The 125,873-nt window shown below is 42.5% G+C and overlaps 1 protein-coding gene across 1 annotated transcript; it reads right to left on the minus strand.

Annotated features, from left to right (window-relative positions):
- Window positions 1-430: 430 nt before the first annotated feature.
- On the minus strand, window positions 431-108,175 carry tmeff1a (transmembrane protein with EGF-like and two follistatin-like domains 1a). The gene is made up of 10 exons (XM_063461953.1): window positions 107,285-108,175; window positions 54,602-54,711; window positions 47,724-47,853; window positions 34,013-34,042; window positions 21,947-22,043; window positions 20,922-21,070; window positions 9,398-9,457; window positions 5,137-5,263; window positions 4,761-4,922; window positions 431-3,528 (listed from the first exon to the last, which is right to left on the minus strand). Exons 1-10 carry the CDS (start codon window positions 107,430-107,432, stop codon window positions 3,444-3,446), a joined length of 1,098 nt encoding a protein of 365 aa, XP_063318023.1. The 5' UTR covers window positions 107,433-108,175; the 3' UTR covers window positions 431-3,443.
- Window positions 108,176-125,873: the final 17,698 nt, after the last annotated feature.

Raw genomic sequence — 125,873 nt, forward strand, 5'->3', positions numbered from 1 at the left:
ACGAGTTCTATTAATTTTTTTAGTACATTTTATGTCAATTTCCTGCTTATAAATATTGAAATTAAAAATTCACTGAGTGATTAGGAACTACTAAACAGAGTTATTGAATCAAAAGCTGTTCTGACTTTTATATGAGGTTTAACAGAGACGAGCTGGATGCTGATAAAGAGGCAGAGATGGTGTATAATGTGTAATTTTAGTGTTTAGTATGAAACGAGGACATCGTGTGTGTACAGGAAAAACAAAACTGTCTCTGGTCTCCAGCGACTGATGATGAAGGTCATCTCAACACTCAGTTTAAAAAACATCATTAATTCATCACAGGGCGTCGAGTGTGCCGTAACACGAGAGCATCAGTCACGAGAAGACGCAGAAATCGAAGAGAAAGCTCACAGGACACTCAATCAAATGACGCCACAGCACTCCGGTGTACATTAAAAAAACATTTTTTCTTTTTTTTATTTCGTCAGAGACCAAAAATAGCCTCGCCGAGTCTACATGCAGAATATAACATGTCAAACACATTCTAGTCACATTTAGAGAAGTCACGGCTGCGATGGTCGACAACAAGTAGAAACACGTTGCTCAGCAGAGGGGTGGGGGGAGGGGCTGACCTACAACCTGTAAATGTAGACTAAGACAGTACAGAAAACGTCAAATCAGAAACATACAGAGAAGAAAACAAACCTCCCTGGACCTGGGCACAGCCTCGGGGGCGTGGTCGTGAAATCTGGTGGCATCACCTGCTCATGTCTCACCTTTACGAGCAAATACAGTAAATTATTTACAGTCATTCAGTCGTTTTTTGTGTATTAGCTGAACCAAAGGACTGGTTTGGTCTTAGTGGATGATATGAGTTAACTATTGAGATAGTTCGCTGCTGGTGGACGGTTTCTGAATTAAATCAACTGACACTTGTGTTTGCATTAAATACATGAGGATATTCTTCTTGTGTTCGTATTCCCACGGACAAACTCTCTGACCAACTTCAACTTTAAATACAGTGTAAATGAATCAGACTTTAAGAAAGTTGGCAACTCGGTGAAAAACAGATTTAAGGATTTTCTGACCTCGTGAATTACTACAAGACTTAAAATTAGTGCTGTCAGCGTTAATCTCGTTAAAATGACGTTAACGCCATAACCCTGTTAAGGTGGCAAATCTCCGTTAGCGAGTTAACGCGGATCGCCCCGTGCGAGCGGCTGCACAGCGTCAATGCACAAGTTAGCTTAGAGTTAGCGCCGTGCAGCCCCTCGAATGGAGCGAGCCGCGTTAACTTGCTAACGGAGATTTGACACCTTAATAGGGTTACGGCGTTAACGTCATTTTAACGAGATTAACGCTGACAGCACTACTTAAAATGAAATGTTGCACCTTCAGAAATGTGTTAAAGTACAATTTCACTGAAGAATGACATCCTTCAAATTTAAGACAATTTGAAATGAAATTTGGATGTTGTGACAAACAAAAACACAAAGCTGGACTCTGAGAGTCGCACAGGCTGCGTGACGGTTAGGTCAGGGACACGAGGAGCGACACAGAACTCGTTCACCAGATGACACAAAGATCCCACTGAGACGTTGGCGTGATTGCTGTCGGAGCAAACCTCAAATGTATTTTCTTGTCATACGTTGCATTCACAAAAGAAATAACACCAAATTAGCTCCAACGTCTCTTTTCATGGTATCACCTCTTAAGCCTTGATTACAGTCTGTTGTGGACTCGGACAGCCGGAGACGTCACGGCCGACTCGTCAGTCCAGTCGATTTTCTGCATTTCCACCACCTGGGGTGCAAACGCAGTTGGTGCATCGGAAACTCTCACAGAAACTTGCAGGCACGTCCACGAGATGACGTTTACGTCACTCAGACTCTAGCAGACGGGCAAAGCTTTAACATTAACCGGCGTACTGGCGACTCACTCGGGGTTGTGGTGTGTTTTAGCCACACGGTACACGAGCACATTCTCAGAATCTAGACGATGCTGCCGAATGTAAGTCAAACAGGTGAAACGTCAAAAATAAAGAGGTGACAATCAAAACTTTACATCGAAACAGAACAAAAAGAGGAGGCTTGGATTATTTATTAGCATTACTAAATTATTCAGGATACTGATCAGATTTTTCCTCCTTATACGCCAAAAGTACTTGACTGTGTTTGTGTGAATAACGTAAGGCCAAATGACGCTATGCATTTCATCTAAACACCATGAGACACACATGTTCATACCAGACAACAGAACGCTGTTATATTCTGTATTATTACTGTGTTATTTTTTCTCGTGGGATCGTCTGTGCTTGGAATGTTTTGCTGAGGGGAAAACAGAAAACAAAATTATTCCCTCACATTCAGAGAAAATCCTTGATCGAAGCAACCAAGACTTCTTCCATTTACGTGAAAATTACCGTCAGGACGTTGACGTCGATTTGAAGTCCAGCCCTTCCTTTACAATCTTGCATACAGCATTCCCGCCTTTGTGTTCATGGCTTTACTGGTTTTACTTTCCTTTCATTAACGACAGGCAGAAATGCTCGTTGTGTGTTTCCTTGTCTTGATAAAGCCAACATTTGATTTCCAGACAATGCACATTCCTTTTCAGGGAAAAAACCCCAAAACCAAACCCCCCCCCCGACTAACGCCTTCGTCCTCCATTGTACCATCGTGCCATCGTAGGAGGGGCGGAGGAGGCGGAGGAGGCATCGAGGCCGACAACTTTTCCTTTTAAAAAGTTAAAACTACACCACAGTACACAGTTATCACAAGTCATGCTAATATACATAAACTACAATTTCGAAGAAAAGTTAACATAAAAACTTCCAGTAAAAGCTACTTTCAAGAAAAGAATTCTTCATGGTAAGAATAAATTATTAGCTTGTTTGAACACAGTGAAGTCTTTACATGGACCAAAGGATGAGCGTAAACATATCTATGGTACCAGCTGGCCCCTCTCACCTCCTACACGAAAGGACGGAAACAAAAAACACTGCATTTGGTAATCAGCTGCACGTTATTAGTAAAAAGCAAAAAAGAAAGGGGCAAAGAAGTCAAACTTTTCAATAAATAGCACATTCCAGAGGGGCAGATGTTACTCTGTTAGCCAGCTCAACAAAGATACCGCAAAGCATTCAACTAAACCTCGTAGCAGGAAAACAGACGGCGGACATGGCGGCGATGCAAAGTGACAGCGGGTTGTGTTGAATCGGCTCCTTGAACTACTCGCGGCATTGGAGGAAAAAAACAAACTAAAAAATTTGATGCGCAAAATAAATGCGCAAAGATGCCATCCAAAATTAAAAGGAGGGAAAATAAGGCCCCTGAAATAAATATTCTTCTTTTAACAGTTTCCTAGGAGAAAAAGAAAACTCACTACACCTACTGTTAAAAAATGGTATATTCCCGCGCCGTAAGAAAAAAATTATCAAAAAAGACCTCCGGCAGACACGGCTATACCATCCTGTTGTTAGTGTCCGAGGAAAAGTGTCCGAGATTTTGTTTTTGCCGGCGACCCCTGTTGTTCTTCGGGCATTTCCTGAAGACAAAGAGAGCGAGAAAGTCGGTATTAAAATTTCTGTCCGTTACTTTACTAAAATCAGATTTACATGCTGTGATTGAGTCAATCTCCCAGTTTGGTGCTTTTTCTCTTTTAGATTTTACATCTGCCATTGTACAGTATTGTGCAAAAGTCTTGAACCGCCACCTTTTTTTCTTTATATTTTCTTTCCAAGGAGTCAGGCTCGTTATTTAAAGTGGTGGCCAAAAGTTCTCCAGGTTTTCTCTACCTGACCATTTTCAGACAGAGGATGTTTTTCTTTCTTTTTGTTTGTCCAATGACTGACCAATGAAGCGTTCGAGCATAAAAAGGGCACAGATCTCAAGCAATGAACCAGCGTTGTGTCTACAAATAACGGGCAATTTTGCAAAGAACCATTCTTAAATTGTATCTTCAAGGCAGCGTGTCACAAAACCTCATAATGTGTTCCAATTTATTTAGTTCAATCCACAAAAATGTCAATGGCAACACATTTTGACAGATATAAAAGAGTATTTTTACACCAACAATGTGATTCCCAGAGAGCTATTTACACATATATCTTGGCATGGTGTGTTCTTAAGTGGAGGAATAAAAAGTGACCAGTGAAAAGGCCGAGGTAAAAATAATACCAATTATTCAAGAAATGGACTGAAAATCAGTGACCACAGGTCTCATGACGGGACGAATGTTCAGTGTGTGCAGCGGTGGTTAGGTGAGGGGAGCCATGTGGCTCTGTTATGGTTTGGAGCTGTACTTCATGCTGCCGTGTTGGAGATCGTCAGAACTGATGGTGTATTAATGCAGAAAGTTACCATCAGGTTTTTCATTAGCATGTAAGGATCCCGATGATCCGCACTGCCACTGCAGGAAAACCAACCACACTAAACATCAGCTCAACATTCTACAAACTCTGTTTTTGCCTTTTTTACTGCAACTTCATGTTTCATTTAACTCGCTGCATCTATTTTTCTAGCAAAGTATAAAATAATTAACATACTACTGCTGCTATTACAGTGCTGTGGCTCCTGTGAAAGAAATGTCACTCTTTTGATAAATAATGTAAGGATACAAAATCTTTGTATCGAGCAGAAATGCTAAAGACTAAAATCAATTAACACTTTGTAAGTATTTTAATGAGACGTAAAGACATAAATATTTGACATTTTAATAACAGTAGTACAACTAAAACTTTAAACACTATTTTTTTCTTTTCACTTGAGTCACCTTACCTTGTGATGCACATCACTACGGCAACAATGATGGCGATCTGCACGGCACCGATGATGGCGGCGATCAGGACGTAGTGCAGCTTCTGTCCACTGGGGACCACGTAGAGGATGTTGAAGTCCTGAGGCTCGTCACACTGAGGACCTTTGTATCCTGCGTCACATCTGAGTCGGACACACAACAAGACCGTGTGATGTCACATGTTACATACTTTAGGATTCTGTAACAGTTTTGTGTTTGTTTCATGATTTAAACTTTGACATTTCATACTTAATGTTACTATGATGAAATCCATTAACTTTGACTGTAGTAAAAACAAACAAACGCTTCATATTTATGTATTTATTTGAAACATTTACAGTAGAGGCAGTTACAAACCTGCAGGTGGCCATGTTGTACTTGTTGATCTCACATTTCCCGTGAACGCAGAAGCCGGAGAAGCTCTCGGCACACGGGATGGACATTCCCGGGTAGAAACCTTCTCCGTGATCCACAATCCTGGTGTCTGAAAGGAAGAAACACAAGGAATCAGAGACACAAGGTTTTATACAGGTGAGAACAATAAAGGGATTTTTATTATTGAGATTTTATTACATATTGATTTATAGTTTCTGTATCAAACACAAATCTTTACCACAATACTGATAATGATTTGTTAGATTTTCCTTTGTAAGCTCTTCATTTTCTTTAGTTTCTTCACTTTTTTCTATATTTAACGGAAAAAATCTTCTTCCATAGTTTGTTTTGTGATGTATTTATTTTATTGAACTAGGCTGTTTTTCATATTTGGTGTAATCTGATCTCAAAGCAGTTTGTGAAACAGTCACAACCTTTAATCTGTTGATGTGTGTTTCTGGACAGCGACCCTGAACACGGCGTTTAATCTTACATGTCTACAAGTACACAAAGTGAATGATTTTCCATTTAAAAGGCAAAAGCAGTTTGTATTAGGAGCTCGGAGGGATGGTGGCAGAGACCCAGGATCACACACGCCACAGATTTTCACACATCATTTAAATACATTATAAAGAGGCTCATAATCAGCAGCCTGTCACCTGGTTTGGTTCGAGTGTTAAACGGTAATTGTTTGGGGTTTGAAAAAGCCACGTTTATTTTAAAGCTACGTTTGAGCCTCCTCACTGTCTCAACCCCAGATTTGAGCTTCTGACATAAAACATTTCCTAATGAAACACTTTATTACAAATTTGTCCTCGCTGGCATGAAAAAAGTCCATTTGTGTGAAACAAACAGGAGACAATAGATTCACTAGATGATGATTTAAAGACCTGAGCCTGGGCTGCTGGAACACAGTGATTTCCCATCTTTGGGATAAATAAAACACATCTTACTTTATTTGATCTTATATCATAATTTTGGAAATTTATGAAAAAATATTCAAAGATATATTTGGTAAATTTGAACACACAGACACGTTTCATTGAGTTTGACTGTGACGTCGCTCATCTTACATTCAATTAACAAACATTATTAATATAATAACAATATACTGTTGTTTTTTAATGTTAAAGCTAAATTTGGTAAAACCCCTAAAAGCAGATCTACATTTTATGCTCCTAATAATAATAATAAATGAACTGCTGTGCCACAAACTGAGTCATCTCCTGTGAGCTGCAGCGCTGTGCGAGGGCATAAATCATAATAAGAAGTCACACAGAGCTGTCTCTGTAATTCACTGCAGTCTTAGAGAAAAAGCTGACAAAGCAAACTGTGCTGCTCATTAAAGTGACTGAAACGTTATATACCAAATCCACATTAACATAAAGAAAGCTGTTAACAAGAAGCCGCCTGTGTGTGCGTGTCACCGATTTTAAATTCTGCTGTTCGCCGTGTTTACGACGGTCGCGATGACATCTCAGAGATCCACGAGCTTAAGACTGTCTGAGTGCTGCTGGATGAAACGTTTGAACGAGATTATAGGACAGAAGTCGGGACAGAAACCTGTTGGTTTACCCAGATCAGAGTTTTGTAACCTTCATCTTTTCAATTTAAAACCAGACTCCTCCAACGGTGACATGTTACTATAAACCTGAGCTACTCTAGTTCTTATATTTATCACTGAATGATAAAAATGGGACTAGAGTACTTAATGCTTTTACACTCACTGCTTTAGCTTTTTGTAACCAGACATCACAGGCAGAGTTTTCATTGTGAAACCAAAGGACACACTCTCACCTATTAACTAATCTCAGGGCAAGAAGTAGCCTCCTTTATTCTGCTTCTGTTCGCCAGTGAGACCTTAAGATACTAAATGAACATGATACTGTGTTTAGTAGCACCTGGTGCGCGCAACCGAGTCCATGAACCCATCAGGAAAATGTTTAGTGTGGTCACAGATCCAGTGAGCAGCAGGCAGACGGCTATACAACCTGACTGACAGTGAGAGCAGCGCCCCCTGCTGGCTATGAGAAAGGACGCGTGACTTAAATCCACGTTTTACATCCAGACTGAAGTAAAACCACAGACAGTATAGAAAAGTAGAACAAATGTGCATTGTTTTTAATGGCAAGCAGGGGGCGCTCTGTGTGGCAGCAAACCCTTCTGTTCCTGTGGAAGTCTGTTGGAAAACGGATCCTCTGCTCTGATCCTAGTAAACACTTTCCTGATGAGATAATGAACTTCCCTGCTTTGGCTCGTTTTGAAAAAAACATCAAGCCCATTTTATAAATTTTATTCCCTCTAAGAGTCAGAAAAATCGACCTTTTAAGCCGCCTGTGGTAAAACATTGTTTTAAAAGGTTTTTTTGTGAGTGAACTTCTTCACTCCCTTTTTGAGTTGAGCCTTTTTAACCTTTCACTGTCTTTGGGAGCCGTGAGTGATGAAAGCTTGTAGTGAAGGGCAAGTAGGGACACGCCGCGGTTTGATTCATTCGTCACTGAATGATTTACTTATTTGAAGGACAGGCGCCGATGTGGTGAAGGTCACCTGAACGCAGCACAGAAGGAAAGCTCAGCCTTTCTCAGCTCTTTATCAGAGGCAGAAATGTGTTGCTGTGTCCTTCCCTGTTTGCGATGTAGACAATGCCGCAGTTTAATCCTGCGCTTCTTTTGTCCGAGTTAAAACTCGGAGCGAAGGAGCTGCGGAGGAATCGCTCCCCGTGAGACGTTCCAGTCGGTGATGTAAATGCACGGCGAGCTCTGCAGATAATAAAACGCTTTAGATTTTGTTTCATCTCCTCTTTGAGCTCCGGACTCAACACTTGCGTCGTGCAGCTGATGGTTAAGGCTCTGAAATGCCCTCATTCTGCTCCTCTAATCTGCATGTTGACTTATGAGAAATCACACAGTCGCACCGGGATCAGGCTTAAAAAACTGTGTACTTTCTTTCTTTCAGATTCACAGCTGTGCATTTTGATTTCCTGCACTTTGTTTCCTGCCCCCCTCTGAGGACCTTAATGTGTATTAAGGAGATTTTCATTAGGTTTTATCCAGCCGCTGTTGCTCCTCAGCAGGTTCAGACGCAGGTTAACAGGCTGCCGAAAGGCCGCAGGAAGTTTTACCGCATTAGAGGCAGGAAAAGTGGATTTACAGTGTGGTTATATAATATGAGCAAATACAAACAGAGTCCCAGAGGTTGTTAATGCGAAGACTGCTAGCCATGCTAGCGGCTCGGCTCTGTGCATATCCATCACATCGGCTCGCAGTGACACATACTGACACAGACTGAATAACAAGTAGAAGCACTGACATAAAATTCAGTCTATGCTCGTGTCTGGATGGACGGCGTCCTGTAATTGTTAATTTAATGCCACTGTTAGGTCAACACACCTGTGGTATGAATGCACCTGAGCTGCAAATCTGCACTGACAGGAAACTCTGTCGCTGCCAACAGTAATCTGATTCCTGAAACTATTTTTTCAAGATTCAGTTTGACTGCCCTCAGTGTCTCTGTGTTCTCATATATGCATGATGCTAATGATGCTCAGGTTTGAACATAGAGAACAAAGACACTGATGTACAGGTAAGAGCAGATGTTTGTTTGTATGTCATCGTGCTGAGACGCCGCACAACATCTTCCTAATGGGTTCATTCTTGGCCACTGAAGGCTGGCTCCATCCCCACAGACTCTCATGTTAAAATGTCCATAGAGTTCATCTTTTAAGGCTTTTCTAACAGCTGGGTGTAGCTGTTAAAGTGGGTGTAGCTGAACTGGACCTCTCATGCAGGTTTGTGGTGTTGGAAGGAGTCTGCTCCACTTTTGAGGAGTCAAATTAAATGCTACATTTGTATGTGAATCAGTGCTAATTATCAGGTGCAGTTTACAGATGTATCTTGTAGTGTTAGCTGATAACTTGCTACACTATCCTCTAAATCATATTTTGCTTTGTGATCCACGCTGGAAATCACACACAGTCAGTTTACAGTAGATTATTTTTCTTTTTCATTTTTATTGACTATAAATACAAAAACAAGTGTTTGGAAAGCTGCATGGAGCTTTGAGGGTGTTGTGCTATTTTGTGTCTGAACCTCTACAACACAGCTGGAGAGGGCAGTGTTCGTATGACCCACAGGGGCAAAATAATAGGGAAAAATCAGGTGGAAATAATCTAACATTATCCTTTAACTTGTAGAGTGCAGCAACCTGGCAAAAAAGGAACATGAGGCGTGTTGAGCTTCCTTACCCAGGGCGTTTCCTTTGAAAGGGCTGCCGTCGTCTTTCTTGCCCTGTTTTTCTTTATCAGCTGCAGAAGAAACAGAAGGATGGAGTCGGTTACATTCAGAAATCCTCTCTAAATAAGCACACAACAGTTTATTTTTTCCCAGCGTGATGGAAAACAAAGATTTCAGCGTTTCCATCCAGGCGACGGCTTGAGATCATTTCTATTTCCTCGGGTGAAGCCGACACTGCCTGACCGCTTGACTTCCTCTTCGCTGTCTTGCATCGTGTCTTTTGTGATCTGTTTATTGACTCTGTGTGTGTGTCCGTGTGTTTACTCTTCAGGATAGACTAAAGGAAGTGAAAGATGTCGGGGGATGTTTACTCGCCATCTGAGTTTCGCTCTGTTAGAGTCGAGGAGGGTCAGTCTGATGGTCTGTGTGTGCTTTGTGTGGCCAACAGTGGTGGGTGCCACTAAACAAAGAAGCAGCAGGGTTTGGGTTCTTGTGTTGTTGTGGTTATTTTCCTGTCGACAGCCTTCATGTCTTCATGCCGTCTGCAGGAGGATCTGCTGCGAATGTTAAACAGGGCATACACTCCGGTTTGTACGTCTATCATTGTGGGGACCCTGGTATACATACAGCCCTTTTCCACTGGTATCTACTTAGCTCGGCTTGACTCGGTTTGCAGACTTTTCCTATAAGGTGGTAGAACCTGTTTGCTCAGCCCGCGTTTCAATTGATCTGAGTCGATCCAAAAATGTGGTGTCAACAGTGGCCAGCCAATGGCGTCACTCGACGAGTCATGAGACTGACTCCTTAACAAAAATTAAAATGCCATTTTTGAAACCTGGCAACGAAGGAAATGTGTCGCATACAAATGATGTTACGAGATTTTTGGCCGCATTGCTACAACAACCCCATGCGCATAGGAGGTACTCAATTGTAATGGAAAACAAACAAAACTGAGCAGAGTCGAGTAGATACTGGTGGAAGCGAGGCTGTGGTGGACTCCCAGGACACTGACATTGTTTAATCATAACTTTTTGAATCCAGACGTCAGGATCAAGAGGTATAGTTTAGTGAGAAACCAAGAACACCGTCTACTCATTAGCTTAATTATGAACTATGTAACTCATTTCAAAGTCTTTACTGAGGTCATAGAACAAGTTAACTCACAGCTGTTCTCACAGGGGTGATTTTTTCATACTGTCAATTCATTATTTGATACTTTGGCCATGTTTGATATGATTATCCACAACTGGAACAGTGTATACATATAAATGAAAAAAAATCAAAGAAAGATTTTATTTCACAGGGAACAAATTATAACAGCACAGCTTTCGTTTGCCTTTGCCGATTGACGAAACTTAAAATCTCTGTTGGAGAAAATGTGTGTTGGAGAGATCAGTGATTATCAGTGATCTCTTCCAAGTTGGACTTTGTGCTTCAGGCTCTGTGCGTGCTCACATATGGCAGTGTTTCCTGGGATATATGACTCTTCTACACAAAATGATCCCTATGAGTGTCACCTCCTCCATTCAGGAACATAGAGTGGACACAAAAAGTATAACAGTGAAATGCAACACTGTGCCAATAGCATGAGAACTGGATACATTTAACCATGAAGAGTTACTGTCCCACGGTTTAACACAGAAGATGCTTTAGTTTGTCAGCAGATCAAAATGAAATCAGGTGTTCTCGATGCACGGTTCAGCAGTGTGAATAAAGGACTCAGCAGCAGATTAGATCAAGTATAAAAACATTTACACCGTAACCATGGTGATTTAGCCAGCTAAGATGGAAGACGCTTATGGGGCGACTGTGGCTTAGGGGGTTGGGAAGCGCATCTGTAACCGGAAGGTCGCCGGTTCTATCCCCGGGCTCTCTGTCCTGGTCGTTGTGTCCTTGGGCAAGACACTTTACCCTCCCGCCTACTGGTGTTGGCCAGAGGGGCTGATGGCGCGATATGGCAGCCTCGCTTCTGTCAGTCTGCCCCAGGGCAGCTGTGGCTACAACCGTAGCTGCCTCCACCAGTGTGTGAATGTGAGAGTGAGTGAATAGTGGCATTGTAAAGCGCTTTGGGTGCCTTGAAAAGCGCTATATAAATCCAATCCATTATTATTACTTATAGTCTGAATTTTCTGTTTTATAAGGTCAATACAGCCATCAGTCTGACTTTTCCAGTATTTATTTTGTCTGTTGATATTTGAAATCACACCCAAAGTGAGGATGTAAAAAACCCACATTCTACAAAGCTGTCCTCATAATGCACCAAAATGCACTTGGTCTCCACATAGACATATGTACACACACACACACACACACACACACACACACACACACACACACACACACACACACACACACACACACACACACACACACTCATCCATTTTTAATGCTCCATCATTCCTGAGGAAATATTGACAGAACTCTCTTTGTCTCCGTCTTACCCTCCCCCTTCCTCCCTCCCTCCCTCCATCAGCACCTCCCCAAAGCATCATTGTTTCCCATCTTTGCTCCTGCTCCCCTTTTTCTGTATTTGCAACCAAAAAATAAAAATCATAAAACAGTCTGCTGATGCAAGAAAAATATGAATGACAAACTGTTACAATAATTTTATGTGGTATAAGCAGAAGTATATGGACACCCTAGACCAGGGGTGTCCAACTCCAGTCCCCGAGAGCTGCTGTCCTTCAGCTTTTAGATGCATCCCTACTCCAACACAGCTGAATCAAATGGTCTGATTACCTCTTCAGCATGCCATCAAGTTTGGCAAAGGCCTGTTAACAAGTCATTCATTTGATTCAGGTGTGTCAGAACAAATTAGTCATTTGTTGGCACCCTGTGCCTATGACTGCTGCAGTAATTGCATTTAGTAAAGCTAATTAAGCACTTTTTTTAAAAGCTCTTTTACATTTCACTGTATATTGTGAATACAAACACAAGTTGTAGTTTGAGGCTGACTAATAACCAAAAAATAAATAGTCAAGTTACCATTATTGGATTTAATTTACTTTACAATTCCCACATAACGGGTTTAACCACTTCATTTCTTATATAACCAGTAGTGGGGCATGTAACGTTCCCAAATTCATTACTATCCACATAAAAATCAATAACTGGTACAACTGTGGGTGTGGTCTTCTTTAAATATCCATATATTTATATCTAGATATCAACTAATATTTCATTATGTAAATGGAAAGTTTTCCAGAAATTAACTGAAAGATTTGGGATCTATGAAAACATCAATATACAAAATATGTTTCTGGTGGACTAATTTACAGTTGAAGGTAATGAGAACAAATACACTGACTAAGCTGGAAAAGGACCACCTGGGTTGGTGGTGGGTTGCAAAGTGGCTTTAGGAAGCTAGCGGGCTAAATAATGTGTGCTAAAGATTTGAAAGTAGGCGGTATCAAATGAGCCATTAGCTTTTATCTGACTACCTGGTAAAGTCAAGAACAACAGCTTTTGTCTTCTTCACTTGTTCAGAGTCACATCTTTAGTTATTTCTGGGTCCAATGAGTGACAGATTATTATGCCAGGGTGATTTCATGATGCAAATCTTCTCTAGCGCCAGCACCAGGACTACACTAGCTTGTGGCCCCCTGATGGTTTTGTATCATCTCCTGGTCTCGACTCTGTGAGCTTTCTTGTGCAAATGAGTGTAAATATCATCGAATGGCTGAAAGGATCCATCCATATCGTCAGGTTAGTTATTAATATGTTAATTTGTGGTTTGGATCACTCACTATGAAAAACTCTCGATTCTAACAAATCATGAATGGTGTTGATAAAAGCTGGAGTGGTAGAGAATTACAGCTTTTGTAATCAGTTAACAAGCTTATGTGAACCACAGTTCCACATTCGGCCAATATTTGGCCTCCGCTGCTGTGGAATAACAGGATCAATGTGTTCAAATCCTTTGAATTTGGTTTCTTGGCTGTGGTGCACTGAGTCACTGGCCTGCTGCCCTGAGGAAATAACAGATCAGAGAAGGTGGCAGGTGCTCTTCACCTCAGGGTGCAATACCACCCCTCACCACCCACTCACCCTCACCTGCCACCTCACTGAGCCAATCAGATCACTGGCCACCTAAAAGCAATAACCACTGACAAGAAATCCATAACTCTTCCCGGGTTAGGGTCTCCTGCTGGCACCTGCAGAGAGTGCATCTCCAGCAGGACGACACATTGTGATTCAAGGTGAGTCCATCAACATAAATCAGACCTGAGGCTCAGAGCTGTACCGAGGCTGGAGGAGCTCTGGGTGTTGGCACAGACTCTGAAAAACATCACGCAGCAAACTGTGACTGCAAATGAGGTTTGCATCTAACACTTGCACTTCACCCTCGGCTCCTCTGAGAGGAAGAAACCTTCAGTGATGGTTCAGAGGAGCTCTGACTCATCGCAACGGTGTTTTCATCTCTGCCATAAAAAGATGCTCTGCATATTTGAGAATCAAACATGGGATTAAATTTATAAAACTGCGAGAAATCACTCAGAAAAACAGGGGAACTAACAGGCAGCACAAAGCTGGAGGATGCTGATGAACTTTTGGACTCCTTCTTCATGTTTTTTGGCTGTAATTTACTCTCTTTTAAAGCTTCTGAGACAAGAAACCTACAACATTTTAAAGAAGAAAACCTTTACAGTTACAAATGTCATTTAGAAGCTAATTAACTTTAAGCTTCAAGTCCAAGTCAGAGTTTTTCAGTCACAAAATGACCAGCAGCTTAAAAAGGTTCAAAATAGTCTCACTTTCACCAACAGTAATGCTATTATGATGCACCACAGTGTTCCCTTTTAATGAACTTAAAGTAATGTCATTTTATTTAAGTTTTCCTCCATTTTATTCAAGAAGAAAGGAAAACCATGAATCCAAGACTGTGCATGTGGACATGAACCTCCTTATGCTCAGTAGGGGGCGACTCCTCTTCTTTAAATGCACAGAAATATGACAGACGAAGGTGACGTCAGCGCACATGTTCTTGATGAGTTTATGCTGTCAGTCACTAATTGGAAGTCTGACTGAATATAACAGGATGTTTATTCTGTGAGTTATTATCCTGTTTGAGGTAAAATAGACAATAAAACTACTCGTTTTAGAAGGTCCCTCAGTTTGTTCTATGAACTCTTAAGTTGAGGGTTACTAATAAGCAAGATTACAATAACAATGTCCATATATGGTAATGTTAGGGAGGAGGTTGGGGTCAGTGGATGGGTCATTTTGATGACTCATATTTCCTATAATGATGATCATTCCAGTTCTTAAGAGAACTGCTGTTCATGTTAATCTTCTGTTACAATGAGTCATGCTACATTTGTGCTCTTTATCTGCAGAGATTCGTGGAAACACTTTGATTGAAGCATCATCGAGACTTTACTAACCAAACGGAGATGTCACAGGGGCAGAATTCATCATAGCATGTTTGACATACCATGTCAGCACTCACCAGTTTGTAAAGTCCTGCTGTGACTCCCTTGAGATTAAATTTTTCGCCACCCTGGCGTCTGAAACCAGATGTAATGAGTGAGTCATTATCTCTGGATAATAAGCTTTTTTGACAAGTAGAATTACCATAACTTATAAAAAGAACTCAGGGTTTTATTGACCTGAAAGTAAAGACTGAGACCCGAAACTCATCAACAGGAAAGTATTTACAGAGGTTCTTCTACAGGACGAGAAGCCTTTTGGCAACCGGAGGTAGTTTCACTGGTAGCTACCACAAATAATTCAGGTTTACAGCACTTCTGTGTTGGCTTCACCTTTCAGACCCACAAGTCACATCCATCTTTTATACTGTCTGTCTGGACTATGGGTATGCAGCTTACCCAGACATGCTTGTGCACAGTCCTCTAAAAGAGCAGTATGATGATGCTAGGCATCAGTTGAATAAAAAAAAAAATCAAAGATAAAAACAGCAGTATGAAAAGAACAAAGAAGAAACGGTCGAGTTTTCACTGTTTTTAAAATGAATTCAAATCAGGAGCTGATGATAATTAAGGCAGGCCTACAGATTAGCTAGAGGCCACATGGAACCACCGTTTGGGAGAAAAGTGAGTATCGCCGACCAGTCCCTGTATGGCTGTCGCTTGCTTATGAAATTGGTCACAAAGAGGTGTTGCACTGGAAAATTGGGATTTTTTGGGGTCTCTGGTAGGCTGCCACAGTTGCCTTCAGTTGCCTTCAGTTTGTCTGGAAGATGCCAACGTATCTGCAAACACAAACTACTCACTAAGCAGTTGAAAAGTCTGATGCAAGTACAAGTTTGCAAGTTGTTGTTTAATTAAGGCAGAAATTTTGTTTGGAAGGCAACGTCCTACATTTTCGCTGACTAACACTCGGTAGTCAGTGAGTGTTTGCAGACGAGTTGGTGGCTTCCATGCAAACTACAGGTGACCACAGAAACCTGCTAGTGACCAAGACAGTTGTAAGGAGGGTTTTGGTTGTAGCACCATGTACTCTTCTTTCTAATGTGATTTATTTCCCTCTCATTTAAACGACTTTTAAAATATTTGCCATGAACGCCCCTACGGGTTATGCGATTCATATAAAGTCTATTATTTTGGTGGTGTAGTTGCAGACTTCCTGTTTGATTGAGCTGGACTTTATCAAGAAGCTGCAGGCAGCTGGGAACTCTTTCTGGTAGCTTTGAAGTCTCCCTGCATTTTCTGTTGTTTTGGTTGTCTTATAGCTTTACCTGATAGTTTGATCCGAGTACTTCAAGGCAGAATGAATTCTGTTGGTTAAGCTAGGCTATAACAAACTATGGCCTTTTGAAATTTGAGAGTTATTCTATTAGTGATGGATAAAATGAAAATACTGTACAGCTAAGAAACACTGGATTTAAATTCATAGGTTATGGCTCATATTACTCTGTAGGTGGAGGAAACTGAGCTGAACTTCAAGTCTCTGAGTCTGTTCACTGTACTTAAAGTTGCAGTACAACAAACTAACTCTGTTTCCTGCCTTGAAAGCTGATTTCTGACTGATATTATTTAAACCTGCTGTTGCTGCCAAGCAGGCCCTGCGTGTCAGATTATTTCAGGATGTTAACAAGGTGTGGATTAATTTCTTGCGGATTAAAACTGCGGCTCCTGCATGCTTGATTTGTTTCTTAATTGAAAACACCGGTGATTAGATGCATTAATTTGTCTGACACGGTTTCAATAACGAGGCTGATTTATGAAACGGTCACAGTCGTGCAGTCAGCAGTACTCAGCGAGCCCTGAACGCCATCAGTCCTGCATTTTACTACATCAGCAAGTTAATGTGAAATAATGACCCGCGTCTGCAGCCAGAGGACTAACGCTCAAGCCGGAAGATTTAAACAGCAGCAGTGACGGTCTTCAACTTAAACAACTTTTTGAAAGTGAGCTGGAAAAAAAGGAATGAAGAACAAGGTTTCCATCAAATAAAGCCAATAAGGACTAAACAGAAAGAGAAGTGGACTCATATAAGAACGTATAAATATTTTCTTTGTTACGAAAGAAAACAGAACTTGAAGGAAAAAGTAAAGAAAGTAAAAAAAGATGGAAAAAGGAAGAAAGGAGTTCAAACTGAGGAAGAGAAATAAAAAGAGGAAAGCTTACATTTCTGTAAGAAATCAGGAAAGAAGGAGAGAAAGGGACGAAGACAGAAAAAGAAGAACATGAAAGTGTGATTAGTGGAAGGACAAAAAAACGAATCTGGGAAGAAAAGAAAAGTTCAGTAAGGAAAATAAAGCAGAGTCAAATACAAAGAAGTGAAATGAGTACTAAACTTCTTTGTTTCATCCATTTAGAGTGTTTTTCCTTTCAGGGTGGGTTATTGTTGAAGAACCAGCTTATTTCATAATCCACACAGCTGATGGCGACCGTTTTCTGAGATTCGATGAGATTTTCCAATCTGGATCGGATCAAACAGCCGCAGAGGCGTCAGTGGGCGGATTTCTGTCTGAACACAGAGCGACGAAGCTGAGAGCTGCTCTCAACTCGCTGCAGTCGAGGTCAAAGGTCGTCGGAGCGGCTCAGACTATTTACAGATCATCATGGAAGCATCAGCAGAAGCTTCGCTGAGCCACGGGGGACGAGCAGCGAGGGTTTACTACAGGCTTCAGCTCCTCATCAAGACTTCATCTCACAACGTCTTTTGTACCAAAGCCACAAATGTTTGGTCCACGGAGTCACGAGGACGAGAGGCCATCTGTTGACTAGAAGTTACTTTAAAAATGCTTTAAATGGTGTGATTATCTCATGTGTGCACCATAAATAAGACCAGTTTATCAGGTTTTAGCTTTTCTTCATAGTAACCTGTGATAGTTATTCTTATGACAGCTGCATTTAATGCATATTTATACTGTCAGACCTAATTATTGTAAGCAGATCAGCTGATCTCAGAACTCAGCTGAGAGAATTCAGACTCAGAAATGAAAAATGGCGTCAACAAGCTAACTTTAGGTTCATCAAATGGTTCTGAGTAACAGGAAAAATCAACACAGCATTAAAATGTCTCTTCAAAGTCATAAATATATATCAATGAAGAAACCAAAACATGAGGAATCTGTCTGTGAAGTCGGTGACGGTACCTGATGAGGTTAATCCAACTTTGCAAAGTGAACGATTCGTTTCCTGTGAATTTGTGACTTCAAACTCGATAAACTCCAAATCTTTTTCTCTGACTATTTAAGCCTCCTCAGGTTTATTATGAAAAATGGATTTAACTTCCTCCTTTTTCTTATTCGATGCTTAAACAAGCCTCTGGGTATCGTCGAAGCGCCTTCACACTCAAGTTGAGTGTCTTTAAAAGGTCAGTCGGTGTTTATTTTTCTGAACATTGATTAGCTCTGCGGACACGTGGAGCACAAACCAGCGCTGTGTTTGCTGCAGGTCAGGTTATTAGGAAAAAAATGGAAACTGAACCATAATTAATGCTTTGTGTGACACTGAATGCCTCATTTCTGTCACACAGGAGGGACCTCTGTTTATCGAAACCCTCCGTTTTCTGTCACGATTGTCTGCAGAGATCCGCTCTCCTCATTGGCTGAAAAGGGTGCTGGCGTCACTTATTCACACAGCGCTTCCTGCCGGCCGCCACAAAGCTGCACGTGGAGCTTTGAATCCAGTCGCTCATGCACGTCAGGAAACAGCGTGATGACAGAGAGCTCAGAGAGCTGAACAGACTGTGGGTGGAGGCGCACGCCACCATGATGGAGGTAAATCAAAAGCTTAAAAAACAGACGCTCAGAGATGTTTTACATTTTCACGTGCAAACACAAAACCAAAATCATAGCTTGGTATGTCATCGCTTGGTGTCACAGGGCACCATTACTGTCAGAAACAGCTCAAAACACGAAGACGCACAGAGGCAATGATGCGTTCTTATCATGAAAACACACACACACACACACACACTTTTAAATGACTCTCTCCTGATGCAGATAATCACACCAAATATTCAGGATTGTATGTGCAACTGAAAAAACCCCAAGAAACTCAATATTTCTTCCTGATCTTAAGAGTCAGCAACCATTTTGCTTTTAGTCAGAACAAAACATCCCTACTGCAGCTTCTAACCCACTGTGCAACTGCACCAGTGGAATGACCAAAGTATGATGGGTCATTAAAAAGTTCCAGGAATCAAACACCTCACTGGATTCAAATTTGCATGCAAAACAGGAACACAGCCAAAGTGACGTCACCCACCCACATTTTTTAAACAAAATCTTCAGCTAGCACACTGAGAATATCGCTCTAATATCAGAATCTTTATTGTCAGTGTAGCAACGAAACGCTGAACAATAAACTGAGGCCCAATTCTCAGTATGGACACTGGTGTAATCATGGCTCACATAAGTGGATCGGATATCAGTAACAAGCCGCTCGGTTCAGTTCAGTGCTCTGTTTGCTCGTGGGAGAGCTAATGTAGCGTGACAGAAACTGAGAGCAGCTTTTATTTCATCTTTCTCCGTCAGCTCCACATGTGCCAGAAGGTAAGTAGCAGCCAGGTGCTCCTAATCAATGCACCTGATTAACTGATCACGAGCAGGTTTGAGCGCCTCTATAAAAGTGACAGATTTGCTGGTCTGGAGAATTCAGGTGTGTGTTAACAAAACACAATCTTCTCAGGAGTTCAAGATCACGCCATGCTGTTCTCAAAGAAAGCGCACAAAATCCAAAGAGCTTCATTTTACACTCTACAGGTCTCAGTTAGCATGTTAAAGGTAAAGTTCATGACAAGACAATTAGAAGACTGAACAAGAATCAGTTGTTTGGAAGCGTTTCCAGGAGGAAGGTGCGTCTAAAAAACATGGAACAAAAACATCTGGAGCGATGTGCTTTGGACTGAGGAAATAAAACACTGAAAAAATAAAACACTAAAACAGCCAAACAATAACATTTTTAAGTTATCTAAGTGACTTACATATCATGTTTAACCTGAGTAGAGAAAGACCGTGGGGGTCTAAAAACGATGTGCTGGGAGTTCGCTGTTCTCGCCGGCTCTAGTGAGGCTTGAATCCCCGGCTAGCTATCGAGCTGGTGGGTAACAGACGTCTCCGAAAACGTCGGAGCGCTTTTGCAAATATGTGATGTCCTGATGAATCGAGCAGATATTCAAAGTTTACACGGCTACATTCTAAAAGTTTATTTTGTGACCCAGAAAGAGTAATAAGAGTAATATTTAAACTAAGTAGCAGCCGCCATTGTTGGAAACTGGAATTGGCTGGGCTGTCCTATGAATTCTGGGATAGGTTGGGCCATGAAGGATACACCCGACCCATCCTTCAAATCTGGGGAAATGAAGGAGGCATTTGTCTGCCACGTTTGGAGCAGCCCTTCATCATCTGGCTGTGACGTAATCGGCTGACAAATGCGCTCTCCGAAGGATGCGGCCTAGGAATTGAGACATACCTATTGAGACTGCCAGCATGGTTGGGGAGGGGTGATGATTTGAGCACTGAACCCCTCTGTATACCAAAGTATTGTAGAGTCGGGAGGCCGTGTGGCCGACAGCTAAACGCTGGCTAAAATTAAGTCATGCAAAGGTCCAATGATCCCAAGCTGAGCTGCAAATCTCCAAGAAAATGGCTGAAAAAGAAAATGCACCAAAGTCCTGACCTCAACCTGATTGTAATGTGAGACCTCAGGAGAGCTGCGCATAAACGAATGCTACAAAAACCAGTGAAGTGAAGTAACGCTGTAAAGAAGAGCGTGAAAGACTGATAGCATCATGCAGAAGTTACTGCTGCTGAAGGAGGTTCTACAAAGCACTGCATCACGGGTGTAGTTCTTCACAGGACTGCAGAGTCTGGGTTGGACGACGGGGTTCTCTGCAGTCTTAAACAGGGACTGAACTCTAAGCTGCAACAAGCCTGATAAAACTGCATCGTGTTGCTGTATCACCACCTCTGCTTCAGCATGCAGTCATTTATAAACGAGTTACAGTTACAGCCTCATTCTGTGATTTAAGATGAGATTAGCTTCAACGCATCAACCTGAGCAGCTTTAAACTGCCCACAGAGCTCGTGTAATGCAATCGTGTAATCTCGTTAGGTCTTACCGGGGCACCTGCCCAGGTGTTTGACATCGATCTGCTCCTGCTTCATGCACGAGGCCTCTCTGACCAGGCAGGGGTTGTTGTAGGAGTTTCCGTCAGTAGCGCACACCGGGTTTTCATTGTGACCGCTGCAGTCGATGTTACATATGCACCTGAAGGGAGGAGAGGAGTCGAGTCAGGAGAATAAATGTTGTGTCTTCAGTCTGAACGCGTCTCTGCCACACAATCATTAACTGAAGTGCGTTTAGAGGAACGAAGACGCTGCTCATTAGTCCTCCACAGGCCGGCTGCAGATACAAAGAACTAATTTCAATCCCTTTCAAGAACCCCTTCACTCGTGATTAATGGTTTCAAATTTACTCCCAGAGTTCAATGGTGGGACCTAAAAAAAGAACTTTTTGACTCCTATTTCAGTCGATTTTATAGTTCTGTTTCGCTACGCTTAATAAGTCAAGTCGAGTTCATTTATGTAGCCCAATATGCCTGGAAGGGTCTTGCAATCGATACAGTATAAAAAGCCTGTTGTCCTTAATCAGATCAGAAAATCTTCCTTAAAAAACAACTTATAGGTAAAAATCTGGAGGAAACCTCACAGAGAGAAGCAAATAGCTCACATAGAAATCAGGACCTTTATTTACCTCAACTACAAAAGTCAAACGGCCTTGGAGATGGATCTTATTTGTAAATCTCTCTCTGTGTAAGTGTGTAAAAGCCTCACTTCAGTTTCATCTGCACTTTATTTAAGTGGATTTTTCCAGTGCAGTTACTTTTTATTCCTAGAGCAGCTTTGCATGATTGACAGCCCTAAATAATCCTTCTTTATCTCATACTGGGCCTCAGTTTATCCTGTCTGAAACAAGCTGTAAGCTAACTCTCTACGATTGGCTGCCGCACACAAACAGAAGGTTTCTCTCGACGACAACAGGAGACAAAAAGTGAAGCTTTGGTGTTGTTGGTGACAGTTTGTATTTATAGTACACAAACCTCGTGGGTGAGCTTTGTATGAATGCTACGAGTCGAACACTCACCAGACGTCCTCCGAGTCTTCGTCACACTCTGCTCCGTATTTGCATGTGCTGCACTTGGTGAACTTCTTCCCGACGTCTGAGCCCGAGCCCTCGTCGTCTGAAAGACACAAAGAAGAAAATCTTTAAGTATGAGTGTGCCTTTAAACAATAATGATTATTAATCTGTTTCTTTTCACTTTTTGTAAATCGCTTTGGACCAAAAGACGGTGCAGTGAGCAGTGATATATACCAAAATGTACCAGTATTATTCACGGAAGCATGAGCTCAGCTTTTGTACAAAATACTATCACACACATGTAGCTATGCTATATGGGGCATTTTTTTTTTTATAGAGGAACACACACATTAGATTCCTTAGGGGTCATTTTGAGACAGGACTCATTTTCAATCTCCAGTCACTACGGGAAAATGTTGTTTCCCAACCAGTAGGCGACTATCTGGAAACCACTGGGTGGAAGGGAAAAATGTGCATTACTACGGGCTGCTGGCAGTCGCTAATGGGAAAAAAAACCAAAAACTTTGTTGTGATTGCAACTTCTACTTTGTCACATTTCTCGAGTGTCACTGCAGCTCAGAAAGGAAATGGGCAACTGCAGGAATCTGCCAGCAAAAAAGCAATCACACTCTCAATTATAGAAACCAATCATCAACTAGTGGGGGAAGACACAATTTTCCCTTGCAACTAGTGATTACCAGATGGTTGCTGACCGGTGCTTTTATTCCTGTGGGACCAAACCTTAGGCCAGCAGTGTCCAACTCCAGGCCTCGAGGGCCGGAGTCCTGCAGGCTTTAGATGTGTCCTTGATCCAGCACAGCTGATTTAAATGGCTAAACATGTCTTAAAGTTCTCCAGAGGCCTGCTAATGAACTCATCATTTGATTCAGGTGTGTTGACCCAGGGTGAAATCTGAAACCCGCAGGACACCGGCCCTTGAGGCCTGGAGTTGGACACCCCTGAATTTTGCCCCTGATGGTGAAAGTTTTCAGTAAAACAAAAGCTCAGGTCACAGTGATTCACTCTGATCCAAAAGTTCAAGGCCTGAACTAGGATACATGCTGGGTTTGTTTCTACTCTTAACTCTGTATGAGATCAAAGAGGGGAGATTTCCTAATATGGTCATGTCAGGCACAGGAAGTCCCACCCACCTTCTGTTTATCTGGTGCCTTAAAGAGAGCTAAAACAGCTTGTTTCAAACTGCAGGTGCAGCAGAATAAGCCCTCTGTGTCACACTGAGTACTGGTGAACCAGACCTTGACCTGTTTGCTCTTCTGACACATGAACCAAGGACCTGTGACTGTTTAAACACAGTTATAACGTCTGAATACATTCAGCTTCACTTAAAAGTAAGGACAGGTTGTAAAGGAGGAACCAGTGGTGTTGTTGTTGTACACTGTTACTGAGGAGCAGAGATGAGAGCTTGTACTGTGAAAAGTGTGCCGTTATTCACCTGTGACACTCTGCTTGTTGTTTCTCCAAAAAACTCGTTTTAATTTCAGCGCACCGTCTGTTTTGCTCTGCTGGCTGTGAAACTCTTTATTCATCACTTTCCCCTCATACTTAGCTTTTATTATTATTATTTGTGCACATCTTTCCAGAACAGAAACCTGATTTCATTTCCAAAACAACCTCCAGCTCACATCAGCTTCTGTTCCGGTGAGCGCCGCCGTGCCCTTAACACCGCAGGCGCCGTTTTCCACCATCAACACGCGACACGGCTCACGCGCTTTTCTATCAGACACAGCTGAACGTGTGAAGAGGCTCCCGAAGCTTATTGGCCAAATGGAAACAGAGACAACGCGTTATCATCTTATGATATTATTATTATTACCATTACAGGGGGATGCGTTTAATACCATCTCGCATGACGGCGCCTATTTTCCAGCAGGGAGCGAGTTCAGAGCAGATGAGGCGGTAACAACCCACAGCATCAAATATCAAAGAGCCGCGGGGATTATCCCAACCCGCCTTTCATCAAGGGAGCAGTTTTCATGATTCATCAAGTGTAATTTTGTCATGTAATAGAGGAAAAGCTCAGAGCCATCAAGGGGATGGAGATTAATCCACAGGAAATGTAACGAGCATCCTCAAAGCTGCGCCCGGAGCCATTAAAACATCTATTCAACCTTAAAATCCAAAAGAAAGGTGAGATCAGAGCTGCAGCTCCACTGCAAACAAGCAGCACCCTCAAAAACACTGAAAATAATACGTCCAAGTACATACACGAGTACGTATATAAGCAAGAGAGCCTTTACTCCAAAATCAGTGTTGGACAAAATCACCAACACTCACCAAACACTTTAAACCTTCAGTCTACTCTGATTGTTATAGACTTAGATTTAGTAAAGTGTAAAATAAAAACATCAGAAAAGGAAGAATAATGTAAAGATTTCAAGGAAGCTTTAAATTGTAAGTAAAAAAAAGTCCTTCAGTACTAGAAGTTGCTTTTGAAACCGATCCCAGAGGATTTTATTTTGAAGGGTTTTCATTTTGGATGACATCTGATGATAATCCTTTTAATCTAATTCTGCACCTGCATCAGATTCATCCACCTGATTACCTCGTATCCAAGTTTAAAAGATTATTTGTTCCTTTCTACTTCTAATTTTAAAATCTTATGAGAATTACTAGATTTTTACTATTGTTGTTAGTGTTTATTGTAATGACTTCATGCAGCCCATTTGCAGTACCTCCATGGCCCACTGCGGGGCTGCGGGCCACACTTTGGGAATCACTGATTTTGTTAATTTGATTTGGTCCAAATTTAGCTCGAGGTTTTATTACTTGTTTAAAAAGATGCTGAAAAAGTGACTTTGATTTATCACAGACTTTTAGGTTTGGCTGAAAGGTGAATGATGAAGTCGCCTTTTTAGGACGCTGGAAGATCTCCGTATGCATACAAAGCCTCTGAGCAATTTTCTACTCTGATGGTTCCTGAATGATGTGGAAGGCCAAGCTGTGCTTTAGTGGTCGCGGCTGCTTAGACTGCTGCCCCGCAGACCCACACCTGATGGACGGTGGGTGGAGGTCCAAACACTCTAACAATAACCACAGGCTAAATAACTGCATTCAGTTTGGTGCAAAAGGTTAACTAGTGAGTCTCAATCAAACACAGCTGTAGTTTTTTCATTTCAACAGTTTCATCTTTGAACAAAAATACGACTGTAACAGGAGCATAAACACAGCAGTGTCTCGAGCACTCACCAACAATTTTATTGTCTCAACAGACTTTAAAACCACAGCAAACACTGCAGTGGAGACATATATGGTACAGCGCTCATATTGTCATACTGCTCTCCTTTAAATGACTATTCGCTGATGATACAAGACTAAATTTATCCTTAACCCTTAAATTTAAGCAGATGAGAGGTTGTGAGTTAATTAGTCCAGAGCATCATTGATCAGTTCAACGATGCAAAGACATCTGGTTTATTTGTCTGTCTGTGAAATTCTAACGTTACACAAAACAGCTCCACTGTTCAGTTTCAAGGAAGCGAGCATCTGTCCGCACATGTCACACATCGGCAACCGTTACTGTGAAATGTTGGTATCACATAACAGGAGCTGGTCAGCTGACACGTCCACCAGCTTGGCATTATTATGAAGAAGGACTGTGGCAATATCTGACTTTCAGTAAGGAAGTCTAGTTTATTTATGAAGTGCTTTTCACAGACGTGTCACAAAGCGATGCATAACAAAATACATAAAAACTGTAAAAACTATAAAATCAAAACCAAAATAAACGCAAGATTAGAAATATTCACCGACTGAAAGGTTTCGTCCTCCGTGTTCTTCCATCTCTAAAGAAATGAACAAATTCTGAGCCTCCGATCAAAGACTGCGCTGCAGTGTGTTTAAGAGAGGCTGGGATTAAAAGATTGTGGCTTAGGAGGCAGCGCAGGAAAGGTTGGTGGTTCAATCCCTGGCTGCTCCAGTCTGCATACCAAAGTATCTTTAGGCAAGATACTGAACCATCTGAGAGTGAATGTTAGATAGAAAGCATGTAGATGTAGATGTAAGGTATGCTGTACAGAGCATGATATAAGAACCAGTCCGTCCTAAAATCTCAGCTGAGCTCGCTCAGCAGTCGGTAGTCTGGCTGCGATGCTGGAAACAGATGATTTCTCTAAACAGGGCGTTCCAGTGTTCGTATCACTCGTTACAGCCACATTTATAGATGCTTTAAATAAAAAAGTATAATTAAAATTCCTGTTTGTTTAAAAAACAAACAATTACACTGTTATTTAAAGTATTATCCTCTGTGGTTTATTAACACAGCCAGACGCTGCTGTTTTATTATTAATGTGTGGCAGCCAGATAACAGCTAGCCACTCATTAAAAAAAGGTGATGCCTCTCTGACAGCCTGTAGCATGTTCATATTATTATGTCCACCTCAAGACACACAGAGCTGCATTATGAGTAAGGATGGAGAGGTCGCACTCTTATTATTTCTCACTTATTGCAAGATTTCGACAGCAAAAGCATGATTAAAATGACTGGTGAAGACAGACGCTGCAGTGTGTGTGTGTGTGTGTGTGTATGTGTGTGTGTGTGGGCCTGCTGGCTGACAGATTGGCCTGCTGTGTGTGGATGTATTGAACACGGAGAGCTCAGCTGGGGCTCAGAGGCTGCCGATCGATTGACGAGGATCTGCAGCAGAGAGGCTCCTTTGTTTCTGTTCGACTCTGCTGACAGCAGGACGCTGCTGCTCCATGCCGTCTCCACCCACAGCCAGACACACAGCGACTGCACCAACAGCTAAAGCCTCCTCATATCCACACAGTGTCACATCTGGACTTTCATGTTTCATCGTTGAATGGGGGTAGAAGTGGTGCTCTCTCTGTGTATGAGACTTTGTGTCTGCATGCATGCACATAATTTATGTAAAGACAAATTCATACATGCGCAGGTACCAGGCTGTGTACAGAACCACTCTTAACAGTGAAGGAACTACGCATCCCATAATGCACTGCAAATGCAAGATTCTAAAGCAAATGACTTCCAGTGTTCTTATGCAAAATGATTCAGTATCATAGTGTTTAGTATAGTTTTAGTCTGGTGTGTGTGTGTACCTGTTTATATAGCTTTGTGGGGACCAAAAGTTGGAATGTTACTATACTTGTGGGGACCAACAGTCACAGCCAAAAGTGCCTGTCCTCACGAGTTTGAAGGCATTTTTGAGACTCAAAACGTGGTTTTAGTGTCAAGGTTACAATTAGGTTATGGTTAGGTTTAGTCTGAGGGTTAGGGTTAGGCATTTACTTTTGATAGTTAGGGTAAGCGGCTATGGAAAACATTATGTCAATTAAATGTCCTCACTAAGATATCAAAACGAGAATGTGTGTGTATACTGAAGTAAAGTACACATGCGCCGATGTGTAAACCGTGTTTTGTTCCCGAGTTCAATCACCGCTCTAATTGTTTCTCAAATTTCATGCTTGCCACTCAACCCGACCTTGGTGGGTTTAAACATTGCCATGGTAACAGCCACCTCCATTAATCAGATAAGTCAGTGTTTCAACTTAGAATTGTGGGTAGAGTAGTTCTTTTCCCTGACATCACAAATAAAACGTTGATATCTTAGAGACTTGTGTTTTCTACAGGAGCATCCACAGCCGTTTCACTGTTGTGACTCTAAATAAGTCTAGTTTAGATGGTTACAGCTCATAATTATGACATAGTGGACGTCTCGCTTTTTTAGAATTTTGTCATTCAGATATTATAAAGTTCAGGATACTCTAAGTGTCACGTCTCCTCCTTTCATAGAGGATTTCATAGATGTTAGCGAGGTTAGCCAGGGTTGACATTAAGGCGTCACAGCTAAATCTCACATCTTTTGGATCCATCCTCATGTTGCAATCAGCCCACGTGCTTCATTAGAAGCTGGCTATCATCTGGCTAATGTTAGCTAACAGTAGCTAAACACACCCGTAACACAGAAAGAAAAAGCTAGCTACCCAAGATAGCTAACCATAACTTTGTTGCTAACATCATCAGGATGTTATCAGCTTTTTGCCCTCATGAGAAGTTATGTGTGATCAGTGGATGCTGCTCGCTGTTGACGAGAGGTTTTGAGGTAAAACACTTGGGAGCAGCTTTAAACTTCCCATTTGTTTGGATTTCTGTAGAAAATCCATCTTTGTGGAGTCTTTCATTTAGAAATCAGTCCTCAAGCTTTCCAAGGCAACTGAGAGTCAAGGAAGGCGCCATTTCTTTAAGCTGCGTTACAATCGAGTCACACTTTAGCAATAATAAAAATAATTTAACACACGAAAAATATGTAACAGTAAGCTCTTAAAGATTCACTGAATCTGATTTTCTGATCATCCAAACCTTAAAACGGTTTTGTGTCCAGAAGTGGACAGAGATCAGGTCTTCATCCTCCTCCTCATCATCACATCGCTGACATCTGTTCAGTTTCAGACCAGGAGGCATCGAGGTTCAACACACACACAAACACACACACACACACACACTACAGAGGCAGGAGGAGGCTAATTAGACGTCGACAGAAAAGGTTAAAGTATCAAACTGACAGCTCAGGGTGGAGGCTGAAAGCAGCAGGTCACCACCCGTGAATCATCCACAGCATCACGTATTTAATCCAGAGTCTGTTATCATGAAACTAATAAGTTTAGCATGACTGCAGATCAGGACAGATGTGACAGTCAAAGACAAAGGAAGGAAACAATAAGGGCAGCTTTAAATGATTAATGTGACACAGAATTAAAAACTATAAATTATATTCCAGCTACTGTGCGATCAGCGCTGACGCTTAGTGCCAAAAATGTCTCTGAGAAGTTAATGGGTTTGTTGAAATGAAACCTTGTGCGTGACTCGAGCGGCGGAGGTATTTCTGTTCTAACGCAGACGTTATTTATTGGATGAATTATTCACGCCTTGTACAGCTGATTTGTTTGTTGTTGTTTGTGAATGTCAGGCTTCGTTTTATCAGTCCCGAGCAGATGCACTCACTCCTCCTGTGAAATGGTGTGAAAAACTGCAGTGACCTGCTGTTACGGAGCCTTTTCTAAAACATTCAGCCGTGTATTTGTGAGCTGAGGTGACTCACAGGTTCTGTATTTTCCAGCTTATTAACTAAAAACTTTCATTTAAAGGTTTTTTTAAGGCTGCTAATTAGATGTAGATTACAGGATACAGGTATATTCTTGCTTGTTGCATTTAAGCTGTTTAAAAGCTTAAATAAACATGAAGTTAGTATGGATTTCCTTCCAGTCACTATAGATCGAGTTGGCTTTGTTTTAGTTAAAGATTTGTCTCACTGACCTGTAAATAATGCGACTTTTATTGGGTGATTCTCAGCTGTTTATGGTTTATGTTTGTGTCTTCCTCAGTAATGCACGAATCTTATATTTCTTTCCTGATCTAACATTAAATGTTAAAGCTATTTTCTCAAAAGCTCATATATAATAAATGTATATTTAATGACTGTACCAAGAAGCAGAAACTTCTTTGAAATCCCATTTAGCTGTAATTTAGAGCTAAATCACAGCTGCTATTTAGTTGCTATTATAGTTGCAATTTATTGCTACAAAGGGTCATGCACTGAAATTATAGATTTTTCCTTTCCTTTGCAGATTACCTGGAAAATACTGAAATAAAATATCAAACTTCTAAGAATCTCATCACGTATGCTCATATATGAAGAAACCCACGGCCTGACACAGGGTTAAATCTGGCTTTGCAGATGCAGAAGCTTTGTGTTAAGACTGGTTAGTGGACAGCTTAAGGTTTCTAAGTTATCTGGACTAGTGCAGGAGTGTCCAACTCCAGGCCTCGAGGGCCGGAGACCTGCAGGTTTTAGATGTGTCCTTGATCCAACACAGCTGATTTAAACGGTTAAATGATTATTATTCGACTTTAAGATGAATGTTTGTTCCACAGACCATCGATACGGGGTGATGACGTTTCCAATGGCCCTCAAACGGTGCCGGTAAACTTGCTCTCATTTCCTGACAGTCAGTGGTGTCTGGACGATCCACATTCACCCAGCATGGACTGGAATTGATTTACATTTGTGCAGAGACTTTGCAAATAAACGCACCACGAGAAACGGTGCTCTGGCTCGGTCAGACACACAGTAATAATGTCTCTGCTTAAACAATCTGACCCATTCTGGATGAATTTTTACAAACTGCCCATCGCTTATAAGGACAAAGCTTTGCAAGCTGGTTTTCAAGAGCAACAATTGTTCCTTCTTCTAACATCTACAGATGGGTTCATCCTCGTTAAGTCACTCTATGCTGCACTATTGTCAGTAGGGCAGCACAACAGTGAAAATACATTTTAACGGCCCAATGAACAAAATATTTAAACAGCTGAGTGTAAGTAAAAAATATGTAGAGTGGTTAAATTCAAACGTAAGTCTGCTGCTTTGTGTTTGAATCCAAATCTTTGTGCAGACACATTTGTCAGTCAGCCTTTACCAAAGAGAAAACCAAGCCTTTACACTTGAGCTGTAACAATTTGACCCTCAAAAGATGAACATGAAAGCAGCAAAGCCCAAAGAAAATTACAAATTACAGTGGAGAAGAAGGACTTGGCATCATCATGTCTCCCAATCAAGTGCAAATTATTCACACGGATGATCTGTGAGGAAGGAAAATCACCACATCTCCATGTAATCATTCAAATCACTCGTCACAAAGAACTTATCAGCCCTGAAGGAAACCTTTCAGATTTTAAAGGACAGACATTACACATGAATAGGCTAAAAAATTTTACCTAACAGGTCTCATTAGAAAACTCTGCCAGTTGATGACCTACTTTAAGGACATATTTTTTCCTACTACGGGCTTTCTCTGATTTATTTAGTAGAGATTGCGGTCCTTCTGAACTCAGCAAGCATCAATCTCCAGCTCACACCGGAGCAGTTTTCCATCATGGAAAAAGGTGACTGCCATCTCAGGATGGAGAGGAGCTGCTGCCTCAAGTTAAGGAGCTCAAATATCTCAGGGTTCATACGTAGGGGAGGAGTGGAGCAGGATATTGGTGGACAGATTGTCTACTGTGGTAAAGAGAGCTGTGAAGGCAGAGTTGCTGGTTTATTGGTTGATCTATGATCCTATCCTCCTCTGTGCCCACAAGCTTTAGGCACTGACTAAGATAAACAACAGAATAGAATCTGCTTTGGATTTCATTAAAAAGTTCTCCAGACTGTTTCACATCTGTCACATGTGCTCAGGGTGAATCTGCTCTCACCCATTCAAAGCACAGGGCGCCAGCGGTGGATCTGCCAGTTCTGGTATTCTATGGCACAATGCTGCCAGAGGAGTGATTCTCAAACTGTGGTACGCGTACCACTAGTGGTACTTGGGCTCTCTCTGTTGGTACGCGGGAAATCTCCAATGTTTTTAAAGATTAAATAATATACCATGCAAAGAGGTATGCAAAGACGACACGAGTTTCCAAAGTTCTTCTGGGAGCCTGAGTCAACCAAAAAATGTCTTCCCGAGCGTGAGTCCTCTATGAAGAGCAGCCTTTCCTTATCGCTAGAGGTCGCGGCTGTTACGAAGCGCTGGCGGGCTTGTCTCCCTGGGTCTTAAAACCGCAAAGGCGGCACGGCGCTGTCACGCTTATGGTAAAAACACTGCTCTTTTCCGCTGTGCCACCGTGCTACGATCCCAGCCACCATCGATGAGTTGAAGGCCCCTGGGAGAATCGGTGGGGGTGCAGTAGATGCTGTCGGTGAGTCGGGAACTATCGCATGGATGCCGAAGCGCCTGGTTGCCAGGAGAATCTCATCCGCTTCTGCGAGTGAGCGGCAATCCTTCACGGCCAGCAGTGAAGAGTTGGCAAGGCCAGCTCGCACCGGCACCTACCAGAGGAAGATGTGAGTGAAGAGGAATTCGCCGTCATCCGTTCCTAGCAAGGACAGCATACTCTCCGTGGGCTCGAGAGCGGTACCATCACCCAGGCTCGAGAGAGAGAGGAGTTTCTCGGCCGTTCTGCATCGGAGAGAGGGAATAACGCAGCAGCAGCAGCGCCTTGAGAGCGGTGTATTTCCCTTGGGATCCTGTAGGAGGGTCATCACACAGCGGGTGGACAGTGGATCCAGCAAGGCCACCACAGGATGGTATTTCGTGTCGTCGGCTGAAACGCCACGAAGACCAAACTGAGCTTCAACGTGCACAAACCACGAAGGAGGGCCGTGAAGCAAAAAATCCGGCAGCTTAACCGCCACAGCAAAAATTAAAACGTGCAGCTCTGCTATCACTTCCAACATAAATGAAGACAGAAAACTAAACATCAGCGGCGTTTGTAGGGTTACTGAAGTCGGGCTAGCTGGTATACAATGAGGTGCTGCGTGGTGGCTAGCTACACAGCTATGGTTAGCATAAACACAGTGAAGCTGGAGGATGAACGCTAACTTTTTTCAACTAAATAAAAGTTAATGTGACAGCCTTAATAAAGCAGAGTAGTTTGGACCCAGAAGCAGGGTTCATACGTCATCACTTAAAGACCAGATATCCCACCTGCTGTGAGTGTTTTAATGCAGTACAGTTGTTATTATCACTTGTCACATCCTGTTTATGACAGCTAAAATAAATAACATTCATATAAGAAATAAAATCGTCTTGTGTAAACTGTATGTTGTGTTAAATAGGCCTATACTACTGCACTTTAATGTCGGTCATAAGGGTGGTACTTCAGGAACCATATATTTTATGATACTCATTGTGAAAAGTTTGAGAACCACAGTATTAGAGGAAGTTGGGCCCTCGGGCCACCCTCGTGAAGTTTGTTTCTGATTATTTGGTCAGAAACATTCAAACCAGTGACCTGCTGGAGGTCATTTTGTAGCTCTGCCACTGTTCATCCTGTTTCTCCTAACACAAAGGAGCAGACAGCGGTCCTGCTGATGGGTTGAGGGCCTTCTACGGTCCTGCCCAGCTCTCCTAGAGTCACTGCCTGTCGCCTGGAGAGACAGATATTGATGTACCATCCTGGAGGAGCAAACTCTGTAGGGCCCAGGTATCACTTCATGATACCATTAGTGACACTGACGGCCAAACTAGTGAAAAAACAGCCAAAAACAATGAGGAGGGAAAATATGTCAGCGCTCTCTACGTCTAAAAACTGCTCCTGTTTTTGGGGTTGTCTCATTGTTGCCCCTCTAGTGCACCTGTTATAAATTTCATTTACACCAAAGCAGCTGAAACTGATTAACAACCCCCTGTGATACTTAACTGACCAGATCAATACAACAGACATTTGATTGAAATGATGAAGTTGAGGTTCCTCAGTCGATGACTTACATAAAGGCTTAGTTTTTATGTTTGAAATTGTATGTTTGAATATAAACGAGGTAATCTCATCATAAATGCACACAGATTTGTGCACATGTGCAGTTAACAAAGTGAAATAAACAACTAACTGTGTGTTTTAGTCAGTTTTATTCTGCATGTCACATGCGGCCATGATTTACTGTTAGGAAACAGGTTAACAGGTGTGAACATGTTTAAAGAGCTGCCGTTAGTTTCCCTAACCTTTTCTAATCCTCCATGGCTCAGCTCTTCCATCTCCTGCTGCTCAGAGGCCCCGCCCACATGCAGATGGCAGAGGATGGTGGAGGTACTGCCTCTCGAGCAGCCGCCTCCAATTAAAACCCCTCCAGCAGCCAAATTAAACAACAAACACTGTGGTCCGTGCTCACAGATGGTTGCAAAATGTCTCTGTTGCCAAATTTGGCAACAGCGAGGCTTTAAGCTCGACTCCCACGGGGCAGAAAACACCATCGTGTTCTTCAGGGAGGACTTAATGAAACCTTTATTAGAGGAGTTAACATTCAGCGAGGGGCTGCAGAGGCACAGAAGGACTCACAGAGGCAGAATAAACGGTTCTGCGTGGAGGGGTCGTTCAGCCACGTTTTGACCTCAGTGATTAGTTTCTTCATATCACAGACGGCTCACAATACAAGCAGTTAATGTTTGTGCAGGGCAGATAACGACTCGGCTGTAATTGATTTGTGTTTGACTTTCACCCGCAGCAGAAGTGAAGCAGGAAATGAAATCTTTAAATAGCCCAATGAAAGACAGACACTCACCGTCTCCGTCTCCTGAACCAGAACCGGGATCTGTGAAGACACAAGAGACACAAACCGTCAGATTTCTGCTTGTTATTAAACCCTTAAACCAACCGTCTCCTGGACGGGAAGCCATGCAGCTTTTTAGTTCCTTTAGTGGTTTATTATATAAAGACCTTTAATTTAAGATGTGTGCTTTTACAAACTTCATGTATAAAGTTGTTATTCATTGTAAACCCGACTAGAATTTGCAGCCCTGAACATCCAAGGGAAGATTTCAGATATATGCAAATGCCCTCAATGTTATGATGTCATGTTCATAAGACTCTATGACTTTTGGGCTTTTTAAAAAGAAATCAATTCCATTATTGACTGATGATGAATTTTCGGTGTGGGCTTGAGCAGGTTTGCAGCATTAAAGCCACTGTTACTGCTATTATCAGGGACTTTGAACATTATTGAAAGAGGTGCGCACGTAAAAATTGTGAAAGTGAAAATAAATAACCTTGGAGATGTTCAGTTTCAGTGGATTGGACTAATTGGTACTGGTTTAAACAAGAACCAGACCCATTTATATTTATATAGACCCATTTATATAGCATCAGTACACAGTCACCTACGAGCAAAAACCTGGAGATGGTCGAGAGGAAGAACTCCCTTTCAACAGGAAGTGACCTTCAGCAGAACCGAGCTCATAGACTCTACTTGGATAGACCACCCAAGTGACTAATTTTAGCATTTTTATTTTCAGTGATAATCATGAAATAAAGATAAATTGTGATCTATTGTTTTGTGTGAATAGCCTCAGTGGTTCTGCTTTGATTTACTCAAACCAAGTACTAAATCAAACCCCATAGTTAGTAAAAATAACACTATTTCACTCAGGGGGACTGCAAACTTAAATATTGTTCCATCTATGAGATTTATCAATGGGTTGTGCCTAAAGGCATCAGATGAGCCATCGGGTTAAGAAGAGCTGCAAACCAAGAGCTTATAATTCTAAATTTGAACAGAAATGAACCAAAATATACTTCAAGCATAATTCAAATGTTTAAACCGGCACAAGCATATAAAATCTGACACATGAAGCTGCAAACATTTGTACTGAACCCAAAAATCAGGGCTATTGCTCTTGTACTCATTGATCAACTTTCATTCATTCATCCATTAAAAGAGCAAATACATGTCAATCATGGTACAGCAGGTACAGGTATGAGGATGTAAGCGTGTATTCCTCTCTGGCAGCAGGTCTAAATAAACGGGATTATGTTTGCGGCGCCTCGTTGGCTCAGACCTGCGGCTCCATCAGGAAATTGACTGACAGCATAAAACTTGGCACGGCTGCCTCGAATTAAGAAATGGACGCCACGTTTGGAGTTTCTGGCACGCAGCTGCTGCTGCATTAAGAAATGGACACCGGCTGCTTTGTTCAATTAAATTTCACCTTTAGCTGCTTCACTTCTTTACAAAGTCATGATGAGATTGTTTTTCACGGGAAAGCAGGAAGAAATGGTCCGAGAGTGGGTACAGATATTAATGGTTCTGTCAGTGTGGTATTGATTAAATGTTAAGAGTTTGGTTGCAAACTGCAGGTGGGACTCTGCTTCAACCTCTTAAAAGCAAACCCCCCCCCAAAAAAAACATCAGTGGGTGAGGGAGATGTTAATTTAGTAAAGAGAAAATTATTTAATGCTCAAGGTGGAGGGTTTAAATCTTTTTCCAAAATCAGTGAGCAGTGGGGCTTGTTCTTTGATGCACTATTTTATGACCAGTATTCAGGTTTTGTAGTCATGTGACTGCTAATGACATGACATTAAGTGTAAAGAGAGCATAAAGAGACGGTGTAGACCGATCTGCAACCACAGGCCAAAAAGTGAACGTTCCCAGTTTCTGTTTGGTGTCCAAGTTTTTCAAGTCAGCTAATAGTTTTTGGCAAGCGAGCCAAATAACATCTCTAATCACATAATATATTTTCATAATAATAACCATAGGAAGCAAAACACAGTTAGCCAGCTAGCTAGAATTAAACTGATAAAGTAACTCACAGTAAAGTATACTCTATACCAGGTGTTTGGATGAATTAGCCAACCACATCTATATTAACATAGTTTGCTAAATAAGAAATCTTAAAGCTTGTTTGTGTCAGCTGATAGCCACCTTCATGTGACCACTTGCTGATTTTACAATAAGAGAATCCAGATAATGAAAAGATCCCAGGTGTGCTGAAGTTGCTTCCTTGTACAGGACTCAGAAAAGCATCTTAGGGTCAGAAGGTGCTTGATCCCTTACGTAGCACCTAGCTAGCTAACTTTAGCTAAACTTGCTAACATTGTTATTAGCAAAATGCTACCTGAAGCCACAGCAGTGCTTTTTTTTTTTGTAGTTATGTGGAGTTTGTGAGCTGGGAGACAGCCTTTTATTGACATTTGTTTGACATTTAATCATCTGTAAGCTAATATCATATATTTTAGCATCAAATCTAAACTGACTTCTTCAAATCAGTCCACAGCCTGTCAGAGAAATCAAAATGTTTAAGTTACAATCTGTTCTAACACTGAAAAAAAGAACTTAAGAAAACAAGTTACCCAACATACATTTTATGAAATAATAAATTTATAACTATATTTCTGTGTCCTTCATGGTTTAGTATGATTTCCTACAATCTAATCAAAACCTATAAAACAAGAGCCTGAAATAGACGTTTGTTGGAAACGGGTCTATCAGGGATTTGATTAGATAAACGAAACATTACAAAGCTCTATTGATTCGCTGGAGGCAGATTTAGTTTTACATGAGCGCAGAGCACACTTTAGAAACTGATAACAAGTAATGATTAGAATTGCACTAGATGAGACAAAGAAAGATAAATCACGGAAATATATGCACCGTGGGTAACGAGAGGAGTCAGTTGGTACAGATTGGAAAATAATAAGGAACACAAGTGAAAGTCATACTTTTTTTTCTAAAATCAATTTAGCCTAACTTGAAATAAGAATATAAAACAGAAGCTAATGATCCCTGCTGGGAAATGCAAGGAAATCAGCTGTCAGTCAGACCCCACTGTGCTCACTGACCTGCCGCCATATTTAGCCTATATATGAAAGAGCGATGGGTAACAAACTAATAAGGAATGAAAGTAATTACAGGTGGGAGAAATATACTGAACTCTAAACCTGTTTTTACTGTTTAATTCATACATGATGTGACAAAAGAACAAATAATCCAAAGTCCACTGTCATTCCCAGGACATCTAATACTTGACTAAGTTTGTCAAAGTCGTTGATTTTCACAGACGCAGACGTGGTGTCCCTGAAACGATTTTGTTGCCTTTTCTGACTTTGGGTAAATTTTATTCCTCAATTAAATTGAAATGGTCGGGTCATATTAAGATTCGCCATGCACTGTTATTAACTTTAGAGACATAAAACTACAGTAAACATGTAGTTTCTCTGTAAACTTGAATATTTCAACATTGGACTCTCACCTTGGAACAAACCTCAAGTGGCCATTGGAGGGACTGCAGTTTATGGCGTTTCTCTGCGCAGTTGGCGTAGACTGAAGAGTATATTAATAAATGTGTGAATGTGATATTTTTGTGTCAATAAGACTAGAAAACTGCTAAATGAAAATCAGTCCACTTACAATTTACTGTTCTGATGAAATGCAGATATCCAGCTCTTAAAGGTGACTGCTGTCAGTATACCGACTCACAGTATTTATAGAAAGCACTTATTTAGATAAGCTGGCATGTGGACAGTATACATAGTTTTAATTTGGCCCTGTCCCATCCTTGGCTTATTTTTCAGCCCAGGAAATTCCTGCTTGGTCCGACCTCAGCCTCGGACAGAGGTCTGGGATTTTGAACAGTGTTTTTCTTCAGTCCTGAGTTTGGATCTTCCTCCTCCGAGATATTCAGAAAACTGAACTAAAGCGCAGTAAAACAAACAGTAAAGCACAAAATGGTCATACTGGACCAGAACCACGGTATCCTTGCTCTAGCACCCTCCCTCCAGCTTGCAGCAGTTTAAAACAGGATTAAATGTGTTTGAGATGTAAGATGTCACCAACATCTGAAAATGACTGTTTTACCCTGTAGGATGAGAACACACAGGGCAGGATAGAGGCAGTTTTCTGCAAAAAAAGCTTTGAAACAAGTTGTTTCTTTATCAAAAACTGAAGAAAAGCTCAAATTTGAAGTTTACAGTTGTAATTTGATCAAACCTGAAAAAGCAGGGATGCAGGCAGGCAGACAGGAAGATGGAAGAAGATGAAAGAATGCGAGGTTGAATCAGACTGAGACGCTTTCGCTTTTAGATCCAGCTGATAAAAAGAATCTGTAACTGCGCTGGACACTGGATCGCAGACACCAACTCTTTCTGATCAATAAACTTCAAAGAACCTCGGATTTAAAAAAAATAACTTTCATCCTGAGAACAGAAAAAAGAGCATCTTTCATTTAATGTGTGAAAACACCTTCAGCTGCGTCCCTGCTTTTGTAACACCTTCGTCAGCCACCTACAGACGGTGGAGGATCATTATAATTATTAGGATACGTAACTGTTCATTAACCGAGTGGACACGTTCACTCCTACAGAGTTAAACTCCTACAGAAGAATCGGACGCTGCAGCCGCACCGAGTCAATAAAACCCGCTGAGGAAATGAAACATGGCTGACCCTGTGGTTAATGAAGCAGGCCGAGGCTTTTACCGCAGCTCGCTGCTTCCTCTGCTGCGGTCCACATCTGTAAATCAATCTGCTTCCGAACGCTAAATATCATTAAAAGGTGTTCCTAATGTGCAAAATAATGAAAAGCAAATGAGGCCTGACAGGACGAATGATGAGCTGAAATCCACCTCCTCAAACATCCTGACAGATGTGGAGAGATGTAGGTGCGATAATTTAATTTACATTAAATTTAAACACAAGCTGCTGTTTTTAACCCAAAGCTACGTGAACTTTACTGTTCATGACCAGCCTGTTATCATCCTGACAGTAAGTCTGCTGTCCTGTGGCACCCTGATGCATTCGGTTATGACGCTGCAAACTCATTGTTTATTAATGAGCAGGGTTACTGTCGTTGATGAGCGTCTTATAACCCAAACTTCTTTTTCTAACCAAACCAATACGTTTTAAAAGCTAAAACCAAACCGAGAGGACTCTGCTGCCTAATCTAAGCTTCTTTTCAGTGCTGAAACCTTACCGAGTAGTTTTTAGTGTCTAATCGCGACTGAGTGCTTATTTACACTTTAAACCAGTAAAAATATAATTAAAAAAGAGCTGATAAACCTGCAATCTTAAGACGCTACCGTCACTCCATCCTCCTAATACGGACTTTCTTTGCCTCAGACAGTGCAGTTATCTCTCAATTCAGTTCAGTTCAATTCAATTTATATAGCACCAAATCACAACAGCAGTTACCTGAAGGTGGTTATTATTGCGAGTTAAAAACCCTTCACTGGCCTTTCAGTGGCCACAGTTGCTTCACCCATCAGAGCCATGATGCCAAAAAACTCCTTGAATGTCATGAGAGATGCAGAAGGTATCTGACGACAGAGGATTATGTCACCACCCAGGTCTGGTCTAAACATTTAGAGCCTAGGTCACCGCACGCCGGACCTGTTACTGGACTTCGTTTCAATTTTGGTGTCTGCAAAGTTTCTCGTATTGATGATCTGCACAGCCTTTTCCTTTGTCCTTACAGGCGTCGATGTTTGTAGTGTAATGAAATAAGTCAGGGACAGAAAGAGAGAAGAGCAGGTTTAAATCTGAGATGATTTACAAGTTTATGAAAAAGGAGAAAAATGCAGTTTGATGGTGTCAAACGAAACCTTTGTGTTATTTTAAATTAAGCGCTTTTTCAAATGCATTTTTTTTCGGTTGAATTTTTTACTTTAAACAAGAAATTTTAATATCATCGCTACAACCATTAGGCCAGTGCACAATATATTGCATTGATTTATAGTGCATGTGGAATATTTTGGGTCTTTGTTTGAGGATGTGTTGTGTAACTGGACCTTCTTAAATATTATTACATTTAAAAATGTCATGTAAAAGGGCTGGAAGTGAACCAAACCCAAAACCTTCTCGACAGCCTGGCTCCCGGTGACCTGGTGAGTGTGAAATATACCTCAAATCAAATCAAATCAAATCACTTTTATTGTCACATCACATGTGCAGGTACACTGGTACAGTACATGCGAGTGAAATTCTTGTGTGCGAGCTTCACAAGCAACAGAGTTGTGCAAAAATACAATAACCTAAAACGAGCAAAATATAAGAATGGCTAAATCTGAAAGTAATAAATATATGTACAATATATAAGAGTATATGCATTACTGGATGTGTATACTAAATATGTTTTTCTACGTGTGTGTGTGTGTGTGTGTGTGTGTGTGTGTGTATGTGAGTGTGTATATACATATTTTACAAATGAAACAGAGTAACAATAAAATAAATATATAAAATATACAGAGGTTGGTAGTTGACATGTGCAAAACAGTGGCATTTATATTACCTGTAATCTGTTCAGTAGGTGTGAAGAGAAGAACCTACAAAATCAAGAGGATCCATCGTCTGGAGACTAACAATCCCGGCAAATATGTTAAGATGAACCACTTAAAGACAGAAAAAGGACCGAAAGCAGGTTGATTTCTTTTTATTAACTATGAAGGCCGTAAAACTACAACCAGCTGAACACTGGACAATTTCTACAAGAAACAAATGATCTGGTACTGTGACAGGTCAGCAATATCTGATGTTGTAACTCAGACCTCAGTGAGTTTTAATAATCACCCAGAAAAAGGTTTTTACGCTAGAACATCCTGCACACTCCAGCCACGCTATCTCCTAATTAAAGGGGAAATATGTTTCATCTGCAGGGCGAGTGCTCTGACACATAATGAAGTGGACAAAGAGCTCGTCTTTGTATTGATCAAACAACTGATTTACAAACTAATTGGGCCAAGAATCAGATCTGAGATTAATAAAGATTCCCACCTCATCCAGAGCGCCTCCACACCTCGAAACTCTCGCTGCCTAAAGGACACAAGTCTCCCTGCATTAGCACTAAATGTTGGCTTCAGATATAGACTGGTGTGGGACTGGGCGTAATTCCTGGGGACGCTGGCCTGGCCATCGATAAGCTCATTCCGGCTCCAGCGGGGCCCTGTTTGTATCTCAGATTCACATAAACATGAAGGAAAATCGATGACATTGATGTTTGTCCCAAGGCTGCTCACTGCACCTGCATACTAAACAGCACATGCTATCGATAGCCAGGTCCAGTTTTGCTTTTAAAGTGGACCTCTTGTGCTCATTTCCACCTCTGTAGTTTTTACTATTGGACTCCACTAGAACAGCTTTGCATGACTCACAGTTCAAAATAATCCTTATTTATCTTACGAACCTCGGTAGAGCCATTCGATTCAACTGAACCAAGCTGTTTTAGCTCATTTTCTTTGAGGCCACCCTCCCTTTAGGCCAATCAGAGCCGATCTAAGAAAGTCATTCTGCTTCCACTAATCAGACTATAAAGATATCAGGTTCCATCCAGGCAGGGAAATGATTCAACACCCATAACCAGCTGCTTCTGCTACACATGATCTGTTGGAGTTACTGGTTGGAAACAGCAACATCGAGGGTCCTGCTGTAAACTCTGAACAGACCAGTCTGCATGTATTTGTGTAACAGTCTTTTATGGACAGCGTCCTTGTAAAATAATAATAAATAAAGACAATAACTGATGGGTTTTTTTCAGATTCTGACTTATTCGTGAGGACTATCTCATGAGTGGCCCCTATGAAACCAAAAGAGCACAGACTGTGAGAACTGTCTCGATTTTATTACAATTTTAATATTTCATAGAATTTTTCTTATTTGGTCACATTTGACATATTTGGCTACAGTGGTGCCGTCGTTAAATTGCAGTCTTAATGTTTATACCCCCCCCCCCCCCCCCCCCCCCACCACCACCACCACCACCACCACACACACACACACACCTGACTGGTGCTGGAGGCTCATGGGTATTGTTGTTTTTTGATTAGTTGTTTACATTTTTTCCAATTTAATTCTACTATTTTACACACAGTAAAGTAACAAAAAGTGTCCTCTAACATAACTCTAACACTGTTCAGGCTTTCACTTCTTTAAACTAGAGCAGCTCTGCTTGATTTGGTTACAATTTATCTTCATTTATCTTATAAACTTATAAACTTATGTCCTCCCCACACCCCAACTGGCCCCTCCCTGAGCCTGGCTCTGCTGGAGGTTTCTTCCTGTTTAAAGGGAGTTTTTCTTTGCCACTGTCACCACGTGCTCGCTCATAGGGGTTGGTCAGATTTTTGGAGTTTTCTCTGTATTATTTTAGCATTTCATCTTACAATATAAAGCACCTTGTTGCGATTTAGAGCTATATAAATAAAACAGAATTGAATTAAAGGATCAATAAGCTCATTCCAGAATTGCTACTCCTACAGTAGAGGTCCAAATTTAATCAAACTAGCACAAACTAATGAGTTTTTACCCAAACTGCAATCAAGGTAAAAGGTCAGATATGTTGTTTCACTGGCAATGACCTGAACTGTGATGGATCATGAGCTCGCTGATTATTCAGAGTACTCTGCTTTACCTGCAGGAGCGCATCGATAATTTAGTCGTCTGTAATTAATGAACATCTTTACTGGTCTTACAATATAAAGCGCCTGGGCCTTGGTCCATCCCCTCAGTTTATTCTCTGTCTGAAACGACACGTTTTAGCCCCTCCCCCTTTGAGCCTTCCCTCTGATTGGCTGCACAGCACAAAAAAGGGTTCACTGCTACAGCTGTGTGCCTCAGATGACTTATGAGGGATATCCCCTCTCTATGACATCATGCAGATCCAAGACTAGAAAAAAACCTCAGGCAACCATCCGTCAGCCTCCTAGCAGACACACCTATGCTGCCATAGTTGACAGTGACCTAACGTTGAGGTCGAGGTCACTGAGATTTAAACTTTTAGTAAATCCACTCATGGTAAAACTTTGAGGCTCCTATATCGCCTCAATCACAAGCTTAGTTGTCCACACCGCCCGCCCGGTGACGACGTTACCGCATCAGCCGTTTATGGCTGTGGGGTAAAGACTGTGTGAGTGTTTAAAGCAGGCTGAAGCCTGAGAGTATATCCACATTTGCTGGCATCATTATTTGATACTTTTGGTATAATTTAATATGAACACCCACTGGAACAGTATATATATGACAGAAAGCAGAAGAAGTTCCCTTGAAAAGTTTGCCGTCTGAACTTCAAAGGTCTGTAATGTCACATCATCTTCTTCCAGCTGTGAAATCTGCTCTGCTCTCCGCTCTCCTCAGCCAATAAAGCCAGAAAGCCAACAACGAGCGTTTTAAAGAGTAATAAGTCTGACCTGAGGCTAATGTGGAGTCTCAGCCTCTCAGCTGGGCAGCTACACCCACCACTGACCTGTGATCAGATCCCAGCGAGGAGTCTCAGCCGTCCTAGCTCCTGTAACCTCCCACACTGCTCTCTAAGAAAAAAAGGGACCCAAATCGCTGCATTTCCTCCATCTCCTCTCCTGCTCGGGGAAATAAAATCAGCCGAGCTTTCGTGTGGTTGCCTCGGCTCAAAGCCGTCGAACGCTCCAATTACAGGAAGCATAAATCTCAGGGAGAGGAAATTGCAGAAGGCCAGGAGGGAGGCGAGGAAAGTGGAGGGCACAAGCTCTCCGGTGTAGTGGGTAATAAGAGCAGAGCACCAGCCGATGCCTCCTGGGAAATCAGGCCACTGCCCCTGCAGATGGAGTTGACCGCCACCACCAACGTAGCCGCTGTGGCGTTGCTATAAGTTTCCACAACTCATTTCTCAGGAGAGGAGACATAAAATCTGACTGGCCTGCAGAGACATCCGAGTCCAGGGAATCTGCGGGGTGTTTCATGGGGAAAATGCTAACCTGTTAGTGCTTTAGCCTGGCTCTGATGGATGGCTGGTGAGCATCCAGCTGTGGAAGATAGACCAGCAGCCTTTGGGAAATGAAACCTGATTCGTTGCTCACACACGGCTCTATAGATACGCAGCATATGGCCAAAGGTTTGTGTAAATACAGTCTCATCCTGTTTTTATGGTTTGCTACTTTTAATTATGTAATTAAGTCAAACTTCAATATTTTTTCACATTTAAGTGTAACAGCACATCTGCTCACATAGCCAGAACCTCAAAGCAATGGTTTTCCCAGTGAGGCGTTGGAAAGCCAGATCACCAACTGTGAGCCAAACCTTAGCACCAGCAGCAGCTCACTAATGGGAGCAGTGGGTTCAGCATCTGGAGGAAAGGCTGACTGAAGGTTACAGCAGCACAGTAATGATCATGTCTTCAGGATGGCTGTGGTGTGAAGTGTTAATGTGGTATTAATTGTCCTGATGCAGTAAAACTCCATCTGTTAGATCTTAAGCTTTAAGTGGTCAGGATCTTCGTAAGTAATCAGGATACTGTCGGCCTTGTGCTGTAATCTGATTTCTTAAACATAATGAGTGGTTTTAATGAGCCACACAGGCTTTCAGAGTAAAACAGGCCTGGAAGGGGACAAGATGCCACAAAATATATAACAGAACCAAAGTGTCTGTGACAACAGAGCCCAACGTGGAGCGACCATTAAATGACCCACGCTAAATCAGATGCTACAGCTAAACTTCGGGCATCTTCTATTTTTAAATGATCCAAAGCTGAGAGGTTTTCAGGTTTGTAAACAGAAATTAATATAATTGACTTACTAGACGACCACGAATACAGAAATCAGACTGCATCGATGAAAACAAGGACCACCGAGGTTTAGAGCAGTTAGACTAATTTCCTTCTAAAGATGATAAACTGTGTTCTGACTGAAGTAATTCTAAAAAACTAAACTGCACGGCATTATCACAAGTGTGGGCATAAGTGAATACTAAACAGCAGCAGTGTTTGGAGCTGTAGCTAATCTAATTTAATATTAAAATAAAGACATTAGCACAGGGAAGATGGAGGATGAGGGTTAAATGTGTGAGGGGCAAACTTCAGCCAAGAGAACATCTGAGACGATTACTCAATAAAAATACCCGACGCTGAGCTTGACGTCCACACTGAAGTCTTATTTGGACCAAGAGTGACTCTTTAATGAAGGGTTAAAATATCTGGAGTGGCGGCGCCCCTGGGCTGCAGTTTCACTGTGAGGTTTTAAGAAGTTAAAGATGTGCTGCACATGAATAACGCCAATAAAAAGGCAGAGGAGAGCGAGAGCGAGGACTATAGTTTTTGGAGGCTTGTTTCATTTCTCAAAAATAAGAGCCAGAACTGCAGCACATTAAAAAGACGAGAGGCTCGGGCATAGCAGGAAACCCTCGGACTAGAAAGTCAGTCGATACATCATCAGAAAACAAGAGAAATTCACCAAACAAATAATAACCAACCTCAGTTTTTAAATGGCAAAGACAGAATATCGAGATTAACACAAATAAGGGGCGAACAGCGCTCAGATCAAAGACGACGAACAAGTGGAAAGATTTTATTTCATGACTCAGGAAGATTATTTGCACTGAACTTCAGACGTTCCTAAAAACGATGCGAGAACAGGAACAATAGTCCAGACTGAACTATTCTCCAGTAGTTACTGTTGTGGTATGCTGGGAAATAACTTTGAAGACTCTAACTGATATCAGCATCTTAACAACCCAACGATCAGAAAAACAAAGAAAGTGGAGGCTCTGTTGATTTAAATCGATATAATGTCAGGGGTGAAGCTCTCACCGCCTGCATTCTTCCTGCTCGTTGTATTTGTGCGTGATTAAACCGGCTGCCCTTTGTTTTGAAAATGCGCGTTGGGCGTTGAAAATCAAGATGAAATCTTCTGTTCCAGTTTGTTTTGTCGCTGTTTGTCTGTGTGGGTGTTGGTTCTGATGCAGCAGGTTCACTTTAATAACCGATCAATGGATGTGACGGTGAATCGGACACCAACACATCCCTGAGGTTTACAGAACTCGTCAAAGGTCATCACAGCTGCAGGTATTTTATTTGATTTATTCAGCATGAACTGATTTTAACCACACATATAGATCCTTTCAATATGTAGAGACGTTTCATTTCCCTGAAAATAAGATAGCACAGCAGACCTGTCTGAGCTGTTAGAAAAGACAAGCTTAAATAGAAACTGTATAATTTGAAGTATTTCAGGTGTTTCTCTGCACAAACATAGAACTCATCATATTTCAAACTCTGGCTTTTATAATGTGAATAAGTGCCTCACTTATACTTTTAATTACGCTCCAGCAGTCGGCCTTGCTGCCGCGTTTTCATGCCTTCCGAGTTCACTGTCATTATGTTTTTAATTGACTGAACATCAAACGCTGAGAGCTCGTCCTCGGCTTTTCCTCTGAACTCTGCACAACGTCATCAGTCACATTGATTTCAGAGAACGAGCCAGTTAATCAGCCGCAGATCAATTTTAATTACGAGTCGCTGAACGAGTCAGTAAAATCCTCACAAACCTGGAGGGTTATGAAAGTCCAGGGTCAGAGACCGGGCAGTTTCATTCAGCAGAGACTCAAATGTGATCTATCAAATCTTTCAGTAACAAATGGTGATTTTTCCGCTGGGGTTACTGCGTAGTAGCATTCCAACAGCGCCCTATTTTCATCAACCTATGCCGTCTAGTCCCAGTAGCCCACCTCTCATCAGGTGTCCTGGTTGCTCAACACCTGATGCGGTCCTTGTTAATCTGGGCAGCGCACATGTCTGAGGTAGGCTTGGTTAGCATGGGGGGGGGGTCAAGTTTAGGACCTTTACCGGATACTGACGCTCCGGTCGGGAATCGAACGACTCCTGTTCCAAAGGTGTGCAGTCTCACCACTACGCTATCCAGCTGCCTGTGAGGTCTGTTGGCTGAGCGGCTCCAGGAGATCCCGGGAACAACATCTGAGGTCTCTGTCCAGAAGAGCGCAGTCCTGGGAGCAGCTAAGATACTGCGCAGGACCCTCAAACTCCCAGGCCTCTGGTAGAGGACCCGAGCTTGGAGGATGAAGACCGCCCACAGGGGCGAAAGGGGGATTTTTTATTTGTGTGTATATATTAAAAAAAACTTATAATTATCTGCTGCTAACTGGGGCTGTCGAAAATATTTTAAATAAACAAAGCAGGACTACCAGTGTCTTTGTCTCTCGTAAAAAGCAGTAAAAGGTACCTTTAATGGTTTTAGCTTATATCGAATACAAAGGTCTATAAAAAATCTGAAAGTTATTTGATACTTTTTAAAAAATCCCTTTGTGCTAGAAAATGTTGGCTTTTTTAAAACTTATGTGTATGTATTTAAAAGTTGGATGCTTGACGGTGTGTATATCATGACGTACGTGCCTGATCAAAAGTGAGGTTGTTTCTCGACAGCTTCTCTTCATAATTCCCTCTGTGCTGTTTTAAAAAAAGCCATTACATCATGAGCGATGGAACAGAATGAAGACGAATGAAGGCGATGTTCAAATGAAGACGCCATGACTCTTTATATGAGGCGGCAGCTGAATGATTCCCTCAGATGACGCCTTAAACGGCAGAAGCCCTCAAAGCCTGACTGATGTCCTCGCAGCTCGATATCAGTAAATGAGCCGTTATAATTCACTTTTCTGATGAACCCTCACTCTCAATCGGTCAGTCACCCGGACAGCGTTAATTCCCGTTTCCATTGCGTCAACACTGCGTACTTCCTGGCACACACTCACCGGTGGAGCAGGGCCCGTCGGACACCCGGGAGATGAGTCTCTGCTGTTTGCAGGACGCCTGTCGCCTGTAGCACTCGTTCTGGTAGGTGTCTCCGTTTGAGCCGCACACAGGGACGTAGTTTTTGTGACACTGGAAATCAAACACAATCAGATGTTAATTAAGCTTCAGTGTGACAACGGAGGCGAACCATAGAGAGAGGGGGTCGCTTCACTCAGGCACAACTATGCTTAATTACATCAGCTATATACATTACAGGAATTATTGTTGGTTACAATAATAATAATGATCAATAAGGTCTAGTTCTACATTTTGGTTTTATTTTAGTTTAGTTTCGGTTTGCTCGTTCGAGTCGTATGGACGACATTTCTCAGATTGTAAGTCACAAAGTTTAGAACAGAAATACAATAAAAACACTTAAAACATAAGCATCAGTTTCAGTGCAGTCCTGTGAACACATGTGTGAGCACATTATAAGAGCAGAAGCTGTGGAAGTTTGCTGGTGGGGAACATTCAGGTGTGTTAACACAATTTCACAATTTTCCCAGAGAATTCACCCCAATCTCATACCGTCCAATGCTCAGAGAAACTGCAAAAACCCTGAGAGTTTTGTGACAGCACGTTACAAAGCACGGAGGTGGAGAAGTGATGATTTGGGCACCTTACAGTTGACCTTGAACTCCTCTGCATATCGAAATATTCTCGACTCAAATGTGAGGCCATCTGTCCCACAGCTAAAGCTTGGACCAAACTGGGTCATGCACCATGAAATGACCCAAAGCACAGCAACAAATCTACAACACGAGGGCTGAAACAGAAAAGGACCCAAGTTCTGCAGAGGCCCAGTCAATGTTCAGACCTCTGACCTCCCGACTGAGATGCTGTGGTGGGACTTAAAGAGAGATGTACATGAAAGAACCTCAAAAAGCAACGCTGTGAACAAGTCTGGGCCAGAATTCCTGTATGACGATGAGAAACTGTCACGAAATGATCACCTCGAGTTACAGCAGCTAAATGAGATCCTACAAGCAGTTTTTCACAGAAACACACAGAGTCCTGAATAAAACCCTTCAGATACAGAGTATTTTATTTATTTGTGTTACATCAGAGTCAGAGAAATGTTACTATGTTATCAAATGTAATTCGCTATATTATTCTGCAACACTGTTGCAATGTGGTTCTAGTTTTCTTCTTAACTAAGCGGCTCTCAGCACGTTTTCTTTGAAGGGCCTGAGTCTGAGCATCACCTCCTTTGGATGGTTGCACAGAAATGAGTTCACGACTTGAAATGAGTCCATGCAGTGCAGTGCACGTTTAAAGGTAGAGAGGAGAAAGATGGCGTTATCAAGCCTGTGCTGTACATGTGTGATCAATATGGGTCAAATATGATGCAAGCTGTCAGGCACTTACAGAGTTTCATTCGCTCTCCATGGAGGTTATATAAACCCGCTCTGCTCACACTGTCAGCTATAAGCTACAGCTGCCAAGGACACATATCAGTGTTCAGCAATCCATATTCTATTAACTCTCACACATCAATCATTTAGCAGGAATCCCCTGCAGGTTTGACCTCCGTGACCTCCAACACACTGCAGAAGCAGGCCAGGTTCATATCCAACAGGAAGAGAGTCCGATGGAGTCCGCAGCTGAAATCCATGAAAGACAAAACAACCGATGAGCAGAGCAGCATCCAACCTCCAGCTGAGAGAGGAGAACATTTTTCTGTCCTGTCAGGACTCTTCCTGGTTTGCTCCGTCAGCATTTTGTGGTTTTGTTCTGCTGAGGTAAATTTGTTGTAACGTGTTTTTTTTCTTTCCATCAGACTTTCAGCTAGAGCTCATTATCAGCACTCATCAGCATGTTTGGCTTTCTTTGTTCAATTTTAGTGACTGAAGCTTTTTTTCTGTTCAGAGAAGCAAACTCAGAAGTTTTAATGATCGGGAATTAGCCGGATCCCTGCTGGTTAGAGGAGAACAGAAGGCTTATTTCGGTGAAAATCGAACAGATTAGTCCTTTAAATGAAGGCAGGTGTGATGAGTTTCTGTTGGAGGTGGATGTTTGATTTTTTGACTGCATGGCCCTGCCTGCAGGCAGGCAGGTGGAGCAGCTCCTATCAGACAGTGAAATAGCTTTAATGAGGATCTCTGTCATCTCAATAAAGCGTAACACACGTAAAAATGTGTGTCTTGGACTGATTTACATTCACACATACACAAACCTGCACAGAAACCATAAAGTTTTAATGGTTTCGAGCTATTTCAAGGCTCCACGGGAGATAAATCCGCTGAAAACTGCTGACTCGCAGTGCAGAGTTAGATTTATTCATCTGCATTGAAGGGCTACTTCAGCTCTCAGACACTTTTTACTTTCACAGAGCCGATAATGCTGCAAGGTGAAGCACAGCCATTGTCAGAAACTATATTTGAAAAGGGAAAATTTAAATAGTGCCAGTTCTGCTCATCTCCAGCTCCATGTTTTTATTCTTTTAGAGTAGCTTTGCATGACTAACAGCTAAAAATAATCCTTCTTTATCTCGCACTGGTCCTCGGTGCAGAGCCTCAGTTTCCCCTCTGTCTGAAACAAGCTCCCCTTTAGGCCAGCTTTGTACTGACTGGCTGACTGTCACAAACAGAAGGCTTGAAGAGCAGGTGGGTGGGGTTTCAAATCTATGACATCACCAAGATCCAAGAGTAAACACAAAAGTGTTTCGAGCAGTCTGCAGCCCGAGTTTTAGGCTCACAAGGAAGTTTAATATGAACATCCACTGCTGGAAGAGGATATGTATGACAGGAAATGACATGCCTCCAAATAAAACTCACATTTACCACATGTGATTTCTTTGGGGAAGTTCTCGTCCATGAATATTCTTTGTGAAGATGCAGACGTAGAGTACTGAACACAGAGACGGGCACCCCACCTGCCCACAAATAAAACTCATTGAAGCTTTAACATGGTTTGCTTCGGTGCTTTGTTTTCATACAAATTTTCAGATATAGAAATCTGAATCGACCGGGCCTCGATCCCTGCTGTTTGATCCCATTATAAAACCCCCAGAAGCGCCTCTTCCCCTACACTACATCTGCTCTTCCCTGCAGACACGAGAACACAGTGTGATGTTTTTTTGCATCATCAACAAGCAACCTGCAGGCTGTCCTTGAGGCCTTTTGTAGAGGCACAACAGAAGATGGGAAACAGATGACAGTCAGGTCATTATCAAAAGGATCCAGCGTGCTTGACCTTTCAAAGCCTTCCAATTACAATTACTGTTCATCTTGTTAGCAAGTCTAGTGGCAGAAAAATGAAAGCAGAACGATTTAGCTGTGTGAGGTTTGTGGAGCAGCCAGAAAGGCTTTGCTTCTGCTAATAAGCGATTTTAGTGTTTGTTTATTAATAAGCTTGCACTGTTTAATATTAAATGTAGATCCAAAGCTGCAGCAGGAAGTGGTAGACTTCTGCATGTTTGAACTACGTGTAACGGCTCTTTATTCTTCTTTTGTTTTGCCGCGATACACATTTGGACACTAGGGGGCAGTCACCTTTTAAAGGACTGCATTTATAAAGGAAGGCTTTATTTATTTGGCTCAGCACCGCCTCTGCTACATAACTGCAACATGATGATAACTATTTACAACTAATTAAAGGGTCATTCCATGAAAAATCACCCTGCTTGTACCATAACTTGTTTAACTGTGTTGTTTTTCCACCATTTTTGAGCCCTTGGAACTTCATCCATACAGGAGATTTCCAAGTGAAGTTCTCAGGGCTGAAACACACCAAATAAATGTTACTGCGACTCCATCTGCGTCCCGATCTGAAGACAAAATCAAATCTCTGTTCAGCCTTATTTATACCTCTAACCAACTTTGAGCGTCACTATCATGGATACACGTCTGTGATGTGCAGGAACAGAAACACGCTTTGGTACTCGGATGTTTGATCTTTTTTTCTCATCGTTCACCAGAGAAAAACTTCAAAAAGTGCGTTTTGGATAAACTTTAAAGGATCGGAACACCGTGTGGGATCAGTTGCTGCTACAGCACATGAAGGATCTTATTGTACCTGTGTTTGCGCACCAGGCTCATCTCCTAGTTTTGTGATATAGTCATATTTTAACACTCGTGAACGTGACGAATGGCAGTGAGATGGAGAAACAGCACTGGTGGTCTCACACAGCATCACACTGATCAAATAACTTCAGGTCCTGAAGAAGTTTTCTGGGTGATGTCGGGGCTGCGGTGTGGACTTACACGAGTCTCATTCTGCAAGTTTACTTGACTGTATTGCGCGCTTCAGGGCATGAACTGCATCATACTCTGCAGGTGGTCAGGGTGGGCGGTGGGTTTACAAAGGGCCGGGCTTTTCATCATGCAGTCAGTGTGGACTGGAAGGCTTTCAGGCTCTTCCTCCTGTTATAATCAGAGTTATAATTCAGGCTGTCGCTGCTTCTGTGTGCAGCTGAAGACTCCTCAGAGCCGCCGTCTCGCTCGGACAGCTGTGAAACTCCTCTGATCACGTCGAACGGCTGCGCTCGCTTCGCTCTGTCCTCTTTGTGTGCACATGAATGTGGGTTCTGCTTTCAGCTCACGGAGCGTGACGGCCAGCTTCAAACAGCCGCCGTGTGTCTTGTTATTGCGGTGAAGCTGCGGCTCTGTGGTGAATTCTGCTTCCAGGAGCTGCCCTTCACGCTGCCGCTGCTTTTATTTTGCATCCGTTCGACCAAATATGCAGCGAATACAACAGGCTGATGGGAGAGTAATTATATTTTGTTTCATATCAGAGGAACACGCTGCAGGCGGGTCATGCTTCTTTATGTGTCAGAAAGAACTTCACGGTGTTTTTCCTCATTTTAGCTCCTAAAACTAAGAAGAATTAAGTGGGAAGAGACCGCAGACAGGCCGGCTGCTCGCAGGATTTTATTATTCACACACTGCTGCTGTGACTGCTCCATTTTCATATTAAAAAGGGAGGTGAACATGACATGCCTGTCTCATTTTCCGAGGTAGGGTGCCTGAGCTGCCAATGAGAGATAGTGCTTCCTTGTGCACTGATCAAAGTTAGCATTGTGGCTACCACCATGTTAGCTTTTTCAGAGCTAGAAGTGACCATGTGTGGACAAGAGGGTGGAATTATCAGCTAATGCTACCTAGCTTTGTTAGCGAATTGATTTCATAAATGGGGTGCAAAATATAGACGCACATAAGTGTTACTAAAGCATAGAGTATGCATTCCTGTCACACAGTGCTTACACCCCTCACCCCCAACTAATAGTCGCCCCTCCCTGAGCCTGGATCTGGTGGAGGATTAAAAGGGAGTTTTTCCTCCCCGCTGTCCCCAAAGCGCTTGCTCATAGGGGGTCATATGATCGTTGTGGTCTCTCTGTATTATACTGCGTAGGGTCTTGATTTTACAAAACCCTGACACAGGAGCTGAGACATGCATCTGGACATTCAGACTATCCACCTACTGTTAGACTACTTAAATGACAAGAAATGTTCAGCCTGTGTTAAGGAATAAAGGTGGTCACACCAAACATCGACGTTCAGGCTTGTTAGAATTGCACAAACTTTGTTTTTGCCTCATAAGCTGTATTTCCGTGCATGTTTGCATGTTTCAGTAAACTGCTGCAAACATTTCCTGTTTTCATGGCAACCTATAAAGACATGCGGGGTGGCAAGACTTTTGCACACAGCTTTCCAAATATTTACTAGAATACGTATTTTTCGGACCATAAGGCACACCGGATTATAAGGCACATTAAGCAAAACAAAACAGTCAGATAAGTCAAACTTTACTCAACTCATTCTTCTTGCTTCCTCTACTTCCGTACCATTGATTCATTAATGTTGAATTCTCTCGCAGCTGCTCTATTCCCATGTTGTTGCAGTATATTAATGACTAACCTCGTATTGTGGATGGATTATCTCAGTTGTTCTCCTGACTGAAGTTTGGTCCGTTTACAGCATCCTGCCGTGCGATTGCATTTGTCTCTAACCATCAGGAACCTTCACGTTAACTTTTATCGAGTGGAAAAAAGTTAGCGTTCATCCTCCAGCTTCACTGTGTTAATTTTATGCTAACATAGCTGTGTCGCTAGCGACCACGTAGCACATCATTATATACCAGCTAGCCCAACTTCAGTAACCCTACAAACGTCACTGCTGTTTAGTTTCATGTCTTCACGTTTTAATTTTTCAGAAATCTCTCAGTCAGAACATGCTATATCATGTTTAGGTGGAAACTAGCGAGCTAACTCCCTGCTAACTTCAAACTCCATTAAACTTAATAATTTCCGTTTTCATGGATGCCTGGATGTTAAACTTAATTGTTACACCTTATTACAACGCTGATCATTTTATTAAAGATGAAAGAATTTAGACAGTTTTTAACTCCCAGTGATGCCGCAGTGCTCGTTTGTTTTTGGGAACTGAAGCGGACGGAGTTTTGGACCCTGATGACTCCGCGAGGCTCCTGACTACGATAGCCGTAATGCTCCGACAATCCAACAGGCGGTGCGGCTTCGTAGCTTACCAAAGTCGTACAAAAACATTTTTTTAAACAGATTTTTGAGCGCTGTGTACCACATAAAATGGATTTGAGGTCAATAAGCACAACCAGAATTCATACATAAGGTGCACCGGATTTTAAGGCGCACTGTCGATTTTTGAGAAAATTAAAGGATTTTAAGTGCGCCTTATAGTGCAGAAAATACAGTAATAATTGTTGGAAACAAAAACACTTTATAGATAATATCAGCTAATGTTTCTGGAACCTTGTTAACATCAACTAATGGAACACAACTCTAACTTAAACATGTCACTGATGATCAGGTAAACGTTATATGTCCAATAAGATTAAAAAAAAGAAAAATGAGGTCATCTACCTGGAACTGGCAGACACACTTGAGCTGAGCGCCGTCCTCTCTGCAGGTGCCCCCGAATCGGCAGGTGGAGTCATCACAGACCCTCAGGTCGCTCTTCTTCTCTGACAGATCTAACGGCAGAGACACAAACAAAGGCAGCGAGTTAAATACGGAGACAGACAACAGGCAGGCGGATCAATAAGGTGAGTCACCTGTGGCACCTCCACGAGTGCTGCCGCTAAATCCCGACATCCCGGCTCTGATCACACGCTCAGTCCAGACAAGTTTATGAGTTTATGAACAATGAGAGCAGACGGCGAGCTGAGCTGCAGGCAAAATACGGACACGACAGAGATGATTGTTTATCAGCCTGAGCAGACACCTGGACTACAGGTGAGTGTTTACACCGGGGAAATAACAGATGGACTCGCAGAGCTGAGAAATCTGCTCTCCTCAGAGGGAAGAAAACTGGTGGGTGGTATCATCATTAATGCACAAAGCAGAAGTCACTTCTCATCTTCACCTGCCTGAGGAGCTGCTCACAATTACAGGAGTCTGACTGTACTCTGACTCACAGAGAAGGTTCAGGTGGAAAAAAGCTCTCTCCCGGGAAACGCTGGCTTCTTCGCTGTGATTTTTCCTCTTCAATCTAACGCGCTCAGTTGAATCGGTTACTGCGGATTGGTGCTAAATAAATCAAGCTGAATTGGTGATGTAATCTAACCATGAAAACCCTGCCTGAAACTATCGGTAGATCCAAGATAAACGGAATAATCCGGGATCAACCTATCCTGACAGTGTTTATCTAGATTATTTAGATCTTCAAACCCAGAAGAAGATTATTAATGTCAGACTGAGGTCTTTGTCCACAAACTATACACAGAGAAGTTTATCAATACTAAAAAACCATGATCAGTACATTTACACGTTTATAGAGATGTTTCATCCCGAGGGCGACGTTCCAAAAACAGCAATGGAAAATATGTCTGTGAAGGTTCTCAGTCATCCAGGTCATCGTAGTCAAAGGAGCTTGCAAAGAAAAGCGTCTGGACTTCTTTAAGTTGCTTGAAGACGTTTCACCTCTCATCCGAGAAGTTTCTTCAATTCTTTTTTTTTCACCTCTCATCCGAGAAGAAGCTTCTTGGATGAGAGGTGAAACGTCTTCAAGCAACTTAAAGAAGTTCAGACGCTTTTCTTTGCAAGCTCCAGCAATGGAAAATGTTTTTTTTACATGTTTATCCATGTAAAAACATTTACATGGATAAACTGATATAAACACTATGGCTCAGTTTCACAGGGATGGACAACAGTCGGCCTCGTCTTAGACTACAAACTGTTTTTAATAAAGATCCTTTCAGTTCGGTGCTAGGCTAATCCGAACCTGGTAAACTGGCTCATGGAGTTAGAACTCCAAGAGGTGCTACTGTATGACTTCAAAGGATAAAATAATAATAATAATAATAATAGTAATAAGCCCCCAGCTTTGCATGGTTCACAGTCAAAATAAGCCTCAGAAGGATTGTTAGCAGGTGGGAGGGACTTCAGTGAGGCAACGGCTAATTTGGGGGATTCTGGTGTAACCAGCACATATCTGAACCAAACTTTGGCCTAATAGCCAATAAAAAGGTATGATCGTTTACAATGAAATAAACAAGGAGCCTAAAAATACATAAATTATAATGTTTCAATAAAATCCTCATCAGGAAGCTTGTTTATTTCATTTTATTTATTGAATGTTTAGTTACATTAAAAAGAAACTCAAAATAGAAATCATCATAATTTAATGCACGAGATGTTTTTTAGGCTCATTTCTTGCTCCATGTTTTAATTCTCGGACTCTGCTCGAAGCTTCTGATGACTCGTTTTATCCTTTCGCTTCATCATCCATCTGAAACAAGCCCTTCCACCTCCATCTCTTCAACATTATTTTTATTTGCTACCCCTCTCAAACAAAAGGTTTTAATATCAGGTGGGTGGGGCTTCTGTTCCCACCAGAAGCCCCGCCCCTGTTAGTAGTAGAAAAAACACCTATATGATACTGAGTGTTGAAACTTGTTGAAACATCAGAGCGCCGCTCTCAGGCTGAATGCTGCGGGGACAAACTCGCAGCTGATCCTGAATCAGTTTGGCTCTTTAAACTTTCACTCATGATCAGTTCATGAAATGTCACAAGGCGACTTATTTATAGGCATTTTTTATCTGCAAGACTTCTAGAGCCGACACACACACACAGATAATAACAGGCCTGCACGGCTCAGAAATGTGCTGTGAACTTGAATAATCCACATTTCCTTTGAGATTCCTTTGAGATTCCTGCCTTGGTGCCGGCACGAGTGCTGCCGAGTGGTTTTGAGGAGCCGTGTAATGGCCTGTAATTACTGTTTGCAAACCTCCCCGAGTCCCAAAAATGGCCGCCGCTGGCCGCAGTAACAGCCAACCCTGGAGCTCAGCAGCGTCTCCGAGACGGAGCAGTGTGAGCCTCCAGCTGAGAAAATACAACTCAGACTCAACGAGCAAGAAAACAAAAGAGTAACAGACGAGTTTGGAAGAAGTCGTTCAAGGTAACAACAGCAGAGTTTTAAAATGAATTTTATTGTGTCTGATGTGAAAATCCTCTTACGTGTTTCAGCCAAGGCCCACACGCAAACAGATGCTGTTTAAGAAATATCACAAACATTCACTGATGCTGAACGCGTGAAGCTTATACATGTGATCGGTTACTGATCAATAATTTCAGATAAGTTTTCCTCACCGTGAACCTCACACTGAGCCAAACAGCTGAGGAGTCTCACCTGTTTGATCTGAGAGTTAATCATCAGGATGCTGATAAGTGAACGTGAACGTTGCATCATCAGAGACGAGCAAAGAAAACATCAGATTTCACTTTCAGGGGTGAATTTGTGACAGTGAAAGAAAAATAAACTGCAGTTAAAGTTACAAAGGTTAGTAAAAATCCAAAAATGTGGTAAAAGTAATGAGAAGTAAAAACATGAGATGAAACAATACAAATAACAAACTGCAAAAAATATGAAAAAATGAAACACAGAGAGCTTCAAAGATTTTTAACAAGTCAAAATTTTTAAAAAATAAAGTCAGAAAGGTGGTGCAAAAAAATTAAATATATGGGAACAATTTTAATGTGAGATTAAAAGTATTTATCTTATATTAAAATTACTGGGAAAAGAAAAAATGTCAAAAAAAACTAGAACAATATAAAATATGAATATAACACAATGAGCCAAAAATATCATTAGAAACAGAATCTCAAATATGAGAGAAGTTAGAAATTATTCAAAAATTCAAAAAAGTAAATATGGGAAAAAATGAAATAGCAAATGAAACACGTGAGACTTTTTTTTTTTTAAATACAGAAAATGTGAGATATGAAGTTTAAATTCTGACAGTAAACGTTCAGAGCTGCAGAGCCAACCATCGTTAAACATCCCAGAGTCGCATCATCGTTTGTCCTAATGCCAGCCGATCGTCCGGCTGCTCCAGTTTCCTCCACTTATTGATCTCATTTCTCAAATCTCAGGTGTCACCTTCTCGATTTTGACGTCTCTGTGAGAAATAATGGACAAACCCAGGAGAATCAGAGCAAATGAGCCGGTTCAGCAGCCTCGTGTAGGTCTGCAGGCCAGTGGTGGCTAATTAAGTCCAAGCAGCAGCCACATCCATCAGCCTGGAGGCCGACTGCTGATCAGCTGTGTGTGTGTGTGTGTGTGTGTGTGTGTGTGTGTGTGCTGCTTCCTGTTTGCAGGTTTAATACCCAGACAATTTGGGATTATGCTGAACGACAAGCCGAAGTCTTTAAACCTCCAGCTGGAGACAGACACACATGCAGATGAAGGCGCCTCGTTCACAAACAGTGTTGGCGCTGTTTGTGTGTCCGCGCCGTGTTATCTGCCTCCGCTGCTGATATTTTTCTGTTTGTAGTCGACCCCGGCCGTGTTGTGCTCGGGTTCCTCGGCCTCATACATTTTACAACAGAAACAGGGATTTGAAATGCACATAATTCCCTCCTTTGGATCGGAGCAGAACTAAAGAAGCTGACGGAGCGTGGCAGCAGCCGCCGCCCGGAGGCACATCCACCTCCCAAATCCCTCGAGCCCGGCCCGGTCGTCATGGCCACCCAACCACCGTCAGCGCCACCCCGCCTCTCCTCCGGCTCGTTATCTAACCCCCCTACCCCCTCCCCTGCAGCCCTGACTCCAGGAGATGGACGTCAATACTTCATCTTCTGTCTGCTGCTCCGAGTCCTTCGACATCCTTTTAACCCTTTCCCTGCAGAGACACAGATATGTCCTCGTGTGTGACTCCAACACACCAGAGCAGACACAGCCTGTCTGAAAGGTGGTTAGAACTGCTTTTCTCTGGATTTACAGGCAAATCTGGGAAAGACCACTTTAATATTTTCTCCTATTAAACCCTCTACAGGACTCAGATGAGCAACCTCAGCCCTAAATGTTACCATCATGTTCTTCTTTCACCTTTACTTCATTTAAAATGAGACCCAGGCTGTATGAAGACTGACCTACCCACAGTTTATTACACATCTGGACTGCATTTCTTCACGTTATCTTTTTGGCCACAACGATGTTGCTTTTAACACTTTTACCAGCTCAAACACGGTCATGAGATCCAGTTCAGGGACGTCACGCCTTGAATTCCTTCACCCAGTTTCATGAGTCAGATCTATAATAAAATAATCCCGCTACAGCTGTTATGCTGGAATCAGATATCGTGGCTGTAAACATGTGACTCTGTGGGGACAGACTCAGTCTTTAAGCCAGCCTCGAGTGGACATTAGAGGAACTGCAGACTCTGGCTCTGTAGTGTTGGTAGCTTTGTAGCTCTGCAGTTCAGCAGGTCCCGGGCTTCATGGAGGGATTGTTTGGTTTGTTTGGTTTTGGAGGTCAGAGCTGACCCTGGGATGTCTTTCCTTTAGCTAATGCTAATGAATGCTAGCCTGCCTGCTGAGGTCAGCGACGTCTGGATCTTTGAAAGTTTACTTTGACCAAACAAGAGTAAAAACTGGCACAAAGCGATGTGTGACGCTCTGCAGGCAGCCTACGAAGGAACGGCCTGCCCTACAGTGCCTCGGACTGGGTTGTGTTTAGGGGGCGATGATGATGCGTGACTCACGAGAAAGATGATTGGCTGGTTTATGCATGAGGAGTGAGTCAGAGACCCAGCAGGGCCAGAGCCGCTGAGTGAGTAACTTTTTTCTTTGTGTTATTTTTCTTTTAATTGAAACAATAATTCTGCTTTTGTTGTTTTAGCTGTTGTTTTATAAACACAGCAATCATCGTGGATATTTACACACACAGTGGAGAAATCCTTCAGTGTTCAGCCTTGATTACAATGCAGCTCTACTCTTCAGAGGTGCAGCCTTTTCTGCTGGTTACTGGACACAGCTGCTCCACCTTAAATAAATAAATATCTGACTCATTTCTAAACACGGTTACATCGCTGCTGCTCACAGACAAAACTGCATCAGATCAGATTACTCATCGAAACTCACCAGCGCCTTACTTAACGATAATGTTATCCTTGTAAAATTAAATTAGTAAAGTAGCCCTGATTAGGCCCAAATGTGTCTGCCATCAGAAACATATTTGAAAATTTTACATAACAGAAAACCGCGGCCTCCTGGTGGGCAACGGGGGTACTGCATGTAAGCAGCAAATTCAACTTCTTTTAGTTAACTGAAAATTTTCTTCTTCTTCTTTTTTTTTTTTTTTAAAGAAACAGAGATGCACAACCTTAAAAATCAGATGGTTTGAACCATTTGTATGACTCAGTACTGAGGATAAAGTTAAACAGACAACATGCACTCATGTAGGATGTATTAATTCAATTCAACTCAACTTTATTTATACGGCACCAAATCACAACAACAGTCGCCTCAAGGTGCTTTATATTGTAAGGTAGACCCTACAATAACACATACAGAGAAAAACCCAACAATCATATGACCTAGGGCTGCACGATTTTGCATAAAATGAGAATCACGATTTTTTTGCTTAGAATTGAGATCACGATTCTCTCATGATTTTCTTTTCCAATATAAATATTTATTGCACTTATTAACTGCACATCAACTTCGTAACACTTGAGACTGAACATAAAAACAATAAATGAACATAAAAACAACAAATGTCTCACATTTTGTCGTTGCCGCAAAATGTTGTACTGCTTGAAATTCCGTCTCCACCGTTGCTCGACAATGCGTGTATAGAGCAGGTAGTGCAACAATAGAAAAATAGTTGCGGGACGGCACTGTGTAGCGTTTGTCTAGGGTGTTGATCATTTTCCTAAATCCCTCGTTTTCCACAGTGTTAATGGGAGCCATATCTTTAGCCAGGCGATAAGTAATAGCCTCCGTAATTTCTTTGTGCCTGTGGGAGTTCGACGGGTATGGGGAAGCGCTGTATAAGGTTCCCGTTACTGATGTTTGGGTGGTTGACCAGGACGGATTTTCTCCTGTCACTTTCTCGTCATCTCCCATGTGCTCTCCGTTGTTTTTTTCCCTGCCAATTTTAGCAGCCAGCTGGCTTCTGTATCACGTGGTATAAGGCTCCGCCCTTGTCATTTGTTGAGCAGGAAGAGTGAGCGCTTGTTTTCATGCAGATTATGTCCCGGATCAAAATGCGGTACAATCGTCATCTTTTTTTTTTTTTTTTTTTTTTTTTTATAATCGCTGTCATTTGGAAATGAGATCGCACATAAGTATGAATTGAGATCGCGATTTTCTAACGATTAATTGTGCAGCCCTAATATGACCCCCTATGAGCAAGCACATTGACGACAGTGGGAAGGAAAAACTCCATTTTAACAGGAAGAAACCTCTGACAGAACCAGGCTCAGGGAGGGGCGGGACCATCTGCTGCGACCGGTTGGGGTGAGAGAAGGAAGACAGGATGAAATAATCTTTCATAATCCTCTTGGTTTGCATTGGATTAAACAGATTTTTTTCTCTTAAAAGTTATTTTGGAATCTTAAATTTCTTTTGATTGAAGTTTTACAGTTTAGCTTGAAATTACTGTAAAAGATTAAAATGTTTTTTCTTTAAACTGATCCAATGAAAGAAAACCAGGGGCTTTATTTCTGATCCTGAGAAATTAAACTGGAGAGTAAATCATCACAAGATCAAAACAAATAAATAATATCACAAAACTTGTTTTTTGTGCAATTTTGTGTTTTGTGTGATTTTCTGCTCTGTGATGATCACAGCAGTGATTAAAAGGTTTGGGTTTGCTGCAGAAGATTTAGATGTGGGCCTCTACAGTCTGGAATTTGGGCCGGCTGCTTTAGAGCGATGCCAAAGATATTAGCAGCAGATTCTCTATAGCTCACAGTCAGCTGCCTCCCAAATGGCCCTCGGTACGGGGAGCACCGAGGAGAGCTTCATGATACGAGGTTTAGTCCCGACACCTTTCAATCTCCATCACATCCAACACCCTCACCGTTCACGTACGCCCAACATATCCAGACCTCGACATCTTTGCTATCAGGATAAGCTGTGTTATTCGCCTCCTAATGTTCTGGCTCATTGAGGATTCCGAGTTTGGAAAGGACATCGGAGAAAATGAGAGCGTCCTTAACAGCGTCATCAGTGAAACTTTCATCTGCCTCCTTTCTTCTCCTGACAAAAGATCATTTCAAAGGCCAAAGGAAGTTCGACATCCTCTGAAAAGTTCTGATAAAAACCATTCACACTGCAACACACACACACACACACACACACACACACACACACACACACACACACACACACACACACACACACACACACACACACAGGCTGATATCTCCAGAGTGAGGTTCATTTCATAGAGAAGTGAAACCTTCTCAAGGACTGCTGTGGCGTATTGATTTGGTTTGCTAAAAGCAGAGAATTTATCCTCAGCAGAGACGAGAAACAGGAGAGGGAGGCGGCGTGACATTCATGTAAAGTACAAACATCAGTGATGCATGATGGGACTTCACCCCCCCTCTCAAAAACCCAAATGTTCCACTTCTCTGTGCAGTTACAGGCAAAATGGACCCACTGCATAACAAAACTATCAGTTTGTGATCGTTCACTTTGTGCCTTGAACCCATTGTGAATGCTGATGTGTGAAGCTGCACATCCAGTATATTCAGATTTACCGAAGCCACCAGGAAACATGTCAGAGAGCCTTCAAAATAAAGTCAGAGCTCCTTCAAAATAAAGTCGGAGCACTGAGGGAAAGCTGCTGCAGAAGAATCTCACTCAGTCTTAACGTCCCCGGTGATTTACAGCTACACAATTACTTCATTACGAAACCCGACTTGGAGATGATCCCAGAGTTTAACAACATAAAATAAAATAAACTAACACAGATGACAAAAGCTGCAGTTCCTCTAACGACCATTTGATTCCCATGTTTAAATGTTGAAATGCCCTCAGGCATGTGTTTTGTGTGAATTAGAAAAAACGGTATGGCTTCCTCTGAGGCAAGAAAACAGACTTTCTGCTGGGAATCTTCATCCGAGGATGAAAAGGTCACCTCACCAACATCCACATCTTCCAGTTTTCAACCTACTACCACCTTTCAGTCCAGTTCAATGTTATATACACACACAGCACCAAATCACAACAACAGCTGCCTAAAGCACGTTGTGTTTCTGCAGCCATCAGTAATGATACTTAAAAAGACAGTTAAAGGCTGAATAAGCTGCATTCATTCACTGTACAGGTGCAATGACCTCATCCAGGTATCTGCTAATTAGCGCTCAGTGAAAGAGTTTCTCACCAAACCTGAAGCAGAAACTTGTCGGATGTTCTGACCATCATGGTGAAATTTTAACACACCAGCAGTTCCAGTACAGCCCACTGGTCCTGCTCAGTGATTCCAGTTAGCTGAGGTGAAGCTAAGCAAACAGCTAGCATGGACCAACTGAGTAACAAGCTTAAAGTTGGCCTTTAAGGCCGTAAACATGTTTATTTCCATTGGACATTAGAAACACTGGAGTCTGTGTGACGGACTCACTGCTGGAGCCTCTAGTGGCCTTTGAAGAAACTGCAGCTCTTAGTGTTTAGCTTCATTTTGAACCCTGAGGTTTCATCTTGATAAAATCTGAGGTGACACGATGATGTTGATGACTTAGTGCACGAGAAAGAAAACAGAAAAGCCCGTTTCTGTCGCAGCGAGTCGCTCCGGAGTGACCAGTCTTCACTCAGTCCTCGATTTGACTTTGACTTGTCTCAGTAAAGTTGAGTGACGGCTGCCTCTGTGCAGATGTTCCTCTGAAAATCATGAATTCTGATTAATTACTACAATAACTGTTTCACTCAAATTTTATATTATCGTAGTTTTAGTAGTAAAAATAATGCGCTTTAAAAACAGCTACATTTTTACGAGGCAGGATCGTCTGCCAGGTTTCACTGCACCTGTGTCCTATCTGGGATTTATACTCTGATTTATTGATACTCCACAAATAACTGCACACTTTTAGGAAACAGGCTGTGAGAGTTGTTCATAAATGTGTCTTCACTATCAAACAAAAGACGTGTGGATGTGAAGGAGAGCGCAGAGTGTTAAAGGGGCTGATGATGGATCTGAGCTCTGCTGGCTGATGAAGAGTAAACGCTGCGAGCTGCTCGGCTCCTGTTTCTTCCTCGATCTTGGTGAAACCTCCTGACCGCAGCAGCTGGATGAAGAGCTTTTGTCTGTTCTTCTTCTGCCGCTTGAATAAAACATGAAAGCCCGACAGCCCCTTCCTCCTCCTCCTCAGCTTTATCGCTGCGAGCGATGCGAGCACGATGTCTTTAACTTTAACACTTTTAAATAAAGTGTTTGTTATTTTTTTTAAACTACAGCTGCCTCCCTGGCCTTCAGTTAGCGTCTCAGAAGACAGACGTTTAACAAAGACAATCTACAGACACTCTTCAGGGGTCAAAGTGAGAAAAAAACTTCCTGCAATAAAACAGAAACTCATAAGTGAACTGAAATATACTGGGAACGTTAACGTTAACGTCCCTGTGATGTCTCAGTCTCACAGACTGGACACGCTGCTTGTTAACCAAGCTAGTTAGCAAATACAGTGACCTCTGGCTCCAAAGAAACAACATGGCGGTGGTAATCGTGACATGATTAGGAAAATGCAAATTCAAACCAAATACAAATACATATCAGTGCAATTTAAAAGTCTTTAAAATAAAAAATCCACTTGCTGAGTCCCAAACACTCATCAGTTTTATAAACTGGATTCTCGGCGATGGAGGAAAAGCTCCCCGATGCTGTCTGAGAGCAGCTACGCGACTTATCGTGTCCTACAGACAGAGAAAGTCACTGGGCTGAAAATAAAACTGATACCTAATCCCAGCTGTTGGTTATACTTTGGGAGGAAGTCATTCTCCCACTGGCGTCAGAACTGAATATTTATTATGGGATTTGAAATGGACCCAAAATCCTCAGAACTTCATATCTGGTCTAAAAACATGGTTACGTTTCAGCTTTACAGATATACTTCCTCCTGCACGCGCTTGCCCTTTCTTCCTCGCTCTGCTGGACTCTGAACGGTGTTTTCTCCTGTAACGATCCGACGTGTGAAAACAAAAGTGTGAATGAGGCCAAAGCAGCAGCACACAGCACAGAAACATGACGCGACGATTAGATTTCAGGGATTTGAACCCCCGACCTCGTCTGAATCTGAGCAGATGCTGCCGAAGGACCTGCTGTCCAATCACAGCTCCTCCTCCTCTTTGTAACTGCGACTAATTTGTCCAGTTTCGAGTTTTTATTTCTTCCTGGGCGTCTGAGTGCGGGAGGCCTAGAGGGCCGGCAGACGCTCGGCTCGTTTGGCTTCATCAGCCGCGGCTGCTGCAGACTAATCTTCACCTGGGAAGCAGCGAGTGCAGCGCAGAGATAACAGCTTTGATGTTTTATTCATGTCGAGCCGATCAGAACGACACCAAAACTCCTTTTAGCTTCTTTCTGGAGTCTGACGCAGAGACAGAGCAGGAAGTAATTGACCTCCAGGGAAGTCTCTCCAACAAGTCGGGTCGCAGTTTGCCGTCAGCAGATTGCCTCGTTAGTAACAATCAAGCCTGAGAAGGAGTTTTCACAGAGACATTGTCTCAGATTTTCCATGCATTCTGGAAAATCTGGAATTCTCTGAGCAGTACTGTCAGAGCAGGGTTCAGCAAAGCGTTAATTCAGACAGGGAGCAGAGTCGAGCTGCACCGTGATCCTGGCAGATCAGCTGATCTCAACGCCAACCAAGATCAGCTGATGGCTCAGCAGATACCCGTCTACACAGCTAGCTGGCAAACCTCATAGAGGGAGCATTGTTTAGCCTCTGATATCTGAACCAGCTTAGGCTGTGCTTTAGCCACACGCTCAACAAGAACATGATGAGAAACTGGAAGATGTCCCACACATGTCCACATCTTAAATCTTCACTCTCAACAGTTATAGAAGAGAAACTGAGTGTTTCCTTCAACATAAACCTCACAGGCTGTTGGCTATAAACAGCTAATGCTACCCAGTCCTGTGCAAAGTGTTTAGGCTAAGGTGTGACCCACCTGCCACTGGGACACAGGCTTCAGTACAAGAGCAGCAACTTCAGGTCAGAGCGATGGCACAAAGTAACCAGTTTGAATTCACTTTTCTATAAATCTGTAACTGTTCTGTTGTGAACAGAGTCACGCTGCCAGATCTGAAAACCTCTGACTGATCTGCACTAATTTAAGCTGTGAAATCAGCAGCTAAACTCCTGCCTTTTACAGCCAGTCCTTCAGGTGTCTCGTCATCACTAAAGTTTTTAAAGTCGTCCCCTGACCTGTCCGCGTATCGTCACGGCGACCTGCAGAGGTGTGAAACAGCCGCTGAGCCGTGACAGACTTCAGACCGAGGCGTTAAATGAGCCCGTCAGACCGACTCGTTATCCAGCCCGGTGCGTCCGTGAAATAAAACTCACTGAAGTGCGATTTATTTATCCCGCGGCCAGAGCCCCGCCTCCAGGTGGCAGCAGCGGCGCTCACCTGTCGCGGAGTCTGCCACCTTAGCTCTCGGCGGCTTCCCGCCGCCTCAGGCCAACGAGGCTTTAATTGTGTTTGTAGTGTTTATGAAAAGCTTCTCTGAGGCTGTTTTATTCATGAACCTAATGATGCCGGTCATCACAGCCGCTGACGCTGAGCCAGACATCAGAGTTCATTTAATCACACCAACAACAACCCGCTCCTGTCCTGTTCTTTAATTACACATTTCAGCACATATTTCACTCACAGAGCCACCGAGAGAATCAAATGGCTGCTTTTCACTTTACTTTCATTCAAGACATTCTCCAAAAATCCATTTAGTACTTTTAGAGCTTCATTTAAAAAAACCTCACTTGGAAAAACTGCAGAGAGAAATGAAGAGAGATGTCCTTAAAGCTACCCGACGCTGCAGCTGATGCTCCTCGTTGATTCACTGCTCTCAATATTTTTGTTGTTACAGTTAATGGAAAACCTATTTGCAGATGGAAAGTACTTTCAGCCATAATTCAGGCTGTATTTTATTTCTGTTTTGCCTGACTTACAGTGCCATTATACAGGCGCACATTATGTGCAGTAAAAGCTGCGCGACGGGGAGCACTTTTCAGCCAATTTGACTTCGCCCCACAAAGAGCTGACAGCAGGACCTGCAGGCTCACATTTGGCTGAAAAGTGAAGGTTTTAAAGCTATTATGTGCTCCTTTTACATGAGATGGCAACCATCAATTTTACCGCTGCAGCACGCTGACGCTGAGGTGGAAAATTATTTTTGGAAACACACAAGAGCGACAACAAAGTAAGATTTTGATTTCCTCAGCTCAAAAGTGTGTCGCTGTATTTGGATATTTCACATTTATTTGTTATATTTGCACATTTAAAATGTTTATATCATGCGTATCATAGCTCTGGTGTTACTAATGTTATTACAAATATACAAATATCAGCATTTTTTCAATGGAAGCTCATCACTGGGATCAACACTGATTACCAATGGCTCGCCAATTTTCTGTTAGTTTTCTACTACTGCATCAGCTTTATCATTATTATTATTTACCAAAAGGACAATCTTCAAAGGTAAACGGTCTTTCAACCCCACACAGGGCCAGTAAGAGTCTGCGACGTATCATCGCTCAGTTTGGATGCAGCTCATCCTCGAGTCAGTCGCCACAGACTCCTCCTCCTTCATAACGACCGTACGGTAAGTGACTAGTTTTTGGATTTTGTTATGGTTAAAAGTTAGGGGCGTGGCCTCTGCTGGAAGGTGACACACTCGACTGCTAGGCTTACCTCTAATGAAGTCATCAACTGGATCTCTGACGCCTCTTTGATATATCCAATAAATAAACATCTATTCGATACACTGGGTTTGCTGCCAAAGTGTGAAACTAAGCTCAGGACATTATTAATGTGTTACTAATTAGCACTAATTATATATGCATGTTGCACGTGCACAGTTTATAGATGCAGCTTTATAAACTAGTTACCGTTAGCTTGAAACAGAGCACCCACCTCCTTATCGAAACATTACTGGCTCCAAAACAAATGCAGAGTCCAGAAACCAGTGGGTGGATGTGTCCATCTATTATATACCGTCTGTGACAGACGGATGAAGTCCATACTAGAAGATAAGGAGGGTGGTGCACGGTGTAGCTCAAACTTTGATTTGAGACGAGACATGGGTTCACGTCAAGTGTTTGGATAAATATTTCTGGATGAAGTCGACTTATTTTTCATGTATTTCATTTTTACTTCAGTCACTGTTTGGTTTGATTTCTGAACCCAAACTACTTTGTTATGCTTATGAGGAGATCACCTCGGGGCGCCCGAGTGATCTCAGCAGAAAAACTAAAACAGCGGTTGCATTTTTTTTAAAGAGAGGTTAAAAGGATTGATGTTTCCAGGCTAGCTCTTCCACTAGAGTCAATCATTTAAAATCTCCAACCTTTTCTGAAGGTCAGTGATGTCGTCAACCAGGAGAACAAAGGAGGAGCTTGTTCTTTTCTGTGGATTCGGCACATGAGTGGTTGGGTCACTTCACTAATTTCTATGAGAGCAGGCACGCGTGAAAAGAAAGTACAGGCCAGGAAGTCTGGCCGGATTATCAGAATAAAAGATTTAAAGGTCGGTAAAGTATTTCATTGCCTTTCTGGAGCTCTAATGCTTCAACATGCTTCTTCATTTATATAAATGAGGGGATTGCATTTCCTCACACTGAGCTCTAATGTGGTCCTCGTCTGCTTACATAATTAAAATTAAGGACAGTCAGAGAAGATGAAGAGACAAGAAAATGATTTTAGTTCCTGAAGGCCGAGTCAGAGCTGAGCTTCAGAGAAAGAAAAGAGGAGAGCGGGGCAGAAAGCAAGCTTCTAAATATCCAGCAGACAGTCAGAGGAGGAGGAGGAAGACGAGCAGAGAGCTGACGACAGGATGAAAGACTTTAAGTGCTGAAAGAAGTCAGAGGCTGGCTCACCTCAGGCTCTTCAGTCTGGAAGATATATGCAGTGTGTGTGTGTCTGTGTGTGTGTGTGTGTGTGTATAACAGAGAGAGTGGGAGAATCATGACTTGACGTTTGGCACCTATTATCTAAACTGTAATCAGGCTGACATTTGAGAATCATTAGAAAGAAAGCCAGTGTGTGTGTGTGTGTGTGTGTGTGTGTGTGTGTGTGTGTGTGTGTGTGTGCATATCCTCGTATTCCTTATACTGTGAGGACTCCATTTTTGGACTAAAAACATGTCTCTCTAAGACAAATTAGGAAATATAACTGGTTTAAACCGGTTAATCAGATGATACAATCAATTATTTGCAATTTAAAAAAAACAAACAATAAAATATAATAAATCTTCAACTCTCAGAAAAGATTTGCTGCTTTTCTTTTTGCAAGGACGGTGAATGCTAAAAGTCTGGCTTTGTTCTTATTTTCCTTCTCAACGTTTATGCTACAGCAAACAGTGTAAAAATGTTAGCCTAGCTAACACAACTGCTTCTATCAAGCCTAATTTCCTTGTCTCTTTATTGGCTAATCATGAGAAACAGATAGATCTGGAGCTATTTTGTGGTCATGTCAGCATTAAAAAAAAGATAATAGCTATATATAGCAAAAACTATAACTGCTAAGCTTTAGCATGTTAGCATTGCTGCTCTAAAAACTAGACTGTTAACACGTTGTTAGCGGGAATTCAAGACAACATCCTGATAACAGTGAAATGTCGATAATGTCCACAAATTACAGAAGAGCTGCTGTGGAGAAAATTAAAGTGGATCTGCTCTTCTCTGTCTTAGCTTCTGTCATATAAACTTTAGCCATGTTTAGCATCCACCACTGTAATAGTCATGGATGCTAAACATGGCTAAAGTTTCCAAGTAATCTTTGTAAGCTAAAAGCTAATGCTTCAGACTGCTCTAAAGACTCGAGTTTCAGGCATTTTATTTCTACTCTATCTGAACGATGACAGAATATCCCTAATATGGCCACCTCACACACAGCTCTAGCCGTAAGCACAGAAGCCCCAATTTTGCCTCAAAAAACAAAGTCAGAGGACAGAAATCATTCATGTCAATATTCCTTTAGTCATATTCATTTAATACTGGTGTGTGAAAGAAAGAATTCAAGTTTAAAGCAACATTCACCTTCACTTTTCTGATTATGCTTTCCTGCAGGCGCTACGAGATTCTCTAATTATTACAAGGACGAATCTAATTTTTTTTAGGTTCACTAATTTGCAATAACAGAGTATTTCTGGGTAAAAAAATATAAAAATATTTCAGTTCCTGGCTAAGACATTAACAGAAGTGTAACCCTGGTGCAAGCTGGAGGCAGTAGCTCAAGGTAATTCTCCTCCCGTTCACCTTTGGCTGCGACCCTGACAGTAATCTGTTTTCTACTCGTCCATCAGTCCACTGAAACCTCCGCTCTGCTGCTCTCCTCACTGTTCGAGCCGCTGCAGAGGATCTCCACACAAACCTCCTCCCCTCCCCCAAACTCTCAGCCTGACCGAAGCACTCAGGTCGACAACACAAAACGCACACAAAAAAAGACGAGGCCAAGGCCAGTCGAGAGGAGGAACCGCGGGCGCTTTCATTCTGTGTGTTTGTTGGCAGCTTTTATCCGTCTGTCCATTTTGTTCTCTCTTGTCAAGCTTAAAGGTGGTTTCACTGAGGACAGAAATCCAAACAGGCCAGAAAATCCTGCAGCTGCTTCCACCACCACCGCAGCCAAACGGACATTTAGGAAAGAGCAGCGCTCCAAAAGACTAACAGTCAGATACTCGTGGAGAGCTAAAAGGCCCCGTTAATCACATTTAATAGCCTCACTGGCATTACGGGATGCCCTGCAACAGTTTTAGGATGGTGTCCTAGAAAAATGTGCAATAACCGTCCATGCGTCTGAATCGTAAAGAGCACCACTACCATTCAATCACTGCGCTCAGAAGGATGTCATACGATCCACTGACTGCTCCTGAAATCAGACTTTCAAATGTATTATTTTGGTTTCATTGACTGAATGTTGGAACCTTCGTGACTTAATAAATATAACATCTTTTTTTCACTGATTTTGTTCACCTTAGTCCACAAGCACAAAATGTCTAAAGGCTTTAAAGGCTAAACAACAATCAAAGACCGACACTCGACTCTGACACCTGATGGCTACGACGGGACCCTGTCGAGTGAGCCTCCTGGAGGGGAAACACAAGAAGGTTTAGCAGTGACTAAACTTTCAAAATAAGAGCGCGGATGAAGGTCCATTAATCACAGATGATGCTGTGTTTAAAAATGACTACAATGAGATGGAAAACGCACCTGGACAGCTAAAGATACACCTGAGAGGCACACTCAAGTACAGTCGATGTGTGAGACAGACTGAGTGACGCAGTCTAACATGTGAAAGAGGCCGTCCTTCAGCAATGTGTATGAGACCAATAAGAAGCTTGTAAAAATATGACAGTCATCGGGTGACTTATCCAGTGACAGGAGCAGATTTTGGGGTTCATGGTGGATCTAAGACATCTGACGGTGATGCTGGAACAGAATATATGCCTGTTTGTTGAGACCTGACTGACTTTTGGCACAAACAGCAGAAATCTGGCGACGACGGTTTTACAGCAGCTTACCCAACAGGGCAGAAAAAGCCCAATCTGGCACTGCTGGCAGGTTAAATAAAGCAGAAATCACTGGTGCCGCTTTCCACAGCTTGAAGCTTTGAAAATAAAACTATCTGCTGTTATTATGTCGAGGCGACTCTTTGAATTAAAGTTGACATATGGGAAACAATAAATAGCTTCTATTCATTTTAAAAACTGAAAGCTGAAAAGTTCTGGGAGCGAGTTTGTGTCGGGGACTGTTTGAGTGCAGAACAGTCTGCATGTGGGGCTTTGCTGAGTTTCAGCAGGAGTGAGTCTGAATAACCTGCAGCAGACTTTATTGACATTATTGTGATATCTCAGTTTGTGTTTGTGTCACTTTTTTGGCAAATAATCCAAAAATTAGCTGTGCTGCAAAAGCTCCACAGGTAAGAAGATGATTTTGAATTTGAAATTAGCCAAATTTAAATCAGGCAAGTTAGGAACGTATATTAGAAATGTTCCCAGCCCTCACAATCAGCTATTTTTGTACACAACCTTTGACCTTCCTGCTGTGAGAAAAGGATTGCCACAAAGGGAAAATGTCCTTTTTCTTTTCTTAATGTTGAACGTCATCAGCAACAAAGATCCAAATAAATCCATCAGGGCAGGAAAACACTTTTAAACTGCAAACAAATGATTTTTGTGCCGCAGCCTAAAGCCAAATTCTGTTTTTCTTTTTTTAAATTCAGCACGATTTTTTGATAACCAAATTGAGCGTGAGTGTCATGGGACAGATCACAGCTTAGTGATATGAGCTCAGTATCAATATGTGGGCAGAAATGAGACTTTTCACATGCTGTAAATTAGTTTAGAGCCAACCCCACATGGTGATGTGACCCTCGAAAGTTCACCCAAAATGCATTTTTATAAAGTTTTATCTGATAAATCATCTGCTCGTTTCTGTCCCTCTGCGTCACATTAGACCGCTGCAGTTTCATGAAACTGTAACATTAAAGTAAAGAGGAAGAGCTCACACACAGGAAAAACAGGAGACAGAGAAAGGCATGATGGGAAACACAAGAACCACTAACAAATGAGGACAAACTCAGGACCAGAACCTGGTACCACGACAGGTTTACGAGGCTTCAGGTGCTTTAATTATTCTCGTTAGCAGGATTTAGTCAGGGCCGCTTCTTCTCTGCACATGAGAATTGTTGCGTTAAAGAAACGCATTCCTCATTATCCTTTAAATTTCAGTCCTTTGGTGATTTCTCCGTCTCTCTTTCACTGCTTTCCTGCGGCTGTCTCACCTCCTCCACCAGATGTTTCCATCCCGGTGGTGCAGCTGCATCCAAACCCTCGAAGCAAGCCGCTTCCTCGCAGTCGCCATCATCCTCCTCGTCACCTCGCCGCCGGCTGTGAATTAGCTCGTGTGTCAGCCTCTTCAACTTCCTCCACCCCCGCAAACTGCTGTGTAATTTGCATAATTACCGCCCTATAACTTCATACAGTGTAATTTGTCTCAATACGATGTCGGCCGGTGAATTAACACTGCAGCGAGCTCAGCTTTACTGTATGTTGGTGGGTTTTTCTTAGACTGTGGCTTTTTATGGCAGGAAGGATGTAAAGAGCCACTTTGTCTCAAACCAACTGAGCCTTACTCACAGCTCTCAGAAAAATATTACACTTCCCAATCTGCAGCAAAGTGTTTTATATATTTTCTTCTGCTGTCGACTCAGCTGATGTTGGATCTATTCTGTCCCATCTGCACTCACCTGCAGAGGATCTGACATTCAGACTAATGTGAGAAGGCAGATTTTTGGTCTCATTTATGTCACTTATCTCACCTTCAAAGACATTAATGACTGCAGGGACGGGGGTTCAGCACACGTCAGTTAAATGTAGCTCCGCCCACTCTCTGTAACAGGACTCGGTATTTCTGCAGTGGCACTAACAGAGGAGAAGAGCCGCATGAAGACAAAGTGAATTTTTATTTCGCTTTTTTTCAGGTCTGAATTAGTGTCCATGCAGATGTGTTCTGGGGTGCAGCGGTTAGAACATCTGCCTCACGTGTGACAGCGCTGGTTAATGACAGAGCGCAGACACAAACATGCACTTTCATCCAGAGTGGGGCCTCTTTGGGAAATAAGTGAGCAGCTGGGTGGAAGCAGTGCCTTCTTCTACATGCATGATATGAGTCAACAGGTAAACCTGCAGGTCTCGATGTTCACCTGGTTGTTTAACGCGGTTTCATCCTCTCTGTGGGTTCTGCAGCATTTTTTATGTGCACAACACTGAAAGAGGTAACAGCCTGATAAGAAACATTAATGCTTGTAACTGTTGTGTAAAACAAAATATCTGACGTCACACGATTTCTCTTCATAAGCTTCTATGGATGGACGATGAAGTCGGGGATCGAGCGCGGTCACAGTGATCAGTGCTAGCTCAACGAAGGCTTTTTTTCCTATTAATGAGTCAATTCAGTTTTATTTATACAGCATCAAATCACAACAACAGTCACCTCAAGGTGCTTTATATTGTAAGGTAGACCCTACAATAATACATACAGAGAAAAACCCAACAATCATATGACCCCCTGTGAGCAAGCACTGTGGCGACAGTGGGAAGGAAAAACTCCCTTTTAACAGGAAGAAACCTCCAGCAGAACCAGGCTCAGGGAGGGGCGGGGCCATCTGCTGTGATTGGTTGGGGTGAGAGAAAGAAGAAATTCAATGAAATTCAATATTAGCATTAGATTAGATTCATATTTACTTCACCTTTAGTGGGATCTCTGCATATAAAAAACACACACTTGTGACTCGACCACAGCTTCATGCCATCTTTGGATCTGCTTCACTGAGCCCTGATATCAAAACCAGACAGACTGGCTTCATTTTAAATGAGGGATTTGTTTCTCTCCATGTTTGCAGAGGTTTCAGCAGGTGTGTAAGAAAGAGTGGAGGTGAGACAGGTGAGCCGTTTCACACACTGCCTGAGAACGATGAGGACAAATGTTATAAATCGAGGCTCTCGCTGCTATAAACTCCCCGTGAGTGTTTCTGTCTCACCAGCTCTGATGAGTGTGCTGTTGTGTTATTTTCAGTCTGTATTACTGAGGGTGGAGAGCGCTACCCTAATGGCTGAAGGTTTAACCCCATCCCCTGACCTGCACTGGTCTCAGTCATGAGCCCACACAGCAGGACGATGTTTGACTGAAGAGTCTCGTTTATGAGACTAAACTTGTGATGTTTTCCCCTTTGTTTGCCACGTCGCAACCAGGCGTGCAAGAAACGATCTTACAAAGAGTTCAAACTGAATCAAAACTGTATTTGTGTGTTAATTATTGTGTTTCCTTGAGCGAGACATTTGAGCTCTGCTGCTGGTGTCCAGTTCTGCTGCGTCTGTGTGATTTCCCGGCTATAAAAGTGCTGCTTTCACTGTGGAAACCTCTTCAGAGCGTCTGCGGGCAGCGCCAAGCAGAGCCTGAGAGGCCCCTTTGTCCTCCTCGCGGCCGTTCTCACAGACTGTTTACGGCCTCTCTGCATGTTAGGACTGTTTATGAACCTCGCGGACGCCCCTGTCAGCTCGCCACGACCTCGCAACCGACCCAAAATCTGTCACAATCTCCCCCCGCTTCCCAAGGAGCGGACAAAGAGCCGGCGAACCTCACGACAGCAGCAACGACACATTTAGAAACCTTAATGATTAAACTGGATTGTTTAAAGCCGCTGTCACAAAGCAAACAGAGGACCGTCTTGGTTTTCTGCCTCGCCTCACATTTGCATTTTCAATTTCAAGCTCTCACGTTGGTTTTATCCTTTGTTTTATTTCCCCTCCTTAACCGTCTGTCAGGATCTGTCTTCCTTTCTGCCTCGCGGTGTCTAACCTCATCCTCACCTAACCCAACCAATCACATAAATCTCACAGCTGGCGTGTTAACGGCGCAGCGGAGATGGAAAATTTCTCACCCTGGTATTGATTCAGAAGCAACGTGATGAGCGCCTTAGTTTGAGACATCGCTTTGTCTCCTCTGGAAGACAAAAGAGAGATTTTAGCAGCGAGATGCTGGAGACAGAAACGGCCTCCGGCTGCAGTCAGAGCACTGCGAGACAAAAACCTCAGAAGAAGAAGCAGAGTTACTGAGATAAACAAGCGGCGAGACGCGAACCGCAAACAGGCGGAAGTCTGCTGAAAGCAGCCGGGCCCACACAGAGCGAGGGGGCTCATCAAGCTCGGCCGACATTTTCAGCGTCATCAATCAGAGTCAGACAGGAAGAGCGTTTAATTTAGCCGAATGCAGCTCAGCGTGGAGGTTCCTCCTCAAACGCACGCAGGTTAAAAGAAAACACCAGAAATAATCCTGCATTTCATTATTTCTCAGTCTCAAGCACACTTGTTAGCTTCATTCCCAGACTTTAAAAAAAATACAGCATTGTAATAACTCCGGTCAGAACTAGAGGATAAAAACAGAAGCCATGCAGACGCGTGCCTGGGTGTGGACGCTCTACGGCTCCTGTTGCATCCTTTACCGGTGTTGTGCCAAAACATGATTGCTCGTATTTAAACTGCAATGAATAACTTGTTGGTCTATAATATGTGAAACATATGTCAAATGTATCCCTCATGAATGTTATCAAGTCATCCTGAGCCACAAACAACATTCCTGTAACAAGGTAGAAGCTGCAATCAGTTTTTAGCAGTGACTTTTATGTATCCTTTATTTATGTAGTTAAAAAAAACCTTGTTGACATTAAAAATGTCTTTTGTAAGAGAAATCTGGCCAAGAGGACAGCAGACCTGGCAACAAATATATCAATAGTTCTGTAAACATACTTTAAGTGGACAAAAAGAACCGGATTGGTTATAATGTAACTACAATAACACAGTTATAAAGATATTTCAAAAGCAGGTAACATTTAAATGTTATATAAAACCTCTTTGTAAACCCTGTTCACCGAACTCTATTCACCAACATACAAAAATATATTACACATAAAAAACACACGGAAACATTGGAAATCAGTTGTTGGCACAACACCTGACACTCTCAGTCTACCAGTAGCGTATAATCTGTATAATCTGTATAATCTGTAATCTTTGCAGATGTTTTTTTCAGGACACGCTCAGCCTGCTCTCAGGTGTCAGTCTGTGATCATCGCTTTGTGCTCCAGGTTCTCCACATGTGCCTGCCCACCTTCCACCAGCGCTTCGTTTATCACAGTCTCTGCATTATTTCAACTGTCAGTTAAAGCCTTTGGACCTTGTTGTCTCGTGTCTACATTTGGGTCTGCCAGGTCTCTGAGCCGTCACCTGAAGATCAGTTGTTGTTTTAGGATTTGCAGTTTTGAAGCTTTGGCTTCATCATGCATGCACCGTCATCCTCACCTCCCCTAAGCATCGGCTGACGGAGGTCGCTCTGCTTCAGGCTGAACCACGCTGCAGCATGTTCAGCTGTTGAGTCGGTGCCACAAACTAAAATGTTCACACACAACCAACCACCAACTCTGAATGTGATAAATTTTAAAGTGTCGATCACCGCTCACTGCACGACACTGATGACTCTGAATCTGCTCTTAAAGTTCAGCTGCTACATGTCGCCAACGATAGGAAGCACAACAGAGGTGCATCCATTTCAACAGCACATGACAGCTGCTGCTCCTGCTCACAGGACTGAAACCTGAATGATGGAAGGTGTTAAATGACAAATCTATGAAATGAGATTCAGCAGCAGCCATAAAAACGTGAGTAATACGTCTGAATGATTCAGATTAGTATCAGAGATGTTGCTCTAGTGTTAGCACCCCTGTTAAAAATTACAGGGACGTTAGATCAATCTGCAGATGCTGCGCTTTATTCATGGCTTTGCATCCATGTGACGACTCTGATGTTTGTAATTCATCAGAGTAAAACAGGTCCAACTGCTGCACCTCAGATCCAGACCAAAGAAAAGCAGCTTTGGTTACAGTTCTTGGAAACAAGGTGGTTTCAGGTCAAAGTGAAGGAACATTTTCTGTCCAATCATCTTTTTATGTGCAGAGAAACATCACACAGGTGCATACACGAATATAGATTTACTGCATCGTTATTTATTAGTAAATCAATCAATGCAAACAGAACAATAAATAACAATCCACTCATACAGCTGAGTCCAAACTGCATTCACTGTGCGCGCATTGTTCTGTGATGCGTCAGTGAAGCACGTGTTTGTGCTTATTTACAGGATGTTACGCGTATTCATTTATGTGATTATAATTAAAAATAAAATAATCGTGATTTTCTTGACAGTTACTGTTTATTGACCCGACACCGAAGCACAGAACCGAGTGCACTGCGGGGGTTTGTCTCTGAATCACTGATGCACGGCGTGTTTCCAGCTGCTGGGTTACTAAAAGAACAACACAGAACTGAGCAGCATAGACTGACCCAACATCACAGAGCCAGGATCAAATGGTAAACTATCCAGATAGTAATTCGTCTCATACGCTAACAAACATATAGATTTAAGAGATTTTAAAACATTTTCCTTTAAATTACATTTTAAAAAATGTATTTTCTTCTTTTTTCACTCTCCAATTCAATTTAAAGTTACGATGGAGCTAAAAGTGACATTTTTGTTGCATCTTTACAGATTCAGTAACATCCTTGTCAGTGAATATTTGTTTTTTAAGGCTGTTATTATAACAAACAGGAAGTAAAAAGATGTACCTCTACCCAACGATGACACAGGTAGAGCAGGGCGATATGGCCAAAAATATTTATCACGATATATATTTGAAAATTTGCGATAACGATATAAATGATTGTGAGACAAAATACAACTCCACAACTTTACTAGCGCAAAAAAAACCCCATCCATTTATTTTCACTTAAACAAGCGGCTGTTTTTTTATGTGCATTAAAGCTATATAAAAATTTAACAGTGCAAATGCAAATTCCTTGCTGACAGTTTAACCAAAAGGCATTTCCAGTAGAAATGGGCTGACATATCCTGAGCATAACCATGTATAATATCCACTGAAGTTAAAAAGAGGTGCTTTGCAACATTAAACTGCAGTGTGCAGTACGTATTTTTCGGACCATAAGGTGCACGGGATTATAAGGCACATTAAGCGAAACAAAACAGTCAGATAAATCAAACTTTATTCAACTCATTCTTCTTGCTTCCTCCGCTTCTGTACCATTGACTCATTAATGCTGTATTCTATCACAGCTGCTCTATTCCCATGTTGTTGCAGTATATTAATGACTAACCTCGTATTGTGGATGGATTATCTCAGTTGTTCTCCTGACTGAAGTTTGGTCCGTTTACAGCATCCTGCCATACGATTGCATTTGTCTCTAACCATCAGGAACCTTCACGTTAACCTTTATCGAGTGGAAAAGTGTTAGCGTTCATCCTGCAGCTTCACTGTTTATGTTATGCTAACATAGCTGTGTTGCTAGCGATCACGTAGCACATCATTATATACCACCTAGCCCAACTTCAGTAACCCTACAAACGTCACTGCTGTTTAGTTTCCTGTCTTCATTTATCTTGGAAGTGATAGCAGAGCTGTACGTTTGAATTTTTTCAGAAATCTCTCAGTCAGAACATGCTACATCATACTTAGGTAACTAGCGAAACTAGCGAGCTAACTTCTGCTAGCTTCCTGCTAACTTCTAACTCCGTTAAATGTAATAAATTCTGTTTTCATGGATGCCTGGATGTTAAACTTCATAGTTACACCTGGTAAAGCAGCAACGCTGATCGTTTTATTAAAGATGAAAGAATTTAGACAGTTTTTAACTCTCAGTGATGCTGCAGTGTTCGTTTGACTTTGGGACCTGAAGCGGACGGAGTTTAGGACCCAGATTACGCCCAGATTTACGAGCACCTTAGTCCGACAAATCCGGCAATAACGACGGCCGCTTGCCTGTTCTACAAAAAAAATGTGCTTTGGTGGGTATCTGACGGACAAACACCAAACCAGTTCCACATCACTGAAGTGGCACCATTTTTACAAACCAATTCTGGTTCATCCGTTTCACTGAACGATCCGCTTTCTCCCTTCTCATTCTCCGTTACCGCCATGCTTTGTCAGCCATGTGCACATGCGCGTTTTACCCATATTCTATCGCGATGTTTCATTTTCTTATCGTTGCCTAACATTGTTCCGGTATTACCGTGAACGGTATAATATGGCCCAGCCCTAGACACAGGTACACATTTTCCCATAATTTCAGCCGTTTTTAGCGGTTGTTAAATTTACATGTGTTTACATTTGACAGAAAAGCCTGGTCTCCAGGAGGAACGACAAACACACTGAAAACTCTCAAACACAAAAACACAGCGATTATAATGTTTCTTCCAAAGAAAACAAAACGGCAGCCTTCGAGCTCCATCAGACCTGATCATCTCAATCATGTGCGCCCCAAACACTGAGCCGGAGCCCTGACAGATTTATATGTGAAGCACTTTTTCAGCCTCCTCCCCCCATCCTCCTCCTCCTCCCTCCCCCCCTTTGCTGAATGGATTTGCCCAAAGAGTCGGTGATGCGAGACTAATCAGGCCCAATTCCAATTCCGGGCACAGCGGAGGACACCAGACCCCTGGTCCCCGAGCTCAAACAGTAAACCAGCAGGTGATTTGCACTTGATGCATTTTAATTGGAGCACAAAGAGCTCCAGAGCTGTGTGTGTTTTGGGCTGTGAAATGCATCTCTGCCCCCCCGCCCTCCCCCCTCTGCAGCGCCTGACTCTGAGGAAAACAGGAGCCTTCAGACGTTGCTCTGGGTTTAGAGATGCCCGGCTGGAGCTGGAGGCTCCTTCGATCAATGGTGTGGGTGGGGGGAGCTAACCCCGAGCGCTGCAGCGGCTAATGGCATCACAACAAATCCTGCAGAGAATATGAGCTCCTGAGGCTTGCGGTGACAAAGGCCGAGGAGGATGAAGGAAGGGCTGCATAGCCGTGCACACGCATACCAACAAACCACAGTGAGAGTGATGTACGAGGGCTGCAGAATTAAAAGCGAGAGCTGCACTGAATTATTACTCACCTCTGGCATGGAAATACTGGTCCAATCAATTCCCTCAGAATAAATAAATGTATGAACGGGCCTCCGCGGGTGATTTTTGGATTGTGGAATTTATCACCATCAGCAAGAAGCTGCTCTGTATCCTCCAGCTAATAACGAGACATGAAGACAGTGTTCAGTCTCCCAGGCTCGCAGCTCACCTACAGACTGTTTACCAACTGCAGCGTTTCCCACAGATTTAAACTGTGTTTGTGGAGATACTGAGTCAGAGAGGGTGGATGCATAAAACAATAATAAAAAGTTGAGTGTTTACAATCAGTAAGTTTCTCCTTCTGTGGATGGACAGTCCAGGACAGCGCTCTGCTCTTGGACTGTAGATGCTCGCGGTAGCTCCAGTGGAACTCATAGTGGTGCCAGTTTTCCACCTGTTCTGGATCAAGTGTCCCTCCAGCTCACAGCACATCTCAAGACCAAAACAAGGACTGAAGCACAAGATTTCGAGATGGGGTGTGGCTGACCGCAGGACGAACTGTTCGACAGAGCTCGATGACATCAGCGACCTGACAGGTCCAGAGGGAAGCACAAGACGAGCTGGAGTTACCAGCTGAGCAGACTTGTAACTTTAAAAATATGAATGAAAGGATTAATTAACGTGATTACTTTGTGACTTTGTTAAAGTAATAAAAATAGATAAAGATGGTGGGGAGACACCATCTATCGCTGCTGGCCTGCAGCCCCTGATGCCTCCAGACAGACAGCGCACTTCAGTACAACTACTGCAGAGTACCTATGCAGAGATTGAGCCAACAGCCAAATAACGCTTAGATTGCATGCTACTGAAAGTTGCCCTGTAGTGTGACCCTCAGTGGGCTGGAGACAAAGGCGGTCATCATCAGGTACCTGAACCTTTAAACTCTTACTTCCTCTGGATTCACCTTGTTCACCAAAGGCTCTGGTGTGAGCTTGTAGAGACAGTATGTTTGATTTATAACACAACAGAAAACAGGAGCTGGAAATGAATGCAAAATAATCATTTTATAGCAGTTTTATAACCATTTTCTTGGAAGTCAAATTCATGACTGAAATTACAACATGATTAATCACCCAGTCCCAGCTGGGCTGGAGCAGAAAGTCTGTGTGTGGAAAACATGTTGTTGTCAAAGTGCAGCCTGTGGACCGATGGAAACCCTTTGTTGTGTAACGTTCTGCAGCTCTGAAGCTGCACAAGTGCAGAAAACTTGGTTGTACGTTTGATTCATCGACAAAGAAGCACCGAAAAACGAGGTTGCTCGATGAACTTTCACATACACGTGTAACATTTGTCTTATTCATTTAAGTTAAGGGAGATAATTTGAACTTTCTGTACTAACTAAAATTTTTATCCCTTTGAAGATCTGGATGTTTTACTCCCTCCTTGGCTTCAGGATCTTTAAAATGAAGAATAAATAAAAAAAATCAAAGTTGGAAAAGTTTATTTTTAATGGAAAATGAACATTTTTTTCAGAGCGCAACTGCTCAAATGTGTAGCTTCATTAATGTTTTATGCTGAACGGGCTTCATAAGGCATGAAGTTGTTTTTCCGGCCTTGTTGAAGAGGTTTCAGGGGATTAAAACACAGTTTGGCTGAAAGAATCCATTAAGGCTCTTTCAAGGTAAAAATGGCAAAGCAAGTTTTTAATTTCATTATATACTGTAATCTAATTGGTTTTGCCTGTGGTTAAATGGATTTCAGGGAGAAAAACACAATAAAACTGACCTAAATTAAACCTTTGCTGATTCTGAGCCTGAATTAATGATCATCCGTTTGAAGATACAAATGTGTTTTATGGCTTTTTAGGAGGAAAATTCAGGGCTTGACTCACCGCTGAACTGAACCTTCATTAAACAATAAAACTCCTCGGAGGTCCAACTGCTTTGTTCTGGAGATTTTGGGGCTAGTTGAACAGATTAATTAATGGATTATATTACAACAGGGTCTCCTAAATCAGCTTGTCATGAGATCGATTTGGTTTTAGATACTCGTGAAACTTTAACAACTAACAAAGTTTTTTTGAAGGCATGTCTTTAGCGTCGTAGGTTGCAGACAGAAAAATGAACAGATTAGAACATTTGAAGGAATCCTAATGGATTTTCCGACCATACTGATGTTTTTTGTGTCAGGACAGAAGAAGAGAGAATCCCATTTAAAAGTGGCCAAAAACAAAGCCACTGCTGAATGTGAGCCATAATTAGAATCGAAGCAAGTTTGGCTTTAATGTTATTTGGCAGAATTTAATGGGATTTTCTCCTGAAAAAAGGCATGAAGCCAAACCAAAATCTGTCAGCATATACAAAATAATCTAATTATTCAACTAGACATGTGTAATAAGCTGTTATTATCAGTTTTTCCTTGGGATAATGCTGTTTTCTTCATATGTTTGACGTCTCATTTTGGAAACGGTCTCTTTCAGGCCCAGTAAACTGACATTAAGATGCTGGTCCATTTCTCAGGCACAGTTTAGAGCCCGAGTCTTTGTCTTTAGGCGACAGAAAGCCCTTTTCACAGCTTGATTTGGGAGGAGAGACTTTCCATAAAAGAAAAAGGAAATGTGCAGAGCTGGAGTGGAGACGGCGTGGCTAAAGCAGGCAGAATGTGGCTATCTGGATGTGCAGCCACGGTTTTGTGAGGTGGGGAGGCTGAAAAACAAAGAAGACACAACACTGTGGAAATGAGGCTGGTGAGGCATCGGGAGTCCTCTGTTGCCATGGTGTTTCTCACAATGCTGTGCTTGAAATGAGGGACGTGGTGTCAGCGGAGGCTGAGTGCCTGAATAAATGAATCCCCACAGAACGCCGTATGTACGTTTAAAGCTGCCTTAATCAATAATTTATACGTAGCATGCAGGGTGCTGAATATTGTGACAAAGCCACAGAAAAGTTTCAGTGTTTCTGCAGCTCTGCTGAGACTTTTAGCCTCTTTTAGGTCCTCGTTTTGGTTTTGCCGAACATTTCCTCCTCAATATTCTGGCAGGCTGTTAACCTCCATTGTAATCAGCTATGAATCCGTAATCAGAGTGACGAAGAACATAAAGTCTCCCCAGCAAATAGCCCACAGTCATAGGCAGAGAACCAGGGTACTATTACAGGCCTACATTTGTGCTTTACATTACAAAACCAGGAAGTAGGAAATTCAGGGTTTCAGAACCCAAACCAAATCTAACCAAACTGCTTTCATTACAAACTCAGTTAAAGCCTCCAAAGCAGGTTGTAGACGAGGACCTGCTGCCAATCATTGCTGGGTTTTATTATGGATTTCTGGCACCTTCAGCAGAAAAAGGAACATCTGTGTTTTTACAGTACTGAAAGTGACAATGTTGGGACGTCTAAAGATCCACGTACCATCTTTTCGATGATTATTTTTGCTGTCGCCATGTTGGTGTTTTGGAATTGGACCTGATGAGCAAGAAGCTGGTCTGACTGGGAATCTGAACAACACTGATTGCTCATTGGCTGCCAAGTTGTGACTGTTAAGTCGTTAGCCAATGAGCGTAACCTAGGCAACCCTCCTCTTTGACTCTATTAAACACCATCAATTACAAAATGAACATGATGCTGAATTCAATAAGACATCAGCTGAGGACAAATTTTCTGTAGACTTCTTTGGAACTGGAAGTCTTCCTGTTGGTCATTAAAAAGCTTTAAGGAACGTCCCTTCAGATCCAGCAGCTACGTCCATGTTTATGTGCCCATTGAACAGAGTTGTGCGTCCACATTGAAACGGCCCAAAACGCTTACGTTCCAGTCCTGCGCATGTGCAAAAGCAAGTGAGAATTAAAGAATTTGAAGAAAAGCTATCTGGAGCATGTAAACTGATATTAATCTCTTTAGGGCTGTCAAAATTGAGAGCTGCTGTATTATGCCCTCCGCTATCTTTGTTTAATTGGTCACATGACTGCATCACAACAAAGGGTTTCCATCGGTCCACAGGCTGCACTTTGACAACAACATGTTTTCCACACACAGACTTTCTGCTCCAGCCCAGCTGGGACTGGGTGATTAATCATGTTGTAATTTCAGTCATGAATTTGGCTTCCAAGAAAATGGTTATAAAACTGCTATAAAATGATTATTTTGCATTCATTTCCAGCTCCTGTTTTCTGTCGTGTTATGACATGACGTTTCCAAAACGCTGCGTTTTTCCTTGAGGAAAGCGCCGTCTCAGTGTGGACGGGAGGCCAAAACAGAGAGAAAACGATGCGTTTTCAAACGAAAACGCATTAGTGTGGATGTAGCCTGAATGTCTCTCTGTGTTAGCTCTGCGACAGACAGACGACCTGTCCGGGACTTACCCCACCTCTCGCTCTATGACAGCTGGGATAGGCTTCAGCTGCACCACAGCTCTGAACTGGATAAGCTTAAGAAAACGGATGGATGGTCACCCTAAGAATCAGGAAAGGAGGATTAAGTAGCACACGCTCATTTGCTAATGACTTCAATCAGTCATGAAGCTCATCACACTGACAAAAACACTTTTTTTATAACCGCTTATCCATTCCTAATTTCAAAATCAATTACACCTAAATTAAACCTTAGACCAGGGGTTCCCAAAGTGGGGGCCACGCCCCCTAGGGGGGTGGAGGGTGCGAAGATTTTCTTGTAAAACAAAGTGGGGGCTACCAAAAAAAAGTTTGGGAACCACTACCTTAGACTAACCAGCCATTCTAACAGTAATGTTAGCAATGCTAGCACCGGCAGCCTTCCTTCTCCGTGGGTTAACACAGTTTCCACAGTGAACAACTGATCATTTCTTTATCAAAACACTGCCCGATTTTATTAAAGTCATCCATCCTATAATCCACCTGACTCGGTCATGGCTCCCATTACTGGATACAGTGATGGTGTCAGAGATGACATTAGTAATTGGTTTAATAAACTAGCATTTCTGGTGTTGAGCGCTAAAGGTTCAGAGCTAAAATAACTTCTGTCAGCAGGTTAGCCTTATTTTATGACAAACAAACACCCACATAAAATATTGTGATAGTTTAAAGATATGAAAACATAAACCATGGGACAGATAATAACTGGCAACCACTGAGTGGGCTGGTAACATTCAAAATAGGAGAGCTTTATTGTCTCCTGTGTGCCGTCTGCCACTGGATGCAATGAAGTGTCACAATGTGCAGAAGAAAACTTAGAGAGATGAAAACTATCAAGCAAGTTCTGCCATAAAAACATCATATTTTCTGTTTCTTTGGGATGAGTGTCACACTGAAACAAAAACAATGAAACATATCAGTGCGTTCACATTTTACAGACTTATTTTTGGCATAAATATCAGAAATCTGGCCCCAACAGTTTTACAGTAGCTGACCCAAATGGGCAGAAAAAGCCCAATCTGGCATCACCGGCAGGTTAAATAAAGCAAAAATCACTGGTATTGCTTTCCAAAGCCCGAAGCTACAGAAGCTGCTATCAGGTTATCGACTACATCCACCAGTAAAAGGCAAACAGAAGAGAAATTCCCACACACGAAGAACAGCATGTGAATAAAGCAGGCACAGCTGCTTTCTGCAGTAAATATTCAGAGCTGTAAACTTCCTCCGGGGATTTGGAGGCCTGAGAATAAACAGAGCATCACATCAGCTCGTCGGATGATAAAACATCATCTCCTCCTCCACGCGCTTCTATCTGCCCAGAATGAAAACTTCACAGTTCTAGAATCCATTAATCAAACACTTCCAGGCTCCTCGTGCTCCTCCAGCAGGGTACAAGCTGACCAGCTAACATTTACTAATGCAGATGTACAACATCTGTCTAATGTGTATTAGACAGATGTTGTCTAATCAAGCCTCAACAGGTTTGAATGTAAAATTTGGAGGTGCTGAATCATCCATAATTGGTCCAGTTTAGCTCATCAAACTTCCTGTTTCAGTTTCTGCAGATATTCGACAGAACTTTCGTGATGCTCTCCTCCACAGAGCGAGGAGCTTTCAAGCATCAGCAGCTAAGTAGCAAAATTCTTCATAATGATTTATTAGATGCTGAAACACAACAACAGTTGCCTCAGGGCACTTTACACTGCAAGGTAAACCCCTACGATAATACAGACAAACCCCAGCGAGTCAGACGGCCCCGTCTAAGCACACACTTGGCGACAGTGGGAAGGAAAAAGCCTGTTTTTACCACAGTCTAAGTGGCGACACCTACATATTCATTCAGGAAAACGATACTTGCATGGCAACAGCAAGGATGTGGCCGTGTGATGACGTAGTGGTGGCACATGAAGCGGCCAACACGACGGGCTCTTAAGCAGTCTCATTTTGTCCTCTTCTTCTTTTATTATCTTTTTTTAAGTCACACTTTAGCCATTTTTCCCACAGTGCATTGCTGGTATATTGTTTGATGACTGTTTGGGCCTCCGTGCCAGCCGAGACAAACGACTGCACCGTCTCTGAGATAGAAAGTGCTTGTGGCTCCTCACAGCTTGGAAACACCCTGATGTTCAAACCAAAGCTAAATCCCAACCTTTGTATTTGAATCATGTTTGCGAGCCCTTTTTTCTACAATCGGAGGCGAATCTGACAGAGAGAGGCAGATTTTGCTGTAAGAGAGCAGCGAGCAGGCCGAGCCGCTCTAAATCTGACAAATGAGGCCTCTGCAGTCCCACTGGCTTCATAAACCTGCCATTCATGCCTAATCTACCAAACCATTGACGCATGCTATATCACCTCACATAATTGGCAGCCCACGCATTAAGCCAATGTCACCGAGAAATCATTTTCATTCTTTCAGCCAGGACGGAGGAGGCTGTCATCAAGTCTTAATTGTTCCTTCGGTTTGACGCCCAAACATCAAAAAAGATCAAGACGTGTTAGCAGGTTGTGTGAGTCAGATGCTTAGTTAAGAGACGCTGCGGGCGCCTCAGTCTGCAGTTCTTCCAGGAATTTGACATACTTAGTCTCATTTATCAGCAGCTCCATCGAGGAGGCGTCTGATCAACCGAAATTAAACCCGGAGCAGAACAACAAAGCCAAAAGCTCCAGTCAGAGTCATTAGAAACCTTCATCGAGCAGAAGATCAACAGATGGTCCGAACCCCCACAAAGGCTTGATATTAACATCATGGAGTCAGTCTGGTCTCACAGGAAGAGACAGAAGACACTGAGGCAGCTTGAATCTATGTTCTTCACAGTGAACATGCAAGGAACCTTGAAAAACTGTTTGCAGGACGACCTCACACATCAGTTTGTGGACTGCACCATGTTGGATAAGTGACGAGAGGGTGGAGACTGTACGGTGCATCACACGGACACGGACAGCTGCTAATTAGAGCTCATTAACAAAAAAATCCTGAAGTTTCACTCAGTGAAACATTAGCTTAGACTTCTTGGACAGTCGCAGTACAGACAAGCACACAGCAGCCGTATTATTCTTCTGATAACAGCAATAAAAATACAAACACAGCCTAGAGGTCCAGTTCAGAGACTCCAATTAGCTGCTGAGATTAGCTCTCTGATGGGTGAGCTATAAAAAAAATAAAGCAGTCATCAAGGAGGAATGAGGAAATCATCCGTATAGGCCACACTGCTCTAAGCCAATGGCTGTGATGGATTTATAACAACAAACAAAACAAAACATATCAGAAACAACACTTCTTTTGTTTTGTGGGAGTGTTCTTCTCTTCTTCTTTCGGTCTATGTGCTTCCACACCCGTCTCCATCTGGCCCGATCCAGAGCGCCTCCCGGCGTTCCCTGATCTGATCCAGCCATCGCCTCGTTGACCTTCCTCCAGGCCTCTTCCCTTTCAGGCTCACGTACTGAATCACACGTCCACACCATCAAACTCTGGATCTCGCCTACCTCCATTCGCTGTCGCACAGCCTCAGTCTGAGTGAGGCTTCGGCACAATTTACAAATGGTTACTCGTAGCAGCTAATGTTGGGCTCTCAAAATAACTGAACCGAATAGCTGACGTCACCGTGACTCTTCAATTAAAGCGGCTTCAGGCAAATGTTTTTGTGATTTGATGCTTTAAAAATAAAACTGAATTTAACTGAGTTGAATTACAATCACTTTATAGACACAAACACTGAGTCAGGTTCAGTTCAACTGAACTTTCAGCAATGAAAACTGCAAATCTTCCAATGATGAAGTCAACAGAGTCTTAAAATTAAAAGAGATCATCTACAAAAATATGTCCAGGACTGTTTATAGTGTTTATATTTGAAGGTATTTTCCTGCAATGACATAAAATAAAGTGGTCATCAAAGCAAAGTGATGCTCCAACCCACGACCTTTGCCCTCTATCCTGATAAAGGAGGAGGTGATAAGGAAGGAAAAACCACAGGAAGCGAGGGCTCGTGTTCCTGCAGCCTGAAAATAACTTGAGCTAATGAGTGTGAGATCAAAGAAGTGGATCGATCAAACGCTCGCCCCTTCAAACGTCCACACCTGCAGTCAGACGCTGTTAAGATTTACATTTTGGGAGTGAACGTGCTCTGAGGCTTCAGCTGAGTAATGCTAGCCCCCGTTTGAAGTGCAAACATCGGTATTTCACGCTGCAGCGATACAGAGAGACGTGATGTCAGCCGTGTGCTCACCTGAAGGCCTGCAGGCTACAGCACACCTGCAGATCTGCAGGATCACGTTACCGGGAGCTGCTGCAGCTCATGAAACACGTGTAGAGGCTGATGGATGTCCTGCATTCTCCATGTACACTGCCTGCTTCAGACATCCGTGTGAGCGCTGTGGTTTGTGGTACTCACAGGTTTCCACAGAAAAGTTGTGCATTTCCACTTGACACGAAGATATCTAGATTTGTTTATTTTATTTGTTTACTTTTGCACATCTCTCCACAGAAACAGCAGCACTGACAAACAACAGTGATGCCAAGGAACAAGATCCTTCTCAAATCCTCCACCGCATGCCAAAATGATGGGTTCAAAACGCTGTTTTATCCTGAAGAACAGACAAAAGCATCCCAGACTGCTGAAGTGCTTTTTAACCGCATTACTGCCGATCCTGCAGGGACAGCAGTGGACGTCCTCTGCTCCAGACTGCAGCTCAGCAACTGTTTGATAGATTTCTATGAAATTTTGCACAGATATATTTATTGTCCCCAGAATGAAGAGAGAAGGAGAGATTGCATGAACTGTGAAGAATTTATGCTTATTAACCTGATTACCTACCACAGAACAAATCCACCAGAGCTTATCTTTACATTTTTAAATGCTGCATTTTTGGAGCATTACCCCTATCTACACATCAATACAACCTTTATATCCCAAAATTTAACAATATCGATGTAATACGTCCATAGTAAATAAATATATTGCAAAAAAGTGCAATAAAATACAAACAAATTGACTGTGTTCATAAATTCATTTTTGAGACACCCAGTTTTAGAAGTTGTTGCAAAACTTGTAAAAAAAAAAATTGTTACTGTGCACAATTAACATGATGACGGATACGCCAAAGTAGGATGTGCTGAACAGCTGATCAGACTGAAAAAGCGTCCTTTTCACTTGATTTCAGCAAAACCCATTGGTGGAAGGAAACCATGCTGTGGGACGCGCTCATGCACGATACGTAAGAGTAACTCCTGCTGTTTTATATGAAAAATAATTACTGTGCTAACTTATAGTTAAATGTCTACCGGCATTTACAAATAGAGCGCAGCACTCTTCTCTGTAATAAACAGTTAAGGGATGCTAACTGGCGTGGTCATTAGCGCCTTGAGGCGACTGTTGTTGTGATTTGGCGCTATATAAATAAAATTGAATTGAATTGAAAAATTAGCTTATGTGGCAAAGCTCTTCTGTTCGCTACACGTGCTGCTTTCCCCCAAACATAAAACCCCTTTGTGAAACATTTGTAGCATTAATTAGCTACTACTATTGTGCTAGCGTGCATGACAAGCTTAACTTGACCACTAGAGGGCGTTTAATTTCAAAACATTATGATGTCATAACAGCTTGTCACTCATTGTTGGGAGAGGATCATGTGACCGCCAGCCTGTTCAGAGGCGTAACAACTCTGTGAAAGGCCACATCACACTGCAGCAAACACAACTACAAGTGCAAAAATATTAGCAAATAACAATAATCAATAATATCGATAGCACCATCCAAGCTTTTGTCTTACCGTCTTGGAGCAACTGTGACCACTTAACTTCCTCTGGGATTAATAAAGTGTTCTGATTCTGATGGACTGATCGGTCGTGGTGACACGTTTATTTAAGCTTACACCATCTTCTTTAACAAGTCTGCGACAAACCCAGAACAGCTTCAGCCTGGCTAAAGCAACATGAAGACAATAATGTCAGCAGGTCATCACGGACTGATGGGTCACCTTTCAACAAGCACACTCATTTATAGAATTCCTCATTCAACACTCATTCCCGGTAGACTAGCTTCTACATACGTCACACAACATATTACAGTACGAGTGCAGATTTTCGGCATAAGTGGCAGCAATGTTTCAGACATTTACAAAAACACAAACAGAACTTCATCTTTCGGGGCTCTTGCTCTGCAAAGTCACTGATAACGCTGCTAAAGTCCAAAGTCGAGGCGATGTACTCATCCTGCTCTCGTCTCTTCCTCTTTTGAGCGCCACTTTTTCTCTTTGCTTGTTAAACATGACTTAAAATGCAGCTGTGCTGACAAACTGCTCGAAAGACACTCGCTGAAACCGAATTGCTGCGTTGTTGACATCGAGGGGTTTACAGGCATTCTGCACAAATGACAGCAGGCAAGGTCAGGAGGTACACGTAATATCTTTACCAGCATGTTTTAACCAATGGAGTCCAAAATTATTAAATATTTATATATGAAATTCAAGTCTTGTGTCCACTTTTATCCAGAATATACACCATGTAACGTGTACGGGCCCATTAGGTAGTCATGTTTACTGGACTCTTGTTTTCTGGGCTTTAGGGCTTTGTCCTGGCTGCCCTGCAGGATATTATGTCTTTGAGCATGCTAACCGCTAATGTTAGCATTCATTCAAACCATAGCCTCACAGAGGCTGCAGACACTTAGGCTAGTACATGTGAAATTTATTGCAATATCATCACAAGAGCAGTTCGAGATTTGCACAAGCTGATCACAAGCTGCAGTTGTGGGCCAACACAAGCCCACTTCCTGTGTCAACAATGAGACTACTAGTCTAGAGTTTCTAACTCCAGAGCTGCAAGCAAGGCTCCAGATGACTCGCTGAAGATTAGACGGTAATAAATGTGAAATTTATGTCACTGTCGTCACAAGAACAACTCTCTCATATGACAGTGGTTCCCAATATTAAGGTTAATGGGAGAAGCTACACAAAGTGGTTCTTATTTTCTCCAGACGTTCCTCTAATTCCCTTTTCTCCTTCTTGTAAATCAATGTCAACTCCAACTTTTTCTGCAACATTTAAAATATAAAACTTTGAGTCTTCAGAACAAACTAGTCCTCACAGCATTGGTCGCATTGAATGTAGACATGAACAGAGACAGCATGAGGGGTTTGTTTGGCATTTATGTTTCTTTCTGTTCACAGCATGACTCGATTAGAATAACACTTCCAATCTTTCCTAGATAACTAACATTTGAGAATTTACAGGGACTGAAATATTAGATATCATAGAATTACTGTCATGTTTTAGAGAAATGACAGACTTGAATCTGAGTCAACTTGTGAATCTTGAGTTTAATAAAAACAACTGCAGACACCGTGTGACATCCGCAGACCTCCTGACAGACAACCGAGCCTTCCTCCAAAGAGCACCTTGACTTTATGGCTCGATTTATCCTCCAGGCTTAATTAAACTCCAAGAGCCACAACAGATTTAGAAAGTCCACATCCAGCCAGTTGACAAACACCTTTTATTGCCTCGTGGAAGACAATTAAAAGTGTCTGTCACCCTGTAGCGCTGCAGATAATTGGTTTGCCCTAAACTCAGCCCGCAAACCTGATCGTCGGATAATTCCTCCTCAGCTGGAGAGGAGCGACGCCGGGAGAAAGTGAATCGACATCAGTGAAAAATGCCGCGCAGGTTGATCCGATCTGTCCTTCACAAATATAATCTGTCAAGCACACTCTGTGCTGGCATTTCAGTTTTGGGTTGCTCTGACTCAGAGTGAAGCAGGTGGTCTCCGTGATTCTGCAAGTAAAAGGTCAGCATGACTTCAGGCTCAGGTTTTATTTGTGAGACTCAGACTCCAAAAGAAAAGGAAGGCGATGCAATCCAAAATTCATCACTCACACTTTAACCCACAAACTCTTGTTTTTGGCATTTTAGAGAGAACAAAGCGGGGGGGGGGGGGGGGGGGGGGGGGGGGGGGGCAAACCCAGACCTCTGTGGTGGTCCGATCACACTGACCCACAAACTCCAACAGCTCAACCTGAATTTCCTGAAAATCTTCAATCCTTTTACTGACAAAATGCTCAGTTTGATTTTGATTATGAATCCAGCTCTTTTCTTTACAGCACTGCACTCTTAGCCGTCCACAAACGCCCAGATTTACTTGCTCTTTAGTTTGACTCGAGTTAAGATGACTGAAAGAGAGCCTTTGTTTAACAAGAACAATCTAGAGGATATAAAAACGTGGTGGGTGCCTGCAGATGCCTGCTCTTCCCCACAGAGGGTCTTGTGTCCACCTTCAGTAGTGTTGGTTGGTTCTCACGGGTTAATTGATTTTTAGGTGACTTATTTTTTAGGTTTAAAGAAATTCACTGTCAGAGACTCTTCAGATCAATAACTGAACAGTGTTTGTAAAGTTAACAGCCCCAAGTAACTGTGTTAAATAATCAAGATCTCAATTTTGACTAAATCAATTGCAATTAGTGGTTCCTGCAACATTGGAGCAGCCCAACCACCGAGGACACAGGATTCATCTTCTGGGAACCATTAAGGTAGAAAGACTACGATGATGATGAGCGCCGTTTCCTCCTGAGTTCAAATCCACTGAGGGGCTCACAGGTCCGAGTCATCACTGGACACAATCCTCTAACCCTGAAAACATCCACCAGGTCAGCGGTGCCACAGCGTTGATGTGGGGACAGAAACTTTAACAGCAGACACAGATTCCTTCGGGTTGAGTGACGATGGGCCTTTTTTTTTTTTTTTTTTTTCATTTTTCATTCATTTCATTTATTTGTTCATTTCAGGCACAACAAAATACATATGTTGAACATAAAGTGCACAAAACAAAAAAACAAAAAATAACAAACAAAAATTACCTGAAAAGGAGTGGGACGAAGAAAACTTATTAAATCCCACCCCTATACTCACTCATCAACAAAAACAATAAGCTTCCCACAGCTACGCCCATCGTTGCAAAGCATCATACATATACATACATACATATATATCTACACACACATGGACATATATGTACATACATACACGCACACTTTTTTTTTTTTTTTTTTTTTGAATATATACCAGCAATGGTAAGAGAAAAGACATTACAGAGCACACTAACACCATTTATTGAGTATACTGTGACCAGACCAACTGCTTGTAGAGGAATTTAAATCTATGAATATTTTTGCATTGTTTCAGTTGTAAACTCAGACTGTTCCAGATTCAACCTAAAAAAAATCTACCAAATGAGACATGCAGAGCTACCTGCTGTGGTGACTGCTCGTGAATTTACAGCATGTCAGAATAAATGCACGAGACTTCATGTGAAAGGTAACACCGTCTAGTTTAAGACAATCTCTCTACTCTCAATCTCTCAGTCCTGTAAAGACGGCTGTTAAGACGTGAATACTTTAAATGTCGTATAAAATGACATTTAAAGCTGAAGAATGAGGATCTTAATGCTTCTGAAATTAGAAAACAAACTCAGCACAAAGACGACATCCAGCCAGCTACAGCTAATGCGACCTGACAGCAGATCTACGACAAATGAAGGTCTGATTCACGGCTCCCTCCGGACTCCATTATGTAACAGATGTAGGCCCTGAATCAAAGTGTGAACCGGACTTCATACTTTTCTGCAGACCTTCTGGAAAGTGGCAGGTCTTTGGAGGCTTTAAAAAGCATTCGCTGTGTTGTTGTCTAACGTTGGCGGTCAGAGCAAACAGAACATTCAGTTCTCACACCTCACAGCCTTCGGTGACGAGGACAGAGGGGAGGGTGACGTCCGTTACTGTTTTCAGGTTCCTCTGCCAGCAGGCTTCACAAAACCACAAATATTTTATAGATTAAAAGGAAGATTATCTTGTGCACCGTCAGTGTCCCAGAACCCATAATGAGATTTTTGAATCTCTTGTTCTGTCCCAAAACCAAAAGCTCTTCAGTTTTCTGTGACGCAAAACAGAAGGAAGGAAAAACAAACTGTTATTCAAAACTGCTCAACAGCACATCATCAGTGGTGCAATAACAGAGTATAAATACTGAGTTAAACAAGTTAGTTCTGCTCACAAACAAGCTCTGAAAACACAGACGCGCTCCATCGCTGTCTTGCTCCGACTCCGGTGAAGTTTGGTGAGGTCTACTTCACATTAACCATTCATCCACCGGCTGCAGGTTTGTTAGATGTTCTTCATCTCTCAGTGTTTTTCCACAGAAGAAGACGATGGTGGAGTCAGAGCCCATCAAGCTCAAACTTCTGTCGAGGTTGTTTCTGCTACGTGCAGATTATTAAAAAACAGAAATCTTAATCTAAACAAGCCTAAAATTCTGATATTTCAGTTCAAGAGTTTTCAAATAAATGACTAAATCTGTATTAAGGGGCTCATTAAAACGCTGAAGTGATTTCTTCAGCGTTGCTTCGCATTCAGACTTGTTCTCATCCTGCTAAAGAGCGTTATCTCACTTCTAATTCATATTTAATACTCGAGCTTTCAGCTCTTTGAGCTCTTAAAAGACAAAAGACATAAATTCAGATGACAACTTGTCAGCTCTCCAACTGCTGCTGTCATGATAATTTGGGATCCTAAAAATTGGGCTGTGATACAGAAAAGGCTGAGAAAATGACTGTTCTGACATTTATTTTATACAAAAAGACAAAACTGCCGTCAAATTAAGTGCAGAAATGTTCCCGCCAACTCCTGAGCTATTATTTTCTCAAAGAGTAGAAAAATCAATTTTCAATTTTCTCCATTTGACTCCAGCAACCGGTCCTGCTCTTTTCTGCTCCGTGTCTCAGGATAAGAGAAAATTCTCTGGGAAGTTTTCGGGCTCATCATATCTAAACTCCTTAATTATTCAAATTAGAAGACAAAAAGCAAAGTTCAACTCAAATATCTGGAGTTTATTCAGGATGCGATCGTCCAGGAGACGATAAAGACCCTCTGACATGAAAAACTGAGTCACAGAAACAACAAGTCCTGAGTGTAATCATCTCAGAAACTCCCAGCGCTGCCTGTGCTCGTGTTTATGAAACAACAGACGTGTCATCAATCAGGAGCATCTGCATGGAAATACTTAAAACTGCCTGATATGTAGAATCCTGGAGGAGGTATTGTGTCTGTGCCAGAAATATGATTAATGTTGTTTCTGCTGCTATCTGCTGTGCTGTGAATAAATTGATATTTTGGTTGTTTTTTCCTCACAAGGGGACGGAAAGCAGAAGGAACATCTTGTCATTTATCATCTGTTTGTTTCTGCTTCATTACGAGGAATAAAACGCTTGTTAAACAGCCAAAACACACACACGCCATCACCCAAAATGCAGCTTTGTGTTTGCATCGTCAGCCTCGAACTGATACTTCTGCAAAGACTTAAAGGAGAAAAACATTACAAGGACACCCTGTGCTTAAAGCCAAAAGTGAATCCTTAGATGTTTGTGCATTTCCAGATTTTAATCCCAGGGTTTTTATTTCTGCAAGAAAATATTTGGGGGGAAATAAAAAAGGACTAAAGACAGTTTCCAGCACAGACGCTTCAAACCAAAACCCTCGTGTGATTGCTTTGGTTTGGTTTCTGCCGACTGCTCACCTGTCTGCAAACACTCACCAACTACTTGCTGAGACTTGGAGAAGTGTAGCACAAACAGGAAGTGGACGACATTTGACTTTTCCCTGTTTCATACATATTCCGTGAGTATTTGGATCCATGCAAACTTCCCTACAAATGTGGGAATTTGCTGGTAACCAAAATAATTGCAAGTAGGGATTCAGTGCAGCCCTGTATGCACACTGTTCCCTGATGAACTGACCCCCGTCTACATTTTCACAACCCAGCCGTGGAGACAGATTACTCCAGACGTCTGCTGTGCACCGCTCACGTGCCGCAGGACTGTAACTGCACCATAAAGCAGGATTATTCTCGTACCTTCAGCTTTTAGCCACTTTTCGGGGTTTTAAAGGTGGTTTGCTTCCATGTGGTGTATATCACCACGGTAAGTGCAGACACACAGTAGCCTGCTCCAGATGGGACATCGACATGTACAAACCACCGCCTACTGATCATTTCTCTGGAAAACAGCGTCACCATTCCTGGAAGCTCCCTCAGAGCTCAGAGTGCAGACAGTAAGAGAGAGTCTTTAGCTTTTAAAGACTGAAGTCTTGAAGTCTTTCCCAGTCAAGCATCAGTATGAAATCTAGATTCTTAGGGGCTTTTTTTATTGTGGCTGCAAGTTTACAGTGATTTTATTATCCTATCAGCCTTTAAAAAGTGATATGGGAACAGGGAACAGGGAACCTAAGACCGGTTTGCTTGTTGAACTTGCATTAAATTCAGACTACTTACTGGATTAAATCCTGTTTTTATGGGTTCTTCACTTCCTCCCAGACTCTGAAAGGCTGCCGGAGTTCCAGCTGAAAGAACATAACTCTTGCTGCAGGAATAACCTGATTTAAGCAGCAAATCAATGTCCCTGAAAACACAGTTATCATCAGATCTTCCTGAAGCTTAACGACGGGACAGTGATGCTGATAAATGTGCTACAGCGCTGCTCTGCTCTGACCACTCAAAGCGCCTAAAACACACACATTCATACAGCTCTTTATAAAACTATGTACGCTGTAAAGCTTTCAGAGTCTCACTCTGCTGCTTTGTGTTTGTAGTCTAAGCTTTATTTCAGAAACATGCTGCTCTGCCTCTTTTCTGGAAACTCACTCGTACCTCACATTGATAAACCCGAGATGATCGAGCCGGAGAACCACCTTCGTGTGACTGATGTTAGTTCGAGGGAGGCCAGATTCAGTTAGAGCCGGGCCTATAATCAAAGGCCTGTGAACAGTAAGTCAGCTGTGCAAGCTGATTGGTTGGCTGTTGGCCCATTTGAAGGAGTCATGGTGTTTCTACCAACTGATTCACCCGAGAAGCAAACTGTTGTTTTTCCTACAGTCACTGTTCAAAGTTTAAAATCGGCGTGATTTTAAATTTAGACAAAAGTTTTTAGTGGCTCCAGTCCGCCCCAACTCGTTTCACACAGCGACGGGATGCTGAATAAAGAAGACGCTAAAAGGGGAGCTCTGTGTGCAGACTTGACAGACAGGCTTGTTTTGTTTGCCTCCATCTTTAAATTTAATCAGATTTCTGGTAAACTTGGCCGCAGGCTGACAGCAGCCGTCCTCCCTCTTTCTAGCTGGGACACCTGCCGCATGCTGGCAGGAGTCTAAAGAGGGGAAAGCATGCCCTCCACTACTTTTATATTGAAGTTTTAGGTGCCGTATATATAGATATCGATTTATTGTGCATTATTTATTTATGCGGTTATAGATTTGTTGTATAGAATATTAGCCTACGAGTATTTGAAGTAACTACAGCTTTGTGGAGCAGTAAGTCGGACCTGCCTGCACGGTGAGGTGAAAATGTTACAACTGCTGAGAGCAGGTAAATCCATCACTGACTATATTTGGACATATTTGGGAGAATTTTTGTTTTATTTTGCAAATTTCTGAATAAGATCACAGGATAGCGCCTCCCTCCTTATTTATATTGAGCCAACGTGGAGGCTGCACACAGACACTGACGTGTGTTTGGCAAAGAAACCTAAAGAGATGCAAAGCACACAGACTTTACTTCCATAAGCTGCGCAGCCATATACTGCAACTCACTTTTGCATTTTTTATTTTTGTCTGTGGTTAAACAGACAGGAAGTGCGCTGGATATCATGTTACCAGCAGCTGCTCTTTCAAAATAAGAGCGAGGGGATTGTTTAAATCAGCTGTGGATGGCATTGTTATTTCAGATGGATTAAAAAATAAAAGAAGATGACAACCCAAACATATTTACATGTATCCATTATAGTGTGTGTGCGAGAAACGCTGTCCTGTTAGTTCTTGATTTCAGATGCAAATTATTCATGTCGTCTCATTATCATGTTGAAAAACAGGTCACCAAAGATTAATCTGCCTCATCGCTGTCACTGATGACATTACCACAGTGACACCTGAACCACAGCCCTCTACCTGCTCGTCACTATTCTCCTCCACCCCTCCAGCTTGGCAGGAAGATTACTGAGGGGTGGATGTTGTTCTCATCATCAGCTGCTCGGCTAAACGGCCTCCGAGGGTAAACAGTAAACAGCATCGACAGAACATCAATATTCATCCGCAGCTCTGTTCATGTCGGAGCCGCTGCTGAAAATTTAATCGCGCCTGTTACACTTTCCCCAAGTAAATTTGTCGTGTTTGAGCTTCCTGGCACACACGTACGAGCCACTGAGCGTGCTCCGTGGGGCGAGGCGGAGGACTTTGAAAGGATCTCCCAGGAGGCGAGCGTTTAAAAGCCTCGCGCAGGGCCAAATTATACAGTATGATTTCATTTATCTTGGCGAGGGTGAGTGAGCTCCGTCCCGGCTGTCAGGGAACATAACCCGACTCAGCCCGAGCGAAGCGCCCCGACAAAATAAAAGCAGATCGTGACTAAGTGCTCCTCGTCCTGTCAGGAAACAGCCGACTGCTATTAATTACAGCCCATCTCTGCTGACATTTCCCCAGTTTTCAGGTGACATTAAGGCAAAAATAACTGTTGAGTTTGATTTCTTTCACTTCTTTGCTCCACCTGCCCGTCCAGGCACTCGTCCAAGTCCTGCCATTTTACTGTATGAGATTTATTACTCATACTGCAGCTGTGTAAGTAAGAAGTAGAGCAGGGGAGCTGGAGAAAGCCACGGGAATTAACTTGTTTTGACCAAGAAATAAAATACTTGTTGTGTGCCACAGATTTCAAACTTAAAGCTTGAATGACCACAGTCACAGTGAGACTACAAACAGCCAACACAAGTAGTACAGATTTACAACTGATGTCTCACTTCCTCTACACTGAGTTTTATCAAAATCTTCATCTACATTTTTGAATAAATCAGTAAAATAAAGAGCAAACTGATGCCTGACTCTGTTTGAACTACATCAGCTGCTGATAACCAGCTGTTTCTGGGCAATTTCTTGTGTTATTTTTGTTATCCGGTGACACTAGCTAGCTAGTTTACTGGACTGATGATCATTGGGTAAAAATGCTAACAAATCATCCAACTCTAGGTTTCCATGTGCTGTTGTTATGTGAGTATTTAAAGTTCAACAACAGGTGGAGCTAAATCTCCACCTGCTTCCATTAAACCACTGCAGATGAAGAAAAGGTGAACAAGCAAATATTAATAAAGTAGAGAATGAAATAGGCGTCAAACAAGGATTTCTAATGGTTACAGTTTCTACCTGAACTCGGAAGAGCTGAATTTTTACAAAGGTTTTCAATTCCATTTATTTAAAATTCAATCATTAAAAGTCCAGTTCCAGACTTTCAGACAGAAAGAAGTTCAGCATTTAACCATTTCAATGCCACCGATCTTGGATCCAGTTATAGGCTGTTTACTGGACGATGGGGCTACATTCAGTTTCTGGATATTTCTGATAGAGTCGGTCATGACCAGACCCAAGGTTTCCACTTCCCTCCACACGTTACGGAATCTGAAGCCAAAAATTGTGAAATTTTCAAAAAGGCAAATGCAAAGCTCAGAGTTATTCAGGTAAAGATGCTTGTTTATTTGAAACTGAAGTGAATCTATTTTCAATGATGAAAGATGAAAATTGAACCAATTGATGGTTCCCACCAAAGATAATCACCAAGTCTAACTTCTGTTTCATCATATTAACTCGATGACATCACTCAGATCCAAGAGCAAAAAAAAAAACTGCCTCAAACTGAGTGTTCAGGACGATCAGAGACCTTCATACGCTGACCTCGTTTTTCCAAACTTTGACCGTGTTAAACATGAACATCCATGACTGGAACAGGAGATATATGACAGAAAACAAAGAAATAAGGAGAAGCAGAATAGGCCCTTTTAAGCATTTAATTGGCTGAAAAACAGCTCTAAACCACATCCTCGGATACAGCGAGGGAAGTCTGCTGAACATATGTGCCTCCAGAAAAATAAGCATCCCAAATGAAACGGTTGGTAGGCCACAAAATTACACAGTACAAACATATGGAGGACAGAGCTGACGTACGAGCAGCCGACTTCAAAGTCTGAGCTTCAGACTCGCCGATCTTACTTGTTCTCGCAGTAATCTGCCGATTATGGCAGAACGTTTTACCTGCGGACGAGTTTATGTCCAAACACCTCACCTGAACAAACAAACAAGACGGGAACCCTGAAAAGTCGGTGTCTCTGTGGGCCACGCTACATTTACTCTCTTCAGACAGAGTTGAGACATCGCTGCACAGCTCGAGCTCCCTGCTGCTTTTCAAACCTTCACAGCTGCATCAGCATAAATCACATCTCTAAAAAGGGAAAAACTGGGCACTTCAGGGTTCTTCGCATCAGCTCTAGAGAGGGTGCAAACTTTCTCTACCACAGTCTGGGAGCGCCGTTGAAAGTAAATATATTTGAAATATGAAGAAAAACTGCTGGCCAGTATTTCCCCGCTTCAGCAGAAAGCCTTGAATATTGTTTGCGATGATTCTCCCCCAGCAGCTCCCACTTTCACACGTGAAGGCTCATAAATCTATTTAAGGCTTCTGAAGAGTAAACTTTTGGCATTTTTTCCTGTGGAGCTCTTTGTAATTATTTATGGTTGGTGTGTTTTTCATTCATTGAATTGCAGACCTTGTATATTTAACTTTTTTATTTATGAAATCTTCCGATGTCATCAAAAACAGCAACAATGCAAACTAATAAAAGAAATCACCTGGGTTGGGTAAAAACATGGATGAGTGGATTAATGCATCACTGAGTCGTGGTGTTCTCCAGCAGATACAGATTTCTTTACCGAATCTTGGTTTGAATCAGTCGACTTGCAGCTGAGAGCTCCGCTGTTAGTTTGGCTCTTTTTAAGGGATTTATCAACCAAAGGTAAACTTGAGAACATTTTTTGGCTGAGACACAATCATCAGTCAAGCAGAATCTGCAAATGAAAATGAAGAATTTGTATGAAAGTTGAAGGACTTCAGGAAAGGAAACTTTCTGATTTCAGGTTTCAGTTGGAGCTATCGTGGCCGTCGTGTTCGGTGCATGCAGGCTAACAGGTCTTACTGCCTCTTCTGCGCAGACACAATAATGCAATGTTGGAGTTCCAACATCCAGCATGAAGAGAAAGTGACGTAATCCTTAGCAGAAAGAAGCACTGAATCTCCATTAACCTTCTTTACATACATGAACGACTTAACCTCCATTAATTAGTGAACATTAGCAGTAAACTGAAGATAAACTGTATTAAGTTACAAACTTTTGCTGATCAGTTTAACCTTTTGTTATTTTTTATAACTTTACTAATTTATGCTCTATTCTAATGGAAACCCCGAGGCTGCTGGGATCTTATTATATTCTCGGTCCTAATGAGAATATAATGTGTCTGAACTCGACCATCATTCTGACTCGAGCTGTGCAACGTCGAGTTTCAGGACTGCGCTGCATCATTGTGCTTTTATTGCACAAGCAAAAGTTTCCTGAAGAGACTTGGGTGGCCCGCCCTTGCATGTTGATAGCTGCCATCATTAATTTTGGGGTTTGTTTTTCCCCCTTCTGAGTAAAAGTCGTGATCATTTTACTAGTGGACAGTGTCCTTGCTTTTATTTTGAAAGTTCAGTCGACGTAAACAGGTCCTTGTCGTGTTACTCTAAGGCAGGGGTCCCCAATCCCAGTCCACGAGGGCCGGTGTCCCTGCAGGTTTTAGATCTCACCCTGGGTCAGCACACCTGAATCACATGATTAGTTCATTACCAGGCCTCTGGAGAACTTCAAGACATGTTGAGAAGTTAATTTATCCATTTAAATCAGCTGTGATGGATCAAGGACACATCTAAAACCTGCAGGGACACCGGCCCTCGTGGACTGGGATTGGGGATCCCTGCTCTAAGGGCTTGTTGGGTTGCTGTTGTGCCGTCTTGTCCTGCTCTAACTGCCATCTTGGACTACAAACAGAAGTCCTCCTCCAGCTCTGGACATCCACCCCGAGCTGGTGGAGAGCTGTTTGTTTGCCTCTACACCGAGGTCACCGAGCTGAATGAGGACCACCATCACCAGAAGCCAGACAGAGTTCATCCACAGAAGATGAATTTCTGATGTCACAAGTTGTAAATGGTATTAATTAACAGAAGAACACCTGAGTGTGTCTTCATTGACACGCCACAAGTGCAGTCCAATTCAGCTCACAGACAGGAAACACATGGATGTATGATACAGGTGAGGATACACTTCACTACGAGCCACAGGCTGAAAAGCTGCCAGGTAAACAGCTCACACATCCATCCCGTCCACTTTCTTTGCCCAAATTTCCTCTAACTTAAAGTAACTGGAAACGACGGCAGCAAATGGAAACCAAACTCCAAGCTTCACGTCGCCCCTCAGCAGCAGATGGCTGGTGTCACAAATGCTTTTCCACATCTTATATTTTACACTTCAGTACCAGAGAATATTGGTTTGCTATGAATGCTTGATGTTTCTCCAGGGCTGCATTTTCCCTTCAAACCCTGCGGCACGCTGCTTCCAACAAAGTGCCAAAAGCCATTTTGTTCCATCTCTCTCGAGACGGTAAAAGCTCGTCGTTTATTCTGTTTTTCAGACGAACACCAGTTCTGAAAGAAGCGCAGTCAATTATTATCTGGTATCAAGACTCAGTGCTGTGCCACGCGCTTATTGTTATGCATGGAGCGCTGACTGTGTGAATTAGGCTTTCTGTGCTAAAAATCAAGGTATTTGGTTTGTTTAGTGACTCGGAACATTTTCATTTGCCTCTGCAGAACGTGGCATTATGTTCTGATGAGGATCGCGGCGCTCGTCTGCGAGGAAAACGCTCCATTTCTTAATGCAAACACCGCGAGTGGCCCGAGCAGAAGCAATTCAGAGGTTTATTAATAAAACATGAGTGAGGCGGGTTATTCCAGAGTGACAGCTAACACTCATTTACATGACTGCTGCTCTTTTCCTTTAAATATTTCATAAAAGAAGAAGAACAGAGTAACGGTGCAATGAATGCATGAATATTAGATATTGATGCAGCAGGATGCAAACACGATCGCAAATAGCATCGACTAAAATCCCTGTCAGAGTGCATTACGCTAAGAGTAAGTGATAGGCTTATAGAAGCTCGGTGCTCGCTCACCGCAGAGGTCACGATGAGGGTGTTTCAGGGATGCTGGACGTGAGGTGCAGCTCATTGTTTTATTATATGAAAGAGCACGCTGTGGTGCTTTATTAAGGAAAATACCAATATTTTCACTTTCCTCATAAATGTGACAGGTTCCAATAGTGCATTCAAACTAGTTTTTCATAAACAGTTTTAGTCTATATATAATCAACAGTTAATTAGTTGTATAACAGCTAATTAATTTCCATGATGAAAACAATCTGGAGGCGGAGGCACAGTCATTAGCAGCACATTTAAAGCTTGAATATTTACATTTTCTTGACTATAAAACATTTCATGCCTGGTTCAGGCTCCTTGTAAAAACAGAAGCTTACAGTCAGCTCTTTCTCAATAGTATTTTCTTTTTCATAAATGACTCTTTTTACTTGAAAAACATCCATTAACAAACCACGGATACGCCGCACACCGACAAAAGACCCCAAAAAGTCGATCCTCACAGTTTGAACCTGAATAAAAACGATCCCCAACAGTAACACAGTCACGAGTCAGTATTCTGCTGCTAGTCTGCTGTTAGCTGCTTTGCACAGCTTGTTCTCACACTCCATGTGCGAACAAACAACCACCGGCCAAAACAGCGATACATAAATGAGACTGTCCAGGGTTCCTACAGGCACAGTTCCTACAGATTTCAGAGTTTTTAAAGGTGTTTTTCAAAAGATCTGCATGAACTTTAAGTCCAACCATCCAACAAACCAGGAGACATCAGCCTCCTGGTTCTAGTACTCTGTGCCAAGTGTATTAAAATGTTAAAACAAACGTTTCCTCATCTGCATCCACAAAGGGAAACGTGTGGGAGCTGCCTCATAGTACACGTCTCAAACACTTCCTGCACAAAGTCATTTCACAGAATTCACATGTCCTCTGTCTTTGACAGTCAGACAACTTGGCTTTAAAAAAACATGCATCTTGTTTCCTCTGTTAGCCTAGCTTGTGTGATATTAATGCCCATCAGTAAATTATTGAAAAAAAATCTGTAACTGCTTGTTTTCAGAAAAAATGATGAATAAAATCGACTGACCGAAGACTTTTAAATACCAATTATTTCCATATTTTCAGATTAATTAATTGAATACATTTTAAGACTCTTTGAGGACCTGCAGGGACGCTGCTAATCATTTACTGTAAGTCATGTAAGCTGTGCAGCGTCTGAGAGACCAGCTGGATTCTCTACATCTTAGTAGTTTAGTGTGATGCTGCGGTTGCTAACGGGCCCTGTGCTAGCTCCTGCTGGCAAAAATGAAGAAGTCAGAAATGAAAGAGAAAGAGGAGGAAGAGTCTGATACATGAGCTGTGAGATGCTGTTTTTCCAGTTTATAGATGTTGTTGCAAACTGATGTTCATTTCATGTCACCTTTCAGTAATTTGCTTTAGAGATGAAAAAAAAGTATCCATGTCCTTCTTGCTTTCAGACAACCTGATTAACTTTTTTGAGATATACTGTAGAGACTTATAAAACACATGTATGTGTGACGTGTTTGAAATTTGCAGAATGTTTGGAAGATGAGCAGAAGTCTTCCTCAGAGCTTCGATCACTTTCAACGTTAACATTTAGGAGGAGTTTAGTTTCGTCTTGTTAGTGTTTCGTGATTTCTTTGTGCTTCTCTTTCCTCTCAGCTGCTTCTCCCTGGCCTGAATCTGATGGAGGTTTCTTCCTTCCCACTGTCACCGAACACTGCAGAGGGACTCAGATATTTGGAGCCGTCTCTGATATTTACCTTGCAATATGAAGCTGTATATTAAATGTGTCCGATGCATTAAAATTGAACTGAAGTGGGCTCACATGAGTCAGAGCTGGTACCCGACTGCAGGTCGGTCCCAGGCAAACAGAAGAGGACAGAAGAGTAAATCATGTGTATGTGTGAGTCAGCAGGGATTGTATTAAATGAGAAAAGCAGAGATTAATTATTTGAATGTGACACAGGCCGTCTGAGAGCCTCGTGGGGTTTTGCTCCTATACATAAAGGCTGAATATAAGAAATGAAGTGTGTGACACCGTGGGGGTCCACTCAGAGTGTCCCTCCATCCAACTGCTCCCCTGAAACCTGCACGCCTGCTTCTAAGTGCTCTGCTGATGTTCCTGTAAATGCAGTTTTAAAGCACGCTGCATTTGCAGCTTTTGCCATTTTCAAGACATTAGAGAAGCAAACTGTACCAAAATTTTGAAGGTGCACTTAAAACATTTTATTTTGCATTTGACTCTTGTTTTTATGTCAATGTAACTGAACCTGCGTTTATCAGACTTCTGTGCATGCACGAGAACAGATCAGCTGCTCGGTTTCTTCATTAGCGTCTGTCTTTAGCTCTGGTTTCTTTCAGAATTTCTTTCTTTTCATTTCACAGGTTTGTGTATGTTTTACACTGTCTTGGTGTTTGTTTGTCCATTTTTGAATATTTTGTTTGTTGTTTTTTCTGCATTTTTAACATTTTCATGTCTGTGAAGCCCTCTAAAACTTTACATGTGCAAATAAAACCGACTCAACATTCCTGCTTCAGAAAACAGACGGACTGGGAAACAGGAGGAAACATCTTCAGTCAACAGTTTGGCCAAATTTATCAAAAGAACAGCAGCAAAATTTATTTAGACAGAGACGTCTTAAACTAAAACTATTAAGTTAAATGAAATGAAATGACAATAAAATTATAAGTACAAAACAACAATAACCCACAAAGTGGCTGCATCAGAAGCCTCCACATGGATCCAATCATGACAACATGGACCAGATATACAACTCGGATCAGCTGTGAGATCATAAACAGCTCTTTATGAATAAATGTGTGGATACTACAGCAGATTAAATTCACACCTCACAGACAAAACTGACTGCCAGCAGCAGGAACATTAACCCGACTCTTCATGTTTCAGCTCGAAGCTCAAACAGGCCAACAGACACTGACATGCAGGACAATCAGGATCCAGTGAGATTCAAAGGTCACCACGGACTCAGCAGCAGCGGCTCCAACAAGTCCCCGAATCACAGAAGACGTGCCCACGGGAATATCACACATACAGACCCGCGCGCACATCTCGGCATCAGATTAGGGTTATTGTCAAAGCACAGAGGCTGATTTACAGCAGGAGCAGGAGGGGGTGGAGGAGGTGGAGGTCTTACCTGTGCAGTCCTTTCCTTTGCCTTTGCACTCGCCGCTCTGAGGATAAGACCCCCGAGCCTCCAGCAGCAGAGACAGCAGGCAGGCGGACACCAGGCACCGGACGACCCCGCCGGGACGCCCGCGATGCCTCGCAGGGCCTGACAGCATCGCGAAGAAGACGATCCGACCTGCAGACGCCGGCGGGACGCAGCGCTCGGATGTCGGTTCAGGTGGAAAGCACAGCTTAATCCCGGGTGCAGCAGGCGGAGGCTGGCTCACGCTGTGCCCCACTGACGGAGAGCGCAGAGGGGGGAAGGTGGAGGAATGTGCGGGTAAAGCTCGCCGGATCCGCGTTCAGGAAGTCTGGGAGGCGGTCCGGTTCGTCCGGGCAGGGAGCATCCTCCCCCTGCGTCCGCGCCTCTATCTTCAGGCAGACCGAGCTGCACCGGCTGGATCCGGCCGTCTGTCTCGCGCAGCACACGAAACGATCCCGCGCGTCGTGGATCCGTCACGGAGCTCAGCGGGGCGCTCCGGCTCACAGACGCGCTGCAACCACAACAAAGAGATCCGGACCGAGAGCAGGGAGGACGGGCGGGCTGGTCACGTGAGAGGACGCAACGCTCCCCTCCACCTCCACGCCCCTGACGCACGCGCGCGCGCACGCACACCTTGAGATGCAGAAGGCTGCAGTGAAAGAAGCTCCGGCAGGTCGCGGAGCCCACATCCACGGCCGGAAGCACGTGCGACACCGAACGTGGCGGTTTTGTTCAGTATCGTTAACGATGCAAGAAGAAGCACGTGACACTTTAGAAGGACGCGTGTCCACTCAGGACGTGAAATCGTTCCAGTGGAGGCTGCGGTTCCACCAGCAGCTGCTCGGAATCCGCTTCAGACAGTTTTCACATTTTTCTATTAAGAAGTCCCGGGAGAGAGGCGGGAACGATCTCACGGGAACAATCTCACGGGAACAAGCTGCTAAACTCTTCTGAAAATAAAAAGTCACGTGATTAATAATCAGTACGAGTCACGATGAATTGATTATCAGTCCAGCCTCATGTGTCACGTCTTTAGTTTTAAACAGACTGAGATTCATGAAGAGTTTGTGCATTAAATAAAGAAATGACCTCTGTGACTCTGTTATTGCACCTACATGATCATCGGTCCTTTGTGGACACTTGAAACTGTTTTAGAGTTACTGTTGAATTTTCTGTTTCCCTCTGATCTCTTAAAAACAACACTTTAATGTGACTGAGACTTTTTAGCTGGGTAAATAAAGGATGGCCACTTTGCCAGAAACTGGTCACAGCTTCTACTTTCTGACAAAAACATTCTTTGTGGCTCGACATGACGTCATGTCATTGGTGGGAGAAATGTTTGACACCTGTTTCACAGATTATAGGCCAACAAGTCATTTACGTCAGTTTAAATATGTCTATCTGGCCCACTGATCAATAAGAAATCATTTCATACAGGACGATGTATTTTTAAAAAGTGTGTGTTTTAAACGGTCCCCAAAAGTTGATTCTGTTCATCTGGACGTTCCCTCACCCATCAAAGTGACTTCAAATGACTTTGGGCTTTTTAGGCTTTCCTTACCTGCATGATTGAGCATCAAGACATCTTTTAAAGTGCTTTCAAACTAAGGGTCGGTTTCACACTGCACAAAGTCCAAAGACTGTTTTACTCAAAAATTGTCATGTTGGTGCTGAAACTGGAAAACAGTTTAGTTCCACAGGCAGGCTGGTTCTAAAAACCAGTCGGTCCCCACAGTGACTGAGTCAGTATCTTCGCTGTGACTTGAACACAACACTGCCTGGTTTTCTTCACCTGAACTGATTCACCAAAACATAAACCCCAGTCGGGAATCAGCACCGTGGTTATCAGCACTCACCGCTTTAGAGTCTGAGCATGGTCATTAAAAAGGGGCGTTTCATGCCTCATATGACTCCAATCAGAAATGTTATCAGATGATGATGATTCATTTGAGTTAATTGTTTTAACACTGAGCAGGTTTCACATTAGAGCTCTGAAACTTTACACTGGACACCTGAAAGGTTTCTGTCCCACAGTCTGACGAAGCAGACGGAGATCACTTCAGTTTGTCTGCAGGTCAGAGTGCAGTGATCTGTGTTCTAGTTTCCAGTGGAGTAAAACAGACTCAGCAGCAGATTAGAATAAAAAATAAAAACATGCATCATCAGGTTAAACCAGGCACATGCCAATGACAGTGCACAGTCTGTATCTGTGACTTCGTTTGATGGTTTTAGCAGCCTTAACAACTTTAGCTGAAATTTAAATATTTTATTAGTTACTCAGTTCTAATTAACAGGAAGTCTGTTTATGCTAACCAGGACAGCGGTCATTAACTTAGCAGTCCACCTCTCGTCTCACTGCTGGCTCTAAACACCAACACAGCGAAAACATTAACACTGAGCTTAAAAACAAAGCAGTGAGTGATGGGGGCGACATCTGTCCATCTGTTTTCATGGTTTTATTGTTTTATTTTATACTGTATGTTCGCTTTTATTGTTTTGGAAACGACAAATTGGAGGTTACAGAGTGGAACATGTTGAGAGATTCATTTGGAGCGATCAGAATAAATGAAACATCAGAGGTGGCGCTCAGCTGTTTGGAGACATAGTTAGAGAGGCAGGTGACATGGTTTGGGCAGAGGAGGGATCGTGGATATGTTGGATGATGGATGTTGAAAATGGAGCTGCCAGGCTGGAGGACGCTCACAGAGGAGATTCATGGATTAGCGCTGGTGTAAAGAGAGAGGAGGATTTTGATTTGATTGTTTCCTGTGACTCAGGAGATCCAGGCTTCCCTGTTTCAGTTAACAAAGGTAAACATCAGCATGAGGTTGTCTGACTGTGTTCAGTGCTTTCAGTTTTCTGCAGCTGCGTTTTCTTTTATCCTTCGTGGGTTTTGTTTTTACGGTGTGGTGTCAGTATTTCATAAAGGATCTGAATGCTTCCTGAAGTGTGCACACCAGAAACCACACATTCTCTCAGGAGACGTGAGCCAGCATCATGACCTCTACAAACATGACTGTGAGGATGATGCAGCCGTCTGATGTTAGGCTTGAATGTCAGTGTAGCAAACAGCAGATGTGACATTTTGAACCTGAACCAGATCCATCCTGTTGTTCTAATGGCCGACTTTCCTCCTGATCGGAGCTGTGCGGTCACCCCAGACTAGGGGTGGGTTTTTATAATCGATTTATCGATTAAAATCGATTCTGGCTTGGATAACGTGAAATCGATTCATTAAAATCCTGAATCGATTTTTTAATATAAATTTATTTTGCTCGAAATGCCAGAATCTCAGGTGAAACCTCACAAAATTTCAACAACCACCAAACAGCTAAGACAGTAAATGAGAGCAGGAACACGGATTCTGCACAAAGACGTAAACACAAAGTGCGGACCCGCGGATCAGAATCAGTGAGATGTCGGCTTTCTCACCCGACGGCACGGACACGGTCGGGGCTGAAAGCCGACAGCTCGCTGATTCTGATGTGTCGGCACGTCCGCGCTTTGTGTTTACGCCCTTTTTGCGCTGATTCTAAAGCTGTTAGTTTTATCTCTCTCCAAACAATATTGACTGAACCAGCAGCAAAAGAAGATCCAAACTACGCTTCACATAAACATCGTCATGAATTCACTCTGACTTTTACTGTTTTGCTTCACCCACGATAAAATCACACTTCATGCACATCTCTCTCTCTCTCTCTCTCTCTCTCTCTCTGTACTTCAAGAACAGTTTCCAGTCTAAAAATCTGTTTTCTGCATTATTCGCTTGCTTGTTACGCACAAGCCTACCGTTGTTTACAGCGCTGTCGGCCGCTGTTTTTTTTTTCTTTTTACATACTTCCGAAAAGAAAACCTAATTTCTGCCGTTCAATACTGAACAAATTTAAACTTTTTAAAATTATGCAAAATGCAAAACGCTTAGCCGTGTCTCTAATAAAACCGCTGTAACTTCAGAGGTAACGTTCATATGTTGATTAATGGTTTTCTTTTGATGTACTGCAGAATATTTTTATAAAATCCCAGGCCAGGAAAACCACCTTCATGTTTTTCTGTGTTTTATCTTCAGCTACTTTGACACAAAGGCATCTGCTGTGACGCTCACACCTTTGATAAAGTCTCGCAAGTGTCAGCTTCCTTTTTATAGATACAAAAATATGTAAATGTATTGATCTGAATTATAATATTTCTGACTGTCAAAATTTCCCAGATTCAAATCGAATTGAATCGAATCGAATCGAATCGAATCGAATTGAATCGAATCGTGGATCGAATCGATTCAGGACCTTGTGAATCGGAAACGAATCGATTCGAGAAATCAGTGATGATACCCAGCCCTACCCCAGACGTCTGCGGGGAAGCTGAATGACAGATTTTTGTGTCCACTATCTGAAGCTGCCATTTTTAAAGCATCTAAACAACATCTGACTGATACTTCCTCTTAATGGCGTTGTGTAGGAAGGTTCCAGCCCTGCTCACACATTTCATCACCTCTGTGTCACCACGTGAGCGAAACCTGAGCTGGTTGTATAAACAGGCCCAAACACGAGTCATTAAACCCTCCTCGCTGACTGGATTAATATTTACACTGCACATATTGGCCCGCGGCTCCATTTTGGCCTCCTCTGGCGCTCCACCAAGGTGGACTAGTAGACCTATTTGGCACGCTGCCTTTCATCCTGCTGCTGTCGGTTTGTCGTCTCTCCATCACGAGTACACTTTTCTGACGTGGAGGCAGGAGCAGCAGCAGCAGCAGCAGCAGCAGCAGAGGAGTCTTCAGCGGCGCCGTTGGACATGGTCGGTTCCACGCCAGCAGCTGTAACAGCTCTCCCGGGCGCTATCACCGCCTGCCAGACGGCAGAGTGGAACGAGCCTGTTCTAAATCACTCACAGCTCTGCTGATTAGCTTCCCGGACGAGGTTAAAGACTTTTCAGAAGATGTGGAAGGACAGACCAGAGCTGAGATAAAGAAGTCTTCCCTGATTTATTTCACGTCACGCTGACACTGAGCCAACGCTGGCAGAAACTGACACCCGGACTAATGTCCGCCTGCTCAAAATCCCATACAGACCTCGTCTCATATTAATGACTCCTGAGCAAGGCACTTAACCTCGGTGGCCCAGCAGGTGAATGTAGAGCAGTGAAGGTGGTTTACTGCCAGAGCTGCTCTGAGGTTTAGAGAAAAACACAGAAAATTGTTGTTGCATGTCTTTATGGGGACCAAAATCCAGGACCCTACAAGTTTGAAGACATTTTTCAGACTCAAAATGTGGTTTTAGTGACAGGGTTACAGCTGGGTTATGGTTAGGGTCAGTTGAAAGCATTATGTCGGTTAGATGTCCCCACAACATATCAATTACTAATATGTGTGTGTGTGTGTGTGTGTGTGTGTGTGTGTGTGTGTGTGTGTGTGTGTGTGTGTGTGTGTGTGTGGTTTACACTGTTGTTTTAACACCTCCATGTTTCGCGTGCCACTTCACAGCAGCATCTGTCTCCTGGCGTTTTGCATCAGCTCGTTAAGTGATGATGAATCCGCTCAGCCTCCGGTCCAAGTGTTTCTGACTTTAGAAGAGTCACAGCGCTTTCAACACATGCATGACCCCCAAAGTTTTTAAAGCCCTCAGTCTCCCACTAAACGCACCTGTGGCATCAGTTTGAAAAGCCTAGGTGACTTATTGAGTTACTGCATTTACAAGATTTTCAGAAAATGTGACCTCTGACCTTGAACTCATTTGATACTTTTAGGATGTGTTTTATGTCCAGTTGACGTGGAAACCAAAATATCAATACTTTCATCCTGATGGTAACATGTACGAGCTCCATCCTTGTTTCTGCTGTTCCTTTATAATAAATAAATAAAGAGGACAGGCTCACACTTAAACAGAACAAAAACCTGACGACATGTTCAAACTTCTGCACAGTTTCACTCACAGCTGCACACGCTGCAGAGGAGTTATTGCACAAATCTGCTCTTTTAACAGGAGCTTCACGAACAACTTCAGAGGGAAAAGTTCACAAGCTTGTGAGATTCATTAGTGTGGTTTGTACGTTTGTTCCTAAAAAACAGATTCCTGGTTCTGCTTTCCATTGTTGGATTTCGACTTTATTCAGGCTGATGGTTTGAAGACATCTGCCATGTGTTAAAAATAAAACTTCAGCTAACAGACTGTGTAAAACAAACAGGTGGCTTGATAATTAGAAAGATGCTCTGCTCTGTATTCTAGAGACAGTAGGTGAAAAACTAATGGAAGTGCTGTTCTGTGACTCGCTCTCTGAAGGTTTTGTCTTAATTTCTCTCTAAGCTTCTTCAGCTTTGGTCGCCTGTTTGGGGTTTAAACTGAAGCTTGGCCGTCGTCAGATTATTCCTCCCACCATATGCTCCCATCCCACCGCAGAGATTTACAGCCTACCTGGTGCTGACTACATAGTCAGATGATTTTACAGCTTGGAAACTGCAGAGAAAAACAGTAACTCGCCAAGCAAACATATTCAAGCCGAAATAAAGTTTTGAATATAAAATGAAGACAAATTTTTTAAAGCAAAATCTCTAAAAACAGATAGAGATAGACTGACATGTAAGTAGAGAATTTCTTAAGCTAGAGACAAAATCTTGGTTTCCATTTGTGGTGAAGTTATGTCTGGCATCATGTCTCACTTCAGGATCCAAATGTTCCTTCAGTCCCTGAAATCAAACAGCTGAGACTTAAAAATGGTCCAAACTCCTTCAGCTCTAATAAAACGATCAGAGTGTCCGTTCATCCAGCTGTTACAATTAAACCTGCACATTAATGAAGAAAGAAAACTAAACAGCAGCCAAGTTTGGAGAGTTACTGAAGTCGAGTTAGCTGACTTATAATAATGTGTGACTGGGTTTATCTAAACACACCAGCACACGGAAGATGGTGCTGGTGAAGTTCCTGTTGGGCGTCCCTGATGGGCAGAGACAAACAGCGAGGAGGACGATGCCGTAAACATACCAAACTTCAGTCTGAGGTTGGTCACTAACATGTTGCTGCATTTATTAGATTATTGATACCAGGACAAAAGCTCATGCGACAAGCAAACAAAAGATTTCTTCAACAAAAATGCATCTGCAGAGGACTCTGTTATCCCCTAACAGCGATTTAGCTCAAAGATTTGAGCTCCATTCGTAAACAGTGACCGAGGAAGTCTTGAAACAGATATTGAGGCCGAGGAGACGAGTCAGGTGTATTCCAGCATCAGTAAAACACATCTGTAGTTAAGATGTATCCACGCTGGTCCTTAATTACACTCTAAAAGAATATTTGCTGATAAAAAATAAAGTAGTGATTTCAAAAATCACATTTTAAAGGGCTTCAATGTTACATTTTAGGCACTAAAAGAACTTTCTTTGGGCTCTGCTGCTTCATAACGATTAAACTTACTCTGAAAAATGATGACTTTGGATTGACACTCCGAATCTGCTGCCAAAAGACAACTTCTGTGAAAAAAATGCATAAAATTGTGTTAATTGTGGTGCATATATAAAATTGGATTGAATACCACAAACACGGCTGAAAGTGGTTTCAGAGAAAATGTGAGCAAAGTGATGAAAGGCTTTTATTTGTTCTGTTCCAACCTGATACTCAATAAACAAATTCAGTAAAGAACATTAAAAAGAGAAAAATCATACTTGGGATGTGAATACAGTGCAGTGAATAACTCTGTCACCGCACTGATGTGGAAGCTTTACATCATGTTGACCTTTTGTGTGCAAAAAGGTCAAAATCCCGAGCAGAAGAAGAAGAAGCCATTTCTCCCAGTTTCATGTGGACGTTTTCCAGCCATCACCCTCAGCCACTGCCACCGTTTCCAACTCGGCTCCACTCCTGCTGCTCCCATTCGACTGTTCTTGCTGTGGTAACAGACAAAATCCTCACAGCACCCCTTCAGAAACATGTGCTGTTTGCTAAAGTCACAGTCTGTGAGATTTTCAGCTTCACAACAAAGACAAAAAACACGAATAAGTGCAGGAAGTGGTGAAACGAAGCCTCTGAGGAAAAAGAGGTGGATTTGTGTGATTTGTGTCATCTTACATATGCAAACAGACATTTAACAAACTGACATTTTGCTGAATTTGATGCCAAGTTAAGCACATTTTTCTTCATTTTGAATCTGAACTCTGAAACACAAAAACACATTATTTTTTCTGCATTTGAAGGATGTCACGGGTGAAATATGTGCACAATCTTTGCTGAAATATCCTGAAGTATTTCAGCTGATAAAAAGTCTCTTCTGCACATTTTTAAACTTTAATTTCTTGGCTCGGTTGGTGGGCCGCCTGCCTGCTGCCTGCCTGCTGCCTGCCTGCTGTAACAGAGTGTAAACGGGAGGGGCGGATGGGATGGGTTGTGTGGATTGCGGGGCCTAAATGGAAAGAGAAGGATGGCAAATGAGCAATGCTAATTCGATTAAGTTCCATGATAGTTATCTCTAATTGGCTTACTGCGTTTGTTGTGGATTGGCAGACACTTGGAGTCTGTTGTCTCGCTGTGGCATCGCTGTAATCGATGCCTGGTTGTAAGATAACATTAAAGCAGAAAACGCTCGGATCTGGGAAAATTAGCAATGCAACAAGTTCTGCAATTACAAATTTCACTGCGAGAAATATCAACCTGTGGAAGAATTAAAAGTTTACGGAGAGCCGATCCCCCCTGGATGATTAGAAACCTGCACCTGAGGGGAACCCGGCTGTTTTGGGGGTTTTAGCTCTGATCCTGATCATAGCGTGCAGACTCTAATTTCCTCCGCCATCTGTAGCTCCAGCTCGTCTACAGGGGAAGCGCGACCCCCTCTGCTGCCGATAACGGGGAGGGGGGGGAGATAATCCAAACCATCCTGCAGGGCCGGAGAGGGGAGGGTGGGGTCGGGGTATAGAGTTTAACCCTTTGCTAATCACCACACAACCCTTCGAGTGCAGGAACAAAGTCTCAACGAGCCATTTAATCTCAGCCACCGTCTGACGTGCTGTTTCTGCTCCTGAATTAGATAAGCGGGAAACAAAATGGATCGACCGTCTTTCTGTGACCTAAACCGAGAGCTGCTGGTTCCATTTGCGAGAGTCTAAATGGAACCAGTCCACAGATGTGATGTCTCCACCCCTCCGCCCACTGCCGCTCATTGCAAACACCACTCAGGATGTCAGTGTCGACACATCAGGGACAGTAATCTGTACTTTTACATTAATACATGTGAAAGGTGATTTTTGTAGTTTGTAGTTTATTACTTCTGATCTTAGAGCATCAGAAGAGCAGAGACAGAGATCCCAGCGTCTAAAGCAGGATTTTACATACCCAGTAATTTAATAAAGTACAAACAATTACACTCAGCTGTAAGTATAATGACAATCTCATTAGTGCACTGATTTGTGAAATTATTGCAAAAGAGGCATTAAAAGGATGATCGCGTTGTTCCAAATGTTGAAGACAACTGGACTTTTGTTCAGGTTCATGAAGACAGTCGTGGCTCGTTGGAGCCGCTTCTCCTGATATAAGAGCTAATGGGGGGGTTGCAGGTATTTAACCTCTAATCTTCACGGAGGTCGTCCTGAGAGTCGTTGACCCAGGCAGAACAGCTCTGTCGCTCCTTATGTGGCAGGATTGTTGGAGAAACTTTCTCCGTGCATAGCTTCCCGTTGCACTTGAGACCCAGCATCACCTTCAGACCTAAACAGGCTCATCCCAAAGGTCACGTGAGCGCCCTGCAGACTCACGGCCCAGCAGCTCATCAGGACTCAGCTGAGGAAACTCATGAGAAGACAAACGTTTGAGGAGCTTGTTTATGTCCACCTCTAATAACCATCTTTGAAGAGGTGGGGGCTCAGATGAGTGAACCGAAAGTCACACTTTGCCCCACGGCAGCCTGAATAACCCACATGACTGCAGGATCATCTGAGGTCCACCTCCAATGTGAAGACCCCACCCGAGGTTAAATACCTGTGACTCCTCGTCAGCTTTTAGAACTAAAGACGCCTGAAATAATAAAATAGTAGTTATATTGTATATTTTAATTTAATGATGACATATTCTAAGTGTTGTGTCTCCTGAAAACATCACGAATGCAAACATGTGTTCTTATGTTCTTATGTGAAGAGCTCACAGCCTGATTCTCAGTGCAGCTGCACAGATTTGTAACGGGACACCCGCCCTGCAGAGCAGTCCTCCTCCTCGCATTGAGCTTCAGAAGAGGAAAGGAACCGAAGATTCATCTTCCTGCGCAGCGGTGCCTGATTTTACATAATTAATGACTGCCATAACGTTTTAATAAGCTGACCCTGTCCTCTCCTCAAAGACTCTATACAAAGCCCATAAACGGGCTAAGTTCATAAAATCTAATCGTCTTAAAGCCACGACTGACACATTATATATCAGCTTTATGTGGCAGTCGTGTCATTTTTTAAAAATAAGTCATTAGATAAAGTGATTTACGAGGCTTTGGGAAAGGAAGTTCATTGAAAAGAGATGAAACTGTTGAAGTTTTTCTCTCGCCACATTTCTCTCGGTAACAGTTTTTCTTCCATTAATCTGACGTCTGCAGCTGCTTTATAAATTCAGATTTCACTTTGGACGTGAGATTAATCGTAATGAGGCGGCGTCCGCTAAATGTCCATTATTCACAGCACAAGTTAAGAGGCCTTCGTGTCAAACTTCATTTTGTCTGCGTTTATTTACAACCTGCATGTCGTAAAAATGTTTGGAGACAAAGTTGGAGAGATGGTTACATAAAGTGGACAAAGGATGATGAAGATGGAGCTGCTGTTCAGGAGGAGACCTCTGAGGATGTAGTGAAGGAGGACATGCAGAGGGCTGGTGTGACAGAGGAGGATGCTGGGATGAGGTGAGATGGAGGCAGATGGTCAGATGACACCTAAAAGGAGCAGCCAAAAGAAGGAGACGTCATAAAAAAAGCCAAACACAGAAGTTATTTGGTGGAAACTGAGCAGAGCGCCTCATTTCTCTGACGTTACGTTCTCAGATGCTCGGACAGCTGAAACCATCGGACTGTTTCAGGATACATCAAAGTAAACCCTGACCCTTCTCTATGCTCCTTCCTCTCACCCTGTGACCAGTCACAGCACAGAGCTGCCTCGTGATCCACCACATGATATAAATTATAAATCATAAAAGGAATATTTAATTAATCTTTTAATTGTCAGAAGGTTTAATAAACACACAAATATATGATTTTCTGGTGATTATTTCCTGGTTCAGAGTGTAAAGCGTTAAACCTGCCAGGTTCCTTTGTGTGTAAACTTTACGTGTCACAGCAGAGATGACTTATTTATTTTTCCTTGTGGTCCCCATGGAGGACTTAAAGATGTAAAACAGAGATGAGCTCTGCTATCTGTAACGTCCTCGCAGTGCGATGGTCCCCCCCCCCCCCCCAACAGGAACGTCAGAGCGAACCGAGCCGGGACTTTGATTCAAACAATTCTACATCAGGTTGGAATCGCTCGCCCTGGGCCTCGCTCCTCTTTTCCTCTCTTCAGAGCTCAAAAAGGAAATGACTTTTTCCCTCCATCTGTCACAGTGCTGCTGCACTAATTGAAAGCTGAAAGCGTGAATCCATTCAAAAGGAGCTACATTTCCATTTTCACAAAACCTGTCCGATCACAGCGGCGGATGAACCTCGCTGCAAAAATTAAATCACAGTCACAGAGGACGTTCGGTGCGGGAGGCTCGTTTGTAACTTTGTTTCATCTATAATTAAAGGGTGAGATGATGTACAAATTAAACTTCTCTGTAAGATTCAGACTTTAATGACGCTGATTACTCTCAGCTCCTGGTGGATTGCGGGAAATTGAAGAAAATGAGTGAACCAGCCAGATGATAATTGATTCATTCAAACTGAACAGAAAATCTCTGTGGAGTTAAATTTGACACTGAGGATACAGGTGAAACGATGCTGATGATGCTGCTTCCTCAGCTCAGCCATCACATGACGTCATGTGTTCATGCTTCAGCCCTAAAGTGAACATTTATTGGCTCACGTCAGTACATCTTTTAAATTGCTGCTAATTATTTTATTGCAGGGTGTAATGTTTCAATAGGGTTAACTAAAGTCTGGCTTTCTGCTAACTTTAAATCCGAATGATGTTCTGCAAAAACTGCTGAACTACAGTGGTCCCTCTGTGCCCTGCCACCTTTATCAGACTTCAACAACAAATATTTAGCATCATAATACAGTATGCATCAGGTAACTGATCAACAAACAAACAATCAGCCTGTCAGTCTTTGAGCAAAGCGGTCACCTAGTGCCAGCTCACATCAGCTGATACCCCCAAACTCTAAATTTCATGTTGGCGAGCTGTTTAAGCTGCTTTAGCCTGCCTACTGTTGCTACTGCAAGCCACTTTGCAGCCCACCTTCATCCCAGCTTCTCTTCTTCATGCTGTCTGACATGATAAATATCTGTCGTTCTGTAAGTTGATGCTGCTCTCATAACAGAACCATGCTGCTAACATTAAAAGTACTGCAGCTTTTACACAAGCTGGCTGGTCCACGGGCAGAAGACTGAAAACTCAAATTATAAAAAATACTTTTTGCACAAACACGTCTTTAGAAGAGGATTGCAGTTTTCTTGGCCAGTTCAGATTTCCGTCTGTGACCTGCCGATACCAATTTATGATGATTCCAGTTTTCTTTCTCAGAACTACGACTGACAGCATATACAAAAACAAAAAAAAAACAAAACCTAAAACAGAAAGCAGAAGAAAATATTAACCTTCACAGTTTCTCCCAAAGTGCAGTAAATCACAGGATCTTCTCTCACTGACACGAGTGAAAATAAAACTCTTTGCTACTGAAAAAAGGTGGAAATAACAAAAGAAAGTGAGCTGCTGTACGCCCAGCGTGACCTGATGTATTTGACCTTACTGAACAAAAGCAGGTGCAGCAGATTTAAATAGCAAAACAAATAAACCGTCATTGACCCTTTTTTTCTTTTTCATCATAATCTTCCACTGCTTTGCTCCGTTGCTCATACCGAGGCTGCTCTGGAAAGCTTTGCCTTTGCACTTTACTTTGGTGAACTTTGTGTCTCCACAGTGAGGAGCTTCTACACTAATGACATTTTATCACATGAGCGTGCCAGACCAGCTTCTAATTGGTGATATGTGAGACTGACCGAGAACACTGGAAACCAGCGATGTTGCTCCTGGCTGGTCGATCACTACATTTCTTATCTTCTAAAAAGAATGAAACAGACAAGCAGCTATGGCAGCAGCAATCTGGAGGTCGACTGTGACTCTCAGCAAGAAAATCCAGACTTTCATTAGCACTTGTCTGTGCTGGACATCATCTTCAAACTGAGGCAGAACCAACCAGCAGAGAGGGGGAAAACACTCTTCAGGAGCTGGAAACATCTATTCCAGGAAATCCTGACCCATAAGACGAGGACGACACGCCCAGAAACACGTGATGATTAAGAAAATGACATTTAAAAGCTGAACATAGCACAATCACAGGACTCTATGGAGTGAAATAAGTTAATTAGATAAAAATATGAAGTAAAAAAAAGTGCACTTCTTTTTGTTAACGTTTCTTTTACTGAGAGGTTAATATCTGAAGGCCATATTATGTGCTGTGTTTGCTCTTGTTGTCTCTCTGCTGCTCATTATAAACTGTTTGGGTTTGCACCAAAAACACACTAATTTCAGCTTCTGTGGCCTTTATAATTAGTGCCTCATTAGAAACATTTTACCAGAAATGTTCTGAATATTTTCATGAACTTATTGGTGAATCTGTGTTTGTTTTTGATTTTTCTGACAGCCACTTTCCCATCAGCCCCTGCTCCCCCTCGCTCGGTGTACAGAGCTTTACTTTGATCATCATCCGCCTCTCTGAGTCGATCTGTTAATGAAGTGGACCTACCGGAGACCCGCAGCTTTAATCCTTCGATACAGCTGGAAGCTTATCGATACTCTGGCACCGTGCTGGGTTTTTTCAGGTTTTCATATCACCCCTCCACCTCCACCTGCAGCAGCTCCCTCTGAATCCCCCTCTTGATGACAATCGATTTAGACGGATCAGAGAGAAGGCTTACCCCGGCAGCGCTATTGATTTCACCCCCCACCCCAAGCAGGTTATGAAGTCAATTCAGTTTTGACCTATGAGAAACAAATCGCCCACAGAGTAATCACGGATCGGAGAAATAGATAAAGGAGGTAATGACATGGTTGGAGCGCTGCATCCAAGTCCAGAAAAGTGCGAGCGCTGCAGCTCGGTGATAAGGAGTCCTGAGAATACACAACAAAGCTGCTTCGAGCAGGAACCCGACCACAGGTTTAGAAAAGTGAGTCAGGAGAACATTTTATGTATCTGATGTTTGTCACATCAGATACATGCAGTAAAATAAACGCTGTGTGGTCAAGATGATCCGACTCACCTGCTGAAAAACTCCTAAATTATATAAGTGCAACATAACCATCGTCTGATTTAAGAACTGACCAATGTCTTTATTTAAGGAACGTTGCATCGTTTATGAACTCGCCATGTTTTAGGTGAGATGTACAGAGATTTATGACCACAGAGCTGGATCACTGCCTACTTCAGGGTTTGATGACGTTTGAGTTATTTTCACCGAGTCTTTGATTTCCATCTTTATGCTGTGGTTGTTCCAGTGATGCGTTTGTGTTTTTGATTCGTGTCCTGTTCCCTGCTCCCCTCGCCTCCGTCATCAGCTCCAGCGTGAGTCGCTTCTCTGTGTTTTGTATCTTTTGGTAACTTTCTGTTTTCTTTTGTGTCCTGTGTTATGTTTACTTCTCGTCTCGGGCTTCCTGTGACTCCTTCAGCTCAAAGACAGAAACCTTTCAAACAGAAGTGACTGTTTGTTTCACCCTCTGCTCCTGATGTGCTGGTAGCTGGGTGATGTGGACGTGGAGGGCTCTGTGGGACCTTCGGGAGTGGGCTGGGTGGGGGTGGAAGGCCAGGTCACGGTTTCAAAGCTGATCCTCTAATAAAACCCCCTCCCTCCTTTGGGCCTGGGGACTGTTTCGTTGTGCAGTGGGTCGGCTCCCTCTTGTCTGGGGGGAAACTCAAAGCCACAGATACCAGCTCAAAAAACTGGAAAGAAAATCAATCTTTGTGTGTAAAACTAGACAAAAAGCAAAAATAGGGATGAGCTGAATGACCTTGACCTTCAGAGGAGGTGTTTTTCCACCCCCTCCTGAATGGACCCTTTTAAAATGATTAGTTCTGTGTTTGTGAGTGTTTATGTTTTTATTTTTGTTCCCTCCTTTGAAAATGCCGTGCACATCCACACCGCACTCATCTCCGTGTCTATACCTGAACATTATTTTCTAAGTGTTCGTCTCCTGCGTCCTGTCCTGTGTCCAAACAACAGTTCAGAGGTTTTCAGTGCTGTGGGCTGTTTTTGGTCATTAAAGCATCCTTCAGTGGGTGTTTCTCACACTGTGGTGTTACCACTGTTTTGGAGAAAGATTTTAAATGACTGCAAACAGCAAACTTACCGCTCCAAGTAAGTTGCTACCTCGAACGGAGGATTTTCAAGGAGAGAGAGCTGACCTTGAAGGAGAAGAGTGGTTGGTTCATCTTCACTGTTTCCCTCATCGACAGCTACGAGTAGTGCCTGGAAGTTTATCCTTCGTGCTCTTTGAGCTCAGTCCCTTCACTTGCTCACTCCAAGTCGAGACAAATAGATCTTGGGACCCGCCCATTTTATCCAGAATGATTTCACCCACCTTTGCCTGAAGTCGTTGAAGGTCACTGACTTTCTGTGGGTGCCAGGTGGATGCTGTGTGTTGCGGATTCCCTCATTGGATGATGAACTTGGTCATTCAGGAGGAGTGCAGAGTAGAGGAGCTTCTCCTCCATATCCAAAGGAAACAGATGAGATGGTTGTCCCAGACTCCCGAGGAGGACCCAGGATGTGAGGGAGGGGTTTTATCTTCTGGCTGGGTTGAAGAAAAGCCTGAGCTGATGGGGGAGAGACGAAGGTCTGGATGTCTTTGCCCACACAGCAGGGAATGGGCAGCTACATGTGGACATGTGCAGACAGGTACCTCCTCCAAAATGAGTTTAAACAATTACTTTTTAATCCCTCCAGCTCTTGTGACATCAGATGTCACTGAGGTAAAGATGTGTGAGGTCACTCCTGGGTCTCTTAGACTTATTTTCACCTTCTGAGCAGAGCCCAGATGTTGTCACTGACGTGAGGACAGAGGTAACAGAAGCAGGAGCTGTGCCAGTGGCTTCATGTCACTTTCCATCACGTCAGTGTCGAAGGGCTGCGGGATGAAGATGAGTCATGGAAGTGTGTGATTAAGGCTCAGACTCGCCCTGATTAAATAAACATACAGGAAACAGTCACTCACCGGCGGACTCTCATCAGGCTGGTGTATCTCGAGCAGAGAGGCTGATGAGAATCTGTTCACTTTGATCTGCGTCAGGCTAAATGATATCGACAGCTGCTGTGTCAACGCTCATGAGGAGCTCAAGGACTTTGCTGTGTGACCGCCGGCCCCATGTTTGCATACTCCTACAGGAAAGAAGACGTCAGGTCAGAGCTCTGCCGCTGCTCCACAAATGTTCATCGAGTTCCTGCGATGAAAGAAACTCGTTCCATCAGTCCAATAACAGTTTGCTGAAAATCCAGGAATTAGACAGAGCAGTGTAACGTCTCTGGTATCAAACATGGAGTACAAACACGTTCTTACTGATACTTAAAGGGAACAAACTCTTTGGGGAACGACAAGGGATCTCCATGGTAACCAAAGCAGATAAATCCTGAGTTGTGTTGAACAGTCAAAGAGGAAAAACCGTTTCTTTGAGTTTGGGTCGCTGTTTTGATTTTTCCTGGATTTTTATATAATTTGTGTCTCCTCGTGTCCTCCTGCCTATGACCTGAAAATCAGTCTCAGTACGTGTCAAGTCCTAAAATCCACGTGGAGGACAGCGGACTGAGGAGGCCCGCCACAGCAGCTGCACAGATGTGCTGTTTGCAGACGTGTTGGCACACCGCTGCGTGGACTCGTCCTGTGTATTCAGAAGTTATCTGAATAGTTTCTGCCCTTCACTGTTTGTTTGCTTAAAAGAAAAGAAGAATAAATCCCTGTTAGTTTCATCTGTGCCCGTCAGCTCTGTTTGCCCTCGTCCTCATGATGTCATCACGCTGCCTTTGCCTCGTTTCCTGTTTTGTTCTCGCTCACTCATCATCCGCCTTCATGGATGTTATTTCTCTGTGTCGGCTGTTAACGACTCGTTTTGTTGTTTATTAATCCCGTCTCACTGCCTTCTGTAGAGTCTTTGTTCGTATATTCAAACGTAGACGTTGCATTTTTGTGAAAACTTGTTTTTTAGTTGTGTTGTTGTTCATATTTTTTATGTTTTTAATCTCTTTTATTGCACAGTTACCTTTTTTAGGCCCACGTTGGTCAGCGCCTGCTGTTTGTAAGTGAGCGTATAAATAAACTGACATGACTTAAACTAGTTGCTGTAAATGATCTGAGTTTATTATAAATACAGCTGCAGTGATGATAACAACAATGATAAACACTCGCTGTCTTGTTGTACAGCAGAAAACAAAAACACGACTGATGATAAAAAATGAGTGAAATGTGTTTTTGTGAGCTCTGAAATCAAAACCAGTTCTGAAAGGTCAAAAGACGACGAGTCAGCGTCCCAAGTTAAGTTGTTGCTGATGAACTTTATATCCTAGGATAGCAAACAATAAATTAAACTGTTAAACCAACATTTCTTTTTAATTTCATTGAATTAATAATATTTAACACACAGAATTACTGTGGTTACTTGTATTAAGGCTGAGTTTCCTGTCAGTGATCAGCAGACTGTTGCACATCCTTCAGTGATTTTGTCGCTCAGGTGTTTCTAACTGCTCCTCCTGTTTGTTAGTTTGTTGTCAGCTCATCCTGCTCTCCTCTCCTCACTCTCTGAAATACAAAAGAAAATGTTTCATTCTTGCATTATTGGCAGCTTTGCTTCAAAACCTGCAATAAGCCTCGTCCAGTGTTTGAGTTTCTATCTGTTCCAAGCTTGTCAAAATGTTTTGAATGTCATGTTTATTGAGTTTAACAGAGTTCCAGGTGAATGAAACGCTGGTGGAAATTCAGACTGCCATCCCACCTTTGCTGAGTCAGAGCAAATAAAACAAAGAGCAAAAAGAAAAACATTTATTAAAAAGTAATAAAGTGGATGAAAGATTACGATTGGTTTATGGTTCCTTCTCCTAATTCCTAACTGATACAAACATCGTCCTGCTGCTGTTTAAAGTTAACGAAAAAACACAAATAAATTGCATTTGTCCTTTTTAAGCAATATGTCACACACACACACACACACACACACACACACACACACACACACACACACACACACACACACACACACACACGCAGGAAATAGCAAATACAATAACAATTAAACTTTGCTGGTTCTTTCATGGTTTGAAGGGATTTTAAACAACGTGAATGAAAAATAAAATTATGAAACTGAACTCCTGACAGTTTGTGGTTCAGTCACGTTTTGGTCAACACTGTGGAAATGGAATGTACCACTGTGGGAGTGATGGGGGGCAAAAT

Source organism: Pelmatolapia mariae, linkage group LG18, assembly GCF_036321145.2.
Source record: "Pelmatolapia mariae isolate MD_Pm_ZW linkage group LG18, Pm_UMD_F_2, whole genome shotgun sequence".
In the NCBI taxonomy this organism is placed as follows: Eukaryota; Metazoa; Chordata; class Actinopteri; order Cichliformes; family Cichlidae; genus Pelmatolapia; species Pelmatolapia mariae.

Bases quoted from the DNA above. Each gene is read 5' to 3' on its own strand.
- tmeff1a (XM_063461953.1), bottom strand. From the start codon at position 107,432: ATGCTGTCAGGCCCTGCGAGGCATCGCGGGCGTCCCGGCGGGGTCGTC. The intron at 34,043-47,723 runs GTGAGTGTGTGC...GTGTCTTCACAG, and splicing joins CGACGGGCCCTGCTCCACCG to ATCCCGGTTCTGGTTCAGGA. The intron at 4,923-5,136 runs GTTTGTAACTGC...TGTCCGACTCAG, and splicing joins TACAACATGGCCACCTGCAG to ATGTGACGCAGGATACAAAG.